The sequence below is a fragment of the Cyprinus carpio genome, chromosome B17 (genome assembly GCF_018340385.1).
Source record: "Cyprinus carpio isolate SPL01 chromosome B17, ASM1834038v1, whole genome shotgun sequence".
Lineage (NCBI taxonomy): Eukaryota > Metazoa > Chordata > Actinopteri > Cypriniformes > Cyprinidae > Cyprinus > Cyprinus carpio.
The window spans coordinates 27,350,406-27,494,584 of record NC_056613.1 but is presented as its reverse complement, the minus strand read 5'-3'; the positions used below and the strand labels follow the sequence as shown (position 1 = coordinate 27,494,584).

Genomic DNA, 144,179 nt, shown 5'->3' with positions numbered 1-144,179 from the left:
TACAGTAAGTTTACCCTGCTATAGTATACAACCACATTCACAACTAATGTGAAAAGGGTCCAGATTTATGTGTGTGTTATTTTTATTCTCATTACAGTTTTAGCTTCGAAACAAGCTATTGTTAAACTCCATTAGTATCCGTTGAATCATGCAGTGTTTGTTGTGGTGAGCTGAGTTGCTGTCCTTATTTAAAATAATTAACTTTGAAGAAGCCAGCTGCTGATCTAGGCAAGAGCTTTAGGAGCAGAATAAAACTGTCCTCTTTTTTTTCCACCAGTGGCTACGCAACAAAGGGTTGTGGCTTCATAATACAGTATATGAAGTACTATGTTTTTGTTATTTTGCAGTTAACTGAACATCAGAGAACATTTCACCAAAAGTAAGTCTAAATGGACTTCTTTCTTCTCCTATTCAAATTGCTTTGTCTAAAATGTATTAAACTTTAACTTGGAATAAGAAATGACAGTCATACTTGTGGTTTTGAGTAAATGTTGATTTATAAGGAAAAATATTACATGTTTTTGTTAATATATCTTTGCATTTCCAGCTGTTTTTAGTGATGGTGTTCTGATCACTCAATGGCCGAAGCACATATCCAGTCTCCCAGGCTCTTCGGTTGAAATGTACAGTTACCAGAATGATACAGACAATGACTACAAATACTGGTACAGACAAATAAAAGGAGAGCTAGTGCTTGTTGGGAGCTACCTTGTTACTTCTTCCTCTAATGAGAAATGTTTTGAAACTAATTTCACAGTGTCAAGTACAGAGATTAAGAAATGGACCCTGAAAGTGGATGTTAAGGAGGGGATTGATGCTGTGTAACTGTGTGCTGCTAGTTTAAACAAAAACTGCAATAACAACATGCAATCACACCTGCCTCAACCACAAATAATAATAAAAAAAAACATATCTGTACAAACAAGTCAGCAGAACCTGATAACTTGCACATAGGTTTTTGGGGAAGTCATGGCCTAATGGTTAGACAGTTTGACTCCTAACCCTAAGGTTGTGGGTTTGAGTCTCAGGCCAGCAATACCCCAACTGAGGTGCCCTTGAGCAAAGCACTGAACCCCCAACTGCTCCCCAGGCACAGCAGCATAAATGTCTGCCCACTGCTCCGGGTGTGTGTTCATGGTGTGTGTGTGTTCACTGCTGTGTGTGTGCACTTTGGATGGGTTAAATGCAGAGCATGAATTCTTAGTATGGGTCACCTTACTTGGCTCACTTTTTTTTTTCTTCATTTTTTTTCCTTTTTAATGTGTTTTTATTGTTTTACTCTTCTCTTTTACACTTTTTCTCTTTTTTCTGTGTATATTATAGAGTCTTACACTCTCTATCATCACATTATTTTTTCTGTGTGCATAACCAGAGTAGTTTTAACACTGTTTTAAAAGGATGTTTAGAGCTGCATATGGACTGTGCATTTATTTCTTATTGTATATAGGTAAGATGTCCTTTGACAGCAACATGATCAAATTATTATAATTGTTGTTATTTTCCTTTGCTTTAAAAGAGCATATCTCTTAAAATCCTTTTTTTTTTTCTTTTTCAGGGAAGGCGAAATGTGTGAATGTTCAACAGAACCCAACAGCCATATTAGCCAACGTGAATAAAATGACAGAGATAAAGTGTATTTATGATGACAGTACCAAGCCTAACATGTTGTGGTATCAGCAGAAAGATACAGCCATGGCCTTGATCATGTTAAGTTATGGTGCAACAGGTGGTGACCCCAACTATGAGGATGGATTTTAAAGACTATACCTGCCTGACTAAAAACCAAACCACCAGACAAAACAGGACACACACACACAACAAAGGCAATTCATAGTCTATATTATAAAGGGCTTAATTTCTATATTAAAACAGCTTTCTGTCATTTCTTTATAGATTACGCAATCCTAGAAATACTGTATATACAAGCTTTGTTACAAAATTTGGTAAGCTTTGTTAGAAAACTTAGTAATATCACACCCATGGACACTTTTGCTGTGTTTTCTTCCCTCATGTGTTCACTGACCTAGTTTCTGTCTCCACTTGATTGTGTCATTCTGTTCACCTGTGTTGAGTTAATTAAGCCTTAGTCCCTCATTTGCCTGTGTATAAGTTTCCCTGTTTTGTTCTCTGGGATGTCGGTTATTGAACTTGTGTTATCCTGTGTGCTATTGTTTCCTTGAATGTCTGGGTTTCCATTAAATTATATTATTATTATTATTATCATTGTCTTCATCATGCTTTTTCTTGATAGCAACGGTGTTACAGAAAACTGCTTAACTAGATAAATTTTAAAACATCATTTGTTGTTCACAAAGGCAGTTTGTGAATTCAATATTGCTGTTATACAACAGTTCAATGAACAAGAAGTTAATTAACAATTAGTTTCCCAGGGCCAGCTGTGTCCTAATGGTTAGAGTTTTTGTATTTTTGGAAGAGGGTCGCAGGTTTGAGTCTCGGTGCTGGCAGGAGTTGTAGGTGGAAAGGGAGTGAATGAACAGCGCTCTCTTCCACCCTCAATACCAAGTGCCCTGCAGAGCACCAATTCTGTGTATGGGTTACCACACTTGGCAAATGTCACGACTTTCACTTTCAGGTCATGCTTGCAGACGTCTTTGTACCAGAGTACTGGTCTGCCTGTTGGTTTGGTGCCAGAGGCAAGCTCGCCATACATGATGTCCTTAGGAATCCGGCCATCCTGCATTCGGCCGACATGGTCGAGGCAGTGTAGGCGTCTTTGTGAAAGGAGTGTTTGCATGCTGAATGTTTTTGCCTGGGCCAGCACATCTGCCAGGTGATGCCCAGAATCCTCCTCAGGCAGCGCAGATGGAAAGAGTTAAGTCTGCATTCTTGCCAGGTGTACATATTCCATGTCTCACTGCCATAGAGAAGAGTGCGATAGTGAAATGTGAGAACATTGGCCTGGTACACTTTCATCTTGGTGTTCGTGGTGAGCATGCTATTGTTCCACACTCTCTTGGTCAGGCGGGACATCGCTATTGATGCCTTGCCGATTCTGGTGTTCAGCTCGTTGTCCAAAGAGAGGTTGCTGGAGATGGTGGAGCCAAGATATGTAAAGTCCTCTACTACCTCAAGGCGAGAGATCGCTGAAGGAGATGCAGGGAGTGCTGCTGACATACTGGCCCATGACGTTTATCTTTAGGCTGATGGTAAGCCCAAATTCATCAGAAGCACGAGCAAAGCTGCTGATGAGACGCTGTAGTGTTTCCTCGGTATGGGCAGTCAGGGCGGCGTCATCAGCAAACAGCATCAACCTAATCAGGACCCTAAGCACCTTGGTCTTTGTGCGCAGACATGCAAGGTTGAAAAGGTTGCCATCACTCCTAATGCGAATGAAGACACCATCTGCTGACTGACTGAAGGCGTGGCGCAGCAGCAGGGAGAAGAAGATGCTGAAGAGTTTCGGGGCGGGGACACAGACTTGCTTCACGCTGCTTCAGATCGGGAAAGGTTCTGAAGATAAGCCATCGGTACCTTTCATTTCATCGTGAAAGGTCGTGACCATCTTTAGAAGCTTTGGGGGACATCCGATCCTGTGCAGTATGGCGAAGAGGCCTTTCCTGCTGACCAAGTCGAAGGCCTTGGTCAGGTCGATAAAGGCGATGTAGAGTGGCTGTCTCTGCTCCCGGCACTTCTGCTGCAGCTGTCTCAGTGAGAAGATCATGTCGATCGTTGATCACTGGGATGTGAAGCCGCACTGCGCCTCTGGGTAAATGTGTTCAGCCAGTACTTGGAGTCTGTTCAGCACCACGCGGTCGAAAACCTTCCCCACCATGCTCAGCAAGGAGATGCTGCGGTAGTTGTTACAGTCACTGCGGCTTCCTTTGTTCTTGTAGAGAATGATGGCGTCTCGCATGTCCTGAGGAACTGTTCCCACCTCCCAACACTGAAGTAAGAGTTTATGAAGGTGGTCGAGGAGGACACTCTTGATGACCTCTGGGGGAATGCCATCACTGCCTGGAGCTTTGCCACATGCTAAAGAGTCAATGGCCTTGCTGAGCTCGTCTACAGTGGGCAGAGCATCAAGTTCCTCCATCTCGGGCAAGGGGGTGGCACTCTCCAATGCAGTGTCAGTGACGACGTTCTCACTCGAGTATAGCTACTGGTAGAGCTCCGCCCATCTCTCTATCTGCTTACCACAGTCCGTGATGACGTCGCCTGTAGTGGACTTCAGGGGAGCGATCTTGATGGTGCTTGGGCCAAATGCTTTCTTCATGACCTCATACATGGCACGGATGTCCCCACAGTCTTTGGAGATCTGAATGCTCTGACAGAGATTCAGCCAATAGTCATTGGCACATTTCCTGGCAACCCGCTGGGTGTCATTTCTGGCCTTCCGGAGTGCGACTAATGCCTTTAGATTAGCCTCAGTTGTAGATGGTGTCATGGATGTGGCTCCATCTCTCTTCAGCGCTGTTGTTCAGCAAGGAGTTAATACTGAGTAACATTAGGTCTTCCAATGAAAAAAGCTTCAAGTCACTTTAAAGCTACAGCAAAATGTGCCACAGCAACCAACAAACAGTAGTGCCAATCCTGAATGAAACAATCAGTTGAGTGAATGATTCAGTGATTCACTTACAGAATTAAAATAACACACTACTCTTATTTCTTCTGTTATGTGAAATATAAGAGAAATAGGAAGAACAGTATGGTGCTACTGGTTTAAATTCAACCAGTCACTTGTTTCTGCATGAATCAGCATACAAATATGTTGAATGAACTGCACATTGTCACTGCGAGATGTGGACTCAGTTTGACAAGACAAACTGACAGAGAGGTGGGGGTGCTATTGAGGCGGAGAGCTGGTGAAGGCGAAGAAGAGCCGAGTGTGGGTAGAGCTGGAGGAGTTTAACGCTGCCTGGAAGCAGGAGGGAGAGGGAAAAAACAAAAACTAAAAGTTGAAAACAAAACTGGCAAGGTCTCTGCATAGCCAAAAACTTGAGACAAGACGTGGTCAGAGCTAAGATTGCACGGAGCAAAACATGACAATCTGACACAAGACAGCACACACAAGGAGACTAAATAGGGAAGGAGTGATTAACATAATACTGAGCAGGTGATGCTGTGAACATTACCCCCTTCCCCAGGAGCATCTTCTGGCACTTTAGGGAAGGCCCCTCCACGTTGCCAGTAGAAGTCCTCGATCAGCGATCCAGAATATCCCAAGCCAGGACACAACTCCTCTCCTCCGGACTGTATCCCTCCCAGTCCACCAGATTTTTAAATCACTGACCTCGACATCTGACATCCAGCAACCTTCTGACAGTGAAGGCTGGGGAACCATCCACTAGATAGGGGGGGGAGGGGTAGAAGTAGATGAGTTAAGGCGTGAATGAAACACAGGCATTACCCGAGAAACATGAAAGACTAGGTGTACCCGACCAAGTGTGGGAGGTAACTGAGCTTTACCACCACCGGACTCAACACCTTGGTGATCTGATATGGCCCCATGAACCTGGGGGCTAACTTGCGATATGCCACCCGGAGAGGAAGGTCCTTGGCTGTGGTGGGGAGCAGGAATACATATCGGGGAGCAGGAATTCGGTGACGGTCAGCCGCTGCTTTGGTTCATCTGGAAACCCAAGCCAAGGCTTCCACAGCCTTCCTCCAGGTGCGGCGACACAGGCGGACAAAGGCTAAGGCCGATGGAACAGCAGCATCGGGCTCCCGTTTCTTAGAGGGAACATAGGAGGTTGAAAAATAATGGAGCATTGGAATGGGGACATACCTGTGGCAGCCACTGGCAAGGAGTTGTAGGCATACTCAATCCAGGATAGCTGATTATGGGACGTCAGGCAGCGGAGAGCTTGTTCCAGAACCTGGTTTGCCCACTCGAACTGCCTACTGGTCTGAGGATGAAAACCTGACGACAGACTCGTAGAGGCTCTGATCTGCTGACAGAACTCTTTCCAGAACCGGGAGACAAACTGTGGCCCCCTATCGGAGACCACATCCACCGGAAGGCCATGAATCCGAAAGATGTGATCAACTACTACTTGAGCAGTCTCCTTGGCTAAAGACAATTTGGGAAGGGGGATGAAATGGGGTTGCCTTAGAGAAGTGGTCCACCACTGCCAATACTACGGTGTTACCCCTCGATGGCAGAAGACCAGTGACAAAATCAAGGGCTATGTGTGACCAGGGGTGGGAGGAGATGGGCAAAGGGTGAAGCAGACCAACAGGAGGTTGATTTGAACTCTTGTTCTGGGCGCAAACTGAGCAGGCAAGCACAAACTGCGTGACAATCCTGGGCCATGGTTGACAACCAGAATCACTGGAGGATGGCAACCAGTGATCTCCGAACCCCGGGATGACAGACTAACTTAGATGAATGCCCCCACTGGAGGACTTCAGGGCGCAACAAAGCCGGCACGAAAAGTCTACTCTCTGGGCACCCCCTTGGTGCCTCTCTCTGTCGTATGGCCTCCAGTACTCTCTTCTCCACATCCAAGAAGAGGGACCCCACCACAATCTCTTTAGGGAGAATGGTTTCACCCCATCCTCCCCGTATCCCTAAAAAAACAGGAGAGGGCATCGGGTTTTACATTTTTGGAGCCTGGACAATACGAGAGAGAGATGTTGAACCGGCCAAAGAAGAGTGCCCATCGGGCTTTGGGTGAACTCAACCTCTTGGCTGAATGGACATATTCCAAATTCTTATGGTCCGTCCAGACCAAAAAGGGCTGCGCTGTCGCTCCAACCAGTCACCCAAGGCCAGCCTGATTGCCAACAGCTCCCAATTCCCTACATCATAATTCCATTCTGCTGCGCTCAGGCGGTGAGAGTAGTAGGCACAGGGATGTACCTTACCATCTCTAGGGGACTGCTGAGAAAGGACTGCACCTACTCCAATCTCAGAGGCATCCACCTCCACAATAAACTGACATTCAGAGTCTGGAAACGAAAGAACAGTTCGTAGAAATGAATCGGGAATTGAGGTCGAATTCCACCTAAAAGGTACCTTAGTATAGGTAAGAGATGTCAAGGGTGCAGAAACCTGACTAAAGTTTCGGATTAAGCGCCAGTAGAAGTTGGCGAATCCCAGAAACCGCTGCAGAACCTTGCGTGAGTCTGGAGGTGGCCACTCGGCTACGGCCCTTACCTTAGCAGGATCTGCTTTGATTCCCTCTGCCGAAATGATAAAGCCCAGGAATGGAACTGACTTGGAGTGGAAAACGCACTTCTCCTCTTTAACATACAGCTGGTTCTCCAGCAGCCATTGTAGCACCTGACGCACATGTAGCGAAGGAGAAAATATTAGAATGTCGTCAAGGTACACAAAGACAAACTTGTTAACCATGTCTCTCAACATGTCATTGACCAGGGCCTGGAAGACAGCTGGGGCATTTGTCAGGCCAAAAGGTACCACCTGGTAATCATAGTGTCCCGAAGGAATGATGAATGCTGTCTTCCACTCATCCCCCTCTTAAATCCGAACCAGACAACAAGCATTGCAGAAGTACAACTCACTGAAGACTTTGGCTCCCTGCAAAAGTTCAAAGGCAGATGACATTAACCCTCTGAGGTCTAGGGGGTTTTGGGGGCCTGGAGAAATTTTGACATCCCCTGACTTTTGTGCTTTTTTCAGTTGCTTATAAATAGATACATGGCTAAAGTCTAATAACACTGTAATTAGTACAAACTGGGCTACAATAATACATAAATAGCATGTATGTACATGATTGTGTTTTTGAGAAAACAACGTTTATGCATGGTTAGTAAAAAACTACAATTTTGAAGTCACTGAAATAAGGTCATAAAACACATGCAGAACATGGAGCTTGTTGCCTAGAATTTTTGGTTCAAAATGATGTGAAAATCATCTTGTTTACTCACTCACAGAAAACAATAGATTAATTTAAAATTTCTAAGACACTTTTTGTTTCAAAAGGGCATATGCGAGTAGGCGTCAACTATCATGAATATTTTTGTGATTCACACCTGAGAAGACAAAGACCCACATAATGAGCTGCATAATGAGCCTTTCAGGCAGGTGAGTGACTGAGAGGGAAGAGTTACAAGAAAGAATGTGAGGACAAAATAAATATATATATATATATTTAGGTTTGTAGTTTATTTAGAATATATTTAATTATCCCACAAAATAACCTGAGATTCACTTGCAAGTGCAGTTAAACAGTTTATTAGGAACAATCAAAGCTGACTTTCAAAGCTGAATTTTTAGCATCATTACTCCCAGGGACGTACCGGGACTGAAATTCAGCCCGGGACTTTAAGACGGAGAGGCCTTTTACGCGAGTGCCCTTGGTGCACGAGCAGGATTTTTTGCAGTTATTTTCATTCTAATAGTGTTTTTTATGGTATAAAGACAATCAGATTACGCTGAAGACCTTCAAGAAACTTTAGGATAACACCTGCCTCCTCAGGTTGTATAAGCAAGTCCACTGCACTGAACACAACCAGGTCAGCAAAACCTAATCTCAAACACATAAGTCACACAGTATACTGTGAACTACCAGCATGTCATGTGTACAGTCAGTCGGAGTGATAAAAATAGTTACAAATACTCACACCCACTCATACTCAAAAAACTACAATGCAGTCCCATACAATAGAGATTGTGTGTGTGTGTGTGTGTGTACTCACTTTCAACTCTCCCTGCCTCAGCTTCCCCTGTGCTGGACCCTGCCTCTGCTGGACCCTGTCTCTGCTTACTGATTGTACAGCTACATAACATATGCATGAGAAGAACATGAGTAATAAATATGACAAAGAATAATACATTTTCTAATTCAATCTGTGCTTCAGTCAGGTTATTATCTAGTATGTGGAACTATTGGCATTTTATCCTTTATGTAAATATATAACATTGTGCTGTATTTTTCTATTTTTGTGTGCGTGTTCTTAATAAAGCTTTGATTGATTGATTGATTGATTGATATGCTTAATATGATTGCCTACCCAGCCCTGCACACTGCCCCTCTACCTGTCTGTTTCCTGCTCTTCTCCTCCTGCTGCTCCTTCTCCTCCTCTCTCCTGCTGCTGCTCCTATTCCTCTCTTCTCCTCCTCTCTCTGATATTTGAGAGTCTCTAGGTTTTGACATAAATGAAGATATAAATGTAATTTAAACAAATGTATCACCAGAGGCTTATTTTTATTTTTTATTTTTTTACCAGAGTCTTATCATATTATGTCACCTAGCAGCAGCGCCGCGTCAGACACGTTTCTGGTGTGCAAAGACCAGGCAAAGACATGGAAAACGCTACGCAAACACCACGCAGCTTACACTCAACAGAAACGCCACGCTCACGCACAGTCAGCCAGCCAGCGTGTCGCCGCCGTTCGCCGGCCTAATCGTGCACCTGTCCTATCCATGCTGCTGGGTCCTTCCTCATCTGCACCTCCTGCCACAGCACCCTTTTCCGTGCGGAAAAGGTCCGTTAATTTGGCACATTTAGCTGCCTCTTGTGCCAACATTTTTTTTCTTTTTCATTCTTATTTTTTTTCGGCCCCACCCATTTCTTTCTCTTCTTTCCTTCGTTCGTTTCGCCATTTTTACCGTCTGTCTCTGTTGCATTCACACAAACTCAAACCTAACCAAGTAAACTCCTTTGATCGGCGCCTTTGAGCCAATCGGATGTCAGGAAATACGAGGATCAGTCCAAGTTGGGAGGGGCCGCTCGTATCCCACCTTAAGATTGGAAGTATTGGTTTGGCCCAGTCTGAAACACACACACACAGACAGACACACAGCTGCGTTCCGCTGCAGCTGAGCGGCCGGTCACAGGCCTGTACGGTAGCGTATCATATAAAATAAATAATAATAATAAAAAATTTGACCACCGGCCGATTCGGCCTGAAATGGACCGGCCGTTCGGGATTGTTCCCGGTATTCCCGATTGCCAATCCGTCCCTGATTACTGAATTGACAGGATGTTTGGGATTTTTTTCTGTTTTTCTGATTTGTTACTCAAAAAAACATTTATTATTATTATTATTATTATTAATTTTGAAAAGAGATGATTTTTTTTTTATTAATTGAAAGAACAGCATCGTTTCAAACATGATAATTGTATTTATCATCACTTGTGTGCTAAATAAGTTATATATATATATATATATATATATATATATATATATATATATATATATATATATATATATACATATATATATTATACTGACTCCCAGCTTTTAAATGGTATAGTGTATATTGTTACACTTGGAGTAAGGCTAGAGTAATGATGCTGAAAATTTAGCTTTTATCACAGGAATATATTAAATTTTTAAATATATTCAAATAGAAAGCAGTTATTTTTAATAGTAAAAATATTTCACAATATTACTGCTTCAGCAAATGCAACTTTCTGTATTTTGGATCAAATAAATGCAGGCTCATGTGCGATGTTGAAATATATAAATGAACGTCACATACCTGGCATTTCCAAAATGTATATTGTTGTATATTGTATATTGTTTTGAAGAGATGGGAGTGTGTCTTGCTAGGTCTTAGCTGTGTTGCAGATTCCTGAGTGGGCTGCTTATTTGCATTGGCTCGCTTTGCAACAGGTAATTATTTATCTGAAATAAAAAAGTAAGCATGCTGTTTACGCAAATAAACTGCATTATTAACATTATTGTGATGGTCACTGATAGTATTAGTAATTTACAGGAAAAAAGAACACAATTACCACATAGAACATTTATTGTCAGTGATATTTACAGCTTACTTGATAGACTTTTTTTTAAAAAAAAAATATTTACACCAGAGCAGATATTGATGAACAGAAGCTTAGTTACATTCTTGAAAACACAATCATGCTTTGTATGAAGGCCTATACAATATATATAGTTCTAAACATATATGGCTATATTCGTGAACAGAGAATAGCATATCTCAGTAAAGTTTTGTCTAATTCAAAAAACGTGAAGTAGCCTACAGTTTCGCTGCTTTGTTTGCTCTGATGAGGGCCGTTACACGTGCGAGCTTCACGTAGCTTCACGTAATAACAATAGCGCGCTTGGCGCGTGGGCGTGGTCGCATTAGTTATAATGAAGGGAGACGTGAAAGACGGACATCGCGTTGTTTTCATATGGATTACTTTATCACAGAATATTTGTTTTTGGTAGCACTTGTTTAGTTTAAAAGTAGACATGTCAAACTTTCTATAGATATCTCTCTCATGTCTCTGTGTTGAGTATTCACTGAGTTACAGTTCATTTTAATGACGCGTTTCCGAATGAAGATCACCGCAGACCAAGGCTGCAGACAGCGCACCTTGTTTGTTTTCTTTATTTTATAAATGCATAAAGTTTTGTTGTTATTATGTGTGGATACAAATAAAAGTAGACCCTTTACAGATTTGATTGATCTATTGCTCTTATCGGTACGATCAAAACTGAAAGTGTAATTTAAGTTCTTTTCGGGGTTATCAGGAGAAAATGCCTCAAAATGCGTGACACTATATATAATTTATTCTCATTACAGTAGTAGAGCATTTGAAATCAATCACTTAAAAGATTCTTGATAATATATTCACTCAGAAGGCAGCTGCCTAAATAGGCAAGAGGTTTTGTAACAAGAAAAGTGTGACATTTTTTCCCCCACCAATGATTAAGCAACATGGGGGTGTGGCTTATGGAAATAACAACTAGTCTGTGTAGTTTGTCTTTGTGTAATCAACTGAACATAAGAAAATACTTCACAAAAAGCAAGTCTAAATGGACTCCTTTCTTCTCCTATTCACATTGCTTTATCTAAAAGGTATTATTTTAACTTTGGATAACTTGCTGTGATTCCATTTTCTACATGTCATCCAAATGTGGATTTCTAATAGACGGCATAACCTTTAACAGTTTTTTTTCTTTTTTCTCCAGCAGATTTCAGTGACGGTGTTCTGATCACTCAGTGGCCGAAGTACATATCCAGTCCCCCGGAAACTTCAGTTGAAATGCACTGTTACCAAAATGATACAGACTATGACTACAAATACTGGTACAGACAAATAAGAGGTGAAGGACTAGTGCTTATTGGGAGCTACAATTTTAACTCTCCCTCTAGTGAGAAGGGTTTTGAGACCGGCTTCACAATGTCAGGTACAGAGACAAAGAAATGGACCCTGACGGTTGATGTTAAGGAGGGGATCGATGCTGTGTATCTGTGTGCTGCTAGTTTACACAGTGAATAAACAACATTAAATTACAGAACAAAAACCCTTTGGATGACATCCTGAAGTCACACCTGCTTCAACTGCAAATAAATGAACCCATATCAGTTCAAACAAGTCAGTAGAACAAGAGAACTTGCACATGTAATATTCATTCTTGATGTTTTGCTCCTCCCTTCTATCAAAAAACAAAACAAAACAAAAACAAAACGTCTCATTGATGTGATACAGTCAGTAGGGGGAGATGTGACTATTTTAATGTACAAGTTTTCTTCTCTCTGTCTTTGTTAAAGTCACTTTCTCTTGTCACATCATGTGGATGACCAGAGTTTTCATAACCTTTAAAAGGATGTTTAGAGCTGCACATGAACTGTGCATATTTTCCCTCTTTTACCTTGGTAAGAATTCATTTGAGATAGCAATATTTTAAAAGGATGTTTAGAGCTGCACATGAACTGTGCATATTTTTATTTTTTTATATTTTTTTTTTTTTTTTTTTTTTTTTTTTATTTGAGTTTGGAAGTTTTTCCAATTGAAGTGGAATATTTCTACTTTCTACTTTCTACTTTGACTATTTTCACAGAGAAGGTGAAATGTGTGCATGTTCAACAGAAAGTGACATCCTTATTTGCAAATCAAAATAATAAAACGGGGATGGTTGGCCAACAGAATATTTGAATATTGACATGAGATACAAACTGCTAGTGAACAACAGCACATATTAAAATATTAAATGTCTGCACCTTAAGAAAAGCAGCAAAAACAATATTTTTGTACCCACCCACAGACAAAGCAAACAAAGTACAGATTCAGTTATGCCAAAATCAAATGGTTGAGTACTTGATTAGTTCAAATTTGATTTAGTCATTTTTTTTTATTTTATTATATTATTTGAAAGCAAAGAAATATGTTTAGAATAGAAACATTACTTTGCTGTTTAGATAATAAATAATATGACAAATAAAAGTAAAACTAGACAATCTCTGTTCCCCTCTCAGTTCACTGTGCTTGATAAGTACTGTATGTTTTTTGAGTCATAAGCAAACATGTTACTTAATATAGTTCAGTATACTTCTTGTATCTTAAGCTTTTTACAGCTTAATTTCACAAAAAAAAGCTTATTTAGCTATGAAATGAAAGTAGAAATTTAACTTAAGATGTTTAAGTTTACTTGATATAAATAAAGACAAATTACCTTAATGTTTATTTTGAAGTCTTTTTACTATATATATGAAATAAAGAAAAGTGAAGTAGAGAAACATATGAAGTAAAGTAGAACTGTGGTTGTTGTAGGGCCAACAGGGGGAGATGTAACTCTTAAACACTGGCAATGACAGTTACAGTATATAACAGTCTTCTCTCTCTCTAATGTCTCTTAACATCTTTCATTCTCTATCACACAGTGCATCAGAGATGTGTGAGCTTACGTTTGGGCTGGGTATTTTCTTCATCGTGTTTTTAAGTATGATAATAAAGCAATATAAATAAGCTATTTAATCAGTTTTGAAAGTTACTTTTTAGAATGCTTTCTAACTTTACTAATATTTCCTCCACAGGGCCTGCGAATTGTGTCAATTTTGAACAGACTCCACTCTTGATTGTCAACCAAAGTAGCGAGGCTAAGATCAACTGCAAACATGACGACAGTAGCTTACTTGTCATGTTATGGTATCGACAACAGAGCATTTCTCTTGATCTAATCGGCTATAGTTACTCTGGATCTCCACCAAACAATGAGCCTGAATTTAAAGATCGGTTCACACAAACTAGAGAGAAAACAGAGACGGGATCTCTAACCATCTCAGAACTCGTTCTGTCAGACTCGGCTATTTATTACTGTGCTGCCAGTACACAGTGCCACAAAATCAGTTTTTACTGACAGAAAAACCCTCTACCCTATCTAAGATATGTTTCTCCAGTTTATGTTACTGTAAAATATTTAGTGGTTAACCACTATCAGGTGTGTTATAAACCATGACTAACTGCCAGTATTAAATTAGTTTCTGTTGCAGAGAATATGAGAATATAATGCAACAAAGAGCAATTGGGAATTTACTGATTTACTGAAGGAATTATAGAAATCAGGTAATTTTCTGCCCTTCAAAAATATGTGGTGAACACACTTTGCAAGGCGCAATGAGCTCTGAATGTCTTCAGTAAAATTTGGAAAGGTACAACTGTTTGTGTGTTATTAGTGAGATTGTTTTTGTCTATAATTGTGACTTACTGTAGATGAAGATCAGACCACACTTGAATAATCAATGTAGAAATCCTGATATTTTCAAAGGGTTATATTATCATACATTGTTCAAGCACTGTAGAGACTACAAACATTTCAGTGTTTGGCACTGATATTTGAATCCTGTTGATGCAATTATTCCACATAATACACCAACAGAAAAGTTCATCACCAACAACAGGAAAAACATATCATAAAATTACATAATTACATAAAAAGTTATTTTTGAATCCTCTGTGGTACAGAGAGTGTCTTTAGAATAAAAATGCCAAACAATAAATGTAATTATTCCACAATGTTGCACAAATATTCACATGTTTTAAAACATCAGATTTTTGCTATATGCCATTTATTATGATGTCTAGATGAAATGTAAAATTTTAAATGGAAAGTTAAACATGTAGAAATTAGGTTTAAACATTCAGAAGTTACCTTTCAGATCCTATTCAAAATGATTATTTTCATTTGTGCATGATATTTGTGATGATGTCAGAAACTTTTTTTTTTTCACATTTGTTTGATGACCATCAGTCGTCATCTACAAAGCACAGCCAGCCCCTCCTTTTAGAGTCAGCTTGTTAGCTTACTTTTGCTGTACTCTTTGCGTACTACTTGATCTGGCATAGTCTGGGAGATGAGGAGCAACCGAATCTCAATATTTCTCCTGAAATGGCTCCTTTTAGTTTGTCAAAGTGAGTGTCATATTTGCAGTATGGACATTTACTGAACTACTGGACTACTGAAATGATCAAATTTAAGATCCATTTTTATTTATTCAAAGCAAACAACATGCTGAACACATTTATAACTTTATTGCTTATAATATACAGTAAGTGCTGTCTCAGTGTTATTTGTTTGTCTACTGTTTTTATTTCTGTAGGTCAGACATCAGCTCAAATCGTGCTTCAGTCAACACGTTTCATATCAGCGCTACCAGGAGATAAAGTGACTTTCGACTGTAGCATGGCAGCAGGAGTTAGCATGTCTAGCTACACCATGTATTGGTACAAGCAAGACCATTATGGACAAGCTGTACAGTTTATTATAAAAGAGTATGAAAAAACACCACAGAACTATGAAGCCATTCTTTATTCAAAAGAAAAGATGATTTGTTCTGACTGTATGTATCCTAACTGAATGGGAAGGTAGTTAGTATTTATTTATTTCAAGCCACAGTGAAGCCAGAACTGTGCACACTCTAACAATAAGTATGTGATATCATTAACACCTGGTGTTAGAGAAACTTTGCTCTAAGGATGTCCTGGTTGAGAACCATTGTGACTTCAATGGATTTAAGACATGTACAGCTCTATAACCCATTGGCTGCAGCTTTGGGGAGCTACTAAATAAACTAGCAATGACAGTGAGCCAAAATCGTATATCTTTGTTTCTGTTAACACTGGATAGCCAGTGAACTTGTGAACCAGTTTAATGAGTCTCAGTTGGATGGTGCATATAAATGATTTCCTTAGAAGTCCTTAGTTTTTAAAATGAATATATATTTGGTTTGAAATGTAATAGTTAGCTAGAAATTGTAAGTAGTTAAGTGAGTAGTTTGTCAGCACTGGAGAGATGTGCTGTTGGGGCATGTGCTTTGGTTTTTTTTTAACAGGATGTTGACATGATCTGTCATACCTCAGAACTGTTTAGGAAGTCAGTCACAGCATTACTGAATACACCTCATTCATTTATGGGACAATATGGAGCTCAGCTGGTTCATACTCACTTTACTGCTGACTGTCTGTAAGGCTTTTGAATTTTTTTTCTTCACCTTTTTATATATTCATTTACATTCCCTTGTGAAAAATAAGTATAGCATAGCCTGCTTTTAAAAAGTAAAAAATAAATACTCTCAAAAATACTCCTATAAAAGATATACTTGTCAAGTGAATGGACATGCACTTAATTGCACGCTATTTGCAATTTAATTAAAATGTTTTATAGTTTAAATGTAACTTAAATGCATTTTTACATACATCTTTAAATGTGATTTCATACACATTTCATGCCTTTATTGTCTCTGCTAAACTAAAATATAGTTTAATGTGATTTCTATTGAAACTTGCATGTTATATATTTGAAACTAGTTGTAATAATTACACATTTTTATGATTGAGTAACATACTAACTTTAAATATAATACTGAATAACACAGTTGATTTTGTATTTTATTACTAACAATGTCATTAGTAATAACAAGGTACACTTTAAACAGTTTAAATTAGCTAAGAATCATACTCATGACACTGTATTCACTTTAAATAGACTTAAGTGGCCTTTTATTTCATTAATAATATATTATCTGCAAGCACATCTTTTCTTTTTTTAATATCTTTAAGGTTTGACGTACACTGCCAATGCATGTTCAATACTATATAGCACACTTTTTTTCAAAAGGGTTACCAACAGTTACAACAGTTATCTTTATTTTTATCAACTATCCTGTTTTCCAGATAAATCCAATGGAGAAATCCGCCAAGAGCCAGAAATCTTTGCCAACAGGAGTTCAACTGTGACACTGACATGTGAACATGATAATTCTGACCATTACAGCTTGTTCTGGTACAAGCAAGCAAAGGGGACTGTGGATTTGTCTTTAATGGTATTTTCTGCTAGTCAAAACCAGGCGAATATTGAAGAACCATTTAAAACTCAAGATTCTAAGTATGCGGCAACCCGTCCTGAAATAAAGAAGTCCACGCTGCAGATTAACAAGCTAGAGACTAAAGACTCAGCTCTCTATTACTGTGCCACGAGCACACAGTATTATATTACAGCTGCATAGCTAAACAACAACCACAAAGTTAACACTGCGCCGTGCTTTCATCTCTCATTTATGATGTCATTTCCTGTACCTTTTGATCATAGACACGCTAAATAGGACAGTCAAAATAAATCTAGAAGGGGTGAGAGACAGTAAGGAGTGGATTCTCCTCTTTAATGTCATGGGACTGCTGTGTTTGGGGTTTATTTTGCTGCTAGTTATTAGTAAGTCAATCCAGACTGTTTAAAAAATTCAAACATTTATTTAAAAATCAATATTGTTGGTATAAAAATTGCTATAATTAATTGTTTTCTACCCAACAGATTCATTAGGAGGAATAACCATCATTCAGAATGATCAAATTAGTAAAACTCAAGTGATTATTCAACGGGATAAACAGGTTACTTTAAAATGTAACCACGATGATGGCAGCTATTATTATATGTACTGGTACAGACAGAAAGGTCAAGGTGAACTGTCCCTTGTTGCTATTTCTCTTGGAAAAGATTCAAAAGAAACAGTTGCCCCATTCAAAAAAACAAAATACATAATGGAACGTCCTGAAATTGAAGAATCTTCACTGGAGATCAAGAATCTAACAGAGGATGACTCGGGTATTTATTTCTGCGCCTCAAGTATTGCACAGTACCTTAACTTAGCCAAGCACCTGAACAATAACCTCAACCTGAGCCACAATGATCAGAGAGAAAATACATGATAATCAAGCTGGCTGTGGGATAGACTATCTTTGATCTCCTTTTCATGTGTACAAAATTCATATGCACACCCTTTACATATCAGAGTTTGAGGAATGATGATATAATATACATCTAATAATAATAACTACAACTCCAAACTGAGTACTGAATGTTTGTTGCAATGTTTGTGAATTAAACATGATTTGGTTATATGGACCCTTATCACAGAGTGTGATTTTTAATTTAATTTAATTTTTTAATTTTTATTTTTTTTACATTGCTTGTCATGGATAGACTTATCTAGAGTATTCCTTCCTAATCATCAGCACCTTCACTATCTGCACCTTGTCAAAGGACTGCACAAAATCCAATTCACACATTCACTGTCTGATCTTGTTTATGTAAACTTCCATGATGAATATTACATTTCAATATTGAAATTATATTTCAGTATTCTATGAAATATTAGATATTATTATGAAAATCTTGTCAATTATTACTCCCATTGTTACACTTTTTTATTTCATGTGTTGCTGCAAAAACACATTAATATGCAAATTAGATTTAGTTTATAGATACATTGTATATAATGAGATAACACGTTATGGTCATTTTACACACATTTTGCAGAAATAAAAATGGTATATTGAATCATTATGTTATAACATATTTGAGAATAATCCTTATACAAAGTTTGGTTAAAAAAAAAAAAAAAAAAAATCCTGAAAACTAAAAATGTATTGGTGATTAAAAAAATCAATTGTTTTTGCCTATGCATGTTCATTCATGTTTTTTCTTTTTAATTTTTTTTTTAATTTTTTTTTTTTTTTTAAGAAATTGAGTCCTGATGTCCTCTACTGAGGACATAGCATAACTTATGAATGAAATGTCATTTTTATTTTTATTTATTTTTTTACATTGTTTTTAATGCTCTAAACATTGTAAAGACGTGGAAAAAAAACTATTTTTTTCCTAAAACTTTTTTTAGGGTCTTAAGAGGATGGAGTGGTGAGACCTCATTCCAATGAAAGCATGGATGGGAGAAAAGGATCAGATTTTATACAAACTACACCAAATCACTATACTAGAATGATTTCCGAAGGACCAGGTGATGCTGTAGACTGGAGTAATGACTGCTGAAACTACTGTGTTTAGTAATGAAAATGTGTTTTGAATGAATTGATGCGTTGGAGTCATCTACTTGTGCAACAATGTAACCTGCAGTAAGAGAAACTGACAAATCCCTGTCTCTAAACTGACAGTTTGTTTGGAACAAACACAGACAAACTACGAACAGTGAAAAATCCCAGTGGACTAAATATCTGCATTTTTGGAACATTGGTCAGATTCAAAGTGACTTATGTATAATCAGATTTATAATTATGAATTCAGATTTACAATTCATATTTTCAGTTTTGTAACCTATTTTCATTTTCATATGCATTCTTATCTCTGGCTCTGTACATAGACATGTTCATATCTCTATCGCAATTTAATTATCATTTATTAGATTTTTTTTTTTTAATCTAGCAGAGTGCTCTTCACTCTTAAAAATAAAGGTGCTTTGAAAGGTTCTTCAAGAGATGCCATAGAAGAACCATTTTTGGTTCCACAAAGAACCATTCAGTCAAAAGTTCTTTAAAGAACCATCTCTCATAATTTGAAGAACCTTCTTTCGCCACAAAGAACCTTTTGTGAAACAGAAAGGTTCTTAAGGTGTTAAAGGTTCTTTATGGAACCATTTAGACAAAAAGGTTCTTCTATAGCATCATGAAGCACCTGTGTTCTTGCAGTATTGCACCCTTAATACAGTTTGCTTTTATAAGAACAGTGCAATTTAATATGATTTGATCAACCTCTGGATTAAAGATCATATGCTGACCTCTGCAGGATGAAATGAGCAACTTTAGTACAGTTTTTATACTCTATTTACAGCAGCAGATGGCATGATGATGCATTCAATCCCTGATATATTCCCTTATGTCACCACTGAAGTCTGATTATGCAATCATGAGCAATAAAGTGCTTAAAATGTTACTTTTGCGTTGTTTTTGATTGGTTTAGCATGTCTTATTCCCACATTGGATCAATGAATCATTATTTTATTAAATTATCATATTACAGAACACTGTTACTTACAACTAAGAGAAAAAGTCACTAATCAAAATATTCAGGTTTTGAATCGAAAGGATGCTGTACTTAATGTTTAGAACGACTGATATGTTTTATAATCACTCGACACAATTAAAACGGTCTGACTGAAAATAATTAAGAGTCATTAGAGTCTCTCTTTAGTAGTTGTTACAATATTGCAGTTGTTTTATTTACAGTATCTTAAAGAGAGGAAATGGTGCAGTGATTCACAAACTGCAATATTAAATGCATTTCTGTTATTTTCGTTTACATCTAGATTGTATGTTGAGTCTTTAAGTTAGAAGTTGTTAATTACGAATACATATGTGTTATGATGTTTTACATGATTTTGAGAAAATATAAATATTGCATGGCATTATAATAGAATTGTAGTACTGATTTATTTTTTAGCTGAAACTTTTATAGATAGTGGCATCAGGTGTTTTATTGCATTTATTCATTTATTTGGAATTGTTTATGGAAATACAGACGCATATAGAACAATTTTGAATAATGTTTGAAACTGAACACTGGAAAGGGCAACAACATGAGCACAGCACTGGTTTTGTGAGGATGAGTTTGACTTTTTTAAGAGTTCTGCATATTGAATCAGTACATTAGATTAATTAGACATGAATTTCATATTAATTTAACATTTATTTTATTTATTATAAATCTTTTTCATGGCTGTTTCATAGAAAGAAAAAATAAGAATAATCCAATCATTCAGAATTATTTCGCTAATACTTTTTTTTCTTTTTTCTTTTTTTTTTTCTGGAAGATTTTTGTGAATGTCTGTTGCTCAAACATTGAACAGATACAGTTCTTGTCATCTCTCTATACTCTGATGATTGTTTGATGAGGATGTGGGAGGGGTCGGCAAACCGTCATAGAGACATTTTTAGGTGGAGGCATCTGCACCTGCCCAAATTCTCAGTAATCACAGAAATAGCAACATAGACTGTATACAGATAGACATAAAAAACAACATGTGCAAGAGAATGATGAAAAATAAAGATAAAATTGGGGTTGGGGGGAGAGTGGGGGGAAAGAGAGAAGGTGAATTTTTTGTTTTTGTATAATGTTTTAGCACTGTGGGGACAGGGGGCCACGGTGATACATTCCCATAGAGCCGCTGTACAAAAACCTCCCTCTATATACAGTCAATTAGACAGAGACAATGAATACCAACACTGCAAACATTTCTCATGGATTTCATTATTAAATATAATGGATATCTAGGAGAGAAGGATAACTAATATTTCGAGTAATTAGCAAATATTTTTATGAATTTGAACAAATTTTATCAGCAATAAATACATGTATGGATAACTCAGGTTGGACTTGACTGTAATTGGATCATTTTCCTCATAGGCATATAAAGGTATATTCTGGATTTTCATGATTTTATGTAAAACAGCCTCCTGGGAGACAACTATTCTGGAATTAACAGATTTTTATATGATTATGGAAAAAGGGAATTCTAATGCAGTACTCTGAAACAATGTGCCTCTGGATGGCAAGCATACTTTGGAAATGGAACAAAACTGACAGTTTTAGGTAAGTTTGAATTTTTATTTAGTTAAGTTTTAATGTGTAAATGCTATTACTGGCCAATGCCCATATTGTCTGGTCTTTACCTTTCATACTCTATTTTGATGAAACTATGAGAGCAGTAGGGAAGGGGCCTCCAAATTAGACCCAAATGTTTCAAATAATTTGCATCATAGCCCATGTCATAAATTTGCGCACACAATCTCACTGTGACAATGCTTATCAAGCACACTTTGGACATGGAACAAAATTAACAGTTCTAGGTAAGAAACACTTTTAACTATACTAATATGTAGGCCTACATGGGAATATTAGACAATTAACAAAAACATTTGTTGAGCTCAAGTGGCTGATGATTGTCCATTAAGGATAAACTATGCTGAAATATTGTGGAAAAAAATGCAATGCAATTTCAGTATTCGATTTGAGACCCTTTTTGACATGACAGTCGTATGCTGTGCCAATATCAAGCCTATTTCGGTAATGGCACCAAATTAACAGTTCTTGGTAAGTACTGCTTCTGCTTCAGTTGGAAACCTTTACGAATATACTGTGCAACTGTTTTTGTAAGTTGATCATTTCAAGCAACATAAATGAAAACATAAAATGTGTCATTTGAGACCACAGAGAATGCAAATGTATCAAAGAACTAAAAAAAAAAAGCAGAAAAAGGTGTAGATTTAGGTAAGGGTTATGAAGTTCAAGTAATTTTATAAGTGAGCCTGTATGCTGTGCTTTGGAACCAGCCAGGCTATCTTTGGTGAGGGGACAAGATTGACTGTTCTAGGTAAGAAGATTTTCTTGTAAATGTAAAAGACTAATTAAATGCAAGGAATGTGTTTGCTACTAACAATTACCAATGAGAATTGCATAATATAGTTGAGTAAGGTTATGTGAGACAGAAGTTTGTGATACTACCTTGATACTCTGTGCTCAAACACGCCAGCATATTTTGGAGGCGGCAAAATTATTGCTTTTTTGTGTGAGAAAAAATGTTTTTGTTTTTATATATTTTATATATATTTTGTGTGGTGTGGCAAAAGCATAAAAAATGGTTGGCAAAGTAATATCTTTATTATGTCTAGTGATTGCTTTTTTGCTCAAATTCAGCTCTTGGCTTGTTTGTGATGTTCTACAACATCCAAGATTTGCAAAATATTGTTAGCCATTGAGGTTGTATCATTTTTCTATTCAGAATGTTAACATTATTATAGCCAGTGTGGTTTAGATGCAGTTTAGATGCATAGTATAAAATCTTTAGTTTTTTACAGTCGGTTGACATCAGTGTAATCAGTACAGTTCTGCACACTTTGGCAGTGGGACTAAACTTACAGTGACAGGTGAGACATTTTTTGACTGAATTTGCTGGATAAATATTATTAGGTGCTGAAGTTTGAAGATAATTCTTTTGGAAATAAGTCTGTAACCAGCCACTGATCAGTGTCTAGACCTGACAGATATCCTAGACATTTTATTAGTGCTTATGTGTGCTGTGTCAAATACTGCTCAGGCTCATTTTGGCGAAGGAACAAAGTTGACTGTACTTGGTAAGAAACACATTTCATATTGTGACAATGACAGTGCTTAATTAAATATGAGGCTGCTTCTAATCAAAATTGCTAATTACATGTATTCTGATAAATTTGAAAAGTAATTTTTGTATTGTGTAATTAATGAAGGCATGTAGATGGTATTAAGAGTAGAGGAGGTTTTATCTGTAGCATAGAATCAGTGTGACTAACTACGACCCTGCATACTTTGGTAATGGCACCAAACTCACAGTACTAGGTAAGACATATTTTGACTTTGTTTTGCATAGTTTTCTGCATCATAGCAAGAAAACTAAGAAAAATTCAGGGATATCATTTGACACTGGGATTTAAAAAACATCTTCCTCGGCATAGATAAAATGGCTAACCATTTCTGAAGCCTCAATGTTTAGACAAACTTTATGACTTAAGTCCATAAAGTCGGAGTAATTTTATTAGTGCACATGTATGCTGTGACTCTGGCGGACGTCAAGCTTTCTTCGGCAATGGAACAAAGTTAACAGTTCTTGGTAAGACATAAAACAATAGTTATATTACTAAGCCGACCTATACAAAAATGTTTAAACAATACTATGATTTTGTAATGCATGCTTAGTAGTTCAACTAAGATAGGATGTTTTCTTATTCTTAACACTTATTAGAGTTAGACAGCATGCTCAGGCATTTGATTGTCAATTGCCATAAAGCTGTGTTCCAAGTTACTAAAAACAAAAACAGATAAATATGTAGGAATTATCTTGAGGAGGTTTCATCTGTAGCATAGAATCAGTGTGATCAGAACAGCCCTGCATACTTTGGCAATGGCACCAAACTTACAGTTCTAGGTGAGTAAACTGAGTATATTGATGTTTAGGCCTAAAGAAATGTTAAGTACAGTATTTAGAGTTAAAATAATATTCTATGTGTATGACATAGGCTTTAAAGACGTTAGTATTTGCTGTCTTGAGTAAATTTGTTAGTGCACATGTGCACTGTGACACTGGCGCTTCTCAGGCTTACTTTGGCAATGGAACAAAGTTAACTGTTCTAGGTAAGAAAAATCTAAATTTTTTAATTATGTTAGATAACATGAGTGGGAAAGTCTACATGATCTTGACTATAGCTGAGGTTTTAACTGTAGCTTAGTATCAGTGTGAACACTGGCAGTGTTGCATACTTTGGCAATGGCACTAAACTTACAGTTCGAGGTGAGTAATTTGAGTATTTTGTGTGATATGTAAATAAGAATATTGCAGAAATGTAGAAATGTGACATTCAGTTATTTATTGATTTTAATATGCAACCTAAATGATGCTGCTCGTGTTTTATATTTATGAAATGATGCAAATAGCAAACTTGGAATAAGTAATTAAGTAAATTAGCTCAAGATAATCAAGCAGAATTCATGGGGCATTTGAGTTAAGAAAAAAAATTTTTGCTTTGGCATCCTGAGTGAATTTGTCAGAGCCCATGTATGCTGTGCTCTAGTACTTATCCAGCTTATTTCGGCAATGGAACAAAGCTCACTGTTCTAGGTAAGAATATTCAAAAATGTGCATGCTATTTCAGTGATTGCCATAGACATGCCTATAATAGACAGTACAGCACAATGCGCTGAATTATGTCAAATGGACGTTAGTAACAACTTTCTGTAAACATTGCTGTGTGAAATCTAAAATTTTATTACATTGAAATTAGCTGAATTGGAACAATCCTCAGTAATACTGAGACAATCTTTATTTAAAATGTCTTAAAAAGCTAGACGCATTGGGATAAGTAGAATAATTTATGATTTTGACTATCTGAGGTATTAACTGCTGCGTAGAATCAGTGTGACCATGGGTAGTGAAGCATACTTTGGTAACGGAACTAAGCTTACTGTCCTAGGTAAGTAATTTGTATGATATTTCTGAACTTACTAGAAAATTTAGGAGCATACAGTATCCTGCTTATCTGATGTTCAAGTCTAAAAGGAGATTATTTTTGAAAGCTTTCAAAAGGATATTGTTTTTTTGTATATCTCTCTGATGTATAATTATAAATGTAAATCATTGTACTAAAATAATTGTTCTATAGTAGATATTCACAGGACATTCAAGTCAAAACCTATGCGAGGGCTTTAGCATTTGGTGTCTTGGGTAAATTTGTTAGTACACATGTATGCTGTGTCACTGGTCTTGGTCAGGCTTATTTCGGCAATGGAACAAAGTTAACTGTACTAGGTAAGAAAAATCTAATTTCCATACAATAATTATGTTAGATGATGAGTGGCAAAGTCTATATGATCTTGACTGTCGCTGAGGTTTTAACTGTAGCTTAGTATCAGTGTGAACAATGCCAGACCTGCATACTTTGGCAACGGCACTAAACTTACAGTTCTAGGTGAGTAATTTGAGTATTCTGTGTAATATGCAAAAACTTAGCAGGATATACAGAAACGTAGCCATGTGATTTTCTGTCAATGAATCTTCTAAGATATGATGTTTGAGTGTTATATTTATGAAATGACTTAAATGAGCAGACTTATCATAAGTAATCTCAGTAAATTAGTTGAACAGCATTCATGGGCCATTTAAGCTAAAAAAGGGATTTGAATTTGGCATCCTGGGTGAATTTGTTAGTACACATGTCTGCTGTGACACTGGTGGTAGTTATCCAGCTTATTTCGGCAATGGAACAAAGCTCACTGTTCTGGGTAAGAATATTCAAAAATGTTCATGCTATTTCACTGATTGCCAATGACATCTTTATGCAAGACAAGGCGCAATGCACATATGACAAAATAAAGTCAATAAAGAATAGAATGTTGCTCTATGATATCTACAATTGAAATTAATCAAACTAGAATACTTCTCAGTAATCTTTAGATAAGCATTCTTTAAAATGAAGTTAGATGTATTGAGGTACAGTAAATAAAAATCATTTATGATGTTGACTATCTGAGGTATTAACTGTTGCATAGAATCATTGTGAACATGGCTAGTGGAGCACACTTTGGTAACGGTACAAAACTTACAGTTCTAGGTGAGTAATTTGGATAATATTTCTGAACTTACTAGCATATTTAGGAACACACCATGCTTATCTGATGTTCAGGTCTAAAGGAAGGTTATTTTTTGAGAGTAAATCACTACCCATTGTACTAAAACAATTGTTCTGTAGTAGATAGTTGATATTCACAGGGCATTCGAGTAAAAACCTATGCTAGGGCTTTAGCATTTGCTGTCTTGGGTAAATTTGTTAGTGCACATGTGTGCTGTGACACTGGTGGTGGCCAGGCTTATTTCGGCAATGGAACAAAGTTAACTGTACTAGGTAAGAAACAAAAAAACTTCTCTATACTGTTAAATTGATTGATATTGATAACATTGGAGATCATTAACAAAAGTGAAATTGCAATATCTTATAAAAAAAAAAAAGATGAATTAGTGTTGGATGCACTGGCAGTTCTTGAGAATCTTATATCTTAAATATTAGGTTAGATGTAGTGGGATAAGTGGAACTGTTTATATGAATCCAGCTGCAGCTGAGGTTTTAACTGTAGCTTAGAATCAGTGTGACCTCTTACAATCCTGCATACTTTGGCAATGGCACTAAACTTACCGTTCTTGGTGAGTAATTTAAATATTATGTGTGAACTGTAAAGTTTATTATTTTAAATATGTTATCTAAGATTGTGGAGTAGGCCTATTCTTTAAGAAATAGATATACTGGGATACGTGGCAGTGTTCACATGCTCTGCAGTATATTTGAGGTTTTAACTGTAGCTTAGAATCAGTGTGAACTCTGGATATCCTGCATACTTTGGCAATGGCACTAAACTAACAGTTCTAGGTGAGTAATTTGCATAGGCCCATTATGTGTGAATTGTAAAGCTTAATATTTTTAATATGTCATTTAAGATTGTGGAATAGGTCTATTCTTTGAAAATGTAACTAGGATACTTGGCATTGTTCACATGCTCTGAGGTTTTAACTGTAGCTTAGAATCAGTGTGAACAATCTTAGTCCTGCACACTTTGGCAATGGCACAAAACTAACAGTTCTAGGTGAGTAATTTAAATATTATGTTTGATATTCATAACCTGATATTTTAAAAGGAAATCTGCATTTGGGTGTTCTCATGAATAAGAAGAACTGAAAATATGTGCAGTCTTTAAAATTAAGTTTGATAAAGTGGGATAAGTGGCAATGTTTACATGATATCCAGTGTAGCTGAGGTTTTAATTGTAGCTTAGAATCAGTGTGAACAATCGCAGCCCTGCATACTTTGGCAATGGCACTAAACTTACAGTTCTAGGTGAGTAAATTGTGTAATCTGATATTTTAAAGAATTTTATTAGGTTATCTAAAATTATGCTGAAATGAAAAACTTGGACTAGCTAATCCATCATTTACAAAAGTAAATAAATATTTGGATAAGTGGCAATATTCACATGCACCTGGACTATAGCTAAGGTTTTAACTGTAGCATAAAATCAGTGTGAACAATGTCAATCCTGCATACTTTGGCAATGGCACTAAACTTACAGTTCTAGGTGAGTAAATGGAGCATTCTGCTCTTTAAAAACTGTAATGACTTTGATATTGCATAGTAGAAATAGTATATTTAAAATAAAGGTATCAATTAGAAGAACTGGAGTAAATAAATTGTCTTTAGGAACAGAGTTAAATATAGTAGGATAATGTTCTCATGAACTTCACTATAGTTGAGGTTTTAACTGTAGCTTAGAATCAGTGTGAACTATGGCAATCCTGCATACTTTGGCAATGGCACCAAACTTACAGTTTTAGGTAAGAATATTTGTTTGCTTGTGTTTTGGTTATTTTATCAGTTTGTAAGTTCCAAGAATTTGTGTGTAAAAATGTGACAAAGTCCTTTTTTTTTTCTTCATAAAAACTGTAATAAGTGAATTGTGTATGTTGATGTGAATTTATTTAGAGATGCTGGCATAAAAGTAAAGCATTGCTACTGTTCTACTTCTGAGAACATTAAGTGTTAAAAACAGTGCTGAGATTGGATGTCTGGTTTTGAAGGATTAGAATTACAGGTTTAGATAATAGTCTGCCTTAAGACAAGCTCTTGCCTTTCTATGACTAAATTGTTTATAATATTTAATATGGTGATATGTAAGCTTGTTGTTTTTCTAAAAAGTTGTAATAGATTCATTGTGGTACTGATAAATATGCATGAATATGACACTCAGATGTCTATGGTCTATAGCACTGTATAACATTTGTATTTTGAGTGTCATATTCATGCATTGTAGAATGTAATCAGGTTAAAGTGATAGGAAGAGTTTTACTGTAGCTGTTGAACAGTGTGAACAACAGACCTGCATACTTTGGCAATGGGACCAAACTTACTGTTCTGGGTAAGAAAGTAAATCATGATTTATTTATTTATTATTAATATTATTTATTTATTTATTGATAACACTTTAGTTTAGTGACCAATTCTCACTAATATCTAGTAGTTGCTTATTAGCGTGGATAATGCTAGCATATTGGGTGTTTATTAGTGCTTATAAAGCATCTGCATCTGCATGATTATATTTTACATCTTTTAATCCTACCCCATACAAACTTAACTACTGCATTACTAACTATTAACAAGTAGCAAAATAGGAGTATCTTGAGGCAAGAGTTGAAGTTAATAGTTAGTTAGTGAGAATTGGATTGGAATTGCACCTAGCTGTTCTTTACTCTTGCTTTTGCGCACTACTGTATGTATATTGATTTTATAAGCATGTAATATTGCTGATATATTTAATGCTTTATTAAGATTGTTGCTATGAGCTGCATATAACTGAGAGGTGGCAAGTACAGATACACTAGTTACATTAGTTGTATGTGGTTTTCCTGTTGAAGAAGAAACGGTTCTTAGTAGGATTTTTTTTATTTTATTGTGTAATGGGGTTATAAATGGTATTGTGGAATTTATTTTACAATAACAACAAAAACAACAACAATAACAGTCATCATCATCATCATCATCATCATCAAACTGCATAATTCTTCAGTTTAAGTTTAAGAAGACTGAAATGTCATGGGAAAATGGTCTCCAAAATTGTTCATGTGTATGTTTATATTAATATTTTGTTACATATGCTTATAACATTTATGCAATTTGTTTATTGTGTTGTTTTACAGATCCTGATGTTACCATCACAGAACCAACTTTAAAAATTCTAAATACGACCCGCTGTAAGGAAAAGGTCACTCTTGTGTGTGTGGCAGAAAACTTCTACCCAGACCATGTCAGCATCAAATGGACACTTGGAGACAAAGAAATAACAGAAGATGTAGCGACAGACCCTTATGCCACCAAAGATGAAAACACAAAAATGTTCAACATATCCAGCAGACTTAAAGTCTCTAAAAAAGAATTCACACCAAAAAACACATTCAGATGTACAGTGACCTTCAACAATTCAACACACGTTTCTGAAAAAACAGTTTATATCACTGGAACTGGAGGTATTTCATTAGACATAAGTTGAAAGTTAAAAAAAATATGAAACTGCTATGTGTGAATACAATGCATTTTGCAATGCATGCTTAAAGTAATTTTTATATTTTAATATTTGGCTCTTCTAATGAATTATTTTCTAATTACAGGGGGTGAATATGAACCAGGTAAGGGTTTGTTATTTTCTTTTTTGATGTCTATCTGCAAAAGATGAATAAGGGTCAGAGGTCAAATGTTTATCAGTAATGATGTGCTGAATAACATGTTATGATTTGATCTTTTAATCTCCAGAAGACTATTTAAAATCATCGCAGACGATGAAGCTGGCATACGGTGTGTTCATTGCTAAGAGTGCACTGTATGGCCTTGTCATCTTTGTGTTCGTGTGGAGAAAGGTGAGGATGATAAACTTGTAATAATAAACCATAATTTCAAACACAAGTGCTGGAAGAATATCAACAACATAAGCATTAAATGTTTGGTCACATGTATATGTTAGTACGATATAAAAATCCACACATTATATGGATGCGATAGATAGATAGATAGATAGACAGACAGACAGACAGACAGACAGACAGACAGATAGATAGATAGATAGATAGATAGATAGATAGATAGATAGATAGATAGATAGATAGATAGATAGATAGATAGATAGATAGATAGATAGATAGATAGATAGATAGATTATAATGTCTCTCTCTCTCTCTCTCTCTCTCTCTCTCTCTCTCTCTGAATGTTTTAATATTTATGTAATATTTGTTTCAGGGTTCATCTGGAAAATGAATGAACTAAACATCTGGATTGTTGGAGTTTTCAAGAAAACTTCATTTACTCCAACCAGAAGAGATGCTGTTTATATAACTGAAGAGTCTATTTTATTTTATTTTATTTTATTTTATTTTATTTTATTTTTCTTTTATTTTATTTTATTTTATTTTATTTTATTTTATTTTATTTTATTTTATTTTATTATTTCATTTTATTTTATTTTATTTTATTTTATTTTATTTTATTTTATTTTATTTATTTTAGTTTAGTTTAGTTTTGTTTATTTCTCTCCTTCTGTTCTTTTCTGAGTGTTTATACCAATGAAAGCCTGCAGATACTTCAGATCAGATTAATCATAAAATCTACTTTTTGAATATATATTATTCTTTTGCTTGTTTCCTTGCTACTGTATTTACTGTTAATTTTATTGATTTATTATAGTTTTTTAATATATGTTATTATTTTTCATTATTTTTCACAATAAGAGCTACTGTATTTTGTGTTTAATTAAATTTGTTTCACACATAAATAAAATAAAATCTAGCACATTATCCACAAAGAAAATTCTCATTTTTTTTAATAGCAACATTGTTTAACCAATTAGCTATTTTGACAGCTTTTATTTTTGCTGCAGTTCATTTGGTAGAGCATATATATCACAGGTTTGATTCCCAGGGAACACAAATAAACTGTATTCCTTAAATTGTTTTGAATAAAAGAATCTGCAAAATACATACATGTAAAAGTCAGTTTGTAGCCAATAACTTTCATAGGACTGACAATGTCTCCCAACTGCTTTCAATCAAGTAACAACATGGTAACAATGATGTATCTGGTTGATTATATTCAGTAGCCTACTGTATGTGGTCTTTATAATCCCAGAGAAGCCCCCTAGTGAATAAATAGCTATTTCTTGTCACTAAAACATTGTTATTAGGAAATAACTTTTTACTTCTTTAAATGAACAGTTCTATCATCTGAATAAAAATGAATGCAATAAAAATTGCATTTCATTAAACTAAAAAAAAATTTATTCATTAAACATATAGACTATCATTTATTGACATTTTAGGCTCCCACCACTTAAATAATTGGATAAAACAAACTTTTTTTTTTTTTCATTTTTTTTTTTTTTATGATTATCTGAATGCTGCAGAAATGTACCTTAACACTTCTTTCTTCTATTTTATTTTCTCCCAAAAAGTACCTCATCTGGTATATTTTGTTTAAAATACCATAAAAAAATACATTATTTAAAATGAAAATACAATGTATTTGACCTCTGTCAAATAAAAGTACAATTAATGATTAACTACACCTATTGGATGTTAATTGTTTTAAAGTAATTACAGAAATGACAAGAGCAGTGAGGTTAGTTCTCAGAGGATATTTGGTTTGATATTTTATTAGCCTTTTTTTCTGTGTTTTGATTGTTCTTGTGGCCACTGTACTGTATGTATTTATCATTTTTGTTAGTTTTAATTACTGTTAAGATCATAATGCACATTTAAATGCACAAAAAACTGCATTTCGTCTGCTATACCTGCTGCACAGAAGAGGCCTCTCTGGGTAACAGCTGGGAGGCCACTATGGCTTTCATAGTCTCAAACTGAAAAGGGGCCCCCAAAAACAGTGTACCATTGCCCATTATTAGCTGTTAGTTGTTGAGGTTTAGGTAATGAGATAAATCATCGTGTACTAGCTACGCAAAACTAGAATTTGGAGAAGGGACCAAACTGACGGTTCTGGGTAAGTCTGAATTTTTAAATTCAGAAATTGTATTAGTAGATTTGATGACTTGTTTGATTTGTCAAATGCAGTAAAATGGGTTATATTGTACGTGGAAAAAAAAAATGGATTGAATACAGAAAACAAGAAATACATGGGCCGTTAAAATGATTATTTATTAGTTAATGAATAAATGTTTATTTATTCAATAAAATAATTATTATTAAGCATGTGTTAATTCCCAATCTATTTTCAATGAGGAAATACGGTAACATTTCAGAAGCAACAAATTAAGTCCACAAGTATGTACTTAAATTTAAAAACAGAAGTATTTAAAATAAATTACAGGTGTACAACTACAGCATAACAACTATTTGCAACTGCACACAAACCAAAGCATCTTAACATTTAAATGTAAGTTTAAACAAAGCAGCTTTATATAAGTTGTTGTGTGCATTTCTTTTGATGGATACAGTATTCGTCCACATACAGTATTACCATAAATCATCCTTTAAATACAAAACGCGTGAAAGTAGCAATTCATGAAAGTGTTGCCGTGGGCAGCAATGAAATATACAGTTTTGTAATCATTGTAAATAAATGTATTTATAAATAAATTCATCAGCCTTTGCTGTGATTGACAAATCAAAATCAAGCATTTCATTGATGCATGTAATAATTACATGGGTAATTACATGGTAATTGTTGCAAATGAATCTTCCTAATTTTCCGCTTTCCTTCTCAAGCTGCAAACGTCACTCTACCTAAAGTCAAGATCCTACCACCCTCTCCAAAAGAAATCTGCTCCCAGGCCAAAATAAATGATAAACGTTTAACTTTAGTGTGTGTGGCCTCAGGCTTTTATCCCGATCATGTGAGTGTATCCTGGAAAGTGAATGGCGTAGAGAGACAGGACAGTGTATCAACTGACACCTCAGCCCAACAGAACAAGACAACATTAATGTACCATATCAGCAGCAGAATAAAAGTTAATGACACAGACTGGATGGATCCCAAGAGTAGCTTCACCTGTACCGTCCATTTCTTCAACGGAGAGAAATATGTCAATGTCACAAACACCATAAACGGTCAAAAAGGTTTGTGAAAATGCACCAGATGTTATAATCAGGTTAAATAACTGCATAAAGTTCACTCATTATGAAACAAATTCGATTCAGCGATAAGCAGCTCCATCTCTGAAGACAGTAGATATCAGTAAACATATAGAATAATACATTTGCAGATGACACTTCCTTTGAGATATTTATATGTTGCAGTGAGACTGATCATGCCGAAATAGTCTTTCGGGCCACTGTATACTATTTTAAGTCTGAGACAGCAGATTACTGATAATATAGTTGTCTAATTTGACAGTCTTTGCGTTTATGTCTTTTAGTGCTGTATCTGACATGCTTGTGTGTCCGTGTTTTTAGTGAAGCCGAAAGGATTGAAACTGCTTGGCTTTGGCTACATCCTATTCCTCAGCAAAAGCCTGCTGTATGCGCTGGTTGTGGCTGGTGTGGTGTGCAAACTAAAGGTAATTCCTGATAACTATTATTCACATCTCACATATCAAATATGCATATACTGTACGGTATATGAATATATAAGTATAATCAATATAATAGATCCCGTAACATGATGTGAATTTATTACCCTACAGTTGCAGCGAAATAAGAAGAAACAATTACCAGAAGACTGAGATACGCTGAAAATTTGTCAGAGGCCAGAAATGACTTTCTTTATTAATTTTCAAGTTGTGTGAAATATCTGAGTACTGCCAACAATTTACTAGATTCACTTTTGTTATATTTGTGTATGTGACATCAAATCACACATATTATAATTGTTTTTCTTACTTTTTTTTTTTTTTTTTTTCAAAGCTTGAAAGTTTAATGGAGGTAGTGACTTGTCTGGAATGAATATTTGCAAATTAAGTAGAATTATATAAACAGTTTTGGGTTCTATTTTTGTGCTATGACTAAAACATTCTACATTTACGTAATTCGGAGGCCTTTGTTTTATGAGAAACAGGATATTTGCATGTTTTTTTTTTTTTTTTCAGTGGAAAATCTGCACTTTTGGAAAGTGTGGGTTGTTATCTATCTTATGTAAGAATCTTCCACTGCAATAAGAAAAATAAAACTTTAAATGTATATTGAGACATCTACATTTCTCATAATGAGTTTTGAAGCTTTTCTAAAATTCCTGGAAGAAGGCATTTACAAAGTACTATAACTGAACAATGTGTCTGCAACTGAAAACAACAGCACTGTCTTGCTTTTGTTAATACATTTGCATTCTTTTGAAATAAATATAAAATAACAGGTATTTGTTTTCTGCTTGAAAATGTGAAGGGTTATTCTACTTTGAATGGTGTAGAGATGATTTTAAGTGCTGTACTGCTGCAGGTTGCTGTAGCTGAAAGCAGGATGTGGTGTCAGATCTTTGCAAGCAACATGGAGGTGTTGGGGAGGATGTGGTCAGAACGTTCTTGAGATGTTCGTGCTCCATCCTGCGTCTTTCACACACCTGCTGCTGCACACAAGCCTCAAAGCTCATACACATCTTCAGACGAAACCAATAAGAGCAAAAAAGAGCTGTTGGAAACTGGTGCAGAAAATGGTGATTCATTCGAGAAGCATGTTTGCAGGTTATTCTATCAACAGTCTGCACCACACACCCCCACATCTGTACTGTTTTTCTGGAACAAGTTGAATGCATTCATCATGAATCAGTTGCTCAGTCTGAGTAATCTGAAACACATTAAAACGTTGTTAGTTTTTCCAGTAAATGATATAAAGCAATGCAAATCAAAAATCTAATTCTGTTATTGTGCTCTTTAATAACAAGGAAAAGCTCCATGTAATATGTCAAAAAACATTCTTAACATTTTAGAGATGCGTTCATCCCTTTTATCTCATTGTAAGGAGAACTGATTGTTTTTACCCAAAAATCAATAGGGTCTCTGAGACTCCAAATATAATTCAGTTCAATTCAATTCAAGGTTATTTGTATAGTGCTTTTCACGATACAAATTGTTGCAAAGCAACTTTACAAAAAATTAAGTTTCTACAATATATTTAGAAGTAGCTTATCAGTGGTGACTGTCAGTTTATGTACATATGGCAGAAATGTATGGTAAAATCAATTAAAGATGTAATCAGACAATGAACATAATTAACAGCACTTATTATATGATGCATCATATTTATATACTTATATAAAAACAGTAAACTCAATCTCAACACAAGGGTTACATTTTACACATCTTTTTCACACCTCTTTCAATGAAGCAGCTTCTAACATGGCCTCAAATGAACTGATCTAGCCTTCAAATCAGCTTGAAAAGCAGTTTTCGTCCCTGAGTGTTTTTGTACAGCTTTCACTGTGGTCTGTTATACTGTGGGGACTGGCTGCACAGAACCAAACAACAGAACCAACATCGGTTACACTTTTGGACTCCAGTACTATCTGAAGAGGCCCTGGTCTGTTAGATGATAAATCCCCCAAGTTTTCTGGATCCACATTTCCTACACCAAGAGAACTGAACATCAACTTGAAACCATCTGTCAGGGTCCAACGGTACCAGTAGAGGTTGGGGTTATCAGTGCCTGTGATGGAGCAGACAACCTTCAGTGGTTCACCTGGTTGAAGAATACGCTCCAATGGGATTTGGTTTACCTGAAGACCTGAGATAAAAATAATTGTTATGAGTAATTTAGGACTTAAAACATTGTAAACCTGGTTTTGAGCAAATTAGCAGCTTACACATAGTGGCAGGCCATTGTAAAGATGCAAACAAAATAGCAAAATACAACTGCATCATGAATAGCTGAACTTGGCAAAGTCCTGAGACTTAAAACATAGTGGTGTGCCTCTAGAGGCGGGGCTGGGTTGTGTAGCTCAGTGGTTAAAGATCTAGGTTGGTAACCAAATGTTTGTAGGTTTTCACCTCACAGGGGAAATCCATCAACTATTAGAACTTGAGAAAAATACTATATAAGAGTGTAGTTGTTCTATTAACTGCTCTAACTAGCTAACTAACTAACTAACTAACTTAAACAGAGGCATCTAGCACGGTCTACTGCTTAGCCTAAGCAGTGATATTGTCATGTTACTTTGGTTATATGTTTCAGAACTAAATAATAAATAAATGTTGGTGTCTAAACACCATATATGCAATAATAATAAATGTGTCTTAATATTCATAATCCATGATAGGTCACTAGGTGAAGACTATGTAAAGAACACAGGACACAAGACATTATTGTTATCAGTGGTTTGGAGAGGAATAGTGGGTAAGACTGGATAGAACTGGATCCATGAGGTTACAAAAAATCATGTGACACTATGTTTCCTCAAGTAAGACGTTAAAGAGACATTTGAGGTCTGTGAGCCGCCGCCACGCTTATTATATCTGTAATGTTATATGTTAGTGCCATCTGCTGGATTCATGTTTTATTGCAGCTTGAATGTATGGCAGTAATGACTAAGGGATATTTCAAATAAACTTTCATGGTTGTTATGCATGATTACATATTACCATAGAATATACCGTTATTATTTGATATAAATGATTTTCATAAATATTTGACCTTTTTATGTATGTATGTATTTATATATATATATATATATATATATATATATATATATATATATATATATATATATATATATATATAAACAGTCACGTCAACAACCCATTTACTGTGTGTGTGTGTGTGTGTGTGTGTGTGTGTGTGTGTGTATATATATATATATATATATATATGGGTTGTTGACATAATAATATTATTAATATTTAATATTGTCATTATTTAAAATGCAGTAAATGGGTAAACATTCCTTTGTCTTACATGGTGCTGTTGTTATAAAAGCTGGAGTTTTATTCTATTTTTTATTTTATTTTATTTTAATTTATTTTTTGAGCCAAATCTCAAAATTGTCCTACGGTGTGACTGTTCCAAGCATGTTTCAATAAATTACAGCTTTTATAAATGAAAAAGAAAAGCATAATTGATTTTATACTGTATATACCTGTACAAGTGTCTATTTTAGTAAATAGCAAAAAAATTTTTCATCCATATATTTTTCTGAAAGCATAGGAACTTGATACATTTTCTCTCTGAAAACCACATCCTCTGGTATGACACCATATCCAAATATTAAATCATACATGTTCCAGAGAAAACTTTAATTAGTTGAAGGACTCCATTCGTGATCATGTTCCTGAAGCCCCCAGTAAAGCCCATGACATTCACATTGTCAATTCTTCAACTTTTTATACAAATACAAAAGTGTTATGTTTTGTTGTCCTTTGGTGTGACACCTCCAAATTATAGAGGAGTAGAAGAAATTATATAGCTAGAAGAGTTTCAGTAACATACTGATTGACTAAGAGACTGAATTTTGTTGATGAAAATTATTATTATTTTTTGTTTGTTTGTTTGTTTTACTTTTTTATATGGTTTGCATCAAAATTAAACTTTCTTTCTCCTTCAAAATTAAATAGAAATACTTTAATAACTACTATTGTTGTCCTATGGTGTGACGTAATGCTCTATTTTGTGACACACGTAACAGAACCACAGATTTGTTTTTATCTCAAAACATCTTAAAAACAGTTGCGTGTTGCATTAGGGGAGGTACAATCATCACTCATCTTAAATGGTATCATTTTCAGCAGTTTAGAACAAATGATAGCAAAGTTTGTCGTGTTGTTAAAGTTTGTCTTGAAATTGTCCAACAATTCATGGGGAAAAATTATGTTAATGATAATTTCATATTAAATTAAATAACACTATATGAAAATAAGTATTAAGATAAATCTCTCTCAAGCCATTTATATATTATTAAGATATTTTTTTCTCTCTCTCTTAATTCTTGCTGTCACAACATAGGACAATGTATGGTACAGTTCAGTAAAAATGTAAAAAAAATAAAAAAAAAATAAAAAATAAAAAATTCTTAAAGAATTTAAGTTAGTGACCCTTTAAATTTTCTCAAAGATTACACACAGAAATATATGCATTTCTTCAAAAGTTGTCTTTTACAAAATAAGCATTTTTACTGCCTATTTGTCAACTACCCACACACACACACACACACATATATACAATATTAACTCCAAAACAATGATGTAAAAACTGATATACGTATAACCTGAAGTATGTTGCAGAATAATCAGTTATAATAAGTATATTAGTATAATGATGTTTGTTTTCTGGTTGGATTATGAATATAAATAGAATAGAATAGTTTTTTTAATTGTCGCGTAAAGAAAGGTGGATGGTAATGCAGTATGTTTTATTAGGGCAATCCAAAATCATAAACAGTCCAGGCAGGGGTCAAAACCAAACATAAACAGTCCAAAACATGAAACACGAACATCCACCAGGGAACCAGGAAAACGCAGGGTGACATTCAACAAGGACTCCGTAACAATGACAGAAACAACCAGGGTATTTATAGACAGGTGCAAACAAGGTAAGTGGTGACAGCTGAACACAATGAACAGTGATGAACAGATAAGGCTAGTGGGAAATGTAGTTCAGAAAGGGGGTGACTATCAGGGGAAGTGAGACCTCTAGTGGCCACCCAGGGAGACACAGAACAGACACTGTGACATTAGCCTCCCCTCTAAGGAGCAGCTTCCAGATGCTCCCCCAGATCAAAAAAAAAACAAATCAAAAAGACCAGGAGGGAGGTGGACTGGTGGAGGTAGAACAGGGGGAGGGATGGCGGGCCAGGCCCGTGTAGGAGAACAGGGACCGGCCGTAATGGCTCCACCGGCAGCCAAGGTGGACCCAAAAGTTCAGGGGGCCAGGGTTGACCCAAAAGTTCAGGGGACCACGAGGGACCAGACAGTTCAGGTGGCCAGGGTGGACCCGAAAGTTCAGGGGACCACGAGGGACCAGGCAGTTCAGGTGGCCACGGAGGATCAGTCCATCTTAGTTGTGCAGACGGCCAGGGAGGAACTCGCCACTTGAGCGACCAGAGCGGTACCTGCCCTTCCGGTGTCCCAGTGGAGACGTGAAGGTGCTCTGGACGGCCTGTGGAGACGTGAAGGTGCTCTGGACGGCCTGTGGAGATGTGAAGTACCTCGACCTCGGGAACCATCTCGGGCACCGCAACGGACAGCGCCTCGGGCACCGCATCGGGAATGGCCTCGGACCCTGCCTCGGGGCACCGCATCGGGAACGGCCTCCGCATCGGGCCCCGCCTCGGCCATTGCATCGGGCACCGCCTCGACCTCGGGCACCGCCTCAGTCTCGGGCATTACATCGGGAACCGTCTCTGGCACCGTCTCTGGCACCGCATCGGGCACTGTCTCGGCATCGGGCACCGCCTCGGCATCGGACCTTGCATCGGGAACCGCCTCGGCCACCGTATCAGGCACCGCCTCGGCATCGGGCACCGCCTCGGCATCGGGCACCGCCTCGGCATCGGACATTGCATCGGGAACCGCCTCGGCCACCGCATCAGGCACCGCCTCGGCATCGGGCACCGCCTCGGCATCGGGCACCGCCTCGGCATCGGACATTGCATCGGGAACCGCCTTGGCCACCGCATCAGGCACCGCCTCGGCCTCGGGCACCGCCTCGGTCTCCGGAACCATCTCGGGCACCGCCTCGGGCACCGCCTCGGGCACCGCCTCGGTCTCCGGAACCATCTCGGGCACCGCCTCAGTCTCCGGAACCGCCTCGGGAACCTTGGACACGTCCACCTGGACGACAGCGGCCTGCTCGGGAACGTCCTCCTGGATGGCAGCGGCCTGCTCGGGAACGTCCTCCTGGACGGCAGCGGCCTGCTCGGGAACGTCCTCCTGGACGGCAGCGGCCTGCTCGGGAACGTCCTCCTGGACGGCAGCGGCCTGCTCGGGAACGTCCTCCGGGCTTTGAGGAACGGCTGACGCCTGTCTCCTCCTCCTGCGGCCTCTATGATGGCGTGCCGGTGGCTCCTTGACGGAAAGACTCAGGCGTTGAGTCAACCATCTTGTCTGCCAACACACAGGTGTAGATTCGACCATCTTGTGCAGTGGTGCTGGACTGGCGGTCATCTCGTGCTGTGGCGCTGGACTGGCGGCCATCTCGTGCTGTGGTGCTGAACTGGCGGCCATCTCGTGCTGTGGTGCTGAACTGGTGGCCATCTTGGGCATTGGCGCTGGCTCAGCGGCCGTGATGTGAACACTCCTGGGAAACTCTGGGATCTGGCACATCCTGGAAAAGTAACTTAATACTGTCTCCGCGGCCATCTTGGGCTGTGGCGCTGGGCTGGCGGCCATCTTGTGCTGTGGCGCTGGGCTGGCGGCCATCTTGTGCTGTGGCGCTGGGCTGGCGGCCATCTTGTGCTGTGGCGCTGGGCTGGCGGCCATCTTGTGCTGTGGTGCTGGCTCAGCAGCCGTGACATGAACACTGTTGGGAATCTCTAGGATCTTGGACAGCACAGAAAAATAGTCCAAGAATGTTTCCGCGGGCCGTCTTGTCCGAAGACACAGGCTCGACAGACGTAACGTGAACGGTCTCAGGAACGACAGACGTGTGCTTCCTCCCCCTTCTCTGTCCGTGATGGAGAGACGGTAGTTCCGATCCGTCCCTCACGAGCCCAGGGTCGAAGGGGGGCCCTGGTGGAGAGCGATGCCGGACCTCCTCTCGACCACTCACTCCTCTGCGACCTCCCCGGGTCCCACGACAAAACGGCCAGGCGGGTTCCCTCGAACCCACTCCTTCTCTCCCGCTCGATGGCAGGGGGAGAAACCTCAAAAAACATACTGCTGGATCTAGGTTTGACGGAGTCCTTCTGTCACGTAACGCACACAGACAGGTAGATCCAAATGCAGTATGTTTTATTAGGGCAATCCAAAATCATAAACAGTCCAGGCAGGGGGAGAAACCAAACATAAACAGTCCAAAACATGAACCACGAACATCCACCAGGGAACCAGGAAAACGCAGGGTGACATTCAACAAGGACTCCGTAACAATGACAGAAACAACCAGGGTATTTACAGACAGGTGCAAACAAGGTAAGTGGTGACAGCTGAACACAATGAGACAGTGATGAACAGATAAGGCTAGTGGGAAATGTAGTTCAGAAGGGGGTGACAATCAGGGGAAGTGAGACCTCTAGTGGCCACCCAGGGAGACACAGAACAGACACTGTGACTAGAATAGAATAGAATAGAATAGAATATAAATCTCAAATACAGAAAGAAAGTAATGGGCACTTTAATGGTGAGGCACAGGAAGTGACATCACAATGGCATCACTCTTTCTTTATAATATTATTTAATGACAGATTAATCGTCTTTTGTCTTTTGCCAAGGAACATACAATATTTACTGTAAATTCAGTTTAAATGTCCATATCTTATAGATAGTGGCAAGCAATCTTAGTGATACAAAAATAAATAAAATAAAGAAATCATCATGAATAGTTCAATTAGAGAGTTTTGAGAGTTTAAATGTGTGAATAGATGTAAATTTGGGTGGTTTAGCCTAGTGGAGAAAGATCTTATTTGGAACCTTATAGATTGAACTCCCTCACCCTACAGGAGGTAATACTTAAAGTATAAGCATATTGTGCCCTTGAGAAAGACTCTTAAATTTGGCTGCTTGACTGCCCACCACTTTAGATAAAAAAAAAAAAAAATTAGTTTTATGCAACAAAATTAATTAAGGATGTTAAGGAAGTTTGGGTTTTTGTACAGCAGTTCAGTCAGTCTGTGTCACTGTGTTTACTCACTGCACAGAAATACACACCACTGTCGTCAGGCTGCAGCTTATTCACTGTGAAAGATCCACTCTCAGCTACAGTCTTTTCAGCTGAGTATTTATCATCAGAATATTCACCAAAGTCTGGCTTGACATCTGGCATTGTGAAGGCAATGAGTCTCATTGTTTCTCTCTTCCGCTGTCGAAACCAATACATATACCTATAGAATCCACCTTTAGTATGATTGCACTCCATTCTTGCAGATTCACCCTGTGAAACCCATAATGTTGATGTCTGTGTAACATCACTAGATTCTGCAAGAGAATAATATTAGTTACATATTTTTCCAGTTAAGTCCAAAACAATAATATACATTAGGAACTGATATCTTACCTGAAATATGTTGCAGAATTATCAGTTTGATGATTATTAGTATAATCATGTTAGTTCTCTGGCTAGACAAGGCGTGCCATAAATGCAGAAGCAAACCATGAAAGCTTTAATGATGGAGCACAGGATGTGACATCACTATGACAGCACTCGGTACCTTTATAGTGTTACACTGCTACACATTCAAGTGTATTAGGCATAGCATTATAGTGCAGCATTCTGCCTATAAGGGTTAGGGTTGCGGTCAGCAGCATTAGTCTAGTGCAGTTTAGCGATACTGCAACTGTAAACTGTTCCAATTAGATACAGCAGACTCTTTCTTGTACATCTTTAGAAAAGCACCAAACACTACATCTACTGTTTCTCAGAAGAACATACAGAGCCCTTAGTGTAATGGGAAGTTGACATTATGTTACTCATGTCATGTATACCAACCAACCAAATTTTGATGCAAAAATTATAAATGAGTGATTATTGTTATGGGAGGTTGTAGTTATGTTGGTTATGTAGTGTATTGACACTGGTGTTCATTTCGTCAATGGCTTGATCAGGCACAGCTGTTAAAATCATTTTTTAGAATTTAAAGTGAACTGTGGCACCAAAAACCAAACCTACAGCACCCGTACCATGTACACATAAAGGGTCCATGAGGTGAATCTCATTTGACTCTGTTTGATGAAAGATTACAATCGTACAGTCACACTTCTCCTGTAATATGCTGTAAATGTTAGACTTTATCTCCATCTGCTGGATTCATGTCCTATTGTAGCTCAAACATTACTGTGTTATTCAGTGTTGCAACAGCTTTTTCTATGGCGTTTTTGAAACTGTTTTCACTATTATTGTGTATTACATTTAAGTCACTAAATATTTATTCTGATTATTTAACTGTTTATGCATTCATGCTACCTCCATTGAGTCCTGCAGATAAGGAATTAGCAAGATTGTGTGATATTGATTAGCAGTGCTAAAATATGGCCATAATGCATTGTTGTGAATGTGATATTGCATTTCTAATATTAATAAAGTGATTATGAGTGTAATTTAACATGATCGAGTTATTATATAGTCTTTTGTTTCTGAATGATTCAGTGCTTTTGAACAAATCATTGAAGTAAATGATTCAGTGACTCATTCATAAACATAGCTGTTGCCATGGAACTTCCGGAAAGATTCACTACCAGATTATTTTTGAAAATAATATTTGGAATTCCAATAATTATATGGTGGCGTTGTAAACAAACATTTGAACATCATTTCAACAATTTTTATTTTTTATCATTATTAACACCTGTCATTGCACCTGTTCTGTGTTTAGGGAGCATGAACATTTTAGGTTTTTGTGCAGCAGCACAGTCAGTCTGTGTCACTGTGTTTACTCACTGCACAGAAATACACACCACTGTCGTCAGGCTGCAGCTTATTCACTGTGAAAGACCCTCTCTCAGCTACAGTCTTTTCAGCTGAGTATTTATCTTCAGAAAATTCACCAAAGTCTGGCTTCTGGTTTATCATTATAAAGGCAATGAGCCTCATGGTTTCTCCCTGCCGTTGTCGAAACCAATACATGTACCAATAGTCTTCACCCTTAGTATGCCTGCAGTTCATTACTGCGGATTCACCCTGTTCAACCAATAGTCTTGATGTCTGTGTAACATCACTGGATTCTGCTAAAAAAAAAAAAAAAAAAAAAAGAGTTAGATTTGTTCTTCAGTTACAGTAAGTCCAAAACAATAATATACAGTATAAACTAAATCTTACCTGAAATATGCTGCAGAATTGTCAGTTTGATGATTATAAGTATAATCATGTTAGTTCTTTGCCTAGATATGACATGGCATAAGTGCAGAAACTGTCAAGGCTTTAATGGGGAAGCACAGGATGTGACATCACTATGACATTCAACTGTGTTAGGCATACAGTAGCATTCCATTTAATTTACCATTATTTTTCCAATCAACTCAAGTTGGTTTAGGATTTTAATTGCTATGACAATGTTAATGTATTTAGTCTTGGCAGGCTAGATCTGCAACATAGCAAGTACTTATAACCAATAGATACACAGACACGCTGCTGTGAGCATGTCACACACTGGTTCTCAACTCTGGCCCTCAAGGTCTACTTTCTTGCTGAGTTTTTCGTCAACCTTGACCAACTCACCTGCCTGAAACTTTCTAGCAATCTTTGTAGTAAACTTTCTAGTAAACTTTGTAGTAAACTCTACTGTGTAGACGCCAAGAACAGAGTTGAGAACCCCTGATGTAAGATATGCTGCTGCAGGCATAGGCACACATAAAGTATGTCCACCCCATAGCTGATCTAGACAGGTGGAGCTGGGGGAGGTGGAGAGCTGACAGTATAATTAAAAAATGTATGATAATAATTAAAACTGATGAAAGGGCACCTGTTAAAGAACAGCACATCATTTCAACATAATTTTGTTATCATTAACACCTGTCACAACACCTGTTCTGTCTTTCCAGAACCACAAGCTTTGCTGTAGAGCTGAAGATCTTTGCCCGAACCCGACGGGACCCGATGGGACCCGACGGGTTCGGTCGGGTTCGGGCTTAATTTGTATCATCTTACGCGGGCTTGGGCCGGGCTCGGGCTTGCGCTCCGGTTTGCGAGGTAAACGAGCGGTCATGTGATGTGTTCCGATTAGCGCGAGAAAGATGCGAAAATGGATGCTGAGTTGGTATAACGGAGGCTTGCCTCTGGCGATTACGTTTTGGTTGCACCAGCAACTAAAGCAAAGTCTGAGGTGTGGAAAAAGTTTTGACCATGTTTATAATGAGAATAATGAGTGAATAATGACGCACCATCAGTGAGCGCAGGAACGCGCTGAAGCCATCTACAGTGGATTCAATAATTTTCCTCCACAAAAACATGTAGGATTAGCCAAATCTCTGTGAGTAAAGGTTTTCAAATGATAACTAAATATTCATTAAGTCTAAAAATGCATAATGTGGACAGAGTATATACGCTAATGTTGGCATTATTCTTTTATTAAATGTCAGCTGATAGTGCCGAAGCAAATCCGGCGGAGCCTTTATCTTAATTTCGTTATTGCCAAATACCCATCTTAATTTAAAAATTTATCTTAATTTAATTTGTTAAAAAAGACTCGTTTTTATTGGTGCGTTGGTCTATTTATATGCTAAATGAGCCTATGCCTATTTAGAGTGCTGAGATGTTAAGATGTTACAGAGGACTTATTTTATTTCTTTATTCCAACTTCCAAGTGGTCTAGTCTATGTTAGTTATGAATACATTATGTTAAAACATGTATAAATGACTCATTCTTGACAAAAGGCAAAAGGGCTATGTGTGTGCGCACATTTGAATAATGTCGGGCTGTAAACGGGTTCGGGTTTTTAAAAAGCTGTCAATCAAAATGTACTTGTCGGGCTCGGGCCGAAACTTGTCGGGCTCGGGTCCTGTCGGGCCTAACTTTTAAGGCCCGATTACAGCACTACTTTGCTGTGATAAATGTGCTATATAAATAAACTTTTCTTACTTACTTACTTACTTACTTACAAGGTAGAAAGCATGAACATTTTAGGTTTTTGTAAAGCAACACAGTAAGGGCCAGTTTTATTAACAGCTTGTGCCAGCGCAAATTGTACTGTCAGGTTTTACTAAAGATGCACAGTGATGAATTAGCACTGAAAAAGGCATGGGCACAGTTATTTTTGTGCTTGACCTTGTTGAATAGGCATTTGTAGGAGTTTCTCTTTCAGACCCAAATTTATGGGAGGAGAGTATTCAAATGAATCACGCAAATTACTGGCATTTGCACCATGATTTATTGCCCCCAAAAAAGCATGTCTTAAACTATTTTGCGCTTGAAATGGCTGCAATTATTGTTGATAGGAGGAGGCACCACAGAGAACAGAAAGCCGTGGTAGATGGGAGAGGATTTTTCCACACATATTAATTTATTTTGAATGCCAGAAGAACACATTGTCCAAAACATATCATTTGTCAAGACATATTATTTTTAATTTGCTTCAGGAAATAAAAGACGCCTTGGAACCCTCAACTAGGAGTCACGCAATACCAGGCCCAGCAAAGCTTCTAGCATAACTTTAATTTTTGTCCTCCGGTTCTTTTCAACGTACTGTGGCTTCTTTATTTCTTTACTCTTTATTTTATTTTATGCTAATTTGTGCTGCACTTGGTATATTGCATTGGTTGATATGTAAATGAGATGGTGCTCTGTGTTTTTTAATTTGCGCCTTGTTAGTAAATCACCCACAGAAATTTCCCCTCCCATCTGCGATGTTTTGGAACTGCACTCTCAAGCTAATTTTCCCTGTTTAGTAAAACTGGCCCTTAGTCTGTGTCACTGTGTTCACTCACTGCACAGAAATACACACCACTGTCATGGGACTGCAGATTTTTCAATGTGAAAGACCTTCTCTATACAGTCTTTTCATCTGAGTATTTATCATCAGAATATTCACCAAAGTCTAGATTGTGTTTTACTGATGTGAAAGCTATGAGTTTCATTGACTTTTGTTGTTGTTGTCAGAACCAATACATCTAGAAATAGACTACACCCATAGTATGGCTGCAGTCTATTTGTGCAGATTCACCCTTTGGAACCCATAATGTTGGCGTCTGTGTAACATCACTGGCTTCTGCAAATGATCATAAAACAATTAGTTTGATTTGTTTTTCAATTAAGTCCAAAACAATAAAATTCAGTATGAGCTTACATGAAATATGTTGCAGAATTATCAGTTTAATGATTGTTAGTATAACCATGTTAATTCTCCAGCCAAACTAGACATGTCATAAATGCAAACTGAACCATGAATGCTTTAAAAAGGAAGCACAGGATGTGACATCACTATGACATCACATTGATTTTTTATAATAATAAGACAGATGTTGTTTTGTTTTTGATATAGAACATATGACACAGCATATTATCCAGCTAACAAAAAAGCTTTTGCGTAACTATGACTAACTAGACCCTATACCATCTAATGTATTTATAGATGTTATTCCGTTAGTCTTATATAATATTTTGTTTATTATTTATTTGTTATTATTATTAGTATTTTTAATTTGTAACTTCAAACTGGCTGTTATTAAGCCTTTCATTAAAAAAAAAAGAAAAAAAAAAACACACAACTTGACCCTAATGAATTAGTTAATTATTGACCTCCTTTTCTGTCAAAGATATTAGAAAATGTAGCATCCTCACAAGTATTTTCCTTCTTAGAGAAAAATGGTATCTGTGAGAATTTCCAGTCAGGATTTAGACTGTATCATAGTACTGAGACTGCTCTCATCACAGTTACAAATGGCCTGCTCTTATCATCGGATCGTGGTTGTATCGGCCCAGTCTCATGAAAATGCGTATAAATAGTATGCCAAATAAAAATGAAAACTTGTGGTATTGATACGCAAAAATGGACTTTGGTGTGCATATGATATGTATGTGTTTGGCATGCATATAATACACAATTTTCGCATGCATATGATACGAAATTTGTTGGCGTGCATAAGATATGCAGGTTTCACGTACATACAGTATGATCTCATCTACCCCACAACCCTAAACCTACCCATTGCCTGGCATATGCACGCCAAAGTCCACTTTTGTGTATCAATACCATGAGTTTTCATTTTTATTTGGTGTACTATTTATATGCACTTTCATGAGATCAGGTTATTGTATCTCTCTGTTAGTGCTGCTGGATCTTGGCACTGTGTTCGACACTATTGACCACAACATTCTTTTGAATAAACTAGAAAGTTATGTTGGCATTAATGGAAGTGCATTACCATGGTTTAAATCTTACTTACCTGACATCAATTCATGGCAGTGAATGATGAGGTATCATACCGATCACAAGTGCAGTATGGAGTACCTCAAGGCTCAGTACTACTGTAGGACTGTTGCTTTTCACTCTTTACATGTTTACATTTTAAATTTGCTAATTCTTGCTAAATCTTGCTAATTACTTATAAAGCCCCTTAATAGTTTAGCTCCTCAGTACTTGAGCGACCTCTTATCGCATTATAGTCCTCCACGTCCACTGCTTTCTCAAAACTCTGGCCATTTGATAATACCTAGAATATTAAAAACAACTGACCACTTAAACTCTGGTCATTTGATACTCTGGTAATTTGATAATGGCATCTACGCTAATATTAGTCAGTTTCATTCTTGTTCCAAGGTCACTGTAGCCACCCAGATCCAGTCTGTATCCAGATCAGATGGTCACTGCAGTCAACCGGATCCAGTCCGTATCCAGTCCAGATGGTGGATCAGCACCTAGAGATGACCAGGACACCCTTAATGGTCAGCGGAGACAATGACGACTAGATGAGCCTCAGAGATAGATCCCCAGCAAAGACCTCATCACCTAGACGGCCACAAGACCACAGGAACCAGATGAGTCTTCTGCACAGTCTGACTTTGTTGCAGCCTGGAATTAAACTGCTGGTTTTGTCTGGCCAGAGGAGAACGATGGCATTGTGATTCCTTCAACACACTATTTTCCTGTTTAATACTGACACAATCTTTATTGTAAAAAGTGCTATATAACAATGACTTGACTTGACTTTTTACAGTAAGTGTGCTTGTTGTGCTGAAGTACACTACGTTGTCACACGTTAAAAGGTTTTTAAGGATTAGAGACCAATACTTGTATGAAACTCTTTTTAGTTAATTTTGTGTTTAAATTTGGTGTCTTTGCGTTTAGCACACTCAGTGAGATATCTAAACATTTGCTCATACTAAGTACCAGTGTTGAGCAAAAGCTCCATTCACAAAGCATCAGCTTTAAATTTGACCAGATTGGCTGCTGTAGACAAGAATGCAAAAATGTGGGAGTCTGCTGCCCAATATTCTACAGTAGTTTGCTGTTCAATGTTGCAATAGTTTACAGTAGAGCATGAGCTCCCCCTATCTTTTGCTTTTAAAATTACAAGTGTTTTTAGTAGTAGGGAAAATGATTTGAAAGGAAAAACAAAATAGCACACTACCATAATGTATGTAATTTCTGCATAATGCAGTATTTTCTGTATGTATATCTTGATGGAGCTTTGATGATGTATTTTCCCAAAATGTGCAGAAATCTAGGACAAACATACAGTATATCTAATTTATCACAAATATGAGCTGGCTGGTATTATTAAATTGCCTTAAATTTCCAGGTTTTGTTTTGGCTTTTACAATGCAAATACACAGACATAATGTACGAGGACTGTATAGAGCACTTCAAGAGTAAAACAAATACAAAACCCGGATGTTTTAGGCAACTTAGAAATCCCAGCCAGGGCATATACAGTAGAAGAGGATGTATAGTCACCCTAAGTACCCTAAGAAAAAGCACACAAAGTGTATCCCACAATGTGGAATTACAAAGTGATTGACAACTGAACTGGTAATACAGGCACAACTCTTTCTTGACTCAAATATATAATTGTTATATGTGACATTTTATACAGTACTATGTCAGGTGATTGTCTGCGTATTTTAATTAGATAATTAGATAATATAACAAGCACATGACTGAGTGACAGAATCTCCTCACGAAAGCTGACAGTTTCAAATGGTTCTCATTACTGGACTTTTAGGAAACGCTGCTATATTTTACAGGTCGACTTAATTGAGCTATAAAACTCTGCGGCTTCTTTCGAGTGCATTTCATTTTTCCACCGTGAAGAGTGCGTTTGTCTTAATATTTGTTTTTAATGGGTTCTGCTAACGAGAAACTCTCTGTGTTCTTGTAATCTTGTAATTACCTTGTTATAGACAGCATGAAACAAGAAATCAATGCCAAGCTTTTCCTTGGAGTTCACAAGAGGTCCACGATGTCATGTCCTTAATATTCTCTTTTACAAAGGCTGTTATGAAATTCACCCAACCTTTCCATTTTTAAGATGTTTCGAATTTTGTTAAGAAAGAAAGAAAGTAAGAAAGAAAGAAAAGAAAAGAAACGAAAAATAATGAGAGAGGCAAATTAGAGCAATGTGTAGCACTTCTTGTTAAAGTGAATCAAAATGCTGTTATCTTTTATTTCATGTTTACAATGTTTTCTATGAACATTTAAATGAGAAATGAATAAAAGAAAAATCAGGCATACTGCAAATGTTTCAGGGAATGCTTATACAGTGAACGCAGGTTGCATGGTTTTACCTACAAATGACTATTAAGTAGTTTCACTGTTAATATACCTGCCAGTGTCGTCAGTCAAATTGTTTGGTAGTATGGTTTCTTAAACTTGGCTTGCAGCTTTTACCATAGATATCTGGCAAGAGTCTACAAACCAGAGAGTTGTGAGATTTCACAGTGTGCTAAAAACTTGCAAAGGTTATGTTTTCTCTGAGATCGTCTACAAGGTGGTCCTTTTTCAAAATAAATGTTAAAGGTTAACATTTTTATGAGCTATTCTATGCAGGGTACTTAATATACTTCATTGGTTGTGTAAACACACCAGTTGCATTTGAGTTGATCACTGCTGGTCTTGTTAACCCTAAAGCTGCGAGTGATCAGGCAAATGTGTTAAATGTGGTCTTGTTATGTAGTGGAATGCCCTCAGCCCCACGGAACTCAGCCGCAATGTCATCAAAAGTGCGTCCCTTGGTCTCAGGAAGACGAAACATGGTATAGGTGAAGGCAATCAAGGCCATACACATAAAGAGGAGGTAGACGTAGGCCCCACACATGTTCTGCAAACAAGAATTTGATGCATTAAAGGTACAGCTCTTAAAGTGAACTTTATTATACAATATAAATGCTCAAAATAGATCCTGTGTTGTTCATGTGCTAAAAACAAGAGATGCACATACCAGAAGAGGTGGAAAGAGCAGTGCTAGTAAAAACTTCCCTCCCCAGTTAAGCATGCTAGTGAAGGCCATAGCAATGGGACGGGCAGACTGGTCAAAAAGCTCAGCGGCAATGAACCAAGAGATTGGCCCAGGCCCCACTTCATAAGCTGAGATCAGGAAGAAAATCACCAGCACCTGCATATTGCGGATGTCTGGAACTATGGCCTGAAAAGAGAAAAGAGAGAAGAAAGGAGAGGAGATGTAGAGAAGAGTCAGGAATTTGGACCTCATTTCTGGAGTATGAAAAAGAATCTGCAACCTCACCATTATGGAATATGTGATGGTCATAAGTAGGTTGCAGAGCGCTAGTGATAGAAATCCAGCAAGCAACAGTTTCCTGCGTCCTGCTCTCTCCACCAAAAAGAACTGTGGAGAAGAGAGAGAAAAACAAAATGTCCTAGAAGGTTAATTAATTTTTAATTCAGTTACAAAGGTCTTGTAAACAGTACACAAAGTAACCTTATCCTCAGTAAAAAAAAAACAAACAAAAAAAAACAGCTATTTTCATGTACATGAGAGACCTAGAAATTGGTTTTATTCTAAAGTAGATAATCTTAATCTGCCTCTTGTTTTTTCCTGGCATATATAGTAAATCACTGTATAGGCCAGTTAAAATAAGTAAATAAATAAATAATAAATAAATAAATCCTTTGAACAAATTCAAATAATGACATATAACACTGACTAGACTGAACATGCACATCATATAATGAATACTCACTGCTACTATGGTGAATGCCACATTAACGGCCCCCACCCCTAGTGTCAGATATTTGGCTTCATCAAAATTGGACTGGGCAAACATTTTTGTAGAGTAATTTATGATCTGGAAGAAAAAAAAAAAAAAAAGAGAGACATGGTAAAGTGTTATTCTGGACAATTTTGCTGTGCTTGCAAACCAAGTGAGAATCTTTACACTATTTATCTTCGGGGTTCTGTTTTGGTGTGAGCAAACATGACTATTAATCAGGCAGTGTTGTATTCACATATCATTACAGAGAAAGCACCTTTATCCTGTTATAACTTGAGATCTTTTTTTTTTTTCTTTTTTCCGTGCCATTACTCAAAGGTGTTTAAAAGTCGTGGTGACAAACTTTATGACTATGTTAAATACAAGTATTTGTTCATTTAGGCCAATGGAGAAAGGACCTCCTGACTTAGGTTGGTTTCCCTCAAGGTTTTTATCTTTATTTGTGTCATCTGATGGTTTTTGGCTTCCTTGTCACTGTCACTTAGGGTTTAATGGCAATTAATATTCAGTTCTGTTAACGATTTGACACCATCAAGTGAGAACAACACAAAATGAACAGAGATGAATGATGCCATTATTGTCTTATTTAGAGCTAAATTAATTTTTCTTTTTAATAATTTATAAATTTTGTAATCTTGCAATGTTATTGAAATGAATCAACATTTGAGCTAAATAATAAAACAATAGACTTCTGTAGAGCTGTTTAAAGCTGAACTGAAATTGTTTCAGAACTGATGCACTTTGTGCTTATTTAACTGAATTGAACACTGAACTGATTTTAGCTCAATAATATCACTATTAAATGTTAATTTGTCCCATATTTGACAAAATTGTCATCATTGATTCTGTTATTTTCCACCTTTATTAGTGCAAAGCTGCTTCTGTATTCTGTGAAGCACTAGAAATAATTGAAAGAAAACTTGAATGACCTGAATGCAGTATTGGGAGTAATGCATTACAAGTAATGTGAGTTATGTAATCAGATTACTTTTTGAAATTAACTAGTAAAATAACTTAAAATGAAATATCTTAGTTATAAGATAATAGTTTCAGTTATTAATATCATAGTTTTTTATTAAATAAACAAATAAGCAAGCCCAGTCCAGGTGACAAAATCAGCAAAAAATGAATGTAATGCATTACTTTTCATAAAGAGTTACTTAGTAATGTAATTAGTTACTTTTTTATGGAGTAACATAATATTGGATTACTTTTAAAAGTAACTTTACCCAACACTTTCCCCATCTTTTGAATTGTCACTACCATCATGAAAACACGGAAAGATTTTTCAGTTGAAACACCAACCGCATTGAATCCAGATAACTGGCTGCCCAAGTTTATGATAAGCACAAGTATTATCGGCTGCCTGTAGCGTCGCTTCCTGAGGAATTCTCTCACAGTCACTCCTGTTTCACTGTGGGCTGCTTCCTCTCTCATCTCCTCCATTTCTTTTGTCACCATCTCTGGATTTCCCCGAAGTCTTCTCAGGGCTGTTATGGAAAGAAAGATGCTGGATCAAACTCCTTGTCACACAAGGTTTTACAAGGTTACTTCTATTCGAAGTGAGTACTAAGTCAATGTTCTATCCTAAAATAATCGTCATTAACTCACCCGCCTCTGCTTCTTTTTCTTTGCCCCTGTTGATGAAGAGGTAACGTGGGCTTTCAGGGCAAAAAGGAAGGCTCATATACTGCAGCGTTGCAGGAATAAGGGACAGAGACAACATCAGTGACCAGTATTTCTCTGTGCCCAATACTGTTTCCAAGCCCACCACCTGAGATATACAAACAACAAACCATCAGGCTTGCACTGATGAGATCCAGGCCTCAGTTATTTACGAGTTTCAGAAATATGGACAAAGTTGGAAAAGGAATGGAAGCAGGTGTGTCTCACCATGCCCAGCAGAATGCCTGAGGCGAAAGAGACCTGGTTCAGAGTTGCAAAGGCACCGCGGAGATTTGTAGGCGACACACCTTGGATGTACAGAGGGTTGAGGCTCATCACCAGACCGCAGAACAACCCAAAGATCAGCCGACCCACAATAAGCACTTCAAATGATGCCGTGACTTTGCTCATGAACATCAGAGAGGCACCCACCACGGATAAGGCATTCACTATCAGAATAGCATTACGCCTGCAAGGAAGTGTATTGATACAGTTATTGGCCCCTCTCTATATTAGGTGGCCTTAACTACTATGTACTTACATCAAAAAGTAAATACAAGGTACACCTTTGCTGCTATTGAGGTGGGACACGGGTACAGTTAGGGACAGGTTTGGAGATATGGGTAGGTTTAAGGGTGGATTAAGTTGTAGATGGGTCAACAGTGCAATTATAAATGTAATTACAGAAATTAATTAAAGATGTGATTACATGCAACTATTTTTAAAGTACAATGTAAAAACATGTATGTACACAATAAGTGCATTGTATCAAACTATTAATTTAAATATAAGTGCATAGTAGTTAAGGCCACCAAATATAAAGTGAGACTAAATAATTTCAAAATATTTAACTCACATACTGTATAACTGGGTGGGACACTTTTAGGAATAAGTGCTGCTTTCAAAACTATTAATAAGCTTTTCATGTTTGATGTTTCTGATAACATATTGAAGAAGTGGAATTATTGAGAAAATACAAAGAAAAATGTTCTCTTTAAAAGTATGTATTTTACGTAGCTATTTCATTCGTTCGTTTGTTTGTTCGTTCATTCATTCATTCATTTACAGAAAATACTAATATATATATAACAAATATTTTCTCACCTCCCAAAGGTGTCAGCAAGACCTTTGACCCCCAGTGATCCAAGCAGTGCTCCAAAGTCCTTAATACTAACAGAGAGGGACCACAGGAACGTGAGACTGTGGTCTGGTATTGACTGATTGTGTCTGGATCTCCATGTCACATTGAAAAACTCCTCAATGACCTCATTGAAGAAAACCAAAAGAATATTAATCATAAACCACACCTTGCTACATGCTCACACTAGCAGTTTCATAATAATAGATATACATCGCAAACTCCCAAAGTCATACTTGTTTCAGAAAAAACTGTTGTGCATTATCATTAAATATAGCCATTTGGCTTTAAAAATATTTACTGCATCTTAATTTGAGCCTGAGTAATGATTAAATGAGTCAATACTTTAATTTCAGACACTACATAATACATCAACAAACAAACAACATACGTAATGCTAATGTGGACAGAAACTAAGAGCAGCCTGTAATTTTAATACTTTACTCTGAAAGTGCATTTCACTTGCTTGAAAGACATGACTAATATCTTGAGACCAGTCCCAATGTTTTCATATTGAAAAACCGGCTGGAGGGAACTGGACTATATCCACACACAGACGATAAATCAACACAAGCTAGACATCATAGCTACCTGTGCACAAATATGAAGCCTTCCAAATCCAGCGCTGGCTGAAGAGAAATATTCTCTGACTTTGTAAAGTTTATTCAGTGTTTTATGAGGGCCCTGAGAAGTTTGAATGTAAACTGAGAAATCATGCTAACCAGCAGCTGGCCCCCAAAGTCAACTCTACTCACTCGGGCAGGGGCATTGATGTTGCCTGTGTGGTATCCTATCTGGAGCGAGCCGAGCACCGCCGCCACGATGGAGGTCAGCAATGGGACGGTCAGCTGATTCTGAGTGCAAGGATGCGTTGTAGTTAACCGATTCAACAGTGCAATCACATATAAGGCATGCTCAGTGTTCAAACTATATATCCACTTATATAAACTGGATAGCTATATTGTATATACACAACATTATGCAAACATTTTGTTTACAGTGTATGATGGATGAAGGATGAAGGATGAAAGAATGGAATAACGGAGCTACTGATATGCACTAACCTCCTTTAAAGCCATTAGCCTTGAATGAATCTCAACACCTGAATGAAGGGAAAAAATATTTTACATAGTTTTTTTTTTTTTCAAGAATTGATTCAATTGCTTTATAACATTTTAATGAATTGCCTTCGAAGACTGCTGAGCCAATTTTATGTTGCTCAAGTGGTTTGTTAGTGTGCTGAAATATTATGCAAGCTTTATTTAATAACTTAATGATATAGGTTCATTCATGCCCATCTTTAGTTATTTTAGTATCACTGATATACTATTATAGTTTTTAAATTTGTATAGTTGCATAGTTTACATATTTTGTTAAATTTTTAGATTATATTAAAATTTGTAATAATTGATTAATAATTATTAATGCAAGAATTGCGGGTAATATTTTATTGGCCATTTGTTAACCACCTATATGAATATTGGGACATGCATATCCCTATAGATGATTAAAAATGAAAAATTATTAATTAAAAAATAAAAAATAATTAAATTAAAAATATAAATTTGTGGTTATTTATTGTGATTTTTTGATGTATGAATAATTAATTAATTTATTTATTTATTTATAATTATATATGAATTAATATATAATAAACTAAACTAAACTAAACTTTTTTTTTTTTTTTTTTGATGGATCTAGTTTGTGTTAATGGTAGTAACCCTGCCCATCATGTGACATGTAACATGAGCATCAGAAGCTCTGTGCAGTCAGTACAGTTTCAAACTATTCAAATGTCTAATACCACTGTACTTTATAAAATATAGATGCTGTTTTTTTATTCTAACAAATATCCAGAGAAGTATCTGTGACAATACTGGCCAGTTCTCTTCAATAACAGAATGACATATCACTTACCGGTATATAATAGTCAGGAACAGTTGCCAACAGCTCTGCTCAGAAGTGTCTGACAGCGGCTCAAAAATGTCCTCACTGTTCCCTGGCACCTCTTGTGAATGTCTTGACTTCATCCATGAAATTACACCTCACTGTTCACTAGCACCATCGGAGACCGGCGTTCTGCAGAATGGCATCCATCTATCCCAAACTGTCTCTGAAACCCCCCACACCCAACACATTCCCACGACTTCTCATTTTCCTCCCCCTTCCACCTACTCTGAGCCGTCCCTCACACCCCTGCACCTACCAGGACTCACACCACCGTCTCTGGGACCCCTGGGAGCCACGCTGAACTCACACCGGCTTGGTGAATTTGAGCTGGGTCTGATGGAATTGCAGCGATGAGCCTTTGCTGCTCAATGAGCTCTGGGCCTTTTTCCAAGAGATATTTTCCCATAGAATACATTTGATGTATTGTTTTATCAGTATTCCATTCAAATGCATTGTTAACATAGATATCACCACTTAACACACAAACCTCAACAATTAACATAAACAAATAACAATAAATAACTAACCCTTCATGACAAAATTAACTACACGATGAATAAAGTCAGAAAACAGAAATAAATATTACTAATAATAATAATAAAAAATTCTGTTACACTAACAACATATTTTTTTTCATGCTATAATGCATGCAGGGAATGTTATAATCAGCAATATTGTTTTGTTCGGAGAGACAGAATCTGTTAGTTGGGGTCTAATGTGTTGTTTTATTCAAATAAAGTTACATTTCATGTATGTGTCATTGAAATTATTATTTAGACAAATAGAGACAAAATAATGGAATTTTAAAACCTGATAATATGACTTTATAACTTTTACATTTTATTCTAAATTCTAAATTAAATCATATTTTTGACATTAATCATGTTTAATTAAAAACAAACAAACAAATAAGTAAATAAATAAATAAATAAATAAATAAAAGTTTTATTTGAATATTCTTATGTGCTGTATAACATGGATCATCAGGTTTTGTTGTTGCTAACATTAGAAGTACGGTCATTTAATAATATAATATAATATGATATGATAGAATATAATATAATATAATAGAATAGAATAGAATAGAATAGAATAGAATAGAATTTGTAATTGCATGTAAATAATACATATATAAATATAATGATTCAGATAATAATATAACAAGCATTTTATTAGTGCCAGACTTTGGCCTACATTATGTGTAAATGCAAGATATTGTCAATGGTTGGCTCATATTGCTTAGTGAAAAGGATCGACATGGTTCTGTTTAGCATTGCTGCAGCCTCTGCATCACTCTCAGTAAGGAGAGCTATATGATTAGTGCATATGCATTATCCTGTGTCTATGAGTCAGTCCCGGTCTAATACATTTCACAGGAACATGCAACAATTCACAGCCTTTAGGGTTTAGTTCAGTTTATGTGTGAGTGTTTGTACTGCCGTGCTTCATTTGCTTGCTTCAATATATACAAGTGTTTCAAATTTTAGCACAATTAAAGTACAAAATTAAATGCTGCAAAAGGAATGTTGACTAATCTCTCCGTTTTTAATTTGCTGCATTCTAGACAGATGAAGTTCTAGTTATGCATTACCAATGTATTTCCTGTGTGTGGAGTTTGCTCCTTGTACACAGTACTTTGCCATATTCTGTCCCTTTTTGGTATTTGTGAAATTACCAGTTTTATGTGGTTATGAGTTGAATTATTGGATTATAATTTTGGATAGTATGCAACTGTGATATTAATCTTAATATTAAAGCGATAAAAAAAGAAAGACTTATTTATAGTTAAGTAGTTGCAAAAACACCCTTTTGGAACCTTTTTTGTATGATACAACTCACTGGATCATAGCAATTTGAAGGTGATTATTAGTAAATGTAAAGTAATGCGCCACAAAAAGTTCAAAGGTATTGTGTGTTTAGTATGAACTGTATATGGAAAAGAGCCACATGAAGATTCTACAAAAACTCCTTTTGTGTTCAAGCAGGAAAAAAAAAAAAGATTTGGATCAACAGATTTTCTATAACCAGCAGTACTTGTTGACAGTGAAATAGATTCAATTTCAGATTAAATGAATTTAATATATCATTTTAAAAAAGACTGAGTAAATATTAATAGAAAAAGTAATAACATAAGTTCAAGGCTCCTTGTATAATAAAAGAACAGAAGCATGTTTTCAAATGCATGAACTTGCATTTCCAGCCTGATTTCATGGCAATTCGTATATATTTTACGAGGTGGCTAATTCGTATGATTTTGTACGGCCTCATTCGTACAAATTCATATGATTTGTGCTAAATCATACATATTTTACAAGTTGCACAATTCATATGAATTTGTATAAATGACCTACACCTTAACCCCGCCCCTAAACCTACCTGTCACTGAGGTCTAGACAAATCGTACAAAATCATACGAGTGAGGTCGTGTGAATTCGTATGAATTAGTCACCTCGTAAAATACGTACAAATTGGTACGTTGGCATTGCCATTTCTAAACATTACAATTTTCATATGCTGTAATGTGCTGTAACACATCAGCATTTGATCTTAATCTACACTTTTACAGATCCCACTTTTATCATTCCCTAATTTAATTAAGTTTTAACTAAGACAAGCGATCATCTCAGGGAGCTACAGTGTGAAACATACTACTACAGAGAACAAACCAATCTGAAGTGAACATGTGGGCTGTTTCAGCTGTAGCCAGATTTACCTACTCATTAAGACTTCAGTACATGATTTACTGTACACTTCATCTGCACTGAGGAAATGAAGCCAATTGGGACGCAAACAATTCCCAGGGTAGCCTACTTCATATGTGAAGCCAATCCAAGAGAATAAAAAGGGGAGTGGAGTAATGAACAGAGGTGAAGAGGCATTCCTGCGCACAGACCACATCACAAGTGGGCAGAAACAGCATAACAATAAAAGTGATCTATAAAGTTAAAGTGCCCTTTGTGTGACATCGGGCCTGCTGAGTTCCAGGTAAACCAGGCCGCATTGCAGCCCTCCTCACCCAAGCATGTGACTCAGTGCTTTTAGCACAGAAACAACGTCATTTGGCTGCTCTTGTGTTTCATTGTGTTTAGATCACTTGAAATGAAATTCAAATTAAACTGCCTCACTGATTTCATTTCAAGGGTTTTTAAGAAAGCGGGTATTTTAGCGCAACATTATTTTGACTTTATTCTCCTGTCAGAGGCCAACAGTAAAATTGGACTCATGTTTTTTCAATTGTTCCCCAGCAGGGGGCCCACGTTCACACAGAATGATTTCCCCTTGAAAAAATAAATACTGGCATGAATGTACAGTAAAGTTGCTGTTGTTTAATTTTAATAGACCATACATGCATTATATTCACTGGCTTTTCTTATTTATGAGCTTTAACATAAAAACGAAATCCCAAACATTTATAAATGTATGTCTTTAATCTAGAATTTGTAGTAGTACTTCTAGTTAGAATGAGGCTGGTCTAAGGTTAATGATTTGCAAAGAAAGGGGATTATGTGAACAAAAACGCCTGGCCATGTAACCAATATATTTTTTTTTACAACAAAATGACTGAAATTCATAAGCAGAAACTTTTTCCTTACTTTCCAAACTGGCAGCGCTGGTGAAATTTTTGATCCATAGCCATAAATGAGGAGTTAGGAGTCAATCAGAATACAGTCTTTTTCAATCCAAACTATAATAAAATACAGATGTTCTGAAGCTGATTCCAAAGGAGTATGAAGTCCCAAATGAGTTTGTATTACTGATTGGATTACTGGTGCTCTGTTATTAATAATGGTGTGTATATATATATATATATATATAGAACAAAAGGTGTGAGATTAGCTAAATGCCAAAATGTAATATTATATTCAACTTGACCATTTATTTTCATTGTGATGAACGAATCAAAGAATTATCACCAAATATCTAATTTCCTTGTGACACATTATTTGACTGGACTAAAGAATTACAATGTTTGTTTTGATTATATATATAAAAATGTAAATACATTTTATTTGCAACATAACTGGAAATTCCTGCTGAATTATGTAAACATCATAATGAGGCTTAAAATGTTTTACATTATTTTAACAGTGACTTTTAATATACTGTGCACTACACAGTGAGCAATAGTATTTTATTCTGATCAAGATGAAGGGTAAAAAAGGGACAGACACCTGCCCTGATTAGTCCAGCTGTGTTCTCAATCACACATGCCTGTCTGAGATATGACCTTTGACCTCACTGCTAGGCCTCCTGGCAGGTGACCCCTGGCCCTGGAGAGCAAGGCCTGTTTGGCAGGTGCTGCTCCAGACAGACAGCAGTGTGTTTGACACAAATGGCTCACACTGCTATACCTAACAAGCCCCTTTCCAATTTCACATGCTATTTTGCTTTAACTATTAAGGGCATTATTGTCTAAATGACTGCCCTTCATGAGCTCTAATGTGCTTTATAATGGCTTGCAGAGTTTTGCACATGTGCAGAACTGCTTATGCAAGATCCTCATTTCTCACAAGGGCTGAAACTAGTAAATCGCAGCATTTGGACTGAATCTGACAAAATAATGCATACAACGCATGAAATGGCCCATTTCTTTTAATCAAATCTGTTTACTTGTTTCCCCTCAAAAGGAGTCTTTTGTAACATAATAAAATACTTTTCTGTAGCTCATATAGTAGACTGCTGAAATTAATTTAGTTGTGATAAAAACAATGCTGTTTCTTTGTTGATTAATAAACATTCAGAATTGAACTGAGAATGCTTCTCAGTTCCTGAATTGTACATATACTGTACATATATAAGACTTTCAGGTTATTATGAAAGAAAGAAATTTAACCAAAATCTCGTCAAAACTTGTGCAGGACTAATTAAATGATCTTTTATTTTATTTTATTTTATTTTATTTTATTTTATTTTATTTTATTTTATTTTATTTTATCCAATCCAATCCAATCCAATCCAATCCAACATCCTATGATGTTTGGCCACTTTAATTAAAATGCAGATTTATTCTTTAAAAAAAAACAAACAAACAAACTATATAGCGTATTTGCAGAAATATTACTGGGATATTGGCTGTTAAGCACATTTTAATGTCTTATTCTGCAAGACCTTATTCTAAATCTTTAATCCTACTTAATTCTTATACTTAACAACTTTTTTTACTAAGTATTATGTATTTTGAGGCAAAAGTCATAGTTAATAGTTAGTTAATAGTAAGAATTGGACCCTAATCTAAAGTGTAATAATTTATGTAGTTACTTGAAAGAATTAAAAGAATGGTTTCATGTCTATCCTTGTATCATTAACTTGTTTAGGTTGATATAGGATTTAGAAAGTAATTAGTAATAAGTATTTAAATACTTTTTGGAAGAGTAATTTGTACAGTAATCTAATTACACTGTTGAAGATGTAATTAGTAACTAGTAATTAATTATTTTTTTAGAGTAACTTACCCAACACTGTATACTTTTTGGAAGAGTAATTTGTACAGTAATCTAATTACACTGATATATATATATATATATATATATATATATATATATATATATATATATATGTGTATATATTGTATATATATGTATATATATATATATATATATATATATGTATATATATATTATATATATATGTATATATATATATATACCCAACACTGTATATATATATATATACATATACACACAGTGGGAACGGATAGTATTAAGACCCCCTTAAATTTTTCACTCTTTGTTATATTGCAGCCATTTGCTAAAATCATTTAAGTTAATTTTTTTCCCTGATTAATGTACACACAGCACCCCATATTGACAGAAAAATACAGAATTGTTGACATTTTTGCAGATTTATTAAAAAAAAAAGAAAAACTGAAATATCACATGGTCCTAAGTATTCCGACCCTTTGCTCAGTATTTAGTAGAAGCACCCTTTAGATCTAATACAGCCATGAGTCTTTTTGGGAAAGATGCAACAAGTTTTTCACATCTGGATTTGGGGATCCTCTGCCATTCCTCCTTGCAGATCCTCTCCAGTTCTGTCAGGTTGGATGGTAAACGTTGGTGGACAGCCATTTTCAGGTCTCTCCAGAGATGCTCAATTGGGTTTAAGTCAGGGCTCTGGCTGGGCCGTTCAAGAACAGTCACGGAGTTGTTGTGAAGCCACTCCTTCATTATTTTAGCTGTGTGCTTAGGGTCATTGTCTTGTTGGAAGGTGAACCTTCGGCCCAGTCTGAAGTCCTGAGCACTCTGGAGAAGGTTTTCGTCCAGGATATCCTTGTACTTGGCCGCATTCGTCTTTCCCTCGATTGCAACCAGTCGTCCTGTCCCTGCAGCTGAAAAACAGCCCCACAGCATGATGCTGCCACCACCATGCTTCACTGTTGGGACTGTATTGGACAGGTGATGAGCAGTGCCTGGTTTTCTCCACACATACCGCTTAGAATTAAGGCCAAAAAGTTCTATCTTGGTCTCATCAGACCAGAGAATCTTATTTATCACCATCTTGGAGTCCTTCAGGTGTTTTTTTTTAGCAAACTCCTTGCGGGCTTTTCATGTGTCTTGCACTGAGGAGAGGCTTCTGTCGGGCCACTCTGCCATAAAGCCCTGACTGGTGGAGGGCTGCAGTGATGGTTGACTTTCTACAACTTTCTCCCATCTCCCGACTGCATCTCTGGAGCTCAGCCACAGTGATCTTTGGGTTATTCTTTACCAAGGCTCTTCTTCCCCGATAGCTCAGTTTGGCCGGATGGCCAGCTCTAGGAAGGGTTCTGGTCGTCCCAAACGTCTTCCATTTAAGGATTATGGAGGCCACTGTGCTCTTAGAAACCTTAAGTGCGACATAATTTTTTTTGTAACTTTGGTCAGATCTGTGCCTTGCCACAATTCTGTCTCTGAGCTCTTCAGGCAGTTCCTTTGACCTCATGATTCTCATTTGCTCTGACATGCACTGTGAGCTTTAAGGTCTTATATAGACAGGTGTGTGGCTTTCCTAATCAAGTCCAATCAGTATAATTAAACACAGCTGGATTAAAATAAAGGTGTAGAACCATCTCAAGGATGATCAGAAGAAATGGACAGCACCTGAGTTAAATATATGAGTGTCACAGCAAAGGGTCTGAATACTTGATATTTCAGTTTTCCTTTTTTAATAAATCTGCAAAAATGTCAACAATTCTGTGTTTTTCTGTCAATATGGCGTGCTGTGTGTACATTAATGAGGAAAAAAAAAAAAAAAAACTTAAATGATTTTAGCAAATGGCTGCAATATAACAAAGAGTGAAAAATTTAAGGGGGTCTGAATACTTTCCGTACCCATTGTATGTAATATATATATATATATATATATACACACACACACACACACACACACACACACACACACACAATCAGAAGGTTGCTGATTCGATTCCTGCAAGCAAAGAGCCTTAAGGGTCATGAACATAGTTCTATGAATAATTAAGTCTACTAAATGAATACTTACAGCAAACAGTTCTGTACTGTTTTCCTTCATTACATAAACATCTTCATACTAAATCACTTAAGACTTCATTTACTATATTTTAATGAATAAAGTAAGGCTGAAGTTACTTAGCACAGCATGGAACCACTCAACATGACATTCTGACATCTTTTGATTCAACAGATCTTAAAGAACAATGGAAATCTATTATCCTCCTCCGCAAAGCACCCGCACACGCGCTCTTTCATGTAAACATCCCTAAGCAGCTGCATCATTATAAAATTCTTTTGAACTTCACACTGAAAGTCAAATGCCACATGTGTCACTGTTAGACACATGTATCCCAGCTGCTTTACAACCCTTATTTAATTTCTCCACCCCAAACCCCCCACCCCCAAATTGGCAAAATCCTTGACCCAACCTTTGACACCATCCTCGTCTTCAAGAACTTATCTCCGTGCTCCTGCTTCTAAGGGAGGATAAAACTTTGGTGCCTCATTGCTCTACTGCATTTCAGCAATGATCTCACATCCTCTTTGGATCAGTCCTTGTTCGATATGCATCACTAGACATCTGATCAGTTGTGCACCTGGGAACAGGGAGTTGCCTCTTTTATAGAAGTTTCTTGCTTTCATTGCCATTCCGTACATTCTGAACATGTGGCCTTTTCTTTACTGCTGCCGAATAGGCCATGCTGGAACGGTGATGGTTTAGGCCAATTTTCTAGGCTTAAATACCTTTCTTTTGAGGCACCTTCTGTCTATCTGTGATATTAACAGTAATCTGTGCCTCCCTTCAGATTGGTTCCCTCGTTTGATTGGCTTTGATTACAGCTCGAACAATTTGAAACATTTAAAATGTGATGAGGCCTCTGCTGAGGTCTGGAAGTACTTCAGGGGACACATGGACCTGCGTTTCAGGTGGACGTAAAAGAGAAAATGGGGGGCAGCTGTGAACAAGGGTGTGTTTACTTCTCTGAAGTTGAATTCGGAAACACAGTTGTCCCAAGCAGGGCTGTAGCTGGGGTTTGCGGGGCCCAGGTGCAGGTGGGCCATGTTTGAAATTGTTTAATTTGTTTGTTCGTTCTATTTATTTATTTGTTCTATTTACACAATATTTAAGTTTTTTCAAGTTTGTAGGTGTCCAGGTACAGAAACCAAATAATTAAATATTAAATAGCACTGCACAGTCTTCAATCTAAAATAAAATAAAAACCAAACCAAACCAAAATTTATTCAGACCCCTTCAACATTTCTCACATTATCACAGTTTATTTGCTATAGTTTAGAAAATGGTAATAAAATATGACAAGAACTCAGAGATAAACTGTGTTAGAACAAATTCATCTTGATAATGTCATAACTTTTATAGAAAGGTATGCAATGGATTACAATCAACCAAAAATTCAGACAGCTGTTAGTATGACAATATTTACACAGCTATCAATACTTTGTTGACCAATTACCAAGCAATGCTTAATTTTGTTCAGTCTGTTGTGTGAAAAGGTTGCATTAGCAATTCAGGAAAAAACACGTAAGCAAAACATGGTGAGGTCAAAGTGTCTGAATAATTTTTGGTCCCAAATTTTTTTTTTTTTTTTAAATCAATTTCACTAGTAGTCCAAAGTATGAAGATTTTTTGGGTATATGTCACAGTGCGCTTTATTTTGCTATACTCACTTACATAAATGAATTAAAGTGTCCTGCACCTACTAGTCAAAAAAAATAAAAAATAAAAAATACAAAAAAAATTCTTTCTTTCATTTATTTTTCTTGGATTAACGTTACTGCAGCTAGTAAATTAGGCGCAGTCACTTTAAGAGACAACAAATGCATCCAATATAATACACATCTTATTTTTTTCTCAACTGTTTACTTTCACTTGAGACATAACCAACTGTTTTTTTTTTACATACTCTCCAAGATGGGTATTTTGACATTTGTATGTATTTGTCTGTGTTCTGACGTCATCTAACACTTTTGATAAATATGTGCTTACTTGTATTAAATGTGCACTTGTAAAGTATATATAAGTGCTTACGAGCACACTTTTATGACCATTTTGAAATTGCACTTTGTAATATCCTATGAAAATATTTACATTAAAGTATTTCAATAATTGTTTTTAAACTTTTCATGCTAAATTAAAATACTTATGTAATTTTTTTTTTTTTTGTAACACCATAATGCATTTTCATTTAATTGCAAATGCAATTAAGTGTCCAAAAACATTACAGTCAGTTCACACTTAAGCATATTATTTTAAAGTATATTGTATCCATACGGAGAACTCTTTTCAAAAGTATGCTTAAGTGTTTTTTATTTTATTATTATTATTTTTTTTTACAAATATATCATTTGAATTACAGTACAATGAGCAAAATATGTACATCCTCAGAAAAAAAAACAAGCAGACAGTTAGATTTTGTATGTGTGTATTGTCACTCGCTGTCATTTCTACATTATGATGATGCACATAATCAGGGAATGTTAAAAAAACAAGCAGAAAGATTTTTTTTTTTCCTTTTGTGTATTGTCACTGACTTTCATTTTTACTTTTTAATGAGCAGACTTTACAATTGTATATATATATATATATATATATATATATATATATATATATATATATATATATATATATAATATATATATATATATATATATATATGATTTGTACTGCCTACTAACAATTTAATCTATGGTCTTAATTGAATTGATGCTGACATCACATTCTGAGTTTGCTAAGCACTGTTTTAAGAGTAAATTGAAGAAAAAACTAAACAAACAAACAAACAAACAAAAAAAACCCACATATGATAAATATTAACAACTTGACTAATTTAATTTTTAAGCCAAAGTAATGGCTTCCAAGTACATGCCAACAAGCAAAAACACACACACAGAAAGATAAAACACTCACACACATACATACATGAAGGGGGCGGGGGGTGGACCAAACATAAAGAGCCATAAAACAAATCTTTCCTAAAGTGGAAATGTACAGTCATCAAAATAAGGGGTAAATATATTTATATCTCTAATTTTATTGTTTTCTTGCACGAGTTTGGAAGTTTCCCTTTTGGAATCAACAAGAAATTACCATTATGAAAGCCCAGTCAATGATGACACAGAAGTTAACTTTAATTACAATATGAAAACAATCAATACATTTAAATCAATTACCCCTTTCTCATAGTCATTCCTGCAACACAACTACAATTGATTACCTTGGCTGAGAAACAAATCATTGCTATTGAACACACTCCAGCTAACACAGATGCTTAACAATAAATCACACCAGACAGGACATAAGCTCAGCGACTTTGCAAAAGAACTTTTTTTTTTTTTTTTTTTTTTTACACACTGAATTATTGTAAGACCTACACAAACCTCCTGATTTATACAATCCTCTTCTAGCCAGAGAAGAAAAATGGAATCCTACACAAAAAAAAAAAAAAAAAAAAAACTGGTAATACCATGGTAAAATACAGTGGCACTGATTGATTACCATGCTATTTACATGCCATTCCCAGGAACCTCAAAGAATACCATAGTACATGTCCAAAAAGTGTATGCAAATACCCAGCTCGGGAAGAAGAGATGTATGGAGAGAAGTAATTCTTATGAAAAGTACTTCTAAATTAGATTAATTCTGTGCACAAATCAGTCTACAGCACTCATTTTTACTGTACTATTTGTCATTTGAAGGTTCAAGATTTGATAAAGGCATTACGTAAAAAAACAACATCAACAAAAAAACAACAACAGCCACAACAGAACACCATGTGAGACACACCATGTACTTACTGAATAATCCATCTGAAGATAGTAAAGCTAAGTGAAAAGTTTCGTGACATTTAAAAAAAACTTATTTAGCGTGATAGTGTTTTTGACTTCTGACTTCTGAACAAACCATGTGGAACTTACTGCTAATTCTCAGGCGATGGTTATGTGTACATTACTAGTGTACTGAGGTGCAGGTCTGAGAGACCGTAGCTAATGTTTGTTGACAGAAACGATTTCGCTCCATTTCTTTTTCACTATCAATGCTCCATTAGTTCCGTTGCCAAGGTGAACAAAGGAGCAAACATACTGGTTGAGTGGACATTATCAAAAACAACAGCAAACTGAAGAAGAGGCATTTAAAGACAAGCTAATTTCAAAATAGAACGCTTGTTTTTTCGAAAATGACATTCAAAAATGTCTCATTCGAACACAACTATAATACTGTCTGGATTGAGCGTGGATGTGCTAAAAATGTGGACAGAAGCAGGTAATCATTCACTCTTACAGTCTGTGTTCTCATATTATAGTCATATTAATAAGACGTTTACAACACAAAGGACATAATAAAATGTCTAACAATGGGAGGAGAAAGTGCAAATATTTTGGCTCCATGATATCATTTTCATCTTTTTTTTTTTTTCTTAAGGAACCTCTTAATAATTTCTCAGAATCCTTTGTTGTACTCTTCCAGCAGTGAACAGATGCCTTCCCACCATGCTTTGTGCTACTGCCTCATCTTCTGGAACTTTCTGTCTTCAGACCAGACGACCTACTGGAAAACAGACAGTGTGGTGAGATAGGTGAGCAGCGAGGTGTCTCAGCTTAGCTGGCCTACAGATGCGGCAAAACAGCAATAGCGTGACAAGACGGCAGCATTCTTGAGATTATCTGCACTCATGCATGCACAAGTTCACATATGCGCACATACATGCACCCTAGATCTTGTCTGCAATCTCTCTCTCTCAAAACACACACACACACACACACAAAATAGGAAGAGAGATATGGGGCAAACAACATGTTGTTCCGGCATTGCGGATGTGTGGGCTTTGACTGAGAGAAGAACATCTCCAGATGCAACAAATACATTCAAGATGATATGTTCGATGTCAGCGCCAATAATGAACTGGCTTTATTTAAAATATGCAGTGCATATGTGAGCATCTTAATGTGGACGGTAGGATGAGAGGCCATGTTTGTTCTCTTTGCAAACTCGTGTGGGAAACAGATCCTTCCCCTGCGGCTGATGTGTAATTCTTTCTCTACTGCTACATCCTTGTCTTGAATTCTCTCACTTATCCATTCTGCCTTTGAGGTTGGGACGTCTGACATTAGACCACAAATCATTAGAGATTTATGAAAAATTGCTGCTTCACAGTATAAAAAAGGTAATTTTCATAACATAAACCCTACATCTGGCACAAAGACAGAGTATTTAGTTCACACCATGTCCTATACAGTAAAACATAACGGACTGATGTGCCGTGTAATTGGATCATGATGGCATTGGGAACAGGGACATTTGGTGTCCGCAGTTTGGGCCATAAGACTCCTTTTGGGGCTATCAATCAGAGAGAATCTAAGGAACTGGGGAGATGGGTAAAGCGGACAGATTGCTTGCAGCTGTGAAAGGGAGTACAAGAGTTCCAGTGAAGAACCCCCTCCTCTTCCCCATGGGGGAAGGGTTTGACAGGCAGAGGGGGGTCCCGGGCCCTGGAGAGTCCATCAGATGTGTGTGTATGTGTGTGTGAGGTCAACAGCAGGCATTTGGGGGTAGGGAAATGCAGGTGGACGCTCAATCAAAAGGAAACGACCTGTTGTATCAACTATAGTATAGTATAGAATTTACTACACACACAAACTTACTTTTCCAGGCCCCTTAAGTTTTTTTAGAATAGTTTGGTTTTTGTGTACAGTGTTTTATGTAGACTCCAGTGCCTGTGCTATCTTTCTTCAAAACTTATGACTGATAAAAATGTCTTAAAACTGTTGTTAATCTAGAGTTGCAGGTTTGTCATAACCCACTCACATAAGCATCCATCACTGCAAGCATTTATTCTTCCCTTCCGAGGGAACTTCGAACTGCGTCCTCTGGAGGTCGCTTTGGGGAACGCCTTCAGCATGACCGGTGCTTGAAGCATACATCTAAACACGACAATAACATTGGCCTATGATGGCCTATGACGTCATTACCCGGCGCGATCACAGTATAAAAGAGCAACAGGAGAACACGTCATCCTCTTCAGGACTGTTTTGTTTGAAGCGTGCATTCCGGTAAAAAGGTTTTTTTTCTGTACCATGGCGAGCATTAGTAAGGCTTTAAGAAGTGTGTGGATCCATGTCCTCATTATTTGATACCTGATGACACACACTGTCTTTGTGTCTTTTGTTTGGGCAAAGAGCATGCGCGCGATGTCCTCGAGGGGGCAATCTGCGTGCATTGTGAGCGCTTTCCGATGAAAAAGCTCTGCTCTCGTTTGTCTCCCTTTTTGAGGAAAGAGGGACAGACATCAGCTCCCTGTGGTTCAGGACCAGCTGCTGCTGAGGCATGAATGAAAATTAGCTTTTGGGGATCGTAGGTGGATCTGGCTGATGAGTTGAAAAAGGGTCTTTCCCTTTCAGGCTCATCAGTCATGGATGAGAGTGAGCTGCTGGATGACGATGCTATTTCTCTTACATCGTTTGATCAAGCGGCTAGTGTTTTGCTGGCTCCAAGCCAGGAAGAGCAGGAGATGTCAGATGAGGATGAAGAAGTTGAGACTGAGTCTTCTCATTCCACCTGCCCTGCGTACTGGATTGCTTGTGGTTATGGAACGTGCGGTCAAGAAAGTAGTGCCTCGAGGCTGCCTCGATGAGCGTTATCTGTCTGACCAAAACCCTTCAGCTCCAGTGAGCCTTCCATTTCTTCCTGATCTCATGTGGAGATCGAGAAGGCTTGAAAAAAATTCATTTTCGTCCCGCATCCATAGGTTTCAGCATACCAGTTATGCCAATATTGAGGGGATGATTGAGAACGGTTATGAGAAGATGCTCCCTATTGAAGAGACGCTGGCCTGCTATCTCTCTGTGGGTGAGACATCTTCTCTTAAGGCTCCCTCCCCGCCATCCAAACCCCTTCAAGATACATCTTGTTGGAATGGCAATGTGTAAGCAGCAGCAGGTCAGGCTGCAGATTCATTGCACACCATGGCAGTGCTTCAGGTTTATCAGGCTGACCTGTTGAAAGACCTGGATAAAGCTATGGGGTTTATCTATTTATCTGTTATTTACCTGATGAGATGGCTGAGTTGTGTCACACCACAGATTTCATTCTCTGTGCCACTAAGCAGACCACCACTTCCTCCCCTTAATTCCCCTAAAGCCACCCACCTGACCGAGGTTAGGCAGGAGCCTCCTGCGCTCGAATTACAGTCTCTCCTGCTGGATCTATGATGTTTTTGGTTAGTTTCTATGTCCCACAGAACCACCTACTGATGGTATGGACCCAAGTGCTGTTCGGACTTCGCCTTCAGATTATATCTGTGAGCTTGAGTCATGCGCGGGAGCTGTGGTTGATAAGTATGATCCATTTAATTTACTCTATTGCTAGTTTATGTGAATTCACTAACTAGTTTTCTCCGCAGCGCTACTTGGACCTGTTTCTGTTTTTCTGACTTTGCTTCAGGGTTAGGACCTCTGCGAGCACCTCCCCTGCTGAAATCAGAACCCCTTGCTGTTGACCAATTGTGGTGATGTTCTCACCCGTCGGTACTGGATCTAGGCTGGATGTTAGCCTTACATCCTCGGCTTCATGCCTACTGGACCACACAGCCAAGTCGCTGGGCTTCTGCGGGATCCTCGTTAGACATCAGGTCCCCAGTATTATGCTGTTACCTCAGGACTTGCGGGTCCTCCATTCAGGTTGAGCATTTTTCGGAGTATAATGCTTCTTGACGTGCTCCCTGAGGTCCTGGTTGGGTGTTTGCTTCGAGAAGCTGCCTCGGCCAGGATGTGCTACTCATGTCTCGCCCCGAGGGGTCTCCTGAGATTTGAGTCATCCTCTCAACCATCATGCACGCTCTCTGAGCTAGAGCTCCTCTCACTGAGGAATTGAGTGGCTTAACACTCCTTAACTCCACTCTGTAGATGGTCAGGCCCACGGGACCTCCTTGCCACATTGCCCTTATGGTCGAACCAGTGAATCGCCCCTTCGCAGAGTGGGCTTGAGTAAGCTGAGTTCCGTGTACCTGTAACTTGTGAGATATGTTTCTGTGGAAACCCTTCCTGAATGCTTTTGCTCTGAGAAGCAGTAACTCTATATGCATGAATGGGCTTTTGGCTCCCGTTGCCACTATAGGTTCTCTTTGGGCCTGCTCTCCTTGATTGATTGAGCTAAGCAGTGCTCCCTTCACCTTAGAGGGTCACCTATGTGCCCGCTGCTCCCAAATCGAGCATCTGAGATCCTCTCCTATTTTGAGAGTTGGGCCTTCGCTCCATTGAGCTCCGGTCAGCAGTCATGCCGGGTTGCTGAGCCACCTTCTGGTTCCCTGGCAGGCTGCTTCTTTGGGCGAGCTAGCTGTGCTCCCCTCACAATAGAGGGTCACCTATGAGCACGCCACTCCCAGATTGAGCATCTAAGTTCCCCTCCTATTTCGGAGTTGGGGCCTCTGCTCCTTTGAGCTCCGGTTAGCAGTCATTCCAGGTTGCTGGGCCATCTTCTGCCTCCCTGGTGGGTTGCTGTTGAGTGAGCTAGCTGTGCTCCCCTCACCATGGAGGGTCTCTTGCGAGCACACCACTCCCTTCTGAGCATTTGAATCCATCTCATTTGAGAGTCGAATCCTTCGCTCTGTGAGCTCTGCTGGGTAGCAGATCGGGACTCTGCCTTCCTCTTAGGCTGCTCTCTTGGTGAGCTCAGCAGTACTTCCCTCACCCTGGAGGGTTATCTATGAGCACGCTGCTTCCCAGTTGGGCATTGATGTCCCCCTCTCAGTCTGAGAGCTGGGTGCTTCACTCCTTCTAGCTATGCATGAGAAGATGCTCTGGAGTCTGTTCTGTGACTGCTATGGTTGAGTTGGCAATACTCCCCTCACATGGAGGGTTTTTCTCGGAGATATGCCTTTTCAATCCATATGCGCTCTCAGTATGCAATCTCCCGCTGGATTATCTGTGTTTCCCTGAGCACGCCACAGTCATGTAGGGTTCTTAGGCTTGTCTAAGTAACCGCTTCGGTTACCCCTTAGAAACAGTGTTTCTAAATCCTATGCTTATGCTATGCTATGCAAGCAATGCTATGGTAAGTTTGCACACTAAGCATTCTGTGCATTTTCTAAAATCCTGTATGGTAAGGGTTGCATGCTGTTAGCCTCGTTCCCTTTCTCTGAGTTGGTTTAGGCCCCGGTTTTCACCTTAGGCTCCACTCAACTTATGTATCCCTGTTGATACTTTTCTGAGCAGGATGTTGCTGCCAAAAATCTGTTTGAGCAAGCTCATTCAGAACTGGCGGTAGCCCCCTGGGTGACAGGCCAGGGTCTCGTTTGGTTTTTAGACACCTGGCCATATTGCCCCAAAGGAATCTCTTCTTCTGATTCCAAGCCTTTAAGCCCTGCCCTAGGCTCGGTCTTCCCAACCCAGCCCTTAACATGTGAGTTGTTTAGGATATGCAGCTCAGGCCCTTGGCCGGTGGGGATAATGTCACTGACAGCCGTCAAGGCATCCTAGGGGCAACTCCCATGGCTATGGTAGAGTTGGTACTTAGTGCTCGCTGTGGTTTCTGGCATGTACTCCCTTCAGCATGGCAGTGTGGGTATACTGTTCCCCAAAGTGACCTCTAGAGAATTCTGTTTGAAGATCCATCAGTAGGGAACATCTCAGGTTACGTATGTAACCATGGTTCCCTGAGAAGGGAACGAGACACTACGTCCTCTAGTTTCCTTGCCATGCTTCAGACACAATCTTCAGATGAAGAAGCGGATGAGATGTTCTCCTGGCACCCATTTATACTGTGATCGTGCCGGGTAATGACAACATAGGCTATCGCTGGCCAGTGTTTTTGTTGTGTTTAGATGTATGCTTCAGACACCTGAAGTCATGCTGAAGGTGTTCCCCAAAGCCACCTCTAGTGACAGACATCAAGGTGTGCTAGGGGCAACTCCCATGGCTATGGTAGACACAGTGTCTCGTTCCCCTCTCAGGGAACCATGGTTACATACGTAACCTGAGATGTTTTTGCAGTAGTGTACTGTTCCTTTCTTTTTTAACTATGAACATCAGTCTAGACGAGTGTTGCCACCTTGTGAACTGCCTTATTAGTACAAATAAAATTCAAGACGTAAACGTGAGATGAGTATGAACAGTTAAAAAAAAAAAAAAATCAGTCTGCACACACGCAGTATGAATGATGATCAATTTTATATAACACACATTGTACACATACCCTAGTACCCTAGTAAAGAATAGAAGACCTGACTACTATGGCATGGAATGCAGTATGCTACTTACTTGCTCAAACAACACATTTATCATCTTTCTTATTGATGTCAGTGGGTCTTAAAGTGGAGTGACAAACCTGCCATAAAACAGTGAAAAAGTGCAAATAAGTTCCAATTTTATGTTTTAACCACAGGTGGTGATAGAGAGACAAAAGTATTAGTTTCCTTAACTACATTTTTCAGTAGTATTATAACTACGCTATTTTCAAAATACTGTAGTTTTCAGTAGCAAGCTACTTTGTCCAACAACTATTACTATGAAAACCATGATTTGCTTTTAATGTCAGAATGAATTGTGCCATAGCTTTACAGGAGACCAAGATATTGCACACAATTTTAAATGTTCTTTTCTCTGGAAATTATGTTTCATTCTAGTGAATAGTTTGCACATGTAAATTAACCAGTGAAAATGATTTATAATTTCGAGACCTTGCAGAATATACTTAGCAGCAAAACTATTCACCAAAAATTATCAAAAAGTTGGGTAAATGTGCCTGCTTACCTCTGTTTTCTGTATGTTACCTCTATGTTTACCGCTATACCTTTCAAACATACCTAGTATTTGCGTGGTCACAACTTTTAAAGCTAATGGCGATGTGGGGGCAGTTTTGGGGCGAATCTGAGAGTTTGTCTTGTTTGTCTGTTAGCATGGAGAATTCTTTTAGCTCTCAGTGTCTGTGTACTCATTCTCCTCAAAAGCCCAATTCCCTTCGGTAATTAACAGGCACCAGAAAAAGGGTCCACTTTGGCCTCTACTCTTTCAGAGCGGTAAAGTGATGAAATGACTGCACCATTAAGGACACAAAGCCTCTCCCTGCTCACCCCCGTCCCCCTCATCTGATAAAGGCCAGGGAAACCAGATCCAGTGTGTCTGAGAGCTCTCTTACCTGACTGCTGATCTCTGATTAGGCCGAACATTGGAGACCTGGAAGGGTAGGCTAGTGCCCGTTGGCAGAAAAGGTGTGCAACAAGGTATTACTGATCCTGATTAAAAAAATTATTTGTACAACATTAAGAAGGGTATTACAAATATTCTGCAAAATCAGGCTCTCAGCAACTTGCAACTTGCATTTTTGGATCACAACCCATTAGTTGAGAAAAAAAAATACTGAGCAATGCAAAACAGAGGAAATTGAAAGCAAATGCTATAAAATCTGAACGTACAATAAACCTACTGTAAGTTAGACTTGTATACAAAAGGTTACAGAAAAGAAGGACACTTTAAAAAAAGCGAGGGCGATTCACTCCCAGTCGGTGCCAAACTTCCTAAACAAGCAGTCTGCTTTCTTTTTTAAATACTCCATAGAAAACATCACCATGATGTCATCCATAATTATCGTAAATGACTAAGATGCAACAAATCAGTGTGTCTGCAACATTCTCCCAGCCAGATGCTTAAAGCTTCGTGTTCACAAGGCTAATGGCATGCACACACAATGCCTCTTTCTTGCGCCAGAAATAAGAGTCGAGAGCGAGTCAAGCCTCACGTCTGCTGTCAAAATGAAAGCAAACAAACTGACATATTTTCCAGCGCTCTAAAACCTCTTCAGTCTGACATTTACTTTTTGTCCATCTTACAGCAACTGGGCATTTTTACCACTGAATGCTTGAAAACAATTCAGCAGCATGCATGCTATCTTTAATATGCTTCTAAAACACTTTAAACTGCATTAATGAGAGGAAGTACCAAAATAAGTGTTACAATGCACTGGTAGATTCTGTAGAAATGTGCAGAGCAGGTGGGTCCCATATAGTGAAATGAGTCCTTAAACAATTAGCCTGGAAGGATGGCCCACCCCTGCTTTAAGAGCACTCTTAATTGGCAACAAAGACATAAAAGCTAAGCTGCACATTAGAGGCTAATAATTAGTGTATTTAGTTCTGAGTTTCTTGCATATAATGAAAAGAATGCCTGTACAATAGATTTCACACTTTTTTTTTAATGTTGGACTACAGTAACTCCAAGCAAGTACACTTTAATTGTCTTCATTTCCCAGCCAAAAAAGGAAGAAGTGAGTCAATGCAATCTGGTAGTGTCTTTTTCTGTCACAAGTTTGAGGCAAAAGTTGGTGCTCTAACTAGCAATTATAGTGTCTGTGTTTGAGAGGTATAGTGCTGACCATTCAAATGAGCCAATGTTTTAAAAAGCTGAAAAGAAAGAACTTGAAGAACTTAAAAATTGAAGACCATGATTGTGTGTCTTTACCAAACAAAGTGTAAACTAGATCCACTGCAATGTATTGCAATGTATTGCAATGAAAGAAGAAGAAGAAGAAGAAGAAGAAGAAGAAGACAAAAAAATAAAATAAATAATAATAATTAAAATTTAAATTGTATCAGTCTGCTTTACTTGTCTTAGCTGGTATGCTGGTTTTGGACACTATTGAGCTGAAGGCCAATTTGGACTCCCTGAATGACCAACCAGACCACCCTAAGCCAGAAAAAAAAACAGAAAACTACCTTAGGTTTCACATTATTTCTACCAGGGACAATAACTACAACTAATGTGGCTACTATAGAAGTTTTCTCTGATTTCCTTGAGTTAAAGGGGTGGTTGATTGCGATTTCACTTTTTTAACGTTAGTTATTGTGTAATATTCACAAAGTTGCGAAGCTGAAAGGTCAATGCCAACGGAGATATCCGTCTTTTAAATTTCTGGCAGTTTATTTTGTTTTTTAAACGAAGCATTAACACGTTAGACTGCACCCCATTAACACAATCAAGCCTAGAAAAACAAAACAAAAAACAAAACGGTGAACCATCCCTTTAAATATAAGAAACTTACATTCAGATCCAATTACCTGTTAAATTGCCTTTGTGGAAAAGAGACTTTCTGATATTTTCAAATAAGGACAAAACCATAAGTAATTTAAGTTATGCGCTTGTTGCACTGGGGAAAACACACGCATTAAACAACACACACATCTGAATAGCCACAATAAACCATGTGCTTATGCGTCATGTTTTAGGTAGCTTGGATCTTGCACCTTTCTTGCAGCAGATCACAGCTTTTGATTTCATTTATAACAAGAAATTAGCATATTAAGTAAATACTGATGCTGATCATTCGACTGATATGCTGCCTCAGAAGCCTGTCTGAACTCAGTTTAATGATGTACCATTGTGCTCAAACCCTGGCTGTGAAGTCGTTGCCCATTTGGGCAGAGAGGAAACAAGTCAGCTGTTATAATGAGACTGGCAGAATTCCATAATGATGCTTCAGTCATAAATTGTACGATAAAACGTAAGTAGCTAAATGACTAAACATTTAATAGCACAATAGGCATAAGAATAATATTGAGTGTTATGAATTTTATAAATGCCATCAGTTATTCACTTGTGTAAGAAAACCTGTTTTATAAAACCCTGTAGTAAAGAGCACTATCAACATAATTCTGGTGTCTCGATTGCAGTAACTGCAAGTATATTGTATTGTAACTGAATAAATTATGTTACAATTTGTCATACATTCATTGTCAAACAGCCACAGCCAGATGAAGGAAATGTCTATTGGCTCTCATTGCGTCGTAGATATTTTGGCAGCGCATGGTCCCAAATCACAACTACATCAGACTCATCAATTTTCCTTCCAGTACACTTAAGCGACAAGACATAAAACTGTCTTTTTGGAGAAGCTAGGCCCAATTCATCAACCCTCGAGTGTGTACATGGGAGGGGGGTGTTGAAAAGCAAACACTTTGTCTGTGGGTAGGAGAAGCCCCCTCAGCTCTCCAAGCGAAACAGCTGTTTATCTTGGCAGTGCTAGTCACGGTCCACTGGGCCTGACTTTCTACCCGCTCCCGGCCACTGATTTTAGGTTGAAGTGGGCAGCGCCAGTGTAAACACATGAGCTCAGCCCTCGCTGGGACCTTAGTGGGTTTCTGCTAGGCTACCAGAACCCACAAGGCAGGGTAAACAGCAGCTACTTGACTAATAACAAGGGAATCCCACTGGTCGGAGAGCGAGCTGGCGAGAAACGGTGCTAGTGGGCTAGCGAGCCTGTCATCAAATGCTAAACACCTAACTACGAGCAAAACATTATGGCTGACAAAAACAGACCAAAGTCAGACGGTGAGCACGAAGGAGCAAGAGAGTGACTTGTCATCGTGCTATGAGACAGAACGTCTCTGCTTTCTGCTCTGTTTCTCTGTCTCCGACACCAGTGAGACAGTCTCTGTCTCAGAGCTATTACAGTTGCCATCCTTTCAAATAAACAGTCGTGCTTCCAAATAAGTTTTTTTTTTTTTCTTCTGTGGCTCTAAAGAAAATATCACTGAAGACTACCACTAATCAAATGTGAAGTAAATGGTGCCACCAAGTCTTATACAAACCAGTTATAATGCTGCGCATGACTTCTGAGCATCTACACACAGGAGCCCAATGAATTAAACCTCATGCTGTAATTTAGCAGAGAGAAACAGGTGGGTCTGGACACACAGAATTATAGCATTTAGATAAATAATTTCTCCCCTTAAGTTCCACTTTAGAGAACCACAAACCAGAGGAGGCCGATATGGAGAAGCACATCAGGATTAATATTTAAACCACACTTTCCCTCTCATAACCCGGTAATATACAGCGAAGTCATGACAGCGCTATATTTTTTTCAGATATAAAACGGAAAAGAGAAAAAAAGCCTGGGGTCGTGACTCCTGGTGGTTATTTTGGAAACTGTATTCTCCTACTAGATTTATGAGGTTGGAAATATTTTACAGTCCAACTAATGCACTTGTCATTGCTTATCTATGAAGTAGAGTAAATGATGTGTTCGAGGAGAAGCGAGCAACTCCAAACCTGCAACTTTTGTCCAACAAAAGCCATTAGATGGGATGTCTTCTTGTAATAAGTAACATAAGTAGCTAGTATTTTGGACGGTGATGGAGTGGCAGAACTTCTAGTGCAGCTAATGATGGGATGGAGCATTATTTTAACTCGATCAGCGGAGGATCAGGTTGATTGTGGGCTGCCGCACCATCCGGCCCAGTTATCTGAGGGTAGGAGTTGCTTCCAACTCAAAGGCCAAGTTTTGGCTGTTTAACATGGCCCATTTAGCTAACCTTACCACTCCATTCTGGGGGCAAAAATCACATTTATTTAGACCTTTTATAGTATATTTATATAGAATCAGCTTAGGATAGTCAGTAGTGAAAAGCTTTTCAGTATATCAAAATCATGAAAATGTTTGTTAGTCTCACTAATAATGAAGTTGAGATGTAAAAATTTGTATATTTATGATAATTACCCTTTTAAATAAAACACTGCTGAAGAAAATATAGTGGAAAATAATACTTTAATAATAATTTTGTTGCACTTTCTTGTCAACTGAAAAAAACAAAACAAACAACAACAACAACAACAACAACAAAAAAAGAAATCTACAACTAAGTGCATATGAGCAAAGATCCATATTTTCCTCACTCAGATGATCGCTGTTCAGGCTCTAGGGTTGAATGTAAATTTTCCACTACATTACTCTCCATAATGATGTCACTTTCTTTGCATCTACTGTTTTTGTCCTTGATTATTCTCCGAGAATAGTTCCCTTCTGACTCAATTGCATACAGCACCCTGACTGCAGTGTAAAACTATGATTAAAGTAATCATCTATTGAATTCAGCTCACAAAGAATACATGCACACACAAAAGCAGACACAATGTGGGTGGCCATAAGGATGCATCATTCATGCCATATCCAACATAAAACGGCAAGGCATATATTGCTCACTACGATGCTTGCACTCTATTCATATTGTTAATATATTATAATTTCTGCTCTCTGCAACTGCTGAGGCAAATGTTAGTGCGAAAGCAATTAGTCAGGCCTTACTGAACAAATTTGTCCCTTGCCTTGTCCCCTGACTGCTGCTTGTAGTGCTACCTGCAAATAAGAAGAACATACAAGAAAGACATATGTTAATAATAAGAAAAGGATGACTAAAATGTTTTCCCGACATTTTTCCAGTAGACAGGAACTACAGACTCTTACAAAAATATCACTGTGTCAGTATTTGACTCATTAAGTACAGTCACTGCTGCTTGGGGTTTGAGAAAGTACACTAAGCCCATTTTCACCAAAAATAAAAAAAATAAAAAAAAATAAAATAAAATATATTTTTGACATAATTGTGTATAAAGAACACCGTGAGGTATAAAATTACAGTTGTGACAATTAAAGTCACATTGTGAGTTATAAAGTCATATTGTTTGACATAAAGTTACAGTTGTGAAAATTTGCAGGATATACTGTAGTGTTACATTGTAATAAATACCCAGTCCCATTGTGAGATATAAAGTCATATGGTTTCACATGAATTAGCAAATATGACAAATTAAGTCATAATTTGAAATAATAAATTCACATTGCGAAATATGAAGTCACATTTTGAGATATAGATTTGCAATTATGAGAAACAAAGTAGCAATAAACTGCTTTCAACTCTGAGTCTGAAATTGGATTCTATATTTAACAGAAACCCAAAGAAAGTACATGACTTTCTCCAATCTTATGGAAACTTACCGTTAAGAAAATTTGCACTAAGAATATGCATCAATTACTGCATGTAACACATACATAATAGTGTGTTTTGGCTGGTGTCAATTTGACGCCAAAAAGACACAATGCTACTGTTTTGGATCACAATCATATTTGTAAAAAGTACATTTGTATATTGTGATAATGTAATAATAGTATGCTGTAAAGATATGCTTTAATAATATCTGTCTACTGGGTTTTGATTAGAGAAGTGGAAAATATCAGAAGTAATAAAAAAAAGGAAACTGGTTGGAAGCTGGTAGGAACACTAACTTTCATTGTGTATTCAATGAAACAGGAAGTGCCAAGGGAAATTAAGTAACTTCCATAATAACGTCACAAAATGTGGTTCCACCAAAACAAAACACTACCACTCCAGCTCCTTTAAAGTACCAAATCTAATCCATCACCTGTTTGTATATCTTAAATGCATTGAAAAAAACTGCACACCCTCTTTATTGACTCCTAGGCATCCTTTGAGTTCTTGAAGGGAGATGGTCTTGTCCTTGTTAAGGTCGCAGTAGTCGGTGAACTTGCGGGCGCATCGTTTAGGTTTGGCTTTCTTCTTCACATAGCGCTTGAAGGGCTTCATCTCCTTCTTGTTGATATCGTGACTGCCATTATCATCCAGCTGGGCAAAGTACCAATGAACCACCCGTTCCTCCAGTGTGTGGCTTGGGTCAGGCTCAACAAACCTGGAGCAGAAACAATCCCAGTTGGTGGGGTATACTGTATAATACATTTAACACATATTTTCCATTTAAGATTTTTTTAATGATATTTGATTAATTTGAAAGAGAGAAGACAGACAGCAAATGGCTAGGAGAAGAGATACAGGTAGTACTAAGAATGTCAAAGAATGACAGCGTTTTAATGCAACATTTAAATAATAATAATACTAATATAAAATAATAACATTTAAAACATAAAGTCACAATGTCCTTATCAGGGTTCTGTCACTTCTGTCTAGTGTCATTCATGGTTTTGTGACAGAGCCCTGACACTCACGTCATGTCATTGTTTTAATGTGAGTGCGCGGCTTCGAGACTGCTCGAGCCGTGTGCTCTCGTCTGCGTGTCCTGTTTCATGTTGGAGCTTGGTGTTCGGATCCCGGCACTCATGTCTTGCTGAGTTTCGGTTTCGTGTCGGGGACCGGACACTCGCGTTCCATGTTCTGTCTTGTTGTGGGAGCGTGCGGTCTCCAGTGTTTTGTGTATTGTTGCATGCACGCAGCTTGGTTTTCGCTGGCGTGCTGTCTTGTGTGAACACGCGGCTGATGAGTTTTGCTAGTTTGTGTCTAGTTCAAGCACATGGCTTGTGATTGGTTTGCTGGCCATGTGCTTGTGTTTTTGTTTTGTGTAAGCACATGGCTTTTGTCTTGGTTCCTATGTGCCATGTGTCCTCGTCAATTGTCTTGACCCCACCCATCTTGTTACCTGATTATTGATGTAATTTTCCCCACATGTGTTCCCTCGTTACCCTCCTCATTAGCTCCCTATTTATTCTCATTGTGTTTGCAGTCTGGTTGTTAGTTCGTCGTCAAATATTTGTCTGTGTTTCTCGTGCCTTGCCTTGCCAGTCTAGTTTTGTCTGTTTCCCCTACGGGGTAGTTTTTGTTTATCTTATTTTTTATTATTAAAGAGCCCTTCTCTCTGCATCATTGAGTCCTTGCCTCATCCCTCTACCGGAACCCTGACAGTTCTAAGAAACATCCCAAAATGAAAATTCCATTGATTTCTAAGCACTGAAAAAGCTATTCCTCAATCATGCCATTTCTCAGAATATTCTTTCTTATAATATTTATTGTAATAACATAAAAATTTCTAAAATGTATGAAATTCTTACCTCCCACCACCAGAGGGGGTTGGTGAGTTGATAGCCTGCACCATGTCAGTAGTAAGGGCATCCAACAGGCTTGTTATGAATTCCACTTTCTTTCCTTCTGGACATCCTGTAACATTTAAAGAAAGTCTGGTATAACCACAAGCATTTTCATTTAGGCTTGTAGCAGGACACAAAAGAGATATTTCAACATTCAAATATTCTTAGACCAACTTGTTTTCAATTTTGCTCACAGTTAGCGAGGGAAGTATAAAGCTGTCCCAATGAAAAACAACATAATGCAATACATTTGTATTTCTAATATAAGTCACATTTGATCTCGGTCTTAACATGTTAGCAGTTCAAAGACCCATGCATAATCAACATAATATGCAGGGCAAAAGATGTTAGCATTTCCAAATGCTTGAGCGCATGTGTGAAATGTAAAGTAGCAAATAAGTTAGAGCGACAAGGTGACGAGGGCACTTTCACAGACCACCGCAGCCCCGTTAACTTTTATGACACATTGCTGAACACCTTGGGTAGCGCATTTTTAACTGTCCCAGATGCTTGGTTGCAATGGCGTGCTTGACTTGGGTCAATGTTTCGGCCTTAATTGTGTCTCTTAAAGAGCAACTTAAAACAGGAGTATGCAATAAAATAATCTCAGTTTACATTTTCGCTTTGGTTCATTTTCTCAAGCCGTACCCTATACCTCAGTTCCACTAACTTTCTTGATTTTGCTGGCTCAAGGCAGTATGGGAGGTGGGGCCCTGTGGCTCACCAGGTGACTCCAATTAGTATCTGTATGGTTTGGACAAGTGTGATGACGTGCCGGCTCAGTGCTTCTCAGCCCAAGTGTTAAATCAGAACATATGGAATCAGACTCATCTTGACAAACTTCCCATACTGTATTCGGCACATGTAGACTTCATAAAGACAGCTTGTTGGAAGCCCTGATGTAGATTAGCCCTGAGTTTGTTTGTTTGCACTAGAATGATGCTACAGGTAGGTCTTGTAGTGGAATTTGGCCTGTGGAAATGGGTGTACATCTATCCAAAAGTTCATTTTTTCTCCATTCCTGTGTTGAAAGGATGAAACCAAGATTCTTTGTTTTGGTGCCAAGTAGCACTCAAGTAGAGTACATAAAAATAATTTCACAGAAGTCCCCCGGGCATTGACAGCGCCTCTCGGCCCCCTGCTGTTGTCCTCCCCAGTGGTCCACACCATCATAAACTACACCACACATCTGTTGCCCAGTCAGGAGCCATGTTTTACTCTGTAAACTTACCAGATGGGGAATTAAAAAGGAGTTACAATGAAATTCTAAATGAAAGGGAAACAAGCGAAAAACCTAGGAACGAACTGGAATGAGCAAAAACCTAATATTTCAAGGGAAAACAACCTTTAAATGCTAACATGTGGTGCTGCATGTTCTTGTACTTGTCCAGTAATCCTGTAACCATTTGTCAAACATTATTAGCAAACGTACAAGGAACTTGTTGGACTTTTTGTAAGCAAAATAATCAAGAAAATGAAAATATACAATAAAACACCTATTTAAAGTGCAGAGAAACATATTAGCAATATCAGTCATTATTGCACATGCAACAAAATAATCAATAGGGTTTAGCTAGATTGCAGAAATGAATCACAATTTGGTACTTGCAAGTCAGTTTCAAGGAGAAGGATATTATCATTCTAAATAGCATTTAAATTAACAAAACACTGTATTTTTGGTCTATAGTCCTGGAAAAGGAATATGAAATAGTGAAAAAGTTAGCCCACTAGATGGAGCTTACAAATGACCTCAAAGGTAGCCTATAGTTAATAAAGCTAATAAATGACTGATACACTGTATTAACTAGCAATTGGAAAACGAATCAAAATATTTTAGAAATAATATGTATATAAACAGAAGAATGAGTGACAAACTACAGAACTGTAATTGGACAGTTACACATTATAGACTATGCACTTAAACTACTGTATGCTTTATATACTCTACTGTGTACTGTATGACATTTAAAAGGCTAGTTTGTCATCCATGCCAGCATCGAGTCTGATTATTAAATCTATGCTATTAAAGCTATTAAGTTAATTAAGTGGACTTACTGCGTGTCCGAATCCACTTTTGCTAGTTTAACAATGAAAAAAAAAAAAGGCTCAAAATGGTTGTACCTATTCTCTTAATGAGCCATGGGTGTGTTTTGGGCGTAACGTACAATAAACCAAACAGAGTCTCATCTCCCATTTTCTTTAAAAGCCAGTTGCGATGCACCATGGTGGATTATTTACATAAGCAAAGACTGAATGCATCTCAAGAGAGGAAACACATCTGCTCGTGCGTGAGGTTAAAGCGTACACAGTAATAATCTTTTACTACATTGTAATCCTTTCGTTTTTAATATCTGGCATGTTTGTGTGCTGCTGTGTGTATAATAAGCAGAGTGTGTATGCTATGTAGTGCATAATTTGAGCATGCCCCTAAAAATAAAAGAAATACTGTGCTATTGACTTTAGACTAGGTTTTAGTTGGTCAGTGGCAGAATCGTTTTCAGTTGCCTCAAAATAGCAACGTGCCAACAATGCGCCTGAACACACCTAGTTTTCAGACCAGCACGCCCATGGGCAAACAGATGGGTGCAAGTGCATTTGCTATTTAAGCAACATGGCACTGGATGTGAAAATGATAAGTGTGTTGGGCTGAAACTAGCAAAAAACACTTGAGTCATCGCACCTAGTGCTGCATTGTGCCAGGTGCATGATAGGGCCCTTAGATTTTTTTATTTTTATTAAATGAGTGCATCATCTGGGTACTGAAGTACACTTCTTGTTGGAATTTTCAACGTGAACTTGAGTTGACTTGCACTGTTTATACTTCTAATTGGTGTAGAATAGTGTGCAGGTATGCAAATTGGAACACAACTCATCAAGTGTTCTGCTTACCTGTCAGATCTCTGTCTCTAAAAAGATCTTCCATTTCTGAGTCTCGAGAACGAGCCGCACTGTCACATTCTGGTTTCTTATACCTGATGGAGAACACAAACATGAGGCACTAAGTTACAACATTTATAAAATTCTCCACTTTTTTTCAGTATGTACAGTACAAAGCCATAACTGGATGCCAGAATATCACACAGAATCAGGACTCTTCTGGATTCTGATTTGATTCAGTAGGCAACCAACAAGGCACAACCTCCAAGAAAATGCTTAGAAATGTGCTTACAACCACTAAAAACACCATGGTGACCTCATTGTATCAACTTTTTGGACACCAAAGAAGTTGACTTGGAAACCAAATCTTCATGAACAAGGACCATACACATTTTCTTTGTTATTTGTTAGTAGAGATTGCAGAGCTTGGCATTCACTGTAACAAGTCCTCAAAAAAAAAAAAAAAAAACTGTATAAAAGTCTTCTATATGACAAAAGCTGTTCATGTTGATTTGTAGAGATTGAGAGAGAGAGAGAGATAACGCAGCCATACAAGTCCTGTCTCGGTTAACACAGCTATCTAAACAAATGAAGAAATGACAAACTCCAAGTAATCAATATCGTTGTTTGATTAGATTTGGTTCACTGGTTTTTATTACACAAAATTGCACTCAAAATTGAGTGAGACAGACATAAAAATGCATGACATTGCAGCCTCACCCAAAAAAAAATAAATAAATAAATAAATTCTCGGATTTAACGGAAATGACCAGAACATCTATCCAAAAGATCACGCTGTGTCAGCATGATACAGAGGCAGCATGGGCTCAGTGCCTGAATGCAAATTGCAAATTTCGTTCAGCTAGAACAAGTTGGCTAAACCTTCTCAATATTTCCAAAGCAAAAAAGAGAGCAATTTACACATTCAGAGCACATCTCCTAAAGTGGAAATTAAATCAGGGCTCGTAATGGGTAGAAACACATCAGGACGTGTCACACTTTCAATTTCTTTTTTTCTTTCTTTTTTCTTTTTCTTTTTTTTTTCAATTTTTAGAGTCCTTTCTAAACAAAATTCAGCACTGACAGCTCCGCTCATGGAAAAATAAAAACTTTGTGGTTTGGAGGGAAAGCCAATTGTCATAACGTTCCACAACTAAACTAATCAGTCACAATGGATTGTATTACTGATGATTGCAATACTTAAAGCATTTTGAGATGTTTAGAGCATGCAAACTCATCCAGAAACATGTTGTATAAATAATGAGGTTATAGCACAAATAACAGGCAGAGGCAGCTCTAATGGTACCATTGCAAAATTTGTCAGAAGAACAAAAGGACTCTGTCTTACCTTGCAGAGGTTCCAGGTATGGGTCTCCCAGTGTCCACCATTACACACCAGCAGTAACCAGTGGACTGGTGGCACTGGACCGGTTTATAGAGGCCCTGCAGGCCACAGTCAGGGATAAAGATGGCCTCCCGCGGGTTCTGCTGAGCCTCATCTTGAGCGGTCTGCCTCTCCTGGTCACAAGAGGGAACTTTCTCTAAAACCATGAGAAACACACTCAATACACAAAAAAAAATCGTATCGGGTAGAATACTTCAAATACGGCTTTCCAGTCTTTCACTATTCTTTAACTCTTTCCCCGCCAGCATTTTTGATAATGTTCACAAAACTTTCATGGTTCCCAGAATATTTTGTTAAACATGCAACACGTCAAAAGAAAGAACAGAGCCTCTGATTTTAAACAAAATAAACTGTTTTATTCTAGCTTTATGCATTTTTAAATCAATATGGGCAAGAGTCTTTAAAAAAAAAAAAAAATATTTAAGCAAAAAGCAGAGAAAATTGTGTTTTTGTCAAAGACTGTGTCTGCTTCGGAATCAGATTGATGTTCAAAACATAGATGGTGTAGATCAATTCCATTAACACCCCCAAATCTTGCAGAGTCCTAAATCACTTCCTGGATTGACATTTAATGCAGCAATGTTGGGCAGTTTTGATATATTCTGTTTAATGTTTGGTGATGATCTGGGGATTCAAAACTCTTTCATAAGATGTGCCTCCTACAGTATAATAGTAAAAATTCTGTCAATGGCGGGGCAATGTCCATTTTTACATCTATAATCCATCAATATTAAAGTGGTCATATGATGCGATTTCAATTTTTCCTTTCTCTTTGGAGTGTTACAAGCTCTTGGTGCATGAAGAAGATCTGTAAAGTTGCAAAGACAAAAGTTTCAAAACCAAAGAGATATTCTTTATCAAAGTTAAGACTCTGCCATGCCCCCCTGAAACGGCTCATTCTAACACGCCCCCACATATCTACGTCACTATGTGGAAATATTTGCATAATGCCGCCCAAATGTTCATGCAAAGAAAGAAGGCATGGTCTCAGTAACTGCAGTTAAGGCTGGCATACACGGTGCGATTCTAAAGGTCGGAACGTTGTGAGCCCTCACAGATGTCACGATTGAGTTTATCCAAAATCGTACGGAGGCAGTCACACACGACACGAATTCACTACGATTTTACAAACTCTGACATAAGCATTTTCGCTCCAATCGTAAAAATATGGATTCTGAGGATTAAATAGTTTTCTATGTAGCGGCTATGGCTTGTGATGTCCAAAAAAAGAAACGAAGACATGGCAAAAAGAATGACTGTAAAGAAGAGAAAAGCATGTACTTTCTGTTCTTCATAAACAACTCAAGGTGAGAAGGATATTTCTGAATTTCTGCTAGTTTTGCAGGAAATACAACAGGTAGCCTATATTCATTCATAAAGCTGAATGGCAAATTTAGCACAATTCGGAATAACAAATAAAAAATAGAGCTGTATAATTAAACTAAAATTACTATATAGACTATTTAAATACATAATTGGATCGCCGGTTTAACCGCACATATGCCACAAATTTAAACCAACAGTCCAATTTTTTTTGACATGTTTAAAAATTATCGTGAGGTCGGGATGTGCTCGTAACATTCTCGGATAAGCCTGTAATTATTCCCACATGGTACGAACCGCGACCATGCGAGCATCTGTGATTTTCTCCTGAGAGAAAAAATCGCCTGCAAGCTCGTACAACGGCAAAAATCACACCGTGTACGCCCGCCTTTGGTGTTGAAGCAGCCATGTCAGGGAGATGCTGTGTGTATCTAGCAGTGTTAATTTCGTTAACGAAGACGACGACGAAAAATATTCGTTAACGAACATTTTTTCTGTGACGAAGACGAGACGTTGACGAGCTAAAAATAATATCTGATGACGAAATTATGACGAAATTTATGCCGCATTTTCGTTAACTAGACGAGACTGGACTATAATGTTATTTGAGGGCTACCAGATATTCAAAATGCATCCTATAGGCTTTTGTCTTTCAAAATGTGCGTCCCTGTCATTGGATTGCGATCGGATAAGGGGCGTTTGAATATCTAGTCAGTACCTATAGCAGCCGCAGTGGATGGATAGACTACAAAAACGTGAACTAGCGATTTGAAAGAGTGGTATCAGTAAAAAGAGGGGTATGGATAAGGTAAGGGTAGAGATGAGGAGACCAGATGTCCCGTTTTTCCTGGGAGTCACAATTAAAGTTAGTGAAGGCGGGATAGGCGGAATCACGCTGATAGAAGCGTTCTCTCTGTCGCGCGCGCACGCTCCACTTCCTCAGTTCTCATATACAGCGCGCAATCAGTTCTCAGCGCTCAAATACACACACAGCAGTCTAAATGTTTATCGTGTAGAGTATCTAACGTAAATACAATAGGTTATGGATTAAGTGAACGTGAACAGGTGGGTGAAAACTGAACGTGTGTCAGTATTTCATGCATGCCTTCCGTCTTAAAAGGACAGCATTCCAAATTAAATACCTATCTGTCATTAATGTTAACCAACAAAAGATGTTAAATAAATGATTATATGTTAAGTAAAACCTACAGTATCTAAAAATGAGTTTAAATTGTATCTCTATTGTATTTGTCTTATTGTGCTTCTTTAAATATATATATATACTATTTTTATAAGTTGCTCCTTTTTCACTTAAAGAGAAAGTTCACCCAAAAATGAAAATTTTCATAATTTATTCAAGATTTTCCAAATTCAGTCCTTGATTCAGATTTCTCATAAGCTTAATTGATTTGGTCTAAAGAGAGAAGAATTAATGATTATTTTAATTTGAAAACTACATATAAAATCGCTACCAAAATAAATTTTGGTAACTACAGTTTGGCTAAAACTATTGACTAAAAGTTGACTAAAATTTGACTAAAATGCAATGACTTTTCGTCGACTAAAACTAGACTAAAACTATGAAAGACTCAAATGACTAAAATGTGACTAAGACTATTAAGCATTTTCGTCTCAAGACTAAGACTAAGACTAAATCAAAAACGTCTGCCAAAATTAACACTGGTTTATAGGTTAAAATGAATAAGATGTGTATTTGGCGTTTAGGAATAAGATGCATTTAGGAATCTTTAAGAGTACTAACAACAGAACAGCAACACATTTTATGGATGACCGTTTCGTGAATCTAGGAGAGGAGGTAATTCTGACTTTGCTACGACAATCTGGTGCTTCTGAATCAGCTACTGTAAGTGTGTTTTGTTATTAGTTTAAGTATTTGCTGTTGACTGTTCAAATGTGGAGTTTTGCGCATCGTTTGTGTGGGCGCGCGTGTGAGAGAGAGAAAGAGAGAGACAGGGTCACACAGTGGAGTCAGCTGTCTTAACCGTCCGTGGCTTGTGTACAGCAAACACATCACTGTGTCTGTCACGCGACTCTGTATCCCTTTTGGGCTTGAACTGATGGTAAAACTAAGGACATTATTAACTGTCCTTACATTTATTTTGAAAGATGAAGTTTGCGATTATGGAAAGGGCATTACATTTCCGAGTGCTTGCGGTGTTCGGCCAGTCACAATGCACTGGGTCAGTTGGCCAATCAGAGCTTACTGCGCTTGTCAGAAGGAGGGACTTTGTAAAAAATGATGCATTTGGGAGAGGCGGGGCATAGAGGACCTACAATAATGTACAGTATTTGAAAAAATAATGTGTTTTTTGAACATTAAAGCATGTCAACATATTCTGTTACACCAAATTCACAAAATAATGATCTTGAAAAAAAGCATCATATGAGCCCTTTAAGCGAGTACAAGGTACCACAGTCACTAAGCAAAAATAGAGACACTCATAGAAACTTTCCAATTATGAAAGGCATAGCATGAGACATGGCTACTGTCAAAGTCAATTTAATTCCAGTCTTTCTGTTAGAGATATCAACAGATAAAACTGTAATAGGACTGTAATAGGACTATAAGGATAGTCATGCAACTTTCTTGCATCCTTATGTGATTGCCCCTAGTGGCCAATATAGGCAACACCCTTTTAGCTCCAATAAAACTCACCAAATTTGTTAAAATTAACTGAGGCAGAATTGACCTAAACAATTTCAAGAGGCATCTTCGCCCCTTGTCTGAAGTTCTCTGAGCCATTAGGATTCAATTTCCCTGTATTTATTAACACAAAGGACACTTGAGAGATGTTTTTTTAAATGTTTTAACGCCTTGTCTCATAAATCTTTATTTATGCTGAAATCCATTTAGTACATTGCTCACTTGTAGTGCACTGTGCCAAGTATAACAGCACCACATGTTGAGGCTAATCCAGCTAGTGGGGTCTGAAGAGCTTTTTAGCACTACTGATTTGTGTCATTTTTAATCAGATGTTTAGTGAATATTTCGGCACGACAGCTTGGGACACTCAAACTGCTGATTATTAGATTGCACAGATCCATAAGCTATACAAAACTCTCCGAAGTCTCTTTTCTTTCTTCTTCCTCAATTTTTTTTTTTTTTTTTGTAAAGTTAAAAAGGGTTGTGAATTGAATAAAAATATACCTACCTACATTCTTCAAAACTCCAAAACCGTACCTTTACAACAGTTCTAAAACATTTTTAATACATCAATGCTATGCATCATATAACCAGCTCAATACACCATGTATAGCTATTCTTATGTAGTAAACTTGCTCGGTAGATCACCTGGTACAACAGCTTTTGTATCGCATGTTTGCTTTCATTACCACTATTGTTTAGGTTTAAGGTAAGATTCAGTGTAGGTGGTACTTTTTTTTAAAATGTAATATAGCATTTACATTTTAGGGACACTCAAACTACCGCAATACATACAACAACTGATGCAATAAAATGTAGCCTGATTCACATTCATCTGTTTCAGATAAAACTAAATGTGCTTTAACATCCCTAACTGGACATTTCACTTTAAAAGTGTTGCAAAATGTGCAAAAAGCGTCATATCATTATGCAGAAATGTTGCTGGATTGGAAATAACAATCTTCACATAAAGTGAAAAATGGATCCTTCATCAAATGTGTTATTTTAAATGCATTTAACAGTCCATATTAATTGGTTATGTACTGAGGTGGGACAAGATCTGAAGTGTAAGAGAATTAAGCAGAGGAGAATGGCACTACCCAGTCAGGGTTCGTCTGAACCTCAAAATGAAAACCATGAGGTACAACTCTGTTCAGTGTAACCAAATCCTGCTGTTTTTGCTTTTGTCTTCATTATAAATAGTTCTGGTAAGAGGACTGACAGCACTGGCGTGATCGGGAACAAGGCTTGGGGTGTTTTAAGTGGAACCTGACTGCAAAGACTAGGAACGGGGGAGAGTTAGCCATCAGAGTATTAATATGTCCTCTTTTTCAGAGATGGGCTCACAATCCACACTCAAGTGTTCACGGCAGAGTCCATGACTCCTGCGTTTCCCGCCAAGGTTCCTTCATATCTAAATTATTTAGCACTGTTTATTGTAGCGAGGGTATACTGGCGCCAAGCAGCTGGGATTCCCAAAAGAAAATTGTTTTTTACTCTCTCTCTCATCCTAATACAATAAAACAGAACAGAAAAGGATGGACAGTCTCAGATCCCATTTAATCCTATTTACGTCACGTTTTTGTTATGCATTCATTTTTTTTTAAATCTGCACGTACAACTTAATCCAGTCCCTCCTCTCTTTTCGGAATACAGTCATTTTTTATGCATTCTGTCCCTTGTTGTTCCAAGAAGTGAGTTGCATGAGTTCTGTTTAGACTAACAGACATAAGTAAGAGTACAGCCGAGGTGAGACCTCATTGCTCATTGTTCCTCAGAATGCTTTGCTGTGGTTCCCTCTCAGTGTTTACAGGCTGGTATTGATTAGTTTATGCGTGGTATGTTGTAGGTAAACTCTGCTGATTTCCTCACTATCACGCTGAAAATCAGAGCCTCATGCCTTTCATCGTGCCAAGATCTGGCCAAACAAAATAGCTTGAAACTCAAACTTATCAGCCTCCTATAAACACAGCGTTCTCTCTCTCTCTCTCTTGTTTTCTCTTTTAGATGCATATATCTCACTCTCTCTTTCTTCTGCTGTCCCTCCAATTGTTTTCAGCTGTGGGGTAAGTAATCACTCCATTCCTGGATCTATGCATTCAGCGCTCATAAAGTAACAGAAGAGGGTATGATGGGCCAGAAGAGGAGAGGTGGGCACCATGTTCTTTTCAAACTTTAATATGCTACACAAAGGGGATAGAAAGGTTTATATACACTGGTGTCAAACATTTCCTCATCCTTAGAAGTATTCTATATCTTCTTCACTTTTATTTGCTTCATGTGAATTGGCCAGTAGTGGGTTTTGAAGAACATCCTGGCATGTGATGCACATTGGTTATTTGCCATATAGCAGATGCTTTTATCCAAAGTGACTTACCATATTGGGTCATTCTGAGAAGGACACAGAGCTTAGTCATACAATGTGGAGGTAAACATAAAAATAACTGAATGACACCGGAAGCCTCGCACGTTCAAAAGGCTGCGCCCACTCTTACATTAAAAATAAGGAGGATAGTTAAGACTTTTAACTATCCATACAACATAATCCATATAGATGGATTTAACTATGTAGATATATATATATATATATATATATATATATATTTTAATTGAAATATTAGCCATGTCCCCATTAATCATCATTACATTTTATAGAATAATAATATAGGTTTCTTATACACTGGAAATGATTGATACTACCAAAATTCCAGTTATTTATTCAAATAATAAGTAAATCCACATTGTGACTATCAGTAACAATGCATAAGGATTACAGCAGGAGTATTAGTTTGAGGGCCTATAAGGTGTTTGTGACCCTAAAACTATGCGTGAGGTTGGAAATTATTATTATTTTGACATTAATGGTGATCTTTTTAAATGATGTGATTAAAAAATAATAATAATAATAATAATTTTCTTCAGTTCAATCATGGACATTGGAAAAAAGTCCACTTTTTGGTTAAGTCACTCTGGGGTTAAAAGCCTTTTTTAAGAGTCCTGTGGTGTCTGTTTTTGCCAAGTGTTATCTGTATTTGAAGACACAGAGACATTTGTATACAGTAGCTACAGTAGTCCAAACCCTTAATATCACCACCCCCAAATCTGAGGGGACACTATTATAATCATGCTTGTTCTGTTTAATGGAGACCACAACCACAATTACCATAGAAGCACACCATTTACCTCACCTTAGATGAGCATGTTCACATTTATAACTGCACGAGTTGATGTGTGCAAGATCTAACTGATGCGTACCACCCACAATGCACTGAGGTGGAAACTTGGCTTTCTCCGAGATTTACTTTAGCAGCAAAAGCAACATCTCAGTGTTTCAATTTACTCCAGATCTTACACACGCTCCCAAGAGCAGCAATGGTGGAGCCCGATACCAACTCTGTCTCTTCTGCACCAAAAGCACCCATGTGATGACCGTGGATCTGCTATTCTTGTTGAAGAGTGTTGATGTGCAACAGATGCTAATTGGTCACAGGAGGAGACTCTGAAGCGTTCCAAAGACTTGTCAGAGTAGATATACAACTTGTCTGCTCAAGGTAAGTGTTTCCTTCAACACAGAAAATCTTTTGTCAAAATGTTGTCAATTTTCTTTTCTGGTGGAATAAATAGATAATTTTTCAATGTCTACCAATTACAGGCCACACAGGCAATAAGTACACAAAGGAATAACACTGGAACTGCATATACACACACAACACACACACACATTTCTCTGCCCTCAGTCATGAAATGTGCTCTCTTCCTGTGCTACAAAAATTCAGATTCCTCTACCTCTCAACCGCACTGCCCAAAAACCTCACAGAGCTTGACGGAGTTTACTGAGCATGCCCAGAGGGTGCTCGACTCATTTGAAGGAAATTGCAAAGGAGACACAGAAAGCTAAACAAATTACACAGAGGAAGGTTGAGACAAACAGAGAAAGAGGGGCGCCGTAATCCTACTGGTGTTAGGTTTCTCGTCCCTGGACACGCTGAATATTAAATCTAAAACTGGAACAGAACTGTTGCACAATCAAGTGCGCCTGAATGCACAGACTTTGAAGCTGCAATGGCGATTCTTTGAAATATTTCTGTAGTGTTATGTAGGTTAGCCAGCAGACTTGTATGTGTCAACAAAGCTCTGCTCGAAAATATGTTTTTGGTCATTGCTGCTCTACGAAGGAAATAGATTTAAGAGATTTCATTTCCATTTGTATGTATATTAAATCAAATCAGCTGATGACAGACATGTCTGTTGTGAGACGACTGAATTTGATTTATCGGAATATCAGATTTACACATGGATGATAACCATAGAAAGACAGACAGACATATATAGAGATTCTGACCTGGCTTCCCTCCTTTTGAACTGTTCTGTTTGTTCTCTTTGTACACCAGCTGCTTAATCCACAATGTTGGAGCTGTGATCTCTGTGTAAAACACAACATAACATTGATTTGCACTTGTATATCAGTCATATCCATAAATGCAAGACTCGTATGTTGCTGTTGTTGTTGTTGTGTTGCTTATTTTTGCATGGGGTCCAAACTTACCGTCACCTTCTGGGACAACATGCGTCTCCATGGTTGGTGTGGGCTTAGAGCCATCATCTGGATTGAGGGTGAGAAAGAAACGGAAAGAGACTACCATTATTGAGGTTAATACAATCTACTCTCCACAACTGTTGAATGATTGGGATTTGCACATGGCCCGGCCAATAGCACAGAAAATAAAGTGGGTGAGGGATAGAAGATACAAAGCAAGGAAATACAAGTGAGAAAACACAGATAAATTACAGTGTTCATCCACTCAGCAACACACACACACACACACACACACACACACACACACACACACACACACACACACACACACACACACACACACACACACACATCTATCAGAATGCATAAATTAGCTTTCACATACATACTGCTTAGATAAATGGTAATTCAAAAGTATAAATGGCAATAGTAGATTATTTTACACTCAAAAGTTGTCATGATAATTGAGAAATGTCAAATGTCCTACAGTACTTACCCACTTATGCTCTATTGCATTCTGGCCGATTTCCTTGTGGCTCACAGCATTGTAGGCCCTGGCAGTAGAGGGGCCAAAGCCACAGTACTAAAGCCACAATAAGGTGGCAGTAAAACCAGTTCATAGAATACATGTAGTTCACTGAACTGAATTACAGTCAATGTGACAACAATTTTTCCCTGTCCACTGTTTACATTTAAAATCAATGTTTATATGTTCTGATGCAGCGGTAATATGATCTCTCTGTTAAAAGCTATTTTTAAAGGGGTCATATGATATTGCTAAAAAATTATTTTGTGTATTTGGTTTAAGGTTAAAAAACACATTATTTTCCACATAGTGTACATTATTGTTTCTCCTTTCTGAAACGGGTGTAGATTATTGTTTTTAATTTCTGGGTGTGTTCTGATTGGCCAGCTATTCAGTGCAACTTAACCTCTGATTTCTAGTTGTGTCCTCTTTTGGAAGACCAAACAAAGTAGTTTTGCTTTCACAACGAAACACACAGCGTTTCCACGACATGCCGGCAGCGGCAACAACAATACTACAGCGAGAATCAAAGTTACGCATTCTTTCTTTACGTGAACATGAGGGCAGTATTCTGCAAATCTTTCACACAGTGATGTAGAGATGTGGGGGCATGTTAAATGAGGCATTTTAGGAAGGCGTGGACGAGTCTTAACTTTTAAATAGAATATCTCTTTGGGTTTGAGATTTTAGTCTTTGCAACTTTAGGCATCTTATCTATTCATGAACAGCTTGTAACACTCCAAGGAGAAAAGAAAACTTGAAATCGCATCATATGACCTCTTTAAAGATATTTTCACATCTAAGTCAGAGAATTTGTTCTGTCATTAAGAGCAACACTGACAGCCACTCAATCATTTCTATAAGAAAATTGTACACCTTAAATCAAACCAACCAACTTCAATTATTATTATTATTATTCAATTATATTACCTTCCTGAGGTAATTCAAATCCTATTCCTCTCAGCGGTCTTATTGAGGTGAATATATGTCTTACTCTCAGCGTGAAGCGAACAGTAACATTTAAAAAACGTGAAGTACAGTCTCACTGTTTTTTTTTGCTCTGATAAGGGCGTTTACCCGCTGCAAGCTTCACGTGGACGATTATAATAACAATAGTGCACTCGGCGCATGGGCGTGGTCACATTAGGTATAATGAAGGGAGACGTGAAAGACTGGACATCGCGTTGTTTTCATGTAGATTACTTTATCACAGAATATTTGTTTTCTATAAGACTTGATCAGTTTAAAAGTAGACATGTCAAGCTTTCTATAGATCTCTCTCATGTCTCTGTGTTGAGTATTTGCTGAGTTACAGTTCATTTTAATGACGCGTTTCTAAATGAATATCACGCAGAACCAATGCGGCAGACAGCGCACCCTGTTTGTTTTCTTTATTTTATAAATGCACAAAGTTTTGTTGTTATTATGTGTGTTTACAAATAAAAGTAAACGCTTTACAGATTCGTTTGAAGTATTGCTCTTATCTATACGATCAAAACTGAAAGTGTAAGTTATCAGGAGAATTTGCCACAAAATGTGTATCCGCGTTAGTCGACTCCAGAGGGTTAAAAATTTATAATGAATTAAAAAAAAAATCAAAAAATCAAATTATGCTACCATCTGTTTTAATGGGAGGTAGCAAAATCAGACAGGGTAGCACAAATCGTCAGAACACCGGTTTTCTGTAGAGTTTAGCTCCAACTTACCTCAACACACCTGCCTGGAAGATTCAAGTATTCATAGCAAGTTCTTGATTAGCTAGTTCAGGTGTGTTTGATTAGGGCTGGAGCTAAACTCTGCAGGACACTGGCTCTGCCAAGTTTGGTGACCCCTACTTTAGAGGATAGTTCCATCACTGAGAAATGTTTCAAAATATGTTCTTTTGCATTCTGCAGAAAACAAGAAATTAATACAGGTTTGGAAAAACATGAGGGTAAATAAATCATTATATAATTGTAACTTTTGTGGGTTGAACGATCCCTTTAATGTTACAACATCACCAATTAAATGATGTTATATAGTATATAGCTATCTAACAAGTAACCTAGCTAGCCTCCACTTGCCTGTAAACAAAAAGGAAGAAGAAATCTTACAATGATTTCACAGTCAGTTATTTACAGTTAAACTACACTAACTAACTACATGTGCTTTTATAGCTTTGAAGCCTAAAATAGAATAATGATAAGATTCTTTACCTTTAACAACCTCACAACTCATTGTAGGTATTTGTCAAAAGGTTTATAGTTCTGTTTTGACAACTCTTTGAGAGTTTAGCATGGTAATATACATGGCAATGTTAATGTGTTTGGTCTTGGCGGAATAGATCTGCTACACGGCAGCTGCTAAGTACGGAGAGTACGGAGACTTGCTGCTGCCAGTACATCCACAGACATGCTGTTGTGAGCATGTAAGAAATACTGCTGCTGCACATGTAACATCCATAAAATAACCCCCATTTATAACATCCATGAAATCACCCCATTGCAGATCTATACAGGTGGAGCTGGGGAAGGTGGAGGGTTTCTAAAGCATGCTGCAACTCCTACAGCAAGCACTATAGCTAAGTATTTGAATGTTAAGCAGCAAGCTCATTGGCTGCTGATACAAAAAGAACCAATGAGTTAGACCTAGAGTTTCATGACAGAACTTTGTATTCATTGCTAAAAAGCAATCATGCTATCAAAAGTGTGAATGGCATTTTTAATCCTAAACCCTACAGTGAATTTTTGAGACTCACATAGAGTGGCACACAACCACCGTCCACCTGCTGGTGACATAAACATCTGTTGCACACGCACTTTGTCTTGAGTGCAGCCCAGTGCAGAAAAGGTGAAATAAGATCTGAAAAGAACACAGGCAAACTCCATACCAAAACCCTATCTAACATTCCCAACACAACCTTCTCCCACCCCTGCGATACTAACCTAAACATACTCTCAAACCCCTATACACAACCCTCGGGGCCTGTAAATGACAATCTGGCTTTCCTGAGTTAGGGCCCACAAAAGTAGGTGCCTGCCATCGCTGCTGTTAACATCTATATTAGCTGTTTGAGATTTCACTGCTGTAACAGAGACTGCTGGGGCTTTGGCAAAGCCCAGCCTTTGATGTGTGCTAAGTTCTTACGCTGGCTGTTAAACGGAACAACTGGAATAGGTTTTCATCCTTTACGGTCCTTAGAGAAACTTAAGTCTGAAGTAAAAGCTTGACAGAAAGTTGAGTCAGACTCAGGCCAATGAACATATCAGAGAAATATGAGGCAACAGTTGACGTCTTTTTGAATGTGTGGACACATTTAATCTTACATAAATAAAATGAGGCAAGAAACACAACATTTAGTAATAGTGCAGTTTAATATCCTGATTTGTTAGCTTTCAATATCTCTCATACATAAGCACACACACTCACAATTCTGCAAAATTCAACTCACCTTTTCTGCCAGAGCTATGAGGTCCTGGTGGCTTATCGGTTACTGACCCTTTGAAGAGAGAGCAGAATGTTTACTCAACTTTAGCAATGCATTACAGTAACCACTTCACTTTGGGAGAACAGGTTAAAATATGTACAACTTGCATTTGTAGGAACACAGCATGCACTAGAAAAGTCATACAAAATATTACAAAATGCTAGTGATAATCTTATCTTACACATATAAGAGAAACAGGAATCAGTTCAAGAACAAACAAATAAAAGACCCTCAAAAAATCCAACAGACCACTCCGAAAGCACATTTTCACTGCTGAAAATGTTGAAATGTTATTATCTAGAAATTAAGTTTCCTGTAATGTCAACCCCATGTTATTCCAGGTGTTGAGTGCATTTATTTATAGGAGATAAAAAAAACAACAAAAAAAAAACCAGATATACATATATATAAACCACACACACACACAAGGAAAAAATGGTGTGCAATGCTACATATTTTATTTAGGTAGTGATAATCACCACAAAAATGGTTACAATTATTTACATCTATTATTCATATCTCATTATTATTATGAATTATATTATTAATGTTATTGTTCTTGGCAATAGTACTGTAGACACACCTTCCTGCAGAATATAGTTCCAACCTTGTTCTAACACACTAGTCTTTAAGCAATTATTTTGAGCATTTCTGTTGTAATTGTACTACAATATGGTTTTCATGATTTCATGACAAGTCCCCTGTGTAGACATCAGTGTAGATATTTATGATAAGGTTTTGTGTTTAATTTGGGCTGAAACAAAATTCTGCAGCAAGACATATCTTCAGGATTGAGTATCCATGAATAAAACACACTTTAGTGTGACACAAAAAGATAAAATGCATTGAGGAGGGGGGCGTTATGTACAAACAATCAACAATCACATTGATCCAAGTACGTGCAAATGCTCAGGATTAAAGGCATGCATAAATTCAAGATTAGATAGTCATACCAATTAAAATGCTGGATAGAAAGACAACGTTGTACAAAAGGGCTATTTGGAATGAAATTTACTACCTGACAATCCACTTGTCCCAGCATGAGTTCCCATAAATTCACGGAAGTTTCCTGCAAACGTGTGCAAGACATTTCACTTAATTGGTGATTCATGGGATTCACTCATTTCTGGGACAGGACTGGTCCATCTTTTGAACATTCATGAGATGCAGAACACTGAGCCAAGGCTGAAGCCAAAGAATTCATTTGGGTGTGATGTTATTGCAAAACACCACTGGTTGACACTTCAATAGAAATCATTTACTTTTAAATGATACAACATTAAAATTGCAAAGCAGAATCTTATGCAGGACAACAAGCAGCAGGGAGAAAATCATTAAACAAGTATTAGACAGTATAAACAGCTTAAAGCTGATAAAGTTTAGATATTGGAATACTTTCAATAATTCCAGCTAAAATGTGCAGAGACGACTATACTGTAAGCCTTTCATTAATTGACACACTCAAGATGGAAATCTAACATACTTCGCAGTGCTCTGTAAAATCTGCAAATTTTGAAAACTAGTATGTTTAAAAATGCTAAATCATTTATTTTGGGGGAATTTTGGTTATATACCTGAAATAAGGTCTGTGGTGAACACAAGCTCAATATATCTTTACATTTTATTCTATGGCAAAATACATGAGTAATGCCCCATTTAATTTAAAGTTTTACTTAATTTGGTTGCTGAAAGTGGTTGCTAACAAGTGGTTAATTGGGAATGCAGGGACATTAAAGGGTTAGTTCACCCAAAAAGGAAAATTCTGTCATTAATTACTCACACTCATGTCGTTTCAAACCCATTAGGCCTTGTTCATCTCCAGAACACAAATTAAGATTTTTTTGATTAAAGCTTTCCGACCCTGCACAGATAACAACATACCTACCATGATCAAGGCACAGAAAGGTCGTAAGGACATCATTAAAATAGTCCATGTGACATCAGTGGTTCAACCGTAATTTTATGAAACTACAGTAATATTTTTTGTGTGTAAACTCTCTGCTTCATATTCATGACAGTACCATGATGAGGAATGCATGCGTCGAAGACTGACATGGAAGACAAGAAATTGTTGGATAATGTGTTTATTTTTGTTTTCTTTGCGCATAAGAAGTATTCTCATAGCTTCATAAAATTATGGTTGAACCACTGATGTCACATGGACTGTTTTAACGATGTCCTTACTACCTTTCTGGGTCTTGAACATGGTAGTTGTGTTGCTGTCTATGTAGGGTCAGAAAGCTCTCAGATTTCATCAAAAATATCTTAATTTGTGTTTTGAAGATGAAAGAAGGTCTTCAGAAGTTTCATTTTTGGGTGAACTATCCCTTTAAAAATCATCAAGATGAAAAGATAAACTCATCTAATCACTTCTGCAATGTTTAAAACTGCATTCTTGCAAACTATTCTAACTCAAGCTTTCAGGAAAGACTGGAAGAGTTGTCAAAAAATCTATACAATAGAATGTTTGGGAAATCTCTTTGGAAACCTGTTTAGTAATTACATTTTGCAATTCTGTTTGGTTCCACTAGTGGTGCAGAAATGGAAAAAATGGTTAAAAAAAAAAACCTGACAAGTGACAGCTGGACGGCCCATCCAGAAATCTAGGTGAAATGTAGCATCAAAGTTAGGTAAGCACAAGAATGGCATGTAATCATAAAATGCCAAGACACACAAGAGAGAAAAAAAAACTACAACCAGGTGCTCCAATCATAATGTAATTCAGTTCTGGCAGGAGATGGTGGTGTTATCTCCAACAGAACAATCATGGCCATTAGAGCAAAGTGTTGCCATTCATTTAAGAAGAGAAAAGCTCCCTCATTCCAACCCTCCGCTGAAAGCAGTTATACAATGAAGAGAGAATGAGAAAGCAATGATGGAGAAGAAGGAAAAAATGGTTGAGAATGAAACTGATGAAGACAGAGACTGATTGAGTGTGCATTTGGAAAGAGACAGAAAGAGAGAAAAGCAGAAATGCAGAACCCGTAAAGTAGAGAGAAAAATGGATGAACTTTCGGAGTCAGCCCAAGTCCTCCAGGATATTATCCATCACCTCTTGGTTCCATGCACAAACACAGTAGAAGTAAACTAAACAGAGTGGTGGCTAGAGTTTAACATCACGCTGACTCCATCAAAACAAAGAGCACAATTTAAATCAAACAAAGTCTAATGGCTTTGAAAGTGATGGACTACAGGCACAACTTCTTGACCGAGGCACCTGATGGTTTAGCGGTTCTGCTTTTCAGCACGACCTAAACACAAAGCGATAATCCAAGCAAACAGTCTAGAGATACTATCTGCATACATACAGTACCTGAACACACTGGCGTTTTGTTCTGGACAGAAGAGCCGCTGACTGGCTTGCCATCTGTCGTCACGCACCAGCAGTATCCTGTGAGGGTGTGACATTGGACCTGTAGGAGATACAGACGGATAGAGGTGAGAGGAAATTCCAGTAACCGCTCTTGTATCTCCTGGACGACCCACACAAAATGTCCCGGCGCTTGCGCTGGGGGAATACAATTATTCAGAGTGAAAAATGTCTCTCATAAACGATGAGGCATTAAAAGCTTAGGCGGACTGGATGATCGCTGTTTAACAAAGTACGGCACAGGTGAAATAGAGGCTGCGAGTCTATAAATGCGATTTAATGTACACTTTCCATTCAAATTCCCTATACGGCCATACTGATGAGAAACACAGGGAAGTGCGATTTTTTTGGAGGCTGGGGAAGATATTGGAAGGCTAATTTGTTCACTAGGTAGGTTTGCTTAAGGATTTGTCGATGTCAGAAACAACACATAAAGTGCAGTGGTCTGGAACTTTGACAGACCTGGGCAAATGTTCCATCGTCATTGCATTCTGGGATGAAAATTGATTCCTGTGGCCTCTTGGCCTGTTCCAGAGCCTGAATCCTCTCAGTCTGACATTTCGTCTGGCCCGCTTCTGCAATATAGATACAAATATGTCTAATTACACACACTTGACGTTCACAATATTTGCTATAATACGGACACTTTTAGTACATAAGGCTAGGGAATATCAATGGGAATGCAATGGATTTGATTCTGAGAGAACTTTAAGTAAAATATACATTGAATTCATTGTGTTGCATAAATGCATAAATTGAATTATACATAAGGGAAAATCATGGGAAAATCCACATACAATAAGACACTAAACACACTCCCACACTTTTCCCATACTTTTTGACCAGTGAACTCCATTGACCTTTCCAGTTGCTCATTATTACAGGATATGTATTTTGAATGGCCTACAAAAAAAATCATTTCACAGACATTTGACTCACAGATACCTACTATATTTTAGATCTGAACAACTAGAAAAAAAGTTGATGGAAATTACCATGCCATTTCCATTACCTTTTAAAGATATTATTAATGTACATTCCAGACTTGAAAATCACCATTTTAAAATAGCCTGCTATTTCCATGACTGCTGAAATCCTGAAAACAATTAACATAAGCATTACTGAAGATAGGATTATTGGAAAATTCATCGCATTAAACAGCCCTCGAAAGAAACCTCATCACTTGCGGTAAGAAATGCATCATGAAGATTCTTAATCTTGAAACGTCTACGGATGGAAAATATGAAGTTCGAAATGTCAAAGCTGGGTGTCGTGTTCCAGCATGTAAGCACTTGGTCGTTTTTGTATGAAAACAAAGTATTTAGTCATTCTAAGACAAATAAACAACACTTAGAAGTTGGACCTCAGTGCTGGGCTGCACCCAAGATGTGGGAAGCCTAAAAACCACATAATCATTTTCACACTTTTGTCTTTTAAGCCATTCACAGTTAAGTCCTCAAATGCATAGACTTTTCAGTATACTTTCAAATACACGTAAGGATATGAACTCAGACAGACGTAAGCATATTAAGTACACAAAGAGACAACTTGCAAATCTGCCCTGCATGTCTGAAAGCAGATGCGCTCAAATCATCCATGATGCAGAAATAAGAAACACCTGTTGAATCTGTAAAGTCTGTGACCAATTGGCTGAGAGAGGCAGGTGGGCTAACCCCCCCATTCATTTTTATTTTCAACACGGTTTTGCTGAAGAGATTTTTGGTCTGTATATAAACTTTACATTCAGTAAATAATAATTCTTTAACCAAAGTTTCTGTTCAGCTGTATGCAACCTGAATTATCTAAAAATGGTGACAACAACTATCATTCCTGGCAAAGACGGAGCGTGTGTAAGGCTAGGCAAAGCTTAGCCTTCCCCTGGCCACAGATACGAAATTAACAGGGGCTTAGGACTAAAATGCCCCTGCTCAATTAAACAATTTACATTATGGCTATCGCGAATAAAATGAAAATGAAACGAAATGTGTCGATTGTAGCAATTAATTTAGATCTGCTCATGGCATCATATTTCTTTTTACAAGTTTTTTTACAACGTTGCGCATTATAACCAATCTCACAATATTCTGTTGACTTTATGAATGCAGTGGCCAATCAGAGTCCTTCAGATTAGTCATCGCTGTAACACTGGAGTTTTGTTCAGTCAGTGCGAGCACTTACTGACTCAATTCTACACTCTCGCATATTCTCTCATCATTAACAGCAATGTGCAGATGTACATACAATGTGGTAAGAGATAAATTTCACAGTGTAGGAAGCTTCATTGATTATAACAGGTGAAATTCTGTGATTAATCATTAATTCACCGTTCACAAAGGCGGGCATGCTGTTCCAAACCTGTAATACCTTTGTTCATCTTTGGAAGACAAATTAAGATATTTTTTGATGAAATCCGAAAGCTTTTTGACCTTAGACAGCGACCACGTTCAAGGCCCATAAAGGTAGAAAGGGCATAATTAAAATAGTCGATGTGACATCAGTGGTTCAACCTTAATTTTATGAAGCTACAAGATTACTTTTTTTTGCGAAAAAACAAACAACAACAAAAAAAAAACTATTCTTACTTTTCCATGTCAGTCTATGACATGTGTTCATGAGAGTACCACAGTGTATTTAATGACAGAATTTTCATTTTTGGGTGAACTATTCCATTAAATACAAATTCAGTCATATTAAAAACACTTTACATGACACCCATATCTGGTGCTTGCCTAAAACAACGGGTTTATGATGTGTGTAGTTAATAGCTTGCACGAACATTAGGCTTCTTTTAGCCTTATCCTGGAGTTGGTTCACCCACCACCTATGATTACTGGCACTTTTAATAGGCTACCTTTAGCCTTATCCTGGAGTTGGTTGATGATGCAGGCTGACCTTGACTTAAAGCCAGTCAATCTGTCTTTGAGCATGCGAACATGGGCTGCAAAAACTTACATGCATACCAGTGGGCATACGCGCTTCCTCGGTAGTCCTTGGTAGTCTCTAATGCTCCGGGGACTGTACTGTATGTTTTCTTTTGGCTTTATCGTGGAGTTGTGTGTTCTTCTGTCTTGATTTGAGATCGGCCACCTTTATGCCAACACATGAATGACAAAACTGTGTCCCAATTCGGACAGAAATAAAGGTGTGAAAAGAGAGGCCAAAACTGAGAGTGCAGTTTTAACAAATTAATCTAAAAGTTAAAAGTGTAAATAAAAACTTTTATACAAAGAAGTGAATAGTACTTTTTCAAAAATGTTTAAAGGGGTCATATAATGCTGCTAAAAATAACATTATTTTGTGTATTTGGTGTAACGTACGGAGCCCCGCACATGACATGCAAGAAAAAATAAATAAATTGTGCGCACGATTTACTAATTAGTTCCCTCAGTGTACTAAAACGTGCACACGATCATTATTGCGTTCCCTCAATTTGCTAAATCGTGTGCATGATTTAGCAAATCGAGGGAACAAATTAGTAAATCGTGTGCACAATTTATAAATCGAGTGAACGTAATAGTACATCGAGGGAACACAATAGTAATCATGTGCACGTTTTAGTACATTGAGGGAATGAATTAGTAAATCATGCGCACAATTTAGCCTACTATTTTTTTCCTGCATGCCATGTGCGGGGCTCCGTAGTAATGAAATGTGTTTATGCGGTTTAAGGTTCAAAAATTTTCCACATACTGTACATTATTGTTTCTCCTCTATGCCCCGCCTTCTGAAACGCATCGATTTTTACAAGGCTCCTTGGTCTGAAAAGCAAGGTGTGCTGTGATTGGCCAGCTATCCAGTGCATTGTGATTGGCCGAATACCTCAAGGTTGAGACAGAAATGTTACGGCCCTTAACATATTGTGATGCCTTGTCCGGCCGGAGCAACGAGACATAAATATTAAAACCCATTATAAAGGTGATATAATGATTTCTAGTCATGTCCTCTTTTGGAAGGCCAAACAAAGTAGTTTTGCTTTTTCAAGGAAACAGCGCCACACACCGCGGCCTTGAGTGAGCCGCGGCCGGCTTGAGTGAGCAGCGGTGGGCAGGCTTGAGAACAGCGCGGCTGGTGGATTCTACGACCCCGGGCTTGACTCCGCTTTGTCCACGGTGAAAGGATCAGCTCCAGGCATGACGAAGCGGATATCGTCCTCTTTTGGAAGGCCAAACAAAGTAGTTTCGCTTTCACAACCAAAAACAAAGAATCTATATCTATATCTATATATAAGTTAAATAACAGCAGTTACTTTTTTCCCATTTATTGACTGACAGTTCTCCTGTCCCCATGTTGAAGCAGTCGCAGGGTGCAAAGTTGGAAGAATCTTGTGTGTGTATGTAGTTTTTCATACCTTTCATACCTGTCAGCTCTTTGACCTCTGAAACAAGTGTGGGCGCAGGAAGAGGCTGATCTATCCTCATCCAGTTTTTACCTGAAATTGGAAAATAAATAAAGAAATAAAAACATATCACTTAACACAACTACTCAAAGAACGGACAAGTTTACAGTAACCTACGGAAAAGTACCTAGGTGATCTAGTACTTCCAGCACATCCGATGAACACTTTACTATCCCATGAGGCCATGAGAGAGGAGTCATGAATGCCACGATATTGATAATGTCACATGGCAATGCCAACATGGATTACATTAATACTACACACATGCAATCTACATAGAATGATCGAAGAAGTTCTTTATTACATATAATACCCAGTCAATCAGTATGTGATTATGAAGGAAACAAAGTTTCTTTCAGGATTAGTTTTCTTGACAGGAATGAAAATTAAGGCTGTGAGGTATAGAGGTACATTGTTTTAAATAGACTGTACACTTCTTAAAGGGATAGTTAACCAAAACATATCTCAAGTTGTTCCATTGCCTGAACTATCCCTGTTTCAAAATGCATGTGATAATAAGGCTTGTTTTCATATAATACATTTCTTTTTCAGAAATTCTCACCCAACAATGTCTGATGTCCACTGACCTCTGCATCTGCCCCTGTGGGCGAGAGTGAGTGTGTGGTCCTTGCATTTCGCCCTCTCCAGGTCACAGATGGTATCATAACTGCGTTCATCTGACCCACACACAGGCTTGCCGTTACTCCTGGAGCACGCAGGGGAACATGGGCTCCCTCTATCCCCTATAAGCCACTGCACACACGTACACATATATAAAGTATATTAAAGAGAGCACTGAGGGCATGACAGTATAATAAGCTATGAAGCACTTGACAGAATACCCTAACTAGACTCTAATGAGTGTGCAATAAATTAAAGAGAGCTGCTGAGCTGAGCTGCAGCTCAATGAGTTTCACAGATTTTAGTAGCAGGAAGACTCAGATTGCTTAGTGCAATTTCCATGAATCATGAATCTGAAAATAGCTGAGCTCAAATACCATATAGCCTTATATAGACTCTTCTGAGTTTTCAGAACAAAGACATCAGAATTAAAAGAAGAGACAGGCAAATCTAAACATGTTATACAGACTAAAATTGTAATTGTGCAAATTCAAAATCTATCTATCTATCTATCTATCTATCTATCTATCTATCTATCTATCTATCTATCTATCTATCTATCTATCTATCTATCAGAAAATTTCTTAATATTAACACCATACAGAGGTCCATATTTTTAAATGGACAGTGTTTTAATTCTGATTTGGTCTATCATACAGTATAACATTCATTCTTTCATTCATTTGTTTATTTTATTTTATTCTATCCAAATAAGACTAAATTTAAGTACTATTAGGAATGGATTCAACTGTGAAAATAGCTACTCCATACCAGAATGGAACCCTCTTTTTTTCACTAGAATAATTATGTATTGCGCACAATTAGACCTAGAACATGCATCACAAAGTAAATGGATCAGTTTTGATTTCATATTGATTTTACTGAAGGAAAAGTTCTGAGAATATGAGAATATAAAATATAAAATATGAGAATTATAAATATAATTATTATAAAAATAATATTATTATTTTATTCTCCCTTACATTAAGAAAAAAAATGTATTCCCTATAAATCTTTGTTCCAATTTATTAATATTTATCAATAGTATCTTCTTTTCTTTTACCTTGTTGATTGTTTTTGTCATGCAACCAGACACCTCAAATATACAAAATCATTTTTGAATTTTCACAATTTCAGAGGAACATATATTCCCCTAATCATTGGGAGGAACAGAAGCATCTTTAGAGAGGTTAAGAGAAAGGAAAGCAACTTCCGCATTCAGTTCAGCATTCAAATTCACTATAGATTGTGCCATAGCTGCTGGCCCATCATGCAGTGTGGCTTCTGACGGTTTATTGGTCTGAAGTGGTATCAGGTATAAGAAGGTGTAGAAAATTTGTTGGACTCTATTGTAGCTTTAGCCAGAAACACAGGGCACATTTTCCATTTTAACACGACCCATCTGAATAACCAGAGCTGACCATTTCTGATCACACACACACAGCAAACAACAAACCGTTGCTTCAGGACTGAATCTCTAGAGGTGAGCAATCAAGCAAATGGAACCAAATGATGTCACTAATATAGTAGACATGGACTGAATCAGTCTGAATGCCTGATGACAGACAACCCAGACCCCCCCCCCTCCCTTTCAGCTAAGTATGGCATTATTAAATCTGGCTCCTTTACCATGTACTATATGCTGCTTATAAATTAGTACTATACAAACTATACAACTTATAAATGAATACATATACTGTTATTAGATTGTAATACATACTCAATTAAATTCATCAACAAGTATGTCCTAATATATAAAATATATAATATATTTGTATGTGTTCAAAGTTTATACTTTTTAATACTCACTTGGGTAAATAATCCAGAACAGCCACATTAAAAATTAATACCCATAAGCAAATCTTTAGTGCTGTTTAAGACAGGCCAAATATTCCTGTTGAGAGCTGCCCGGTCTAAGTAGCACAATAAATGCTGTATCCAAAGCAAGCTTTTTTAAAGGTGATTTAGAACTCAGTACACGTCCAGATGGTGAGTTGCCTATTTGTCCATTTTCTTTGAAGGAAAGCAGGAAAAATAAAGCAAAAGGGGTCCCACTTTATATCAGGTAGCCTTAACTACTTGCATTTAAATAACTGATTTGATATAATGCACTTATTGTGTACCTTCATGTTTTTACATTGTTAGTATATATATATATATATATATATATATATATATATATATATATATATATATATATATATATATATATATATATATATATATATATTTAATACCCGTATGTAATTACATCTGTAATTAATTTATGTTATTCCATTCATAAATACACTGTTGACCCAACCCTTACACCTTAACCCACCCTTAAACCTACCCATACCACCAAACCTGTTCCTGACCTTAATCATAGCAGCAAAAGTGTTTTGCAACCCTGGATTTTTAAATACATTGTAGTTTTTTATTTATTTATTTATTTTTATGTAAGTGCACATTAGTTAAGGCCACCTAATATAAAGTGGGACTGCAACAGGCAAAGGTTCCATAGACAAGCAGTTGTAGTATTACAATTCATCTTGACTACAAGAATATTTCAATGATCTCTTCTGTCTGATGACATTTATTATGATTGAAGGCATAAACGATTAATACTCAGTTGTTTAACCTAAAGTGCATGTCTTTATAGTCTAAGATTCATCTACAGGAGCAGAGAAAGTTTCACAGGAAAGCCTCAAGGGTCAGAATTAATAAGATCGCTGTAAACAAAAATGCTAATTATTTTCATTTGCTAAATCTCATGTTGTGCCATCTGTATGATTTTTCTTTTGTCTCTTTTGTCTGTGGATCAAATAGGAAGATATTTTGAAGAATATCTGGATTTTTGAGCTCTAAAAATGACATTAATCAAAAAAAAAAAAAAGCTATATATTTGTCGCTATATTGCAAGTCTTTGGAAGCCATACAACAGCTTTATGTGAGGAGCAGGGTGAGATTTAACAAACTATTTACTTAAAACCCTCTACCATAGCTCTCAAATATCATTGTCGGTTGTACACATTCAAATATGACTTATCAATGTCTTACCTCATTGGTCATCATGAGCAATCATCAAAAGAGCTTCAGGACATTCTACAAAACATTTTCATTTTGTGTTGCACAGAAGAAAGAAATCTCATCTCATACAAGAAAGTTAATCATCATACAATTAAATCATACATCTCAAACAAGTTTGGGACAACTTGAGGTTGAGTAAATAATTTTAAGTCCTACTGACAGTAATCAAAAAGCACTAAAAAATTCAGTTGATTGCATTTAATGTTAACTTAAAATATAGCAAAATACATTTTCATTTTAAATTGCAATTAACACGGAAATATGTGTCTGAAAAAACATTTCACAGTTCACACTTAAGTACTCATTCACATATTTAGTTCACACACACACACACGCGCACACACACACACACACACACACACACACACACACACACACACACACATACACACACACACACACACACACACACACACACATATATATATATATATATATATCCATAATAAGAGCTCTTCTTAAAAGTATTCTAAATTTATTTTAAGGTATCCTTGTTACAGTGTAAATATACATTTAAGTAAAGAGTGATATTACTTAATTACATGCACTTACTATATGGTTAGGATTAGGGTTAGGGTTTGGCTTAGGGTTCTTTGCATGTAATTATGCATCATTTATTGTAATTATAATAGTAAGTACAAGTAACGTAACAAGGACACCTTAAAATAAAGGACAAATTTATGTAACACTTTGTATTGAAAGCATATTGATACATTACTAGGTCTGTAAAATATGTGTTTATTTGTAAAATATGAGTCGAAGTATAACTGTTTAACTGTATAACTAGAAGTGAAATGAATCACACACATTCTGTCAATTTGTGTGGGCAGAAGTTTAGTTAAGCATGGAACATAGAGGAAAACAGAAGCCTACACAACATACAAATCTTCTGTCATTCTGTCTTTTTAATTTTTTACAATGTATTATGTATTATTGGGTGTTTGTGGGTTATTTGAGTCTTGTGTTTTGTATTTGAATTGCACTGGATGTTTAGAAAGTGCTCACAAGGTACTGGATGTATAGATGTAGATACATGTAACACATGCATTTATTGTATCTCTTTTGTTAATTTCTTGATTTTGTGCAATTCAATAATATTTATATATTTGTGGCACAGGTGCTTAACAAACTTTTAGGGTTGCTGTACATAAGTCAGTACTGCATTGCAAAAGTTTCTCAATCAGTACACTATTTTTTTTATTATATGGAGTGAAATGTCTGTATAGTAAGTAGTCAGCATTCAATAAATCCTACTAGTTCCCTGACACTACTAAACTCAAATATAAATCATTTAAAACAATCCTTTTGTTGAATAAACAATATGTCAAGCACGTTTTTCTAATTAAAAGTGAACTCCGAAAATGTTCGCATTTTTTTTTTTTTTCAGTTTGGTGTTTATGACAAATGTGTCATCTTAACACTCTTTTTTGAGAATAAGGGTACTCTTAACTTTTGCCTGGACTTCTCACAATAAAGTGAAGATTTCTGGATGAGCTGGAGACACCAGAGAAATCACATTGCACAGATGGATTTTTATTCTTGGCAAGCATTCTGTGTGTTTGTGTCTGTGTGTGTGTGTGTGTGTGTGTGTGTGTGTGTGTGTGTGTGTGTGTGTGTGTGTGTGTGTGTGTGTGTGTGTGTGTGTGTGTGGTATTCACAAGGAGTGCCAGAGCTATGCTCTATAACGTGTGAAGCACTCGTTACCTTTGGAAAGAACAATAACAAAAATAACGGGCAAAAGCAGACTTCTGATTGGCTGCCATAGAATGAGCAGGCCTGGCCAAGTGTAGCTGGCGCCCTTCAAAACGGCTTCAAATTAGAACTCAGTTTCAAACAAGAATTTGCAGATTTTCATCTTATATGCTGATACATAAAAACAATGAAAAGTGTTAAAAAATGGATCATGCTTTTTTTATATGCTATTAACTGTGAGTGCATACAGTATATGTAAATCTGGAAGCAGACAGAGTGTGAGAAATTGGTTATGCATACTTCAAATCCCCTCCTAAAACAGCTTTGCATGATTCAGTAATGAATGTCAGATTTCACATGAAGAAGATTTGAAATCATAATCCCTCTTCTCTGATCATTAGACTAATTAAATCCAGACTAATAGGAAATCTGCTTCCTGAACTTCCTACTTTGTCACTCTAATGATACAGCTTGGCTAAGGAACAGTCATGTTAGATCTTCTGGGAAATCTCACTGACTGCCTGATCAAAACCATTATTTTATATTTTATAATTATTCTGCATCACAGACCTGAATGTGAAAGGCTTTTACCCAGTGCCCTTAATTACTATCAGCTTAAACTATTAATTCAGTTAATATATACAACCGTTTCTTGGACTGACAAGGCTGGATCTAGTTCTGTTTTTTATTATGTTGTTATATGGGGTCTGGTTTTGCTCTGGGTCTTGTATAGTCTGTGTAGGATGGCTAATATTAGCCATAAATCATTATTTAAGAATGTTTGTGCATTTTCTTCTTCGTTAGAGAGAAATGAATAGTTTAGGTTTGTTAATCATCACTTGTAAACAGTCAACACTCTTGAGATTCACAAATTTCTTCAAAATGCCAATTCTAGACCAGCATCTAAAAACAAAACAATCAAAGTGTTCGGACATTCTTTGTAGGAACTTAACCAAATGCTTTTGGTTATTTAACCTCAGAGCTTGTAGCAACAAATGAAAACATGCAGACTAAATAACCAGTAAAAACTGTTTGGCCATTGAAAGTAGAACAATAAGTTCTGTAGACATAAACAAAACACACAGTGGAGAGAAGATTCCACTTGAGGATCCCGATACGCCAAAACATCGGTTAATGAAACCTGCCATGTCATGACTAATGGCTGTCCCGTGTGGTAAAAGAGACACTACTTTTATCGGGCTGTAATTGAAGCCTCTGAGAGGCTGGTAATCTCTGGTATTTTCTCAGAGAAAGCCATATCATTAAATGCTGATAGCCACTGCTATCTCTCCACAGCAAAATGCCATAGCACTGACCCAGAACACATTCTCTCTGTCAGAAAACCTTCCTTATCCAAATCCCAGCTGTCGCTCACTGTATATCAAGCACACAGCGCTGCTCCTGGCCCACACAGGGAGAACAGCCCTTTGTCCCTCGACTCTGTCTCCCAACTTGTTCTCTATCTCCCTCACACACATATTTTCCCTCTCTTGTCTATCTAGTTCTCTCTTGCTCACACTGTCTCTCTCTCTCTCTGTCTCTCTCTGTCTGTCCTTGTCGTACTTTGCTGTCTGCCTTGTGTAATTTAGTCTGGAAACAATGCACTTGTACACACACTAGGGGTGCGACAACAACATAATGGTTGCGCAACAAATAATTAGTAGTCATCACTTTGATGGATTGAGTTGTATATTTTTCTTGATTTTAATGTGACTAAAATCATTTTTTCCCAACATTGTGAAAAAGAAACAGACAATGCGGTCTTGTGAACTGGCTTTCTGATTTATGAAATAATATCACATGAATTATTCCACTGGACTACTGTTGGATCTCTCGTTTGTCATCCTAAATCCTTAGCCACGTGTCTATCCTGGTCTGTTTTCACAGGGATGCTTTTTTTCTTTTTTCTTTTTTTCCTTAATTTTTAATCCACATTTTCATCCTTTACGGTATTATTTTTAGCTAATCACAATGGACCAAAATCTTTACGACAAGATAAGTAATTTTAAAACACAGTAAGGAATGACTTAGCTAATAATTAAATTTGGAAAAATGTTAAACTCACAAGTTCAACAAGCTCTCAAGCATGTCCCCAAGCATCAGACTTTTCTAACTTTTCAGAATTTTTCATTAATACATTTTAATATCACATACTCCCAATTAGAATAAAACAGATCAATATTTAAATCTCTTAATCATCTTGAACACTCAGACGTGTACCTGAGTCACTGCAACAGTGATATGAAAAAGCATTAAAGGGTTAGTTCACCCAAAACTGAAAATTCTGTCATTAATTACTCACCCTCATGTCGTTCCAAACCCATAAGACCTTCGTTCATCTTCAGAACAAAAATTAAGATATTTTTCCATGAAATCCGAGAGCTTTCTGACCCTGCATGGACAGCAAAACAACTGACACATTCAAGATCCAGAAACTTAGTAAAGAAATCCTTAAAATAGTCCATGTGACATGTCAGAAATTCATCTGATTCATCTGATTGCCAGTCAAGAGAGGTTAATTGCCTCTCGTTACCCCCTGTGCACTGTACAATAAACCGCAAGCTGACGCATGCAAAACCTGAAAATAGGCCTGATCTGAAAAAAGTCACATAGTATATGCCCAGCTTGAGATGGTTTGTATTCACAAGCCAAAAGCTTGAGCCACCATGAAACCAATCAAGATTATAGCAGAGTGTCTTTATACACAAAGTGCAAATATCCCGCCTTGTTGGCAAAGGCTATTTAAACTAACTCTGACCACAAATTTACAAAAGAAACCCATTTGGTAACACGAGCTGTGGTGTGAAGAAGAGTAGATTAGTGTAGACATTAGCTTAATTTCAGCTAAGTCTTGCAGGGCAAAAATGTTCTGTTATCTTCAAAGTGTAGCGATGTAAGAAGTATAGCTCACACAGACCTCACTTTCAAACCAAGCAGCTTTCTTTTGGACAGTTTGGCAAATTTGTAAGATAAACTTTAGAAAAACCTGTTTGGTGAAAGCTTTGACCTGTACACAAAATATAAGTAATGCATTACAATATTGCGTTACTTCCAAAAAAAAAAAAAAAAGTAGCTAATTACATTGTTTAGTTACTATTTATGAAAAATAATGCATTATGTTACTTTTAAGTTACTTTTTAAATCTGGGCTGGGCTTGCTTGTTTGTTTTTAATATAAAAAAGTTATTCTTATACAAATGTAAAAGCCCTTTCACACCAAAAGTGAAATGAATATGCCTTATGCTGAAGGAAATGTAAATTCATGTCTGTACAGTAGAGGGCGCAGCTCAAACAAACTGCATGAAGGATATGATACAGCAGAAGAAAGTTCAACACTATTTAGCAAAAACAAAATTGAAACACAAATGTGTCATTTTTGCTTATTAGTATGGTTGAACTGGTTCATTAGCAAAGACATTGATTAATAAAATGGGATTAAATACATAAATGATATTTGTCTTATTTAACATATTCAATTATTGCAGGATTGTATAATATTCTGAGTTTGCATTTGACTACTTTTATTAATTTTGAGAAATACTAAATCTGATTTTGTGCAGGTGAGATGAGTAAATGCATGTTCATATTTATTCTAGAACAACAGTAAGCATCATGTTCACACAGCACACACAATGCCTCTGCACTTACTCCCAATTTCTCTCAACATGGCAACACAAGAGCTGTCAGTCAAGACATGGGAAACAAAGAAACTGGTGTTACTTATTTGGAGTAACTTAGATATTCCCTTCTAAATTAAAAAGTAATGCGTTACTTTACTATTTACTTTAAAAAAGCAATCTGATTACGTAACTCACTGTACTTGTAATCCATAACCCCCAACACTGGCACAACCCCTATACACTTATACATTTAATGCAATCTGCAATAAGTGCAACAATCCTCTGATGAAATAATAGCAAGTATGGCATGATTTTTATCAAAGTACATGTTGCATGACTTCAAACCTGCATGCTTTCTCATTCGCATTATCTTAGCTGTGCGAACATTCTCTACATCACACACTTTCTGTCAACACAGTGTTAAACTGCAAAGCCCGTTGATGCTGCACAGTGTATTGTAAGTCATTTTATATCAGGTAAACAATGACCCGCGGACTGGTTAACTACTTCTCTGGACTATAAGATGTCTGGTTAAAATTAGTACTCGCGCAAAACACACAGAACAATCACTCTTTCTAAATGCACTCAGATACGTAAGAACCTGTATATACATGATTCCCACATCTCCCTCTCACCTGCAAACACACAACACTAACACCTGCATCGCTGGCTCATTGGGTGTCATGTGGGCTGCTGCAATAAAAAAAAAAAAAAAAAAAAAAGCAGAGAGGAGGAGGGCAGGGGGTTTGGCGCTCATAGGCCGAGTTGGGAGAATGTTGTCTTGCCATGGAACTTGTACTCGTCTCGCTGTGTTTGTTCTTTACATGACTTTACGAGGTTTCAGTGATGCACTCGACCAGATATGCTGTATACAGCGCTTCCCCAGGCCACCTCCATGTATCCATTTTTCAATTACTCATGCTGGTTAAGTTCATTTTTGAAGCTTGAGCAAACTACCATGATATTCTGTTTGTGTGGATAGCTAATTCTGAGAAATGAATGCTGTGGGAAAGCTTATGTCGTATCATATTGAAATGCTAAATGAAAACAGATTAGACTAGGTTTTTGTCATGTGGGAAAAAGTTCACACTCTATTAAGGCCATACTTCAAAGGGAAGGGAATATTCAAGTGTTCTAAATAGGTCTCGTCTGAATCATGAGTGTTCCATTTAAAGTATGTTTGAAGAAAATGGATTTAAAACATAAGAAGTTAAAGACTTATGTGTCTTTCACCTAACCCACAAATCTACTAAGGACAAAAGTCTTTATTAAAATCTTTCTTTTTTTTAAAAAAAAATCATGGTTTAAATCTCCTTAACCATTTTAAAATTACTGCAATTCAAGAGTTGCTTATGATTTTATAAAATAATTTTTTTTTATAAGTAGTTACATCAATTAAAATAATATTTTAAACATACAATTATTCTACCATAAATAATATAGTTATATTTAATTAGTATTATAATTAATATATATATTTTTTTTAGGTTAAATTTTGTATTTTTATTTATCAGGTTAACATTGGGCTATTTAAATAAAATGTGCAATCACAGATTTATCTATTTATCGTGCATATCACATATAATATTATATCTATTTATAAAGGTTTCACAAAACGATAGATAAATTAGTTCAGATTTATCTATCGTTTTGTTGAAACCGTTTTTCTATCATTTTGTGAAAGCTTTAATTGTGGATATATCAATTTCTTAATATAAATATATATGTATATTGACAAATAAACAGTCTATGTTTTTGTGAAATATTTATTTGTGGCAGAATTTAATAAAAGCAATAATTAAAACATTTCTAAAAAATGGATTAATATCCAAATTTACCAGTACATAATATGTTTACCAGTACAAGTTCTATGAACTTTTGAAAAATTATATAATGGTACACTTTCTGATCTGCACTATACTGACAACTGTTATCTTACACAAACAAAAAAAACAAACAAACAAACAAATAAATAAACAAATAAACCAATAAATATGGATGTTTATATCTTACACAGAAAAAAAATGTTAGCTTAAAATGTGCTTTACCGTATGTGGCGCATCTAAATTTAGTCAAAAATATTATTTTCTCATCAGTGAGTCAGACCTCACTACATGAGGTTAAACAAATGAATAAATAAATAAGTTACTGGATCATGTAGAAATAGCTGAAATAACAATTTACAGTATAATAGGAAATTATTCTGCACAGTTACTAGTCGGTTTTCTTGGCTGTATTGGCAAAAACATTGACAGAAGTTTAACTGATTGATTTTTCAGATAGTGTCTAACTCTGCCAGGTGAAATATTGCATGTCTTTATTTTTTATGTTAGTAATTTTGCAGCTGGGTGCCTTCTAAACTGGGGTTGAGTAACATCTTTCAAGGTTACAGTACAGCATATGCTCCACATGCAGCCCATGTTTTGCAATAAATCAAAAATGTTGCTCATATTACAAAAGAAAAAAAAAACTCCAACTTGTACTGTAGTAAGACACAATCATACAGCAACTCTGTGTACAGTCTATGTGTATGTGTAAAGTTTTTATTGTAAGAATTAGATTTATGATTACAAAAATTGGATTATACTTTCTTATGTTGACTGTGATTTTAATGTATTTTGTGTTATGTGTATTGTAGTTTTGTTAACTTAATTCAGTATCATAATCTGTATCTGTATCATATAACTTTCAGTTAATTCAGGTTTTTTTTTTTTTTTTTTTTTTGGGGTTTTTTTTTTTGTTTTTAATAATTGTGTTTTTAATAACAACATACTGTAACTAAGTCAAATTCATTACCGTTTTTAATACTGATAATCTGACCTACTTTGCTATTAAACTACACTGACAATATGTTTCATACTGTGAAGTTTTTTATTTCTGTTTTGTCTTAAATCGATGCTGATGAAGCGAAGTGCGTAATTTGTTCGATGTTAAAATTACATTGACAACACCAAAGGTTGATTCACTGCACAGCAATATTGGCTCAACCAATTATAGGAGTTTAGGGGTGGGACTATCTGTTTTTTTCAGAGGGGAAATTTGTTTATTATCATTATTATTATTATTATTATTAATTCAATTCCATTTAGTCATGCTAGTAGAAAAGAAATACACATAACCTTTAAACAAAAGATCTTAAGATTAATCATCAAAATAATGTCTACTGACAGTTGGTATATTCACTGCGCTCGGACACATCGCTACATGCTGACAGAATTAAATCCTCAGAAAATATTATCTTCTAAGTCTGCGGCATGCCAGAATTGGCCAGGTCGAAGAATTTAGAATTACTGTGACTGGAAAAGTGTGCTAAATTCATGCTAAATGTGGAAAAGGAAACCTAAAATCCCTCTACTGTCAAGAGACGCTTCCTTTCTTTCTTCCCTTTTTTTTTTTTAATAAACCCAATCACCCAATTGGTTTTGAGGAAAAAGCTTGATCCTGTTATTGGCCTAAATATGTCGTCCAGCTCAGCAGAGCAGCCATAACTCCTCATGAAACTTTGGGTTCTTGGAGCTGACAGCGTTCGGAGATAAGTTTTTACAAATGAGGCACAGAAGGGAGTATAACTTTTGAAGCATTTAACTTTAGATTTTTTTTAAATAGCTTTTTTAACACAACCTTTCTGGCCTCCTGTAATGATTAGATGAGGATGATGGAGGATGTTTAAACATTGCGGAGATATTTCTACACTGTTTAATGCTGTTGAGCTCAACAAATCACACATGCACACACACTCTGTGCAGCTATTATTACAGTACATTTCAATCTATAGAGTTCTTGCCAACATAAAATAAGCAGATATTATATCACAGGAGATAAAAGTCAGGGAGCGTTAAGGGAAAGTAAATGAGAACGTGGCTACATATGGAGAAGGAGCTAAATTCACAGAGAAATCTTATTCACAGAGAACTTCATTTATTTTATTAATCATGCAGAAACGCAGAAGTGTTTATGTTCACATTGGTCCTGTTGTCACAATTTTTTCTAATTTATAATTAAGAAATAAATGTGTATTGCTAAATGTGCATGATGTGACTTTATGAACCGCTGATTATTTGAATTTCCAAGGAATTTATTTTTATACTCTTTTAAAATCTAGCTATATATCTCTATGAGGTCCAATGTGTTCCTTGCGGACTAACTGGTTCTGAAAATATTTCCTGAAGACAGGATTATATATATATATATATATATATATATATATATATTGTACCTTGCCGTTAAGACTTTTCTCGGTAACACAGTTCAAATTCAATTTCACTCTGTTCACTTTTGAAAATTAACACATTTTTAGTTTTAATGTTTATAAAATGTAATGTATGTAGTAATATTATTTGTAGTGTGTGTGTGTGAGAGAGAGAGAGTTTCATATATTTGTATACTGACCACCCCCTCCAACCACAAGTATGACAGTACCTCAGCAGCATCCACAAATTTCTCTATTCTATGCTCTCTTTCTGATTTGTACTCTCAGTGGTCAATCTCAATGGTTTTAGTGCACAACTGAATGGACATTTGCCACGAGAGCTCTGAAGCAATCTTGACAAACCATTCTTCTGTCTGCATTGCTCAAATACTTGAGGAAAATAAAAGAATGCTGTGGCAATTCGATTTCTGGGGCATGTTTTTATGCTTTGACTGGTTAGTGTTATTAGTCACTCAAGTAAGTTACATTAATTGCTATTTGTTTAAACTTCACTACTAAAACAAGGGTATTGAGGCAAACAGTTAATCGCCTTAATGCAATTTTTCTCCCTTTACAGAGATCCAGACAGATGTATTTGCATTTTCTGAGAGAATCATTTTTAAAAGACATCATATAGCTCTACTATTCAACATTGTCTGCAAACTGATTCAAGCGCAGAAAGAAATACTCCACACAGTTGTCTTTGTTGAAATCGTATGAAATGCTGCATTGGAAAGGCAATGGTCCTCTTTTCTATGGGCACAGAGGGGTGCACAGGAAGCAAAAGACCTTTATGACAAAAGGTCAATGGGTGTACTCAAGTCTCACTGACAATGTGCCTCAGCAAGCAAAACCCAACTATTCAGCTGAATCACTAAAAGATGCTCTGATGTTGGGGTATTATGCATTCTAGAATCAACGTTCATCTTTATATGAACTAATATGTGTAAACTATAAGTGAGGACAGAAAATTTAATATACTAAGGTATATTTTAATTCAGTGTGACCATATGAGGCAGCAAAAAGAAGCTGTAAAATTGTCAGTGGGTTATTTTTGCATTACAGTTTGTCAAGAAAATCCTTCCTAAAACTGATATTTGTAAAACAAACAAGTATTGTATGAGCATTGCATGTAGGATGCATTGTTACTGTATAAATTTGGTGCAATGGCATTGTAAATGAAAGCAGATATTTTCATAAATGAAAACAACTGTATCAGGAAGCATTGTTTTAAAATAATGCAATGGCTTTGACACAGTATAAGCACTTTATGTGTCACACTGACAGCTTTGAATGACGCACTATAGTTATCCGAATGACAAATATGTGAATGTGTGCAGCTGAACACATGCGGTGGAGAGCGGCGTTACGCACGGACTTACCCGAGGACCATTCGACTTCTGCGCTGAGGCTGGTGGCAGGCACATCATCATCAATAGCGTGAGGGAATACATAAATACAAAAAGGACCATATTGTGGCAGTACATTCTGTCTGAATTTAAAGTGTTAAGACAACTGACAGCCTACGGGACAAGATTAAGTTTAGAATTGGCAGCGGTCCTGAAATTGCAGGAAATTCCAAAAGTTTGTTTCCAAATAAATTCGTCCTCAGCGGGCTTCTTCTTTACGCGTGTGCATTTTCATAGTGCCAGAGAGTACGCAGACAAGATGATGAAAATCGTAATGATGCACTCTTTCCACTGCGTGGGATGTACTGTCCTTTCCAAAGCTACAGGTTGAATAGTTTGCCTTACACTTTGGGACGTGTTTAAAACCTAAGGAGGTGGGATTATATGACGTGACTGACAGTGGGGACGTCCAATGACAGTGCACTAAAACAGGGTGAGGGGTGCAAAAGACCGCGGATTAATCATCAGTCCACTTGGTTACCGCAAGAGTAATGACGCACAAAGCTCTACGTCTTTCTTTAACCCAACAGTCCTGCTAAACAATTTTACAACTTATTTCTTTTTATGGATGATTAATTGGCGTAAAAGGTGTATGCATGTATGTATTTTTGAATTTATTTATTATAAATGCAATTTCATTTCCGTTTCATGGTTCGACAAGCAATTGTTCTTTTGTTTAAATATTCGACTAAAAGCCCACAGTATTTTTTTTATTTCTTTTTTTTAATTATTATTATTATTTTAATATAGACATGTTGTACTGTAGATTTTGGTTACACTTTATTTTAAGACGTCCGTGTTACAGTGTAATTGTATATTTAGGTACCGAGTAATATTAATTAACTACTTTCTATATGGCTATGGTTAGGATTAGGGTTTGGCTTAGTGTTATTTGCATGTAATTATGCATAATTTATTGTTATAAATTATGTATGTTGTATATAATAGTAAGTATATGTAACTTGTTACAAGGACACCTTAAAATAAAGTATTACCTTTTAATCTAATCGAATCAAGTTTTATTGTCAAATCAAGTGACAATAAACAGCAGGTTCTCATTGTGTGTCAACTTACCCCACCATATTGTCAAATCAAGTGACAATGAACAGCAGGTTCTCATTGTGTGTCAACTTACCCCACCAATATATATATATATACAGTGGTGCATATTTTTTTATTTTACATACTTACCCCACCAATATATATATATACTTTATTTTTTTTTTGTTTTTAAGATATTGTTATTTATTTATAGTTATACAAAAATAATAATTTATACTAGTGAGAAATATTCTCTAGACAAGTGGAAATTTATTTATTTAGGTTATGTCTGGAGGTATAACATGATCATTAGCTTGTTTAACATCCCATTTATGTATTAAATTATTTATTTATTGTGTGTATAAAAAAGAGGGAGAGTAAAATGATAGATAGATAGATAGATAGATAGATAGATAGATAGATAGATAGATAGATAGATAGATAGATAGATAGATAGATAGATAATGAAGGTTTTTCTTTTTTCAGTTTGTTGATATGTATAAAAAAGAGGGAGAGTAAAATTATTGATAGATAGTTTATTATTCTACCTTTTAATGAAAGGCATTTTAAGGGAGAAAAAAAGGAGAGAAAGAGAGGCTATGAGAAGCAGGGCTCAGGTCTGCCTCCATGTGGTACAGCTATCAGTGATGATTCTGTGGATGCACGTTGATGTGCCATTAGGTTTCCATTCAAATCTCTCCCCAGGGTTCGGTCATGCTGCAGCGTTCCACACCACGCCAGCTGGTCTCTGCCCGGCCGGGACTGTGTGAAGTTCTTCTGGGGGAAGGGAGGGGTGAGGGGGGGACAGGAGTGTCTAATGGAATGTTAACGAGATCACTTTATGTCCTGTATCCACTTTCCTCCTGCCCGCTCCTTTAACCATGCCCTCGTACAAAACAAAGCCGCTTTCTGGCGTGTGAAAAAATTGTTGTTGGAGAAACGTTGACCAACACAGACGGCTGTTGTCACTTGGCTGGACTTGAAACAAATGTTTGACAAGGGCCAGAGAGAAAGGAGAGGGTAAACAAGCTGAAAAGGGCTGTGCTGCCCAATTATCACACCGACCCTTTCCACAGATCCTCAGTGGCGGTTCACTGTCTGTTTATAGCAAGCAAAGCCGACAGAAAATTAGCAGGTGTCTGTAGACAAGACCAGCCAGCCTAAACCAGCGGGCACCCCGCCGACTCCAACACAATTATTACCAGGCTATGCACATTTCGTGGCTTTAATCAACACATCAGTACAACGGAGAGGTCTCTCCCCCCACCCTTATCTCATTATGATGTCTAAGATAGCCATGACAGGCCCGCTTCACGTTAAGTGTCCTTAATACCTTTGTACTTTAAATTGTGTGGTTCGAACTGCTGTTAAACCCATTTACAGCTTTTATAATTAGACATCTGGACCCAGCTTTATTGTGGTTTTACCAGCTTTCAGAGAAGGTAAAGTTTCGACTCTAGTCCTGAGAGATTCCTTCAGCTAATGTCTTTGACAGCAATTGTCTTCTTCAAGGCATAAATATCCTCACCAGATGTTTAATTAAACTATGAAATATTTTACTATAGATACATTTCTTTTTTCTATTCAGAACTGTTTGTACTCTGAGTGTCAAAAAAGATATTATTTATTTATTTAAGTGCATGTTAAAGAAATATTTCCTGTTCTGTACAACTTACTTAAGTGCTTCACTATGTTTATTTTAATAGGATGAGTTATTTACTTATTTATTTATTTATTTGATAATGCCACAAATGCTGTCGATTGAGCTTAACCTGTAATAATTCTTTAATTTGATAAAATTACAAAACAAAAGTGTAACACAATTATTTCAAGGTGATATAGTTACACATTACATACTGACTTACATATTGACTTTAATAGCAGTAAATTATGCATAATTACAAGCAATTAACCCTAAACCAAACCCTAAGCATAACCAGTTAGTACGTGTAGTTAATTAATATTATCAGTACTCATTTGTGTAATAACACTGTAACAAAGTCACCAAATAAAGTGTAATCAGTTAATCTAAATAAATAATGTGAATAGCTGACAGTGTAATCTCAATGTCGTCATACTTCAAGATGAAACATTGTGAGTGTAGGGACTCATATAACAAGGCATTTCAGATCTGAGGATTGCTCAATACATCTTTGTCCATGTTTCTCACGCACAAGTGCCTGTTTGACCTAATCGTGGAAGAATGAAGAAAAGACATGGACAGAGAGAGGACTTCAAACAAGAGAATGCGAGGTCAGATGCAGAGCCCTTTCACTTTAAAGTCCCTCATCTGGCTTTCATTTGTTGAATTCCGTGTCTTTTACATGTACTGGCTGCAATTTTCACAAGCTCCCGTATCTGGAGAAGTCATGTGATTCCAGGCTGGCCAAACACTTTCTTTGAGGTCATCAAGGATACCTCTCAACACACACACAAATATCAATCGATCAACCTCCTCAATTTATCCTTCAACCACAATAAGCGAAGAGTGACTGAGACTTCAAAAAAGAGAATGTTCAGAGGAAAGCGGGGTGTGAAAAGAACCATTGATACAGTGTCCAACGAGTAGTGTGTCCAACACCTGCACCGCCTATTCACCCAAGTGTTTACACAATGTCATCCACAATTAATGGCTCTCAGGGGTAGGGCTGCGTGCCCTCTGCTGGGGCCCCAGACCCTTCCTGGGCCCTTATGAGTGCCTAATTGAGCATACCACCCTCCTGATTGAATTAACAGCTTGGTCCCAGGGACCTTCACCCCACCGGAGAGCCAGCCCGATGGAGGAGGGGGGGAAGGAGCAAGGGGTCGAGAGCGCAGAGTTGTCAAAATGTCAGCAAAGCGTGGCCCTTGCTGTTGGCAAAACCAAGCTAGAAATGTGAACTGGGGGCATTCAGAGGTCCCGGTCTTCACAAGGACAGGCCTGCCAGGTGGACGCTGGGTCCTAAGTCTGGATGTAGTTAATTCTATGGCCTGCATAGTATTATTTTTCTAGACAGGTGAATAATATGTCAAATGGTGGGAAAAATAAGTAAGTGAGTAAATAAATAAATAAATTTAATATTTTTATATTTGTATAAAACATTTTTTTTTTTTTTTTTTTTAGGGCTAATGGGACTTTTTTAATAATCAACATTGTTTTGATGGCTATTATTTTGTGTTGACTTTATAAAGTATCAATACATAAAGGAACATTTTTAAAAGTACAAATAGTCCATGTATTTTTGCAATAAATATAAGCTGCAAAGCAGCATAATAATAAAAAATAATATATAATTCCAAAATAATTAAATACTTTTTTATATTAAATTCTAAATGTCATGTCACACCAAGTAGCATGTCAACTTTTCAAAAGTATTTCATGTCATGTACTAAAAAAGTAAAGGCAGTACAACATATAATACTTTGCTACCATGATTTACCCCCCTGTTTTTTTTAAAGAATTTAATACTTTTTATTCAGCAATGACAAATTAATTTGATCAAAGGTGACAGTAAAGATTTCTTTAGAACTTACTATTCATAAAAAGAGTACTGAAAAGCAAAATGTATTAAAGTTTCTACAAAAAATAAATAAATATGCTTTTAACATTTCTAAAAATACAAAATGTTTAAATTGAAATAATATATATACATTTTTATATTTTTATCAAAATAAATGCAGCTTTGGTGAGTATAAGAAAAAAACTTAAAAACTTTGCAAATTAAATAATATATAATTATTTTTGCATTGTTTAGTAATTCAGAATAGGTCTGGGGGATTTTTTTTTTTTTTTTTTAATGATTTCTTTGTTTTGATTTTGGGTTCTTGTCATGTTCTTGTCATTCACCCAAAGAGTGTGATTAAAAAAAAACATTGTCAGTGCACCTGCAAGCTATTTTATTATCTTACATTATTTTTCAAACACACATCAATTAGAAAAATTCAAGCAAGGAGGAAACTTGGGTTCCTTTGCTGTCAATAACACAAAATATACCTTATTATTAGCTGAAGGGAGCCTGGTCCTTCAAAACAAATCAAATTCCAATAAGTTTCTACAAACAACTATCCAACTGCAGAAGACTTCACAGTGTGGACATGCTGGGGTCCGTTAGTTACTATTTTTATCCAGAATAAAGTCCTATGAGGAAAGATAACATTCTAATGTAATAATCAAATTCATATGTTTACCAAATACAGTGTATCATTTCAAATAATACTGAGCAAAGACAGATTATCCATCCACAATGCACCATTTCTAAAATCCAATAATAAAAAGTTTAAAGAGTCTAATGAATTGCAATTAGCCTTTGTTTACTGGATTAGGTGAATAATCAAAGTTTAAAACCGTGGCATTACACTCCAGTATGTCAGGTTTCTATTTGTTAGCAGTAATTTAGACATGACATCATGGTTCATGAAGGAGATGTCATTCCATCAGCTAATAGTGCTCATAAGTGAAATGCAATCCAGATGAAAAAACAAAAACAAGTGCAAATAAACCTGTTAGGTCTTGATTAAGGCATAGAAGCTTTTCCATAAGTTCCCATCAGATATAACCCCAGTTCCATCGCTATACCATGCAACTCACCTCTCTCTAACCCCAGCACAGTTTTGGGGACATACTATTGTAAAGAGTGAACTATATCTCGCATAACCCCCCCACTTTAGATCTCATGCCCTCAAATGACAAGGCAGCCTGCACGTTCCTTGATGTCACCCCATGCTCACAGCTTTTCTGATGGGAGTCCGCGGATGGGTCAATTAAACTCGCACTGTTCTTACACTGGGTCAGAAGTTTAGTGGGTCACCACCACAGACTCCCCCTCCAGTTATCTAATCCTATTCTATAAAAAGTCTCTCTGGACGACCACAGAATCCAAACGCATCCTGAGTTTGTTTTTGAACTTTATTAAGCACAACTGATAACGGAAAGATTTGTTATTATTGGATGAATCTCGTTAAATTTAGCAAGATTTTTTCACGGTGACATTACTTTCTGGACAGTTAAGAAATAGTTCTGCTAAAAATTTAAAATTCTGTATTAATTACTCACTTTAATGTCATCCCAGACCTGTATGACTTTGTTTCTTCCATATAACAAAAAGTGAATTCTTGAAAAAAGTATTGGCTTTATTTTCTGTAGAATTAAAAAGTGAATTAGTGCTATCAAGCTGCAAAAAGCACCATAAAAGTATCAAAAGTGCTATAAATGACAGTATTTTTTTCTTTCAATATTGCTATAAATGACAGTAGTATATATAAGCATGCCATGTTTATATATATATATATATATATATATATATATATATATATATAGGGATATGATATATATATATATATATATATATATATATATATATACATATACATTAGACATTAGACAGTATTTTTTCTAATGCTACTAGTTAACATGCATCATCACCAGGCCATAAGAGTTTCTGTCTTTTACATAACAGCAACACAATTATGGATATCATGGTTGTTCATAAATTACTGTGGCATAAACGTTGTTTTCACTGCTTGTCTTACAAGTACTTGGACATTTGTTTTGAAAAAGCTGTAAAAAGTAACTATAAATCACACTTTATATTCTTTCAAGTTGTTAGTGTGTTCTCTACAGAGTTATACAAATAAGATACACTTATAAATGTATGAATGCTATTGCATTAGATAAACTACCTAACCAAGTGGCATTTAATTGTAGGCAAACCGTTTTTAATCAAAACATTTCAATTTGAGAACAGTTTTTTTTCAAAAAATTTAAAAAAAAAACAAAAAAAACAAAACTTGAACTTAGTTCTGAGGAAATGTGGTAATCGATTTTTGCAGATATCATTTGATTTGATATTTAGTTTTCTAATACAAAATTCACACGTTTTCAAGAGTAGCTTGAGTGTCCATGTAGGGTTCATTTCAAAGCTTCGAAGATATCTTTATGCATATTGCGCCCCCTAGTGTATATATATACTTATTACATCATTGGACAGATGAGCAGAATCATTTTCTCCAAAATAACCGCTGGTGAATTTCAAAGGTTTAATTTGCAAAATTAGCACGGAAAAAAATCAGTTTTAAATAATAGATTAATATTATAAGTAGGCTATTATTACTGCTATTACTCTTTCTCTTGCAGAAACAGTATAGCCATAGGCTACCAATATTGTTTTCTAGGCTGTGTAAACAACACCGATATACATAAATTAAATACATAACACATGCCATCCTTGAGCATATTCATCATAACAGCAACGCAGAATCGTTCATTCTCCGTTCATATGGTCATAACAGTGGGACGGAGGGCTGAATGTGTACGATATAATTAGAGCGCAGTCACACGGAGGCGGAGCACTGATGCTTCACAGCCACGGATGCGAGTGTCAAACAAGCAGGTGGAGCAAAAGGAAAGAACCAGACGAGAACCGTCCACAGAATCTAAAACACATTTGATGAGGAAGAGGGGAAATATCAGTGACTTGATACGCTCTGAATGAGTGGGCCCTAATAGCGGTAAGAATTTTTTTATGGTCGTGATTTTTTACGATATTGTCGTGCTATGTTCTTGTGGTCAAGTGATTTGTAGAGCATTCATGTCATCAGATATTATTGCGCTGGATGTGATAAGCACCGCATACTGTATGCAAAATCAAAACATATTCTATGTAAACCATCTGGGAAGTGAGATGCTGTTTTGAGCATATGTGTCTTTATATGGCTCGATGAAATCAGCGTTTCTTTACTGTATAAACAACATATGTCTTGTTGGGGCCTATAAAACTATGTTGTTTATCGAAGCTTGCTATACACATAATCTACACAAGAGTGCATTGAACGAAAACAAACATTACATAATTGTGACATTAAAATTTGTCATTTCAGTTTTAGAGTCAGTAACTGCATTATTGCGGTTTAGAGGCATTAGATAGAGTGAGATATATAGATAGATAGATAGATAGATAGATGTAAAGTGCAGAGATGAGACATATTGAAATGGTTTTACAAACATGCATGATTGCATCTGAATCACAGACTCCAAAAATAGCAACTGCATGAGTTCTTTAATATTGCCCAGCATGCATGTGTAACCTTATGTAATTACCCTGAGGCGGGTACCGTCATCACATACAGAAGCAGAGCGTAAAAAATATGCATGCATGTGCAAGCTTTGTGGCGTCCCTCAGCCTTAGATAGCACTCTTAAGCTTTGATCTCTAGACAGAACATAATAATCCCTGTGATTCCACAAATCTGCTTGTGGGTTATTCAGCACTGTTATTGAAACACACTGCAGTATTCATTTTTGTGTGTTCTGTTGTTTATACAGTGAACCATGGTGGACCCATTGGAACCTGATGACCAGAGTAAATTCACAGGGGCCCAGTTTAAAAGCCCTGCTGCAGCCTCTGAAGCACCATGTCTACCTGAGCCAGGTGATGATAGAGAGAAAGATGTTAGTGTGGATTCCAGCCCACAGACAGAGCCCAGCACAGAACCGGAACTGAGCTCTCAAGAACCATGCCAGCAGCAAAACAGTCAACCAGAAGAGTTAAAACTACATCTGGACCTTTACAATTTTGACTCACCAGCTGCAGAAGGCAGTCGGTATGTACTGACAAGCCCTCGCTCTCTCGAGGCATGCGCACGATGTGGAGTGAAGCCTGTGGAGCTTCTGACTCGTCCACTGTCTGATTTTGCCCGTGAGGCACCTGGCCGGAGTATGCGTGTCGCCACAGGAATGTTTGAGATATATGAGCGGGATAGACATGCTAAACTCCGACACTGCAGAGAAGAGAGAGAGCGGATTATCAGAGAGGAGAAGAGGCGAATTTTGCAGGCAGCTCTGAACAATAATGCTGGTCCACTGGCTTCAGAGAAGTCAGAGGAAACTGTAAATGCTGGAATGTCTCAACAAACCAATCACAGTTTAACAAATCCAACCCCCAAAATAACACCTACTTGCAGCGGTGCACCCAAAAAACAATCTACATCAACAGCCACTAAAAGCACGACAGCAGGGTCAGGACAAGTTACTACAGTGTCCACATCCAGCTCTCGTTCCATCTCAAAAGCCAGTACAGTGAACTCTGCTCCTACTGCTAAAGGAACTTCTGCAAAAAAGTCTAAGTCCCTTGAAGTAGAATCTGCAGGAAAACTTCAAGGTCCAGAACCTGCGATAATCCAACGATCGATTCAGTCAGCTCCAGGAAGACAGGGCTCAAAAAAACCTTCCAGTGCTCATACAAAGGCTCCAAACACTTTCCCCAGATCAATACCAAAACCTTCGTTTCCAAGGACACCAACCTCACTTGCCCCGATTGTGTCAAAATCTGCTGTCCAAAGTCCTGCCAACAGCATTACAAGTACGTTTGCACAGCATAACGGGCACATCATCTCCAAATCAAAGCCTAGATGCAGAAGCCACTCTCTGGAGTCTTTGCAACGGAGGCGTGACACATTTTGTTCCTCTACTGCTTCAACAACGAACACCACAACTACCACATGTACCTCCTCTGAATCTGCTTCCTCATCCTATAGCTGGGATGGGGCAAGAGATCACTGGGCTAAGACATCAAGCCCTCGTGCCCGCACTTTAGCTACCTTTAACTCCCTGATGGGTCGTAGTTTGAGCTTGGGAGACCTTAGCCATTCTCCACAGACTATGCAAAAAGTGGAGCGCATTGTGAAAGAAGTGAAACGACGAGGACTTAAAGCTGTTCCAGAGCGTGACCGAAAGATTGCTGCACTAATGCTAGCCAGGTACCAAGAGGAGGACATAATGAGCCAGACACGCTACGTAGCACACCTGCAATGGGACAGTGAGCGGCGAATAGAGGAGCTGCGACGGGAGCGTGAAGAGCGAGAGAAACAGAGGGCTGTGCAGCAGTGCCAACGTGCATGGCAGTCACAGGTTTCTACCCGGCAGCGCTGGCTTAACCAGCAAGAGCGCGAGGCTGCAGAAGCAAAACTTCGCCAAGCATTGGAAAGTGAGGAACGTTGGAAAGACTTGGCCGAGCAACAAGAACGAAGCCGGTTGCAGAAATTGCAACAGGCCGCTCGTGAGGAAAAACACAAGAAGGCGTTACAAGAGCAGAACCTTAAAGCTCTGGAGGAGGAGCGAGCTGCTATTCTTGAGCAAGAGAAACTGCTCCTCAAGGAGAAACTGACCATCGCTGAGCTGAAGCGACAGGAGCGAGAGCACCAAATTCAAGAGGAGCGTCGTGGACTCAACCGTGCTGAGAAGAGGCGCCATGCAGCTCTTATCCAAGAGATTGCACGTCGTGAAGTGGACGAGCGTGAAGAAGCATGGAGAATAGCTGAAGAGAAGCTAAGTAGGTCATTGGAGAACTATGAGCTGATACAAGAAAAACGTGGGCAAGAGATAAAGGAGAAAGCTAAGCGAGAAGAGAAGCAGATCCAGAAAGCAAGACGGGCTGCCGAGCTACATGAGCAACAGCAGAAGGAACAGATGGAGGCAAAGGCTAGGGAAGCCGAAAGACGAGCACAACAAGCCACTCAAGTAGCTGAAGAGCGGGCACGGGAAAAGGCCCAACGTGCGGTGCAAAGCAGGAAGGAAAAAGAACGACTCCAAAGACTTAACCGCCAACGCGTAGAAGAGGAGGAGAAACAGCGCCGCCTAGAATTGTTGCAGTCCATTGAGCGCAAACTGGAAAAAAGTGAACAGATTTTCAGAGAAAAACGTGCTGTGTTGGAAAGTGCTCGATCCGTGGCACGTGCATCTTTCCACGTGCGGGATCGTGTTCGTGAAGAGACAAACATGCGCACCTTTGACAAAATGGCCTTGGAGGCTCAGTTAAAAGCAAATTTAGTTGAGAAGTGAGCGCTTCAAGTGTGCAACCTAATTGCTCTTTCCATGCACATCTGTCTAGAACTAAGCTGTGCTTGAGCCTACATGCTAGCCTCATCACCAAACTACAGCAACAATATTGAGGGTCATGCCCTCAAGTGTTGTATCTAAAGATTCATTTATTCCTGATGCTGGATCATTTTCATCATGTCATCTAAAGAAATATTTTTCTGTATTTATATCTTTTAAATGTTAATCTGAGAACTTTGTGCTTGTGTGTGGATGATCATATGTCGGGACATGATTGATTTTGTAACTTGGCAGCCATGTTGCTTTGAGAACTGTATATAAAGAGTTCATTGTTTACAAGGCACAAGGCACTATGACAACAGCGATAGCTTTTTTCTGAGAGTGGCTTTATTTCTAAAAAGAAGAAAAATAAAAGGGGACGGGATGCTTCTCCCAGAGTAAATCTTTTGAGGGAGACTCTTGTTTTCTAGGCCGCAGGAGAGTGAGCCATGACTTGACTGTATGTAAACTAAACTCTAGCTAAATGCTGACCCAGCATTACATCCTAGAGTCAGGACATGACAAAGAATGATCTCAGCACAGTGTAACTGCTGATGAATCACAGGAGTCTTTGATCAGCAACAGACCCATCAGGGCTCAAATCCATACTGACACCCCCTGCATTTCTTCAGGTGTGCTAATTTCTTTCACCCTAATTTCATTTTTGGTATTCTACTTCTCATAGGCATGTTCAGAATGGAATACTAGCTTATTATTTACTCTACAGTATACACTGTATATTGTCCAGTCATTAATGCAAACACTATTCAGAAATATTTGACCACTGAATACAAATGATTCAATCAGAATCATTTTTTCGGAGGGCTACATTATTGTTTTAATGTGAGTAGGCATAGGATATAACATATAAGACACAGGATGCTATTCATAAAACACCCATTATACTAAAAATGCAATGTCATGCCTGTACATGTAGGACAGGATTGGAGGCAAACTCACATTGATATCTGTGAGAAAAGCACTCCAGTAGGCATTTCAATTCCTATGAGAGCTTAACCCACAGTGATACTTGTCACAGCAGCCATCTGTCACAGGCTTTTTTGTACTGTACAGCAGTCAAACAGCCTGGACAAAAACTGTTTTTAGGGCTAGCACATTTTGCCTCTACGCACAGGCTCTTTAGATAATTATTGCATTTAGATAACTGCACAACACTGTTCTGTCAAAATCATGCCAAATTTGTTATGCAAGCAAGTCTGACACTGCAGCGTAATCATTTATATAACAGAGTGTAATGCAAAGTTTCTCTGCAATAATTGACTGTTATCTGGTTTGTCTCTTCTGACGCAGGTTTGGGAATGGAGAAGATGATGATGTTGACATCTGTGGCCTGATTCAGTAAAAATAACCCCCAAGAGACTGGAAATTTCACTTTGATCGCGGATCCTTATTCCCTTTCTGGCAGTGACTCAGCTAGGCATGAAGTAATTGGAAGGTTTAATAAACACTGAAGCCATTTTAATTCCAGCATATCCAGATGGCACATCAAAACCACTTTTAATATCATAAAAGCCCAAAGAAATAATTTCATTTTTATACATTACTGTATCATGAGTTATATTTAAGGGCTTTTTAAATGGAAGCAGAATCGTGGCGAATAATAATCAAAGTAATAATCATGAAGATAGACAAAAAAGGATTCAAAGATACAAAGCTTCTTAGGGCTAGTGACAAAGCAAGTGTTAATTTCATATCATTAAAATGGCCATTTCTGCATATCAATTTTGCTGCAGTGAACTTTGACAGCAGTGATAGGAACTTGACTGTAGAATTTTATGTGTAAAAGAATATCTCATCAAATTATTTTCATCTTGGCACCATTTTTTACTTTACTTGAGAACCAACAATTCAGTTTTGAAAATGGCATATTGTATTTAAATAAATAAATAATACAAAATCTGAATTATTAAGTTGTTTTATGCTTCTGGACATAACAATGTTATATGCATTTACATTATATATTTTTTTCTTCTTCTTCTTTTTTAACAAATATATATTTTGTCAAAATTCAGTTCTAGCTGAAATCCTGTGTTCTCTGTCCTGTGATTGACAGGTTTGGCTCAACTGTATCATAGAGTGCAACATCGGAGTTCCAAAGTAAAAATGTCATTAATTTCTCAATTTTTTAAGGATAACTTACAAGCCTATGAAAGAGAAATGGAGTCCGTCTCCCTACACTCTCAAATAACATAATCATTTATATGTATACTTTGCAATGAATATATCATTCTTTAAATCGTTTATTGTTATTTGCAATGCTTCATGGGATTGTAGTTCTTTAACTCATTAAAGCTGTTCAGGCCTACATAGCCTTCTACTACTTCTACTTTTTTCTGATTTTCAAATACTTTTTTGCTTCAAATCAAAGTTTGCAGTGTTGTGATTCAACTCATGGGCAGTTGGTTTGGTTCATGGCTTATAACTGTTTACAAAGACTTTTTTTTTAATCCCTATGGGAAAAAATTTCTGAACCAAGGTAAAATAAAATAAAATAAAATAATAATAATAATTAATATGATGAGGGTTGTTGGTGTTTTTTGTATTGAGTTTTTTTATTCTCACTAAAAGCACATATTTGACATTACATATATTTTTATTATTCTACAGTGTTTTACATTTACATGGACACAATAAGAAGGATACACAGTCCCAAAGTATGACAGATTTCCCTTACTGAATTATGAGTGCCTAACTTTTACCAGAAGTTGCAAACCTGCACAGCAAAGAGCAGGATGACAAAACAACTTCCCCTCTCTCAGTCCATCAGTCAGAACACTGTTAGTCCTCAGACTGAACGCTCTTCTGGCGGGTGATGATCTTGTAGGCCCGCTGTCTCAAACAGCTGTCTGAAGTCAGACGCCGGGCAGTTTCTCTCAACTCTTCAAGACTGGAGGAGGAGGCACCGCGAGAGGAGGCAAAGGATTGAGAGTGCTTCACTGCACACAGGACAAGAGAAGGTAAAGTCAATTCATTTAGAGTAAGTTTAACCAAAAAATGAAAGCCTTTTGGGCCACTCACAAAATATGTGGCATAAGTGTCTATCACATTATATTTGTAAAAACAACAATGAATAGCTGATGCCAACTTTTACTTCATTTTAAACACATCAACAAAAATTAAATAGCTTTAGTGTAATAATAGTTTAACATTTCATTTTCTTTCAGTATAGTACACCTATATACTGTAAATGCACAGGTCAGCTGAATATGAAATTACCACTGATGGTACTATGTAGGTTATGATTTCATCATGCGTGCACCTACACGAACACTTACACCAGTGCTGTCTGGAGGCCCGTCTCTGGATACGGCAACTTTTGATGCGTCGAGCAGCAGCTTTATGCAGATACACTGCGTTCTTCATGATGGATGGTAATTTGGCCTCAATCTCCGCCGCACAGATACATTCCTCAAAGAACTCTGGAGGTACAATGCACAACATTAACATTGTATGCAATTTAGTAAACTTTAAGAAGCCACTGCATTTTGATCAAGATATTTGAGCATCATATAATAATTTAGATAACTGGATTTAAAGGGCTTACAAAATTGAAAACTCTCTCACCAGTGCAAAAATAGTGCTTATTGAATCCATACAGCAAAAACAGACAGCTGTAGTCTGTGCGGTTGTGAAGCTGGTTCATTGTCTGATCAGTCAATGCTTAAACCCGATTATTTGTAAGGATATTATTACAACATACTTTATGACGTGAATTCTGGAAGGCTTTTAAACGACACTGAATGAGTTTCTAGGCATGCTGGGATGTTGGCTGCCTTTCCTTTAGCATTCGTTCCAATTAAGAAAAAATAAATTAATAAATTAAAATGCTAATTTTGTAAAGTCAAGTGCATCCAAACCAGGTTTGCCAACAGCAATGTAAATTAGTACTTCTTAGTATTTCCTTTTCCCTGAGGACCAACTTGATGTGGAAAAAAATAGTATTTTAGTGTATTTTGCATTTGTACGGTAAAGTCCATTTTTTTTAGGCATACAGTGTTGAATACTTCTTAGGTTTGCCTGAGAATTACATGCAACTTTTAAAGGGACAGTTCACTCAAAAATGAAATTCATGTCACTTTCAAGTTGCTTGTTTCAAACCTGTTTCTTTCTTCTGCTGAACACAAAAGAAGATATTTGATTCCCAAGCAGTTGCTGGTAGCCATTCACTTCCATAGTGTATATATATATATATATATATATATATATATATATATATATTGTATTTTTTATTTTTTTTTGCATACTATGTAAGTCAATGGCTACCATCAACTATTTGGTTGCAAACATTCTTCAAAGTATATATCTTATTTTATGTTCAACAGAAGAAAGAAACGTAGACAGGTTTGGAAAAACAAGAGGGTGAGTAAATGATGACAGGATTTTAATTTCTGTGTTAAAATTAAAATTTTTAACGAAACCTGAAACTATGATCGACACACATAAACACACATAAAATCAACATACGGTAAACACATTCAGAAACTTTTTCTTCACAAAACGTTTTTTTTTTTTTTTTTTTTTTTTGGCGCTTTTATTACCTTTATGGATCTTCTAAGTTTTGGTTACCTGGACAGAAACCTCAAAAGGTTTCATTAAAAAAACCTTAATTCTTTTAATACTGACATGATAGCAAAAATCTTCTACTCATAGAAGAGCATGGCTAATGGAATGCACTTACTGCGGAGATGGCTGACGTCTCCTTTCATTCTTTCTTCCCTCTCATGGGTGCGTTCTGTTGCATTTAGACCCTGCTCTAGATCTTGCAGAGCCTCCTCAGCCAATTTCAGCCTACACTCCAGTTCCACACGAGACTCCATCTCTGCCTACACACACACACACACACACACACACACACACACACACACACACACACACACACACACACACACACACACACACACACACACACACACACACACACACACACACACACACACACAACATATAATGTATATTATGAAGACAGAGTATAAGGGGGAATCATTTTAGAAGTGAGGTACTGTATGAAGAAGGAGACAGGCATGGGCTTTTATAGAATTTCAATTGATTTTTATATCAGTGAGAAGTGATAGTAGATGTGCAGATGATCCAGAGATGCAGAAGAGGTAATGCGATATATATGTAACCTAATAACACTGTCATAGTACCCTGAAAAGAACAGTGAGAATTTTGCAATGTTCCACAACCAGATTTACAGAAAGCCTTTTTTTACAGCATTTTTCAGTACCTTCAGCTCTTCCTCTGTGTGCTGTTTGTCTGCTGTGAGCTGTGTGAGCGACTGCTGGAGAGTTTGAGCTTGAGAAGAATAAAACTCCCTCTCCTCCTGCAGAACTTTGGCTCGCTTTTCATTCTCTTTCAGCCTGCAGGAGGCGACAGAGAGAAGTCTGGCTGACTGCCATCAACACAAAGCTATAGGAAAGAGAGCACTGGAGTGTAGTTTGTGAGAAGATGCAATGACAGAATGCTATATTTGCAGAGGATTGTTTCCTGCTCACTGTTTACTGTATAAAAGTACAAAATAAATAATTTTTCGTTTATATTAGCATTATGATCTGTACATGAATTATAACTTTGGCATCAGAATGAAAAAAAAAAAATCCTTGTGTCGTTCACAAACAAGATAACAAAATGCTTAGTCATGTTGTCAATATAACAGTGCACTCTGTTAGTATTACCTGAAGTAAACTATGACAGTAGTTTAGATAGTTACTGTATTGAAATGCAGAAGGCTGCACTTCTGTATGCCATATATCCATTTCAAAAGTACAAATTTACACATTACTGTATGTGGGATACTGAATGAAACAGACAGGATATGATAGGCTACATAGTTACACTTTTACTAGTGGTCTGACCAAAAAAAATAAATAAACAAGTATAAAAGAAAGTCTAAGAAAAACATATTGACTTAGTTTAATTTGTAATGGAAGGTAAGGTGCATTTTATTGTGGGATAACATACATTACCCAGTGAAATGTTCTCTATTGCATACAGCACATGTTCGCAATAGCAGCAAGTCTACATGTTATGTATTATATATTCACTAATGCACAATGTACACACTACAATATATTTTGCAGAAATATAAGGAGTAGCCTATATATTTAATCATAAAATCAGTTATACTCACTATTTTTTTTAAAGAGTATGCAGCAGTAAACAGAAATGTAACTACATTTTTTTTTTAAACTAAGTAAACAAAAATCAATGACATCCTATCAGATTTGTTATTTATAAATTTGTTGTATCATGCATAATGGACCATAGAGAAGAGTCACATTTATTTATATCCTGCTTTTGAGGTCACTCATGCCTGCTAGTCAATCCACTCTCTGTATTTTGTGTTTCATTCACATCTAATCAATAGACTGGCTTGTTTATGGATCAATGTACATTTCCATTGTCATGGTCTCAACGGTCTATTTATTCTAAAGAACTTCCTGGCCAAACAATGACGTTAGAATGGTGCTACATTTCAAATCTTTGTTCGTTTAATTTTTTTTTTCTTGATCAGATTTTCTCACCTTTCTTCTGCCTGTTCTTTCTCCTTAAGCAGGCTCTTCATCTGCTCCTCGATGTGCCGCAGGTTGCCCTGAAGCTGCACCTCTGGATTCTGAGAGTCTAAAGAGGCCCGCCGATCACTTCCTGTTTCAGCTACATCCTGTCCTCTATCTCGCAGCAGCTCGAGGGTACGCTTTTTCTCTTGGGATAACTCCTGAAGAGACAGAGTCAGACTTTTGTTATGGATCATTTTTTTTTTCACCTCATGGATAATAACAAGCCAGAACTTCATTATAAAATGTCTTTCATACAACTCTACGCAGCCTCATTCTTCTCACATGAAATAATTTCACCTCAGATCAGTCCTGCATGTTTATTTATTTGTTTGTGCTTCACATCTGGTAATGATATTTTGACTGTCCACTGTTCTTTAACTTCTAGATTTTTTTTCTTTCCAATATTATATTTTAAAATGTTTATGTCATGATACCTCTAAAGACTTCTGCAGAATTGTGGTAAGATTGTGAAGCTCCTCTTTCTCATTTTCCACTCCTTTCAGACACTGAGCAGTACCATCCAGATCTCTACCAACACAGAGCAATAGACAATGTTTCAGGGGATGTTCAGCATAAATTTTAACATATTAATTATTAATTTAATATTTAATTCATACAAATGCTGAATTGTTCTCAAAACCCATTTATTATGGCATGACACATCTTTCATAAAAATGTTATGAAGTAAGTACATAAGTAGATTATATAAAAAAGATAGATAGATAGATAGATAGATAGATAGATAGATAGATAGATAGATAGATAGATAGATAGATAGATAGATAGTGTCGTACAGTTTAATTTGATCTTGTTCTGTTCTCAGCTCTTGAACCACTTCCTCAAACTTCTGCTTTTCTTCCTCCAGCAATTGATTCAGTCTCTCCAGCTCCTACAAAACACAGATACACACATGAACACACAGACATATTTGCATATTTATCCATCACTCACTTTACATGCATTGACTGAATATCAACACATATCTTTGTACCAATCTACAGCATAATGCATCTAAATACTGCATAACTGGACATTGTTGGTATAAATAGAAAGCTAACCGCCTTTTGTTCTCTTTGCAAGCACAGTTCTTCAGTCTCCTCCATGAGCTTATCTGACAAAAACACAATACATCACTCTTCATAAATTAGACATTTATGGAAAGAAAGAAATAAAGAAAGAAAGAAAAAGAAAGAAAGAGTTTGGCTAAAAGAAGAAAATAAAAAGATGTGGCCATACCTAAGTATTCCTGCTTTTCTTTAGCCAGCTGTAGCCCCTGAGCTTCAAGACTCTCAATCATAGCCTCACCCAACTGAGCATTCTTCCAAGTGCTTTAATGAAAACATCACACCACCACACAAAAGTAACACATATGTCACACACAATCTATAACATATTAAAAAAGCTGGAATTAAATCTTAAATGTGAAATTGGTTTAAAGCATGGTTGTGAATTTACAAGAGAGGCTTTAACTACTTTCTTCTTTTTTACAGAGATGTTCTTAGATGTTCACTTACACTTTTCCTGACTCTTGTAGCATCTCCACCCATTGGTTCTGCTCTGGCTCTGATTCAGCAGCCAGGACAATGTTTCCCTATACAGGATAAGAAGAAAGATATTCATTAAGATTTTATTGTATTTTATTTTTTATTTTTTTATTTTTTTTTTATTAGTTATTTATTAATTAATTTTTTATTTTTTTTTTAATATATTTTTTTTTATTTTTTTTTTTATTTTTTTACATTGTTAATATTTTTTTTACATTGTTAATATTAATAATGTATTATTCATATTATTATTAATATATTGTTATTAATTATTTTATTTTATTTTATTTTATTTTATTGAATAACTCAGTGGCAAGTTCACATAAGGGCCAGGGTTTATATATATATATATATATATATATATATATATATATATATATATATATATATATATATATATATATATATAAAAGATTAATTTGATTGAATTTGTTCATCCTACCCCTTTCTGGTATAGCTTTGGAAACCCAGTTGATTGTGGTGAATTGGTTTCCAGTAGAATAGAATGGAATAGAATAGAATAGAATAGAATAGAATAGAATAGAATAGAATAGAATAGAATAAAGAACAAAAGAAGAAAATGCTTTTACTGTGAAGTCTTCATGGTTGATAACCATTGCAAATGGCATGCCTTGATCTTCTCTTGGCTCGACGATGCATCCACCTAATGGAATCACCCCTTACATTGAGAAAAAGATAAAATACATTCCAAGCTCAGTAAAAATGTACACTTGAACACAATGGACATGTTTTGCTTACATTACTCAGTATGTAATTGCTTGGTTATATTATAAAAGTGAGCGGTCATCACACAGCTCTGCTAATATCATGCTTGCATGATATTGCTTTAGTATATGGTTGTAAAATTAAATACATATTCACTACTATTTCAATACACTGTAACAGATTTCTGTAGTTTCCACTGCATTATTACTGTACGTTTCACAGTAATCTTTTTACAATGTAGTACAGTTATTGTTAATAATAATAATGTGCAACTCTAAGAAATGTAAATGTCTGTGTACCTTGGGGTGAATGTTGAAGTATCTATTGGTCTCAAAGCTTTTTTTCTCGTTCTCAGCATAGTACAAAAGAAAACTATCCTTGATGATGAAGAATCTGTTATGAAAGCATAAACAGCAACAAGAAATTCACTAATAACCTCACAGCTAACACTGCACATTCTGACCATTAGATAAGCACTATATGAAAACCCTTCACTGCTTCCTTCACAAATTCATAAATGGCCAAATAACCTTCAGTTTTCACGTTCATTTCCCTGGAATTGATCTATCCTGGAATTGATGAGTCCTAATGTACAAAAACTCACCGGCGGCACAGAATGTCCTCATGGATCTGACTTACTCAGCTTTAAAAGCACATTAAAAACACATCAGTTCAGTTTATAATGAAGGGTTACTCAATATCAGCTAAGCTATAAAGCTTTTAAAGAGCATTACACAACAAGGCACCACACAAAAATATATGTGCTTAAACTGAGCAAAAATACTAATAATACCACAGCTTGTTCTTTTGCCTCACTGTATCTAGTCTATAACATTATTTATTTCATACCACTTCATTACTGACCAGAAAAAAAAAATACATTGTATATCTCTGCAGGGAAATTACAAAATAATGAAAAACAGCAAACTAAAATACAATAACTAAAAATATCCTCCTAATAAAAGAATCGTATGCTTTCATTTTTGTTACAGACTGTGCATAGTAAGGGCCTAATATTACCTGCGGGACCACTTGGCTGAGGGCCTCCCGAAAGGTCTTTTCCACAGAACCCCATGCAGTTGCACTTTAGTGCTGATATCTAAAGCGTCCGAGTCAGCTTGATCCATGGAGGTCCAGGGCAAGAGTAGGGAGGGTTTGGACGAGGAGAACATAGCTGACTCTTTCACAGGAAGTACGAGAAGAGGAGGTGTGGTAAAAAAAAAAAAAAAAAAAAAATCAATAATGTTAAAATAGTAGCAAGTACACTCTCCAATAATCCTATAGAGATGCATTCAAACAGACAGAGCTTGTGATGGTATCCTCCAGTTATTCATCGACGTGGAATGATGCATCTGCCAATAGTGACATCAGCTGGTATTGGATGTGGAAACAAAGTCAGAGAGGGAGGGAGGAATGGATGCAAGAGGGTTAGGGAAGAGGCTTTGGGAAAGGGTGTTTTTTTTTTTCTGAAGTACGTCATTGCAATATTTTGAAGAGAAAATCTATTACATTGCAGATTACATCACTTATGACGTTGGACCTATCTATCTATCTATCTATCTATCTATCTATCTATCTATCTATCTATCTATCTATCTATTTATCTTTCTATCTATCTATCTATCTATCTATCTATCTATCTATCTATCTATCTATCTATCTATCTATCTATCTATCTATCTACCTACCTACCTACCTACCTACCTACCTACCTAGATGTTTCTTTAACTATTGAAGATGTAAATTTAATTGATTTTTATTAAAACTATAACAAATTACTATTACAGAAATTGTAGAGAGGTAATTATAGAAACAGTGTTTCTGGAAACTTTTGCCATGCCTTTATCATTTATTTAATTCATTTTATGTGTTGATTTTTTATCATTTTACCTATGTCCCAGACACAGGCTTTCTATCTAACAGTAAAACATGAAAATTCATCAACATAAATAAATAAATAAATAAATAAATAAATAAATAAATAAATAAATAAATAAATAAATATGTGAATCAATGCTCTCAACTTAGAATGGCCCCCTCTTCACCAGTTTTAAAATCTCTTCTTAAAACTAATTTGTTCTCCTTAGCCTTCAACATGTGTTTACTGTTATATATATATATTTTATCTCTCTCTCTCTCTCTCTCTCTCTCTCTCTCTCTCTCTCTCTCTCTCTCTATATATATATATAAAATACATATAAATATATTTGTATTTAGCCTTAAGACAAGTGAGTAAAATGTGTCCACAGGGACAAAAGTGATTATATTAACCAAATATATATTAGACAGGTGGGGGAAAGAGATTTTAGATGTTGTTCTTACATAAAAGAGCAATCTGTCCAATTTCACAGACAGATTAATCTGCTAAAGAGCCATTTGGTGTTGTCGTGTGTGTAAGTGTTCGGATTACAGATGTATTCTTGTCCAAACAACTTCACCAAACACATTTTGGCTCTATATGCTTGTAAAGCTGCCATGTTTACAGTGATTTGTCTTATGGTATCATTTACGAGTAAATGTAGTTTGCTAATGGATCAGGGATTATGTACACTGGACACTTAACACAGCTTCCAGATCCAGTGGATTTATATTTAGATTTGTGTTTTTGTATAATTTACGATTAAATGTGGTTTGATGAAATAGTCAAAAACTA

At 36.9% G+C, this 144,179-nt stretch overlaps 6 protein-coding genes, 1 long non-coding RNA gene and 2 gene segments (V, D, J or C); 5 read left to right on the top strand and 4 right to left on the bottom strand.

The window, feature by feature from the left end:
• The first annotated feature begins 11,701 nt into the window (after window positions 1-11,701).
• On the top strand, window positions 11,702-12,168 carry LOC122134266. The segment is given in 2 exon segments: window positions 11,702-11,744; window positions 11,861-12,168. Coding segments are annotated over 2 exon segments (351 nt in total).
• A 1,350-nt stretch (window positions 12,169-13,518) lies between these two features.
• Window positions 13,519-33,915, top strand: LOC109081555 (M1-specific T cell receptor beta chain-like). The gene is made up of 8 exons (XM_042742065.1): window positions 13,519-13,609; window positions 13,704-14,024; window positions 29,217-29,543; window positions 29,685-29,702; window positions 29,827-29,930; window positions 32,759-33,134; window positions 33,471-33,574; window positions 33,701-33,915. Exons 1-8 carry the CDS (start codon window positions 13,561-13,563, stop codon window positions 33,737-33,739), a joined length of 1,338 nt encoding a protein of 445 aa, XP_042597999.1. The 5' UTR covers window positions 13,519-13,560; the 3' UTR covers window positions 33,740-33,915.
• Window positions 15,600-18,070, top strand: LOC122140209. Its single transcript, XR_006156902.1, has 3 exons — window positions 15,600-16,129; window positions 16,840-17,374; window positions 17,474-18,070. It is a non-coding gene; the product is annotated as an uncharacterized LOC122140209 (long non-coding RNA).
• Window positions 21,973-30,744, top strand: LOC122140204 (T cell receptor beta chain MC.7.G5-like). 6 transcript variants are annotated; one of them, XM_042742976.1, is made up of 5 exons: window positions 21,973-22,042; window positions 29,217-29,543; window positions 29,685-29,702; window positions 29,827-29,930; window positions 30,307-30,744. In XM_042742976.1, the coding sequence occupies exons 1-5, from the start codon at window positions 21,988-21,990 to the stop codon at window positions 30,322-30,324; spliced, it is 522 nt and encodes a 173-aa protein (XP_042598910.1). In that variant the 5' UTR covers window positions 21,973-21,987; the 3' UTR covers window positions 30,325-30,744. The 6 variants fall into 6 exon arrangements, with proteins under 6 accessions (XP_042598910.1, XP_042598909.1, XP_042598907.1 ...); XM_042742975.1 differs by lacking the exon at window positions 21,973-22,042 and adding an exon at window positions 22,222-22,322; XM_042742973.1 differs by lacking the exon at window positions 21,973-22,042 and adding an exon at window positions 22,955-23,082.
• A 783-nt stretch (window positions 33,916-34,698) lies between the features above and the next one.
• LOC122140205 lies at window positions 34,699-35,926 on the bottom strand. The segment is given in 2 exon segments: window positions 34,699-35,729; window positions 35,809-35,926. Coding segments are annotated over 2 exon segments (411 nt in total).
• Window positions 35,927-50,134: 14,208 nt separating this feature from the next.
• Window positions 50,135-56,692, bottom strand: LOC109070072 (solute carrier family 2, facilitated glucose transporter member 1). Its single transcript, XM_042742972.1, has 11 exons — window positions 56,471-56,692; window positions 55,618-55,655; window positions 55,309-55,407; window positions 54,520-54,680; window positions 53,644-53,884; window positions 53,362-53,524; window positions 53,056-53,240; window positions 51,721-51,825; window positions 51,264-51,365; window positions 50,961-51,164; window positions 50,135-50,840 (listed from the first exon to the last, which is right to left on the bottom strand). Exons 2-11 carry the CDS (start codon window positions 55,630-55,632, stop codon window positions 50,661-50,663), a joined length of 1,455 nt encoding a protein of 484 aa, XP_042598906.1. The 5' UTR covers window positions 55,633-55,655; window positions 56,471-56,692; the 3' UTR covers window positions 50,135-50,660.
• A 10,381-nt stretch (window positions 56,693-67,073) lies between these two features.
• LOC109087477 (SPARC-related modular calcium-binding protein 1-like) lies at window positions 67,074-122,143 on the bottom strand. 8 transcript variants are annotated; one of them, XM_042742967.1, is made up of 15 exons: window positions 121,762-122,143; window positions 107,777-107,942; window positions 107,151-107,222; window positions 103,256-103,368; window positions 102,737-102,836; window positions 100,442-100,492; window positions 99,388-99,435; window positions 95,441-95,530; window positions 95,237-95,317; window positions 86,850-87,042; window positions 85,514-85,596; window positions 82,589-82,694; window positions 81,194-81,438; window positions 80,059-80,089; window positions 67,074-68,515 (listed from the first exon to the last, which is right to left on the bottom strand). In XM_042742967.1, exons 1-15 carry the CDS (start codon window positions 121,864-121,866, stop codon window positions 68,476-68,478), a joined length of 1,524 nt encoding a protein of 507 aa, XP_042598901.1. In that variant the 5' UTR covers window positions 121,867-122,143; the 3' UTR covers window positions 67,074-68,475. The 8 variants fall into 8 exon arrangements, with proteins under 8 accessions (XP_042598901.1, XP_042598898.1, XP_042598900.1 ...); XM_042742964.1 differs by having other exon boundaries at window positions 80,039-80,089; window positions 107,142-107,222; window positions 121,762-122,142; XM_042742966.1 differs by having other exon boundaries at window positions 67,074-68,512; window positions 80,039-80,089; window positions 107,142-107,222; window positions 121,762-122,142.
• Window positions 122,144-129,063: 6,920 nt separating this feature from the next.
• LOC109057366 (coiled-coil domain-containing protein 177-like) lies at window positions 129,064-134,602 on the top strand. Of its 2 annotated transcripts, XR_006156901.1 has the most exons (3): window positions 129,064-129,315; window positions 130,129-133,310; window positions 133,990-134,602. XR_006156901.1 is itself a non-coding variant. In XM_019074599.2 (2 exons), exon 2 carries the CDS (start codon window positions 130,135-130,137, stop codon window positions 132,640-132,642), a length of 2,508 nt encoding a protein of 835 aa, XP_018930144.2. In that variant the 5' UTR covers window positions 129,064-129,315; window positions 130,129-130,134; the 3' UTR covers window positions 132,643-134,602. The 2 variants fall into 2 exon arrangements, 1 of the variants encoding a protein (XP_018930144.2); XM_019074599.2 differs by having other exon boundaries at window positions 130,129-134,602.
• Window positions 134,603-135,245: 643 nt separating this feature from the next.
• On the bottom strand, window positions 135,246-142,909 carry LOC122140203 (pleckstrin homology domain-containing family D member 1-like). Its single transcript, XM_042742962.1, has 13 exons — window positions 142,547-142,909; window positions 141,826-141,919; window positions 141,391-141,480; window positions 140,771-140,847; window positions 140,493-140,584; window positions 140,315-140,367; window positions 140,051-140,145; window positions 139,691-139,784; window positions 139,224-139,414; window positions 137,927-138,059; window positions 137,378-137,522; window positions 135,975-136,118; window positions 135,246-135,635 (listed from the first exon to the last, which is right to left on the bottom strand). Exons 1-13 carry the CDS (start codon window positions 142,816-142,818, stop codon window positions 135,478-135,480), a joined length of 1,638 nt encoding a protein of 545 aa, XP_042598896.1. The 5' UTR covers window positions 142,819-142,909; the 3' UTR covers window positions 135,246-135,477.
• Window positions 142,910-144,179: the final 1,270 nt, after the last annotated feature.

What these genes read in the sequence shown, in the direction of transcription:
- LOC122140204 (XM_042742973.1), top strand. Translation starts at nt 23,019, where the DNA reads ATGTGTGCTGTGTCAAATACTGCTCAGGCTCATTTTGGCGAAGGAACA. An exon ending in AACAAAGTTGACTGTACTTG is followed by an intron (nt 23,083 to 29,216) that starts GTAAGAAACACA and finishes GTTGTTTTACAG; the next exon opens with ATCCTGATGTTACCATCACA.
- LOC109070072 (XM_042742972.1), bottom strand. An exon ending in ACATCAATGCCCCTGCCCGA is followed by an intron (nt 54,681 to 55,308) that starts GTGAGTAGAGTT and finishes TTCTTCAATGAG; the next exon opens with GTCATTGAGGAGTTTTTCAA. An exon ending in AGTTATCTGGATTCAATGCG is followed by an intron (nt 51,826 to 53,055) that starts GTTGGTGTTTCA and finishes TTTTTCTTCCAG; the next exon opens with ATCATAAATTACTCTACAAA.
- LOC109087477 (XM_042742963.1), bottom strand. Translation starts at nt 121,866, where the DNA reads ATGTACTGCCACAATATGGTCCTTTTTGTATTTATGTATTCCCTCACG. An exon ending in TCATAGCTCTGGCAGAAAAG is followed by an intron (nt 95,531 to 99,387) that starts GTGAGTTGAATT and finishes CAATAATGGTAG; the next exon opens with TCTCTTTCCGTTTCTTTCTC. An exon ending in ACCCCCTCTGGTGGTGGGAG is followed by an intron (nt 81,439 to 82,588) that starts GTAAGAATTTCA and finishes TTTCTGCTCCAG; the next exon opens with GTTTGTTGAGCCTGACCCAA.
- LOC122140203 (XM_042742962.1), bottom strand. Translation starts at nt 142,818, where the DNA reads ATGCATCTCTATAGGATTATTGGAGAGTGTACTTGCTACTATTTTAAC. An exon ending in TCAACCATGAAGACTTCACA is followed by an intron (nt 140,848 to 141,390) that starts GTAAAAGCATTT and finishes TATCCTGTATAG; the next exon opens with GGAAACATTGTCCTGGCTGC. An exon ending in GAACAAGATCAAATTAAACT is followed by an intron (nt 139,785 to 140,050) that starts GTACGACACTAT and finishes CTGTGTTGGTAG; the next exon opens with AGATCTGGATGGTACTGCTC.
- LOC109057366 (XM_019074599.2), top strand. Translation starts at nt 130,135, where the DNA reads ATGGTGGACCCATTGGAACCTGATGACCAGAGTAAATTCACAGGGGCC.
- LOC109081555 (XM_042742065.1), top strand. Translation starts at nt 13,561, where the DNA reads ATGTGTGAGCTTACGTTTGGGCTGGGTATTTTCTTCATCGTGTTTTTA. An exon ending in TTTCTTCATCGTGTTTTTAA is followed by an intron (nt 13,610 to 13,703) that starts GTATGATAATAA and finishes TTTCCTCCACAG; the next exon opens with GGCCTGCGAATTGTGTCAAT. An exon ending in CACCATAAACGGTCAAAAAG is followed by an intron (nt 33,135 to 33,470) that starts GTTTGTGAAAAT and finishes CCGTGTTTTTAG; the next exon opens with TGAAGCCGAAAGGATTGAAA.